General features: G+C 40.1%; 5 protein-coding genes and 1 long non-coding RNA gene across 33 annotated transcripts in view; 1 reads left to right on the top strand and 5 right to left on the bottom strand.

The window, feature by feature from the left end:
• Positions 1-27,303, bottom strand: part of RHOT1 (ras homolog family member T1) — a 54,564-nt gene extending 27,261 nt beyond the window's left edge. For 2 of the 11 annotated variants that reach the window (XM_032457692.1, XM_032457696.1), the window contains exons 1-8: positions 27,026-27,300; positions 13,628-13,686; positions 11,905-11,986; positions 9,621-9,664; positions 9,255-9,308; positions 9,046-9,098; positions 4,840-4,948; positions 4,416-4,517 (exon numbers count right to left, since the gene is read on the bottom strand). In XM_032457692.1, coding sequence (XP_032313583.1) covers positions 4,416-4,517; positions 4,840-4,948; positions 9,046-9,098; positions 9,255-9,308; positions 9,621-9,664; positions 11,905-11,986; positions 13,628-13,686; positions 27,026-27,101 — 579 coding nt within the window. In that variant the 5' untranslated portion in view covers positions 27,102-27,300. Of the gene's footprint in view, positions 1-4,415; positions 4,518-4,839; positions 4,949-9,045; positions 9,099-9,254; positions 9,309-9,620; positions 9,665-11,904; positions 11,987-13,627; positions 13,687-19,279; positions 19,452-26,669; positions 26,762-27,025 lie in introns of those variants that run through there. The other 9 variants (XM_032457700.1, XM_032457699.1, XM_032457691.1 and 6 more) reach the window with 9 other exon arrangements.
• Positions 27,304-30,155: 2,852 nt separating this feature from the next.
• Positions 30,156-50,593, bottom strand: RNF135 (ring finger protein 135). Of its 3 annotated transcripts, none has more exons than XM_032457683.1 (5): positions 50,146-50,593; positions 45,658-45,783; positions 44,476-44,638; positions 37,221-37,319; positions 30,156-36,075 (listed from the first exon to the last, which is right to left on the bottom strand). In XM_032457683.1, the coding sequence occupies exons 1-5, from the start codon at positions 50,476-50,478 to the stop codon at positions 35,546-35,548; spliced, it is 1,251 nt and encodes a 416-aa protein (XP_032313574.1). In that variant the 5' UTR covers positions 50,479-50,593; the 3' UTR covers positions 30,156-35,545. The 3 variants fall into 3 exon arrangements, with proteins under 3 accessions (XP_032313574.1, XP_032313573.1, XP_032313575.1); XM_032457682.1 differs by having other exon boundaries at positions 45,640-45,783; positions 50,146-50,589; XM_032457684.1 differs by lacking the exon at positions 45,658-45,783 and having other exon boundaries at positions 50,146-50,592.
• Positions 50,594-57,697: 7,104 nt separating this feature from the next.
• On the bottom strand, positions 57,698-80,688 carry ADAP2 (ArfGAP with dual PH domains 2). Of its 5 annotated transcripts, XM_032457685.1 has the most exons (11): positions 80,495-80,688; positions 79,486-79,616; positions 77,756-77,847; positions 75,812-75,891; positions 74,777-74,889; positions 68,185-68,331; positions 65,129-65,212; positions 62,233-62,295; positions 60,825-60,902; positions 59,873-60,101; positions 57,698-58,829 (listed from the first exon to the last, which is right to left on the bottom strand). In XM_032457685.1, exons 1-11 carry the CDS (start codon positions 80,586-80,588, stop codon positions 58,795-58,797), a joined length of 1,146 nt encoding a protein of 381 aa, XP_032313576.1. In that variant the 5' UTR covers positions 80,589-80,688; the 3' UTR covers positions 57,698-58,794. The 5 variants fall into 5 exon arrangements, with proteins under 5 accessions (XP_032313576.1, XP_032313578.1, XP_032313577.1 ...); XM_032457687.1 differs by lacking the exon at positions 60,825-60,902 and having other exon boundaries at positions 80,495-80,676; XM_032457686.1 differs by lacking the exon at positions 62,233-62,295 and having other exon boundaries at positions 80,495-80,676.
• Positions 80,689-84,586: 3,898 nt separating this feature from the next.
• Positions 84,587-92,365, bottom strand: LOC106729646. Its single transcript, XR_001366055.2, has 3 exons — positions 92,293-92,365; positions 88,537-88,605; positions 84,587-87,220 (listed from the first exon to the last, which is right to left on the bottom strand). It is a non-coding gene; the product is annotated as an uncharacterized LOC106729646 (long non-coding RNA).
• Positions 92,312-105,829, top strand: TEFM (transcription elongation factor, mitochondrial). 10 transcript variants are annotated; one of them, XR_004311801.1, is made up of 6 exons: positions 92,361-92,463; positions 93,226-93,689; positions 95,896-96,045; positions 98,208-98,653; positions 102,739-102,840; positions 105,249-105,829. XR_004311801.1 is itself a non-coding variant. In XM_014559584.2 (5 exons), the coding sequence occupies exons 1-4, from the start codon at positions 92,412-92,414 to the stop codon at positions 98,643-98,645; spliced, it is 1,104 nt and encodes a 367-aa protein (XP_014415070.1). In that variant the 5' UTR covers positions 92,361-92,411; the 3' UTR covers positions 98,646-98,653; positions 105,249-105,829. The 10 variants fall into 10 exon arrangements, 4 of the variants coding, with proteins under 4 accessions (XP_014415071.1, XP_014415070.1, XP_014415069.1 ...); XR_004311800.1 differs by lacking the exon at positions 102,739-102,840 and adding an exon at positions 98,980-99,065 and having other exon boundaries at positions 105,254-105,829; XR_004311797.1 differs by lacking the exon at positions 102,739-102,840 and adding an exon at positions 98,980-99,065.
• ATAD5 (ATPase family AAA domain containing 5) lies at positions 100,292-135,480 on the bottom strand. Of its 3 annotated transcripts, none has more exons than XM_032457678.1 (23): positions 135,037-135,480; positions 130,435-132,356; positions 129,706-129,814; positions 126,958-127,113; positions 125,195-125,318; positions 124,594-124,675; positions 121,464-121,648; positions 119,662-119,819; positions 119,012-119,171; positions 118,240-118,569; positions 117,219-117,315; positions 115,946-116,025; positions 115,582-115,724; positions 115,327-115,477; positions 113,662-113,838; positions 113,299-113,432; positions 112,778-112,871; positions 111,762-111,826; positions 105,822-106,002; positions 103,581-103,762; positions 102,087-102,952; positions 101,499-101,657; positions 100,292-101,386 (listed from the first exon to the last, which is right to left on the bottom strand). In XM_032457678.1, exons 1-23 carry the CDS (start codon positions 135,100-135,102, stop codon positions 101,308-101,310), a joined length of 5,700 nt encoding a protein of 1,899 aa, XP_032313569.1. In that variant the 5' UTR covers positions 135,103-135,480; the 3' UTR covers positions 100,292-101,307. The 3 variants fall into 3 exon arrangements, with proteins under 3 accessions (XP_032313569.1, XP_032313570.1, XP_032313571.1); XM_032457679.1 differs by having other exon boundaries at positions 101,499-101,654; XM_032457680.1 differs by lacking the exon at positions 126,958-127,113.
• Between the last annotated feature and the right edge of the window lie 8,402 nt (positions 135,481-143,882).

The raw sequence follows: 143,882 nt of genomic DNA, 5'->3' as shown, positions 1-143,882 counted from the left end.
TAATCAGGTTTATTTATTTATTTTTAATGGAGGTGCTGGGGATTGAACCCAGGACCTCACGCATGCTAGGCACACTCTACAACTGAGATATGCCCTCCTCACCGTGATGATGAGTTTTGATCATGCTATCATATCAAACTCAAAGGCATAAAAGCAATGCTGTTAAAAATAGCAAAGGAACAAAACATATACAATCCTTTCTTTTTTTGTTTTCACTGGGGGCTCTAAGAGAGCAATTTGATATAGCAAAAAAAGGAAAACCCAAGATATAAACAGTTTAGAAAGAAAACAGAAAAAGAAGTCAAACATTTAGGGGGCACTGGATAGGGCTTTCTTTATAAAAGAGTACTAAATGGACTATAACCTATCACATCTACAACCTTGGATAATTTTTTAAAAACAAATTAGAATAAGACATTGCATCTATAAATATGATCTTAATATTAAATACTCAAGATTAATAAAGACCACATTGTAGTTACTCTTCTTTTAAAAATGTTACATAATAATCTAAATGTTTTGAAAAGTAGCAATAGCTAGAATGATGCAAAAAACAGACTCTGAAAATAACTTATTTACAAGTGGTTTTTCCTCACATCATAAAATGCTACATTAAAAAAAGCAATCTGAAGAAAAATAAAGTGATGCATTTTTCATTAAAGCCTGAAATGCATCAGAACCAAAAGTGCTCTGAGGTACTGGCTCAATATGATATTTAAATATTAACCACCTTAAAATACACTACCAAAATATGACTACTTTTTAAAAGTATTAAAAACTATACTTCAATAAAGCTATAAACCATGTTTAGAGTAATAAAATAAATTCATTTTGCATATGAGTAATCTAAACTCTCACACAAATCTCATGGTTACCAGGGGGTTATGGGGCTGGAAAGGGATAAAAATGGGAGTTCAAGATCTGCAAATACTAACTACTATATATAAAATAGGTAAATAACAAGTTTATATTGTACAGCACAGGCAACTATATTCAGTATCCTGTAGTAACCTATAATGAAAAAGAATATGAAAAGGAAGATATATGTATATGTATGACTGATTATGCTGTACACCAGAAACTGACACAATGTTGTAAACTGACTACACTTCAGCATTAAAAAAAAAAACAAACAAAAAAAAACCCTCACACAGATCTTCTCATTATTAGGTAATCAGAGGACTCCATGGGTCATACAGAGTCCATCATCACTGGAAACAAATGTCCAGTTTAGGCTTTAATTCTGAATATGATCTTTTTGATGATTCCACTTCAAACCTGTGTTAAAAGTTTATTAATGTTGTCTAAAAAAAAAAAGATTCTGATGTAAGCTCAGACTCAAGGCTTGTACTTGTATAAAACAAGGCACATACAGTCTCTAAAAGCTGCAGATTTCACCTCAGGCAGGTCCACCTAAGAAACGAACAACAGATGGTAGTAGCTGTTTTACTCTTGTGGGGAAAGGAGGAGGGTGATTAGTGGATTAGCAGAACTAATAATAGGCCTGAGAAAAAAGTAGCAATTAAAGAACTGAGAACAAAGTACTGGAGGGGATTTAATGCACTGCTGGGCTAAGCTCAAGGTGAATCTCTACAGTAAGACTATTTCCCAAATTTTCTCGATCATAAGATATAGCACCCGGCTGAATCAGAATGGAATCTGTATTTTTAACAAGAACACCTATTCTTGACTATTATGACATTATGAGGTGAATTTGGGAAATACTGAATTAAGAGCAAGTTAGAAAGAAACACTCCAATTAAGGGACAATAAATCAGGATTAAGGCAAAGTAAATCAGGGTCAGATTAAAGGATAAGTCAGATTAATATTTATACCAGGGGTCAGCACTTTTTCAGTAAAGGGCCACATGACAAATATTTTAGGCTTTGGGGGCCAACAGGCAAAATCAAGGATATCATGTAGGCACTTACACAGCAAGAGATAATCAAATTTCCACAAAGCTTTTATTGACAAGATTAAAAATATAATAATAACTGATTATAAATTTGCTATACAGGTCTAATAAAGAGAAGAAAGGAATAAGAGGGATAACATTTGGCTTAAATGGGATTCAAAGTTAGTGTTTCCTATCTTGCAATAACCTATAATGGAATATAATATGCAAAAAAAAAAAACAAAACCCAAATCACTATGCTCTACACCTGAAACTAACACAATACTGTAAATCAACTATTCTTCAATTTAAAAAAAAGTTAGTGTTCTCTATCATGAAAATCAGTTACAAGTGTTCAGCTGTTAATGCTGATCTGTAATGAGATTTTACATATTTGATCTTTGAAAATGTCTTTCTGCACAGATACACACTGCCAACAGTGCTGCACATCTATAAACGTACAACTTTCACTGAGCACATTCATCACTTGGAAGGCATTTATAGAATTATATTAGATTCTTTTCTTGATATTTGCCTCTTAGCCTGTCATTACACTGCAGATTAGGTGCAAGTTCCTCAACTGCTCAGTCAAATAGATTAGGAAACACAGAAACCTCCTCTGCACATTGCATCAAGGTCTATCTAAAAAAAAACTGATGCTGGAACTGTGGCTCAGAAAATATATCTGCTTTGCCATCTGAAAATCCACTTCTTTTTCTTGTTTTGGCATGATAGGCATGTACTGATAAAAAATGTCGCAGTACAGTGGTACCTGAAATGCTGCCAAGCTCAAACTGTGTCAGTGCAATTAGCAGGGCACTGAGCAGCAGTGGTAAGTGGTGAGAGTTATCACACACGAGCTGTCGCAACATTCAAGTCTGCCTCTGGAGCACAAAAGCAGCACAAACGTGAAGGAATGAGCGTGGCTGTGTTGCATACATAAAGCTTATTTAGGAATGATGAAATCTGAATGTCACAAATTTTATTCCTTTTGATTTTTTTCCCAATCATAAAAAAATGTAAAGTGTATCTTAGTTCACACGCTATATAAAAGCTGGTGGCAGGTCAAATCTGGTCTGTGGGTCAGCCCTCCAACCACTCACATATACTATAAACTTCTGAAAAAAATCTTTTCAGGAAACTTTTTTCCCCCCAAACTTTTACTTCTTAAAAACTCAACAACAACAAAAGAAACATAACTCCATCAAGAAATGGGAAAAAGACTTAAAATAGACATTTCTCCAAAGAAGACATACAAATGACCAATAAGCACATGAAAAGATGTTCAATATCATTAGCCAACACAGAAATGCAGTTCAAACAAGATACCACTCACAACTACCCGAATGGCTATAAACAAACCAACAAACAAAAACGTCGGGGTATGGATAACAAGTGTGGGCAAAGATGTGGAGAAATAGTTTAGTGGTTCTTCAATAAGTTAAACAAAGAACCACCATGTGACCTAGCAATTCCACTGATAAATAAACACACAAAAGAACTGAAAACAGGTGTTTATACTTAAGTGCAAATGTTCTTAGCAGCTCCATTAACAACAGCCAAAAACAGGAAGTAACCCAAATATCCATCAACAGATGAATGGGTAAACAAAATGTGGTATAGCTATTCAATGAAGCATTATTTCACCATAAAAAGGAATGAAATACTAATATATGCTGTACCATGGATTTACCTTGAACACATTACACTAAGTGACAGAAGCCAGAGGCAAAAGACCACATCTTATATGATCCATTTATATGAAAAGTTCAGAATAGACAAATCCACAGAGAGAGAAAGTAGATTAGTGGTTGCCAAAAGCTGAGGGAAAAGGGGAAAGGGAGTGACTGCTAATGGGTACAGGGTTTCTTTTGGGGTGTTGAAATGCTCACAAATCAGATAGTGGTGATGGATGAACAACACTCTGAATATACTAAAAACCACTGAATTGCACATGTCAAAAGGATGAATTTTATGGGGAATTATAGCTCGATGAAAAAAAATGTTTAAGTCAATGGCGAAATATTCTTAAATTTAGGTATTTCATTAAGGAATTACTGTGTTTCTAAGCTATGAAATAAAAGGGAGTATCAAGTTGTATTACATGTTGTACTCACGTCAAATAACTACACAAGCTTTTCACTTCTTTGTGTTTTCAAGTTCATGAATTTTATAATAGTAAAGCAAGTAGACCATTAGTTAAGTCCCTGGACTTCCAATAAATTAAAATTTCAGCATTTTAGATGAATACTTAAGAGTTACTAAAAATCAAGAGGGAGAATATAGCTCAAGTGGTAGAGCACATGCTTAGCAAGCATGAGGTCCCGGGTTCAATCCCCAGTACCTCCTCTAAAAATAATAAAGAAATAAATAAACCTAATTACCTCCCCCCACCAAAAAAAAAATCTTAAAATAATAATAATTTAAAAAAAAAGAATTACTAATATCACTATCAGAATAGAGTTACTACCTACACATTCCAGCCCCTACTGACACAGCCTGGCAGGATGGAGGGTTTACCTCTTTCTCCTCTGGGCAGTACAGGGGCCCTGTTGGATGAAGAACAGCTTTCTGTGCGTAATAAAAGAGCTCTGATATGTTCTTCAGGTTCTTTGCTGAACACTGAAAAGAAAGTTTAAAATTTTTCATTCCGAAAGCAATTATGAGAGCTAAATACATTTTTAAAACTATCAATATAAGGTAATAATAAGATTCCTTGAAGAAACTGAAAAATGCATTTTTCTTAGTGGATTATCACAATATGATTGTCTACAAAGAGCTCAGAGGCCAACATCAAGGTCTGTTTTATTTGGTTTACATTACTTCACAAACAACAGGAAATTTATTCCATCCCACATCTTCATCTTCCCCCACTCCTATCCTGAACTTCAATTAAGTGAGAATTCACCAACGGTAAATCTCAAAATCAAATGACAAGACATACCTCCACACAGGTTTCTATTTCTGTATACTGGTTCATAATAGGAAGGATGGTCTCCATACTACTATATTCCACCAGATCAGATTTGTTTCCAACTAATATCAAAGGCAGCCTGAAATAAACAGGGCACATTGTAATAAGGAAGGCAAAAGACATTGGATTTATGTTTTAATGTACATCATAACCTGTTCTAACTAATAAGCTTTATTTAATCTCCTCAATATGAAACTCTACTATAGGCAGCTCAAGCCACCTAGAGAGCATGTTCATCCTCTACAAACATTTACTGAGTACCTATTATAAGCCAGGTACTGTTCTAAGCATTAATGACACAAGATGGACAAGGTCCCTGCTCATTCTAATAGTGAAAATCAGGTAACAGACAATAAGGAAATAAACAACATATGTTCCAATTCTGTAAGTGCAGTGAAGGAAATAAATAGGGGGATATGGGATAAAGTAATGGGAGGGGCTACCTATACACGGCAATTGGGAAAAATCTCTCTGAGAAGGTCGCACCTGAGCTAGTAAGTGAAGGATGAAACGGAAACTGCCATGTAAAGAGCCAAGAAAGAGCTGACCGGGAAAAAGGGACAGATAGCATGTGCAAATGCCCCAGACTGAAAAAAACACCCCCATGAGTCCAAAGAACAGAAAAATGCCAGAGTGGCTGGAGAGTACTGCTCAGAGGGGAACGGGTACGAAATGGGGCCAGAGAGGGATGCAAAGGCCAGATAGAACACAACGTACAGCTGCATCAGAGAGTGTGTTAAGTGCAAAATGGGATGCCACAGAAGGGTTATAAGCAGGGGAATGACATGATCTGACCGGCATTTTAAAATGCAGTCATTTGTTATCTTTCAGAGATATATACTGAAATATTCACAGTATGAGATAATGTCTGATTTGTTCAAAATGATCCCAAGGGGAGAGGTAATAAATGAAACAAGGCTGGCTCTGTGTTGTTCATTATTGAAGCTGGATGACAGATACAGAGGGATTCCTTACACTACTCTCCCTACTTCTGCATATGGAGGAGCCCTCAGAGCTGCAAGATACAGAATGTACATGCCACCTCAGTCACAAAGTAAATACGGGAGGTGGTCAGTCACCACATTCATCTGTCTTGAAACAGATCTTTAGAGTTTCAAGGCATAAAGATGCCCAACTAAAAACAAAAATCTAAAATATGAAGTAAAGGGCCAGATGTGTACAATACATAGATATTAGTCTGGTTTTCCTAATATTTTAAAATAAGACTCAAGGAACAAGACAAGGATGCCCACTCTCCCCACTTTTATTCAGCAAAGTACTGGAAGTCCCTGCCAGAGCAATTAGGCAAGAAAAAGAAATAAAAGCTATCTAAATCTGTCACTATTTGCAGAGGGCATGATTTTATGTATCAAAAACCCTAAAGACTTTACCAAAAAACTGTCAGAACAGACCAATTCAGTAAAGTGGTACGGTAAAAACCAACACACAAAAATTGGTTGCATTTCTATATACTAAAAAAAAAAAAAAAATACTATCAGAAAGAGAAATTAAGAAGCAATCCTATTTACAATTGCATCTAAAAAAATGAAATTCTTAACAAATTTAACCAAGGAGGGAAAAGACTTGTACATTGAAAACTGCAAGTTACTGACAAAACAAGACACAAAGAAATAGAAAGATAGCCTGTGCTCAAGGATTGGAAGAATTAATAATGTTAAAATGTCCATATTACTCAAAGCAACATACAGATTCAATGCAATCCTTATCAAAATCCCAATGACATTTTCCCACAAAAATAGAACAAACAGTCCTAAAATTTGTATGGAACCACAAAAGAGCCTGAAAAGCCAAAGCAATTTTGGGAAAGAAGAACCAATCTGAAGGCACCATGCTCCTTGATTTCAAACTATATTACAAAGCTACAGTAGTCAAGTGGTATGGTATTGGCATAAAAACAAACACATAGAGCAATAGAACAGAATAGAAAACCCAGAAATAAAGCCACACAATATGGTCAGTTAATTTATGACAAAGGAGGCAGGACTATATAATAGGGAAAGGACAGTCTCTTCAACAGTGGTCCTGGGAAAAGTAGACAGCCACACACAAAAGAATGAAAGTAGACCACTATCTCACACCATGCACAAAAACTAACTCAAAGTGGATTAAAGACTTGAATGTAAGACCTGAAACCATGAAACTCTTAGAAGAAAATAAAAGCATAAGCTACTTGACATCAGTCTTGGTGATGAATTTTTGGATCTGGCAACAAAAGCAAAAACAAACAGGGGAACTACATCAAACTAAAAACCTTCTGCACAGCAAGGGAAGTCATCAATGAAATGAAAAATCCAATTGAATAGGAGAAAATTATTTGTAAACAATATGTCAGTAAGAGGTTAATATCCAAAATATACAAAGAACTCATGAAATTCAATAGCAAGAAATAAGAATCCAATTTAAAAGTAGGCAGAGGATCTGATTTTTCCCAAAAAAACTCATACAGATGGCCAACAGGCACTTGAGAAGATGCTCAACATCACTAATCATCAGAGAAGTGCAAATCAAAACAGCAATGAGGTATTATCTCACATCTGTTAGAATGGCTATTATCAAATAGATAAGAAATAACAAGTGTTGGTGAAGATGTGGAGAAGAGGGAACCTTCAGGCACTCTCATGCACTGTTGGTGGGAATGTAAATTGGTACAGCCACTATGGAAAACACCATGGAGGTTCCTCAAAAAATTCAAAACAGAACTACCATGTTTCAGCAATTCCACTTCTGGGCATATATCTGAAGAAAATGAAAACATTAACATGAAAAGATATATGCACCCCATCCATGTTCATTATAGCATTATTTACAATTATCAAGATATGGAAACAACCTAAGTGTTCTTCAATGGATAAATGGATAAAGATGTACTACACACGCACACACACACATACACACACACACACAATGGAATATTATTCAGAAACAGAAAAGAATAAAATCTTGCCATTTGCAACAAACTGGATGGACCTTGAGGGAATTATGCTAAGTGAAGTTAGGTCATACAGAGTAAAACTAATATTGTATGATTTCCCTTGTATGTGGAATCTGAAAAAAAAGATCAAAGATACAGAAGACAGAATGGTGGTTGCTAGAGGAGAGTGGGTGGTGGGGAGTGGGTCAAACAGGTGAAGGGGGTCAAGAGGTACAAACTTTAAATTAGAAAATAAATAAGCCACGGGGATATAAAGCACATCATGGTGACTACAGTCAACAATAATACAGAACATATTTGAAAGTTGCCAAAGGAGTAAATCTGAAAGTTAACTTTGTGTGGTGACATGGTAACTAGACTTACGATGATCATTTCATTACATATACAAATACTGAATCATGATGTTGTACACCTGAAACTGATATAATGTCATATGCCAATTATACCTCAATAAAAAATTTTTAAAAGGCTCAAATGCTTCACAAATAACATGTTCAATTAAATGATACTACAAGAAAACATTGTTTCCATTTGGATTTAAAACTCAAACATAAAGAACCACCATTCTAATCAGAAGAATACAGAATGTGTGTTCTCTTGCTTTTTTCCTGCCACAAATATATCTTCCAAAGACTTTCAAAGAAATCTTCCTGTGTGAATTCAGAAATGAAGACAACTAATGATTTCAGAGAACTTATAAAGCACCTATACATGCATTATTTCATTGGATTCCCAAAATAACTACACGTAGCCAAGAGAAGTACTATCCTCATCTCCACTTACAGATGAGGAGATAAGGCTCTATGAACTCTTAAAGCTCATAAGCGGCCAAGCCAGATTTCAAAGGCCACTCACTTTCCTCCAAGTCCTGCACTTTGCACACATCACACGGTGAGCAATCAATGACCTGGGGGAATGCCAAACCTCCTCAAAAGGGCATCTCAAGAGAAAGGGCACATTATAGTATCAGAGCTCAATTTTCTACTTTGCTCTCAAATATATGTGCTGCCTCAAGTAATTCCTCCCCAAAAAGGTATATGTGTGCATGTGCTTGTGTGTGTGTGTGTGTGTATAAACAGATCTATAGATAAAGCAAATATGGCAAACTGTTAATAACTGGTGGGCCAAAGTGAATAGTTTACAGATGTTAATTGTATTATTTCTTGCAACTTTTCTTTAAGTTTGAAATATTTCAATGTACAGAGTTTGATAGAAAAAAATACCTGCTGTCTTTGTCCGTTCTTTCATTTATGAGAGGAATCCATCGACTTGTTACCTAAAATGAAAATTAACAAGAGCTAACCCATGATGAAGACCTTCTTTGAAAAATAGTCTGCCCTTGGACCCCCAAAATTCTAAAATGGAGGATCAATTCTGAAAGTGCCCCCACTGAAATACAACAAAATATAGTGGAAAAAAGTCACATTCATACCTTATCAATAGAGTGCTTGTTGTTAACAGCATAAACTATGCAGATGACATTAGCCTGCAAGAAAAAAATTAACAAATTGATGGTATCTTAAAATAATTCAAATGTACCCAGTGGCATTTAATTACCAACTCGTTAACATACTTGGGTCAAAGGAAGAAGAAAATTTGAAAATTGAAAAACTTACTAGCCATGACTCTAACAGGAAAAGGTTTCTAAGGATTTACAGCAAAAATACATACTCAAAGTTAGCAGTAACAGCAAAGAACTGAAAAAAGCCCTCTTGGTAAGTGAAAGAATGAAACGGTAGACTCACAGAATCATCACTATTTTCCCAGAGAAAAAGCTACAACTATTTTTTTAACTCACCTGTGAGATTTCTTGATGAAGTTGTTCATCACTCTGTTCTGCTTCTACAAATGACACAGTCAAAACAATTTTTTTATATTTTAAATACTTTCATAAAAACTAATGGCCAAGCTAAAATCCATGCAACACCCATCTAACATCCCTCAAAACATCCCTTATCCCTCGTGTCATTTACATGGTGTAGTGCCAGACGAGGTGGCAAACACAGGGCAAGCAAGGGAAAGGAAAGAGCTGAATGATGATAAGGAAGCTGGCTGGCACTGAAAGACAAGTCTACACGAAGATAAGTCAGGCACAGAGAGCAGAAGGCATTGTGTGATAAATCTAGGTCAGCATCTGATCCAAAGCGGAGAAGGGTCTGGTAAAAGAGATCAGAAACCCAAGCTAGAATACTGGGTGCGGAAGAGTCAAGCCCAGACAAAGAGTTTATACACACAGGGTCACAAAGCCAAGTGAGGATCTGGGCAACACAAGCTTAAGATCTAGATAGCAGACATGAGGAATCTTAACCAGGTCCCAGAAGCAAAAGCAGAGCATGATCATGAAGAGTCAAGAATTCCCTCACTAGCACATATCTCTGGCTAGAACTGGTCCCACTGGGTGGAGGTGCCTATAATCCTACAGGCGCAGGGGAGGAGCATGATACACAGCTAGGATGGAGAGGCGAACGGATGAAGAGCAAAGCAATTACTGACACACTAATTCAGGTCAACTTACGTAAATGCTTCCCCCCAAAATGCATGTTACTTCTTTTTTTTTAAAACACCTTTATTGTGGTATGGTTCCTGTATAGTAAACTACACATATTTCAAATGTAAATGCATGTTACTTCTGACATACAAACTAGTATCATAAATGAGTACAATGGTATTTCAATTTATGCTAAATAACTGTCTGTATTTTAAATATCTTCTCGTATGTTGAGAAATCAATGGGTTAAGATTTCAATTCCGATACTTTAGTGGAATCTAAGTATGTGGCTACACATACTGAAAAAGAATAATTCTATAAATACAGCTAGTTATGAGGGTATTGTTGCAGAAAGCACCCAACCCCCTTCAGCTCTAGTACAGTGTTGTTCAAGGGAATTACAATACAAGCCACATGCAATTCTTAATTTTCCAGCAGTCACTTTAAACAGTCAAAAAGTAAGAGGTAAAATGAATTAATTTAACCCAAAATGCCAAAAATAGTAAAATTTCAAAATGTAATCAATAAAAGATTACTGAGAGACTTTACACCCTTTTTTTCATACTAAGTCTTCTAAATCCACTTACATTTTATACTGGGAGCACATTTCAATTTAGACCAGTCATATTTTAAGAGTTCAACAGTCACAAGTATCAGACTGCACAGTTCTAGTATTTTGTTTTAGAATACATGGAAAACCAGCTAGGCAAAACAAAGTATTACCAACATAGTTACACCTATTTTTAAAAGTAGATTTTATTTTTTAGAGCAGTTTTAGGTTCAGGGCAAAACTGAGTGGAAGGTACAGAGACTTCCCATATACCCCCTGCCTTCACAGTGTCCCCCATATCAACATCGCTCATCAGAGTTGTACAGCTGTTACAACTGACCCTTTTTTTTTTTCAAAAGACGTCTCAGAACAAAGCAAAATAATTTGATGATTAAAAAGTTAAGTAGTAGTGTATAGAAAAATTTTACATTATCAAGAGCAATATAGGGGGAGGGTATAGCTCAGTGGTAGAGCACATGCTTAGCAGGTACAAGGTGCTGGGTTCAAGCCCCAGTACCTCCATTAATTAATTAATTTAATTAATTAATGCAATATAGATGTGCTTATATTATCACATAATGTAAGTAAGTTGATAACTGTTTTAAATTTTTTTTTCTGACAAAGTCTGACAAATTAAACAACAAATTTAGACCTCAACAAATTTTCAGATGAAAACTCTTTTTACATCATCAGAGCATGCTTGAATGCTTGATAACAAAATTGCCTTAGGACTTCTCTCTGCACACATGCTAATTCAAGGAGGGTATGATTTATCTGGTCATTTACCATCCCTCCTTCCTTTCTTTTCATTATCACAGAACCCAACGCAGTGAATTAGGGACAGAGAACTGCAAGATGGAGGCTTTATGTGGGGTGTGGGGTGGGGGCTGGCAGGGAGACATAAATGAGACAGGAATACTAAATTTTACTGCCAGAGAAAAAGGACTACCCCTCCTAAAATATTTTTTAAAGCTCAGAAAGCACCTTTTTTTGAGGGCTATCAAATTAACTCCACAGCTTCACCTACAAGAAGATGTTCATCACCTGAGTAATCTACGATGTGCGTGGGGACTCTCTCAGGGGTGACATCAGCTGGAATGGTGATTTCTTCTGCCCGGGGAGGAACCTTCATGTGCAAACAAATAAAGAAAAGGAAACGCCTCTGAATGTTATCAATCAAACTTGTTAATAGATTACATAAATTTATCCATGTATCAGCCCCTTTCATCCATACTCACCTTTATAGCTATTTACTTTTTAACTGCATATTTTTATGCTTTACCACAGATACAAATATATATACTAAAGCTATATGACAAAACACTTCTTTTTAAAAAAAAAATGCACATTTATGCCTGTATGGGCACAGGACTTATTAAGGATACTTCTGCTCCTAAAACAATACTTTTATTAATTTGGTGTTTTAAAATTAGATTTTCAAAATGTAGTTTTCATTCTATTTGCTGAAGGTTTAAGATACTCTACAAATGAAGACCTATGCTAATCTAAAACAATCCTCAAATAAAATAATAAGTTATCAAAATTCATTTCTTCTAGACAATAACTGATTGGCTACATAAACCTTATGCTTAATGACGCCATTATTTAGAAAGACTGCATGATTTTTTAGTTTCAGTTAAAAACTCCTTATCCACACCCATGAGGACTATGCTAAAATGACAATTCTAAACTAAGTTAAACTATTCTAGAAAACTTTTAGGTATTATACCCTGAGTGATCATAATTCATGTTACTGATGCCACAAACCACACAAGAAAATACACTCCATTTTACAAATTGTTATTACTTATTTAACTATCTTATTTAAGAAAGAAAAAAAGCAAAAGAAACAATGAATGATCATGTGGCCGTTGTTCTTGAAATAACCACAAAATTCATTAAATTCCTATCTGAACAATGAAATTGCACATATTCCTAATTAAATTAGAGTAAAGAAATGATAAATGCAAATTGTGGCATTAATAGTACCTACCATGTGAAGAAAGGATAAAAAGAAATAATTTCCATCCCTTTTGCATCGATCCCATTCTTTGTAACAATATCTTAACTTTATATAAGGCCTTAGCCAGCAGTCCCTCATACTGGAACTTCCAAAATGTAAATAAATGTATTATCAGCAATAGTAAAACCACCTTACTTTTGGTGGCACTCTAGTATCACTAAGTGTATCTCACTTGAGACCCACAACAATCCTTTGAGGTAGGCAAAGGTGGATTGAACTAGGTTTTTTATTTGTAAAATGATGCTGATGGGTATTATCAGAGGTTTTCAAATATATGTGTCAGAATCCTAGTGTTTCTAATGCCTCAAAGACTGGGGAGGGTCAGATGGAAGGCAGGCAGGCAGGCATCCAGATCTTTCACCCTTACTTCACCTAAAGGGATACTAATCTGGTCTCTATTTTGGCAACTTATTTTGGGAATGTTATTTACGAGTAACATTTCATTTTTATTTCTAATATCCCCTTCAGCTCCTATTTTACAGGTGAGACAACTAAGGCACAGAGATGACAAATGTCCTGGCCAAGGTCAAAAGTAGGAAGCACAAAGGACTTAGGTGAACTCAGAACTAGTTTGATTCTTTCTCCTATACTGTATTTCAGAGGTGCCTTGTATGAGCCTTTTTAAAAGTCATAACTGTCAGAAAGGAAACACATGCAAAAAAAGGGTAGAAAGTATTTTATTCTAACTCAATTTTGATCAAATTTAAAATGTTTAAAATACAGGAAAGAAATAAAAACGCTCACCTCTTCTGGGAATTCTTCACTGACCAGAGACATAATCAGTGACGTCTTCCCAACTCTAGCTGTGAAAAGAAAAAGGATTACTTTAATACAGTATAAGCTCAAGTTTAGCAACCATACAGGAAAGTGTGTTATTTGTTAGTTAAAATCAGAGGCATCCAAATTACCAGGTTGTAGTACAATACTTAAATTATATCTCTATTTCTGCTTAAAAAAGTTGTACATTTAAAACATTGTTTTAAATTTAAAAATTACCAAAATATTTAATATTAAAAAACTCCCACAATGTCTCCCATTAACCATTTAATATATGTAGTATCCCAGATTTTCCTACATTTATATTATATTAACATATTATAATAATTCACCACAGTAGAAACAGTATTTATTACTATTTGCAATCCTCCTTTATCACTTAATTATGTACTTGGGCAGTACTCCATGGCAATATATAAAAATCTCCTGGGAGAGGGGAAGGGAAGTTATTATTTTGTAGATACAGAGTTTTTGCTGGGGATGAAGTAATAGTTTAAGATGTAGAAAGCGGTAATGGTTATACAACACTGTGAACATATTCAATGCCCCTGAACTGTACACTTACACAAGGTTAAAATGTTAAATAATGTTATATATATTTATCACAATTTTTAAAAATAGCAATAATAAATGCACTTTATATTAACATTTTAAAAGCTTCCTACATTATTTTTTGATGCCTGTGTAAGAATCTATTGTATGATGTGTCATAATTTATTAATGTAATCTCCTAACAATTAATAGTGTTCAAGTTTTCACTTTCATAAACAATGTTGCAATGAGGATTTCTACAGGATAAATTCCTAAAAGTGGAACTCAAGTTAACACGCATGATCTTTTCTGTTTTTAATAAGTATTGTTAGATTACCTTCAAAAAAGAATAAACTAATTTACATCCTCACCAATAAAAGATGAGTGTCTAATTCTGTACATTTTTACATTCTTTTTTTTTAAGGATATCATATTTAAAGGGTAGTGAGAATAAATAAACTTTCTTGTTACATTTTTTTAACCTAGCAACATTTTTAATGCACAAACTTAATTTTCTTTCTGAAAACTGACTTCCACTCCCATCACTTTCTGATCGTGTAATTACTACTGTTAGACAGTCAACACTTATCAACTAAATCCTTCTGGGATTCTAGGGGAAAGCAGTCCACCTGCCTATTAATCTCTGCCATAATAGCAAATTACAGTTTCCAGAAGTCAAGTCTAAATATAAAAGAATCGGAAGATGCTAAAGTTAAGAAAAGTCACATTCCTTTTCTAAACGCCTAAAAGAAAGGGTGACTAAAAACACCAGCCAAGTCTCTGGAAAAATAATGAATGGCTGGAAAGGAAAGCACAACACAGCATCGAGGGTGTGCTGGAAACAAGCAAGTGTTGCTGCTGCAGGGCAGATCAGATGGTTCCCAGGTTCCAGCTCTGCCCACCACCTCTTCAATCTACATATGTGGGAAGAGTGGCTGACAGTAACATACCAACTCTCTGGGCCAGTGAACCCAGGGCCCATCATCACAGAACTGCTAGAACCTGGTTATCAGTGTCAGTTTACCCAGCTCCCCACAAAAATTTCAGGTGAGGAGCCCGGCACCCAGACAGCAATTTTCTCGAGGCCTCGCTCAAGGAGTAGCTGTAGACCTAAGAGAATAGCCCATCTCCTGATGGCTAAGCAGTGTTCTTTCTCTTTCTTATGCCATACTTTAAAAAATATTGGTACCACAAGTTAGTCCTACAGAAAAGGAATGGTGACCCCCAAAAGTCAGCAAGCATTGCAAACACAACTACGTCAGTTAATTAAAATAGCCCCTGATTCATTGGTGACTAATCCAGAAGCTCTGGCTCAATTTTTAAAAAATTTATTTTCAGAAAATTTCAGACTTTGAGAAAAATTCCAAAAATGATACAAGGGAGTTATGTCTATCTTTTTGCAAAATTCCCCACATGTTACTACTTCACCACATTTCCATTATTATTCTCTCTATATATACATACATATATAATTTTAAAAAATCACTTGAAAGTAAGTTGCAGACAGATGTCCCTTTACCCTTAAGCACGCTAGTATGCATTTCCTAGACACAAGATCATTCTCTTACATAACCACAGTGCATTGTCAAGATCAGGAAATTAACACCAAAACAACACAGTTATGTAATCTACAGACCTTATTTCACATCTCACCAATTGTCCCACTATTACTTTTCATGGAAAAGAAAAATCTTCTTTTTTTCTGTCCAGGGTCAAATGTTGCATTTAGCTGTCATGTTCTTTAGTCTCCTTTAATCTGAAGCATTCTTCAATATTTATCTTTCACGTTAACATTTTTGAAGAATACAAGCCTTTTATTTTGTAAAATCTCTCTCAACTGGGCTTCTATGATGTTATCCCACGACTAACTTTAAGTTTTGCATTTTTGGTGGGAATACCCCTGAAGTGTTGTGTCCTCGGTGCATCACAGCAGAAGGGCGACAATGTCTCTCCTTCCCACTCACCTTCAGCAACACAAACGCTAGTCCATCTTTTTACACATTCTTTTCATTTCCTAACTTAACTGATCAAAAGCCATCCTTGACTCTCAACTACTTACACCATATCAAAGTGAAACTATTCCACTGGCCTTTGAAAATCATACAAATTTAACCCCAGTTCATCTTTCCCACTACTCCCCACATACGCAATTTGCTCAAGTAAGACCATTCTGCTCTGTATAAGCACAAGCAAGCCATGATGAATCCTGACCCCCTCACACAGTTTTCTTCATCTAAAATATCCCCTCGCTCCCGTCTACTTTACCAAATATTTACCATCTCTCAAGCACAGCTGAAACCCTACCTCATTCCTAAAGACATCCCGGGGCTACTACAGCCTTCGCCCTCCTCTGAACCACTCCTGCGCCATGTAACTTACACCAAACTGTTAAGAATATAAGGTACATACTTAATACGTATGAGTCTGCATTAACACAATACCAGATATTTGAAGACACTTGAACCATGAATAGAATTTTCCAATTTTATATGAAAGGGAGAAGAACCTCTAGCACATCAACCAGGCGGAACTACATGACTTGAGTTCACCTTGCCCAAGCACAGCAGCACTGCCATGTGGGAAATTAGCCCACCTCTTGCAGCTTCTGGAACTCTCCCATTCAAAGCTTTTCTTGACAGCAACTGAAGAGCTTTGGATAGTAGGTAGCTGCTGAGGCAATCAACAAAATTCTAAAATTACTTTGCTCAATTTCTTTTTAGTAAAAAATAGTTAATGTTGAAATTTCAAACATTAAAAGAAGGTGTGATGTAATAAAGAATATATCTGGTCTTCATGCCCAGTTTCTGGCACAGAGTTTCAAAAATCCCTTGGAATTTCCTGAGTGAAGGGAGTGTCCTTTGTTATGTCCTATTTCAACCAAACTTCAGTTTATCCTAATAACACCTTCATTAGGAGTGGAGAGCCTAGACAGCTTCAGATTAGGGGTTGGTTGCCAGAAAAAACCACCATGTGATTAGGGGGTTGGAACTTTCAGACCCACTCAAAAACCTCTGGGGAGGTGGGGGTTGGGTTGCTAGAGATTAAGTGTAATCATATGGCCAATGACTTAATCAACTGTGTCCACCTAATGAAACCTCTATGAAATCTTGGGACATCAAAGCTCAGGGGAACCTCCTGGTTGGTGAACGTATCGATGTACCAGGAAGGTGGTGCACCTTGACTCCACAGGAACAGAAGCTCCTGAGCTCAGAACCCTTAGAGACCTTGCCCTGTGTGTCTCTTCATCCGGCTGTTCATTTGTGTAATCGTAAGTACAGCACTTTCCTGAGTTCTGTGAATCATTTTAGTGAATTACTGAACCTAAGGTGTTGTGGGAAGCCCTTAATTTGTAGTTAGCCAGGAAGAAGTGTGGGTAGCCTGGGGACCCCACTTTGCAGCTGGTGTCTAGAAAGTAAAAGTAGTAATCTTGTTGAGGACCTTGCCCTTTAACTTGCGGGATCTGATGCTAACCCAGGGTCAAAACTGAATTGTAAGACACCTAATCAGTGTTAGAAAATTGTCAGAATGCAGAGGGCATGTCAGTTTTGTATTTATAAAAAGAAGTTATGGCTCAAAAAAATGGAGAAACACTGTAACAGACACTCTATCCAAGAGTACAATTCCACTCAGACACAGACATCCCCTGCCTGGACCAAACCAGGAAAAATATTAGAAAAACACACAGAGTGTTAACTTCTGCTTCTAATGACCCATCTTTCCTATGCAGACTCCTATTGAGTTCATTTGATAAGCATTTACCCGACTGTCTTCTACGTATGAAGTTTGGTCTTAGATACTATGTGGGGATGTTACGGAAAATGTATAAAACAAGGTAGATAAAATAGCAATAGAAGAGGTACGGATCATGTGCTATGTTCAATCACTCTGTGTAAAAAAGGGAAGGGGACACAGGGAAGGGCAGGAAGAGAAGGGAATATTTCCTTCTCCCAGAAGTCTCTAAACATAGCAGGAAATCAAAAAGCTCGTAAAAGAAACCTATACTTAAACCTACGCTCCCTAGGAGGAAAAAAATGAATCATCAGCAAAGACATCTAGGCAACCTCCCAGCATGTTATCAGCGATCTCCTGACATTTTAAAAACCTGACATTTTCTACCAGCTACTGAGTATCTCCAGAAAGACTAAGGGCTTAGTATTTCACTTTTACCCACAGGAAACTCCACAAGGGCAGGGAACATGTCTTTCTTGTTCACTGTTGAATCCCCAGTTCCTAGCAAATGCTCTGAGTGCTTAATGCACTGAGTGGAGCTTAGTGGCTCAGAGAACAGATTTGAAATTCAGGAAAGTGGGTGGTTACTTTTGAGGGAAAGAGAGGGAAACGCAATGGGGTGGGGGGGGGGTTCAACTGATTGGTAATGTTTTATTTATTAAGCTGGGTGATGCATACTTGTTAACTAATTCTTTACACGCTTTATATAAATATATCACCCCCACAAAGAAAAAAAAAAAGAATACAGGCTTTGGAATCAGACAGAACTGGACTGAAATCTTCATTGTAGCACTTACTAGCTGTGTTTTCTCAGACAAGTCACGAAGCGCTTTGTTCATCTACAAAACACGGTGCTAAACAGCTTTACAGAACTGGTAAGAGGATTAAGATGACAGATGTATAATGCCTGGGACAATACCTAGCACACATTCAATACACAAATGGTACTAGTTGTTATGAGGAGGAGGAGGAAGAGTTTGAATTAAAGGAGTTAAGTGAGCACCGGAATGGGCCAGAAATTTTGAATTTGGGAACCAGGTTTGTGATTAACAGCAAGATCATGAGTAGTCATTGACTCTCTCTGGGCCTCAATTTTCCCATCAGTTTAAAAAAAACAAATTGGACTAAATGCTATCAATGCTTATGTTCTATCATTAATCTAAACTATCTAAACTATCATGCAGCACGCCTAGAAAGCAGACAAAACAGACAAAAAAGTGCACATTACATTAGGTAACTTTTCCTATAGTACCCTAGAAATGGCAGGCAGCCCCCCAAATTGTATCCGTTATGTTTTAACTATGTGTGGGAAAGTGATCTGGCAGGAACATTCATATATAAGAACAAAGTGGGACTCACCAAGCCAATATGGGGTCCAGGAGTTTCCAGAACTTGCTGATTTACATTCCGCATTTCATAACATTTTTCCTTAAATGACTTCTTTCCTCGTGGCCTTATTTAGGGCTCCAGCAATTCTAAACCTTCGGCCAGCTCAAGTTAGTATTCATCTCAACATCGACAGTAGTCCATCCTAATTCCACACATGATTACACACAATGGAGGAAAAATACAGCTGAGCCTTGAGCAACACAGGTTTGAACTGCAAGGGTCCACTCTAACCTTTTTTTCCAACAGCACATACTACAGTACTGCACCATCTACAGATCTGCGACGTGGAACCACAGATATGCAGGAACCCGGTATACAGAGGGTTGACTAGAAGTTATACGCAGATATTCAACCGCATGGCGATGGGTGCCCCTAACCCCTGTGTTGTTCAAAGGTCAACTGTAGCCATTTTAAAATAAGCCAAGCCACCGTCCTTATTCCACACCAGGGAACCTAGAACTTGGACCTCCTGTCTACTTTTTATTCTTAGCAACAGATGCTGCAGAGCAAGAACACATTTGGGAGACAGCCCTAATAAGGTTCCTTGCAAAGAGTGGTGATGCCTGATTTAAGACGAGTAACACACAACAGACATCTCCGTGGATCACCAGACAGGAGAAGGCCTCTGCATGAAGTCCGCTCAAGTTCCATGGGCCTTGTACTTTGTGCAACTTATTTTAATAGTAGTATACCTCCCAGGTACTTAAAACAACAAAACTTTTAGAAAATCCAACATCTGTACAATTCCCGTCATCTTTGAACTTCTGGGTCTTTCTGGCCCCAAGAGAGACGTCTTCTTTTCCCCTCAAGGGTCTCCAAAAATCCCACAACTACCACCGGCACAGACGTCCCCAGAAACTTTTCCATTTCTGAAGAACTATCCTGAATACCTTATGCAGTTGACCTTGAACGACGTGGAGTTTAGGGGTGCTGACCCTCCACACAGTTGAAAATCCTAGTATACCTTAGAGTCGGCCTCTGTATCAGTGGGGCCTCTGTATCCATGGTTCCACAGCCCTGGTAGTACTGTAGTATTTACTATTGAAAAAAATCTGTGGATAAGTGGACCTGCACAGTTCAAACCCGTGTTGTTCAAAGGTCAACTGTACGTGTCTACATGGTTATACTTGATCTACTATGTTAGGAATGGGAAAAATGAATCAGATACTCAATAACTCAGATGCTCTGTGGTAACTAAAAGAAAAATAAGTCCCACTCGGTCCTTGAGAAATTTGCCTACCTTAATACCCTTAAGACCTTGATTGCCAGAATCCCCTTGTCAGAATTACTTCTTAAAAATTTTGTTTGGATCCCATCACACCAAGGCCCTCACTGGTTTCAGAAGAAACCTACTTTTAAAAATTTTGTTTGTTTTGGGGGGAGGTAATTATGTTTACTTATTTACTGGTTTTAATGGAGGTACTGGGGATTGAACCCAGGACCTCCTGCATGCTAGGCCTGTACTCTACCACTCAGCTATGCCCTCCGCTGCAAAACCTACCTTTTAATCCATAGCTCAAAATGTTAAAGAAAATTATCAAAATTAAGTCCATCAACAACATTAAAAGGTCTACTAGTTTCAAGAAAGCAAAAGACTTGTTTTTCCTTAATCACCATCACTCCAGATCCCTTAGCAAAATTCAGGTCTTCAACAGGTGCTCTATATCATCCTTAGAGCTCCCCCCCCCTCCATAACCCTTAAAATGCACCCATTCTTCCTCATCTCGCTCCTTAAAACTTATTAGAACAATGCTTTTCCTGGTCATACTCCCTTTCTGCTTTTCCCATGGATCCTCTGTATCCCCAATGATATTTTCAGAACAGAAAGACCAAATTTCGGAGGAAATTCAGATTTCTTCACAGCTCAGCTCCTCAGGGCAGTTCTGGCTACCTGGGCAGCAGTGGCTCCTGCCAGAGCGCAGACCTGCCTCCAGCTCCATTCCAGCAGGGCAGGCCTGAGAGGCAAGGAGACAGCCTGGAAGAGAGCAGGCACTGTCAAGACTGCGACCATTAGAGAGCGGTACTTACGCCTGATCATACAGACATAAAGACAGTGGTACCAAAGACTGGGAATGATCCATTTATTCGCATGGATACTACCTTTCCGAGTGTGCCATTTTCATTTATTCATTCCCATCCTGCCACATCTGTTAAAGAGTCTGAGGCAGTTTAGCACTCACTACAATATAGCAATTCCATGTAGTTTCTGAATTGTGAAAGAAAAAGCCTTTCAAAAAAAAAAATCAAAGAACATAAACTTCTTCCACATAAAAATCTGACAGTGACTTCCTTTTTAAAAACAAGTTCAAAATTAGAGCCAGAGAGAGAAATTACAGTGAATGTGAGAGAAAATGAGCACGTTTTCAGTAGGATCACTTTGGGCTTCCTTCTGGAAGAGCAGTGGGACAATGGCTGCTTTAACTAATGAAGGATTATACAGATGTGATGTAGTTTCAAAATGCTTTGGTGAATCCAAACTGGGGCTTTTTTGCTTCCCTTAAGGCCTACCACCTAACATTCAGTGAGATTATCAAAGAAATAATTTTAAGCAGTAGGCTTAAAATTAAAGTTAAAATAGGCCACTTTTAAGCTAATTTTAACCGAGAAATAAATGAGTGCCTTGAAGATAAGAAAACATTTTTAGATTATTAAAAATTTAAAACAATTTAATTACGCCTACAATCAAAAATGTCCCTTATAACAACGGCAGATAAGAATATAAATACTACATATTTATAACTGCTCCAGAAAATAAAAATTATCTTCATAAAAGAACAACATCCCAAGCTCTTCTCTAATTATTGTACCAATTAAATTTTATATTTAATATAAATATAATACATAGTATACTTTATATAGTATGACTTTATAACAATAAACATAAGTATTAACATAAATATACATATTATTTTTTCTAATTGAAGTACAGTCAATTACAGCCTGTCTATCTCTGGTGTACAGCACAATGTCCCAGTCATGCATATACATACGTATATTCGCTTTCATATTTTAATATAAACATAAATTAAATGTCCTAACAAAGGACAAAAAAATTATCCTTCGTTAGCCAGCCATCTGATGGTCTCCACTTCCTCTATTCTGCCTAAGAAATACTGAATTGATTTACAAAAACAAAAAGCATGGCCACAATTATCCCCAAGGACACAAGGCCACCTGATTCAGTTCAACACAACATGCTTCAGTTCTGTCTGAAACTCCATGCTTCTAAGTAGGTCATCCATGGGGAACAGAATTCATCACTATAGAACAAATTATCAAGATGTATCCAGCCTAAAAATTTCTTTGTCTTTTCATCACATCTTTTGAACATCTACTTCTAAACGACAGCAAATTCCTCATATTCATGAAGTGGAAGTAACATTCTCTGGTTCCAATTACCACCCTACCAGCCATATTGGCTATTTTTCTTGATAACAAATAGCCCGTGCTTCAAGCGGCAAAGGGACCTACTCCTCATTTTTATCTGCTTATTTATTAAGAAGCCCTGTTGGCTCTTCCTAAGTTATTCTAAGTAGAATACTCAGGGAGGAGGAGAGTGACCATGAAGTTATATTTTTAACTGGAAAACTTCAGCATTGGGGGAAATGGCTGAGCATGGTTCCAAAGGAAAATTTCATCGACCATATGCAGACAATGTGGACTGCAGAAGGACAAATGCATGGACTACCCCTCTCCTTCAGACTATACCAACACTAGTGCCCAACTGTGCCAGAGGAGCAAACAAGACAGGAGAGGCCAAGTCTCAGCACATATGCAGGATGACGTAGAAGAGACTCTGTATGAACAGAACAGACTGTGCAGAATGGGCCTTTGCGGCCAATCACCCAGGTGATAACAGGTACCACACCGTGTTGAGCACCTATCCCCCAGGTACTCAACACAGTGTAACTGAAACTGGAGCAGCTCAATCTTCATATGCCATTCTAACAAAGACCAGAATGGAGAACAGTATGGGTCTAAAAGGACCACAGAAAGTTTTTCTCTAAAGTAAACGCTACCTTATTCCTGAGGTCTCTGTGACTCTTAGACCTAGCTTATACCCAAAGAATCTTTCCCTCACTCCTTCAAACTTCTCAAATGGCCTCTGGTGTTTCAAGGAGAAGCTGACCTCTTTTGGCAAGGACTGTAATTCCTGGCTGCCAGACACAAAACAGACATGACATTGCCATTGTAAGTCACTGGCTTACTTTACTGCCAGAACACAGGAAAGTCTAAATAAACTAAACTAGCTTGAACTTATTTTTTCAACAACTATCTGAGCTCCTACTTTGTGCCAGGCCTATTCTAGGCCCTGGCGATTTGGCAATAAACAAGATAAATCCCCTGTCCTCATGAAGCTTACTTTCTAGCCCAAGCAACAGACAAAAAACAAAACAAATAACCCCACAAACAAGTGAACAAATACGCAGGAGAGCAGGGATAATGCCTGGGTCAGGGCCTTCTCATAGAGAAAACAGTGAAGGAGAGAGCAGTAAAGAGTGAAGCGAGGGCCAGGTTGTGAAGGACTTTGGAGGCCTGCATTAAACAGTTTGGCCTTTATTCTAAGTGCATGCAGAAATCATCAGAGAATTTTAAAAATGGGTAACAGGATCTGAGATATTTTTTAAAGATGACTTTGTCTGCTACATGGAGAATGGACGAAATTAGAAGCAGGGACACCAGCTAAGGAAATATTACAAAAGTCTAGGCCAGGGCCAACCAAAGCTTGAACTAGCTTGGCAGAGGTGTCAATGATTAAGCAGTTAGACAAATCGGCTAAGAGCTACAGGATTCATTGTAAAGGAAGATAACAGTTCTACTTTCTTAATGAATTTGACCAGAAGACAAATATACCTCAATTTAATTTAAAAACAAGACTTCACTAAAATTATCCTGTGTACTTTCAATGTAGCTACATGATTTAGATAAAAGGGTAATAAAGCTCATGCTAATCTTTTTATAACAAGGACATTTTAAAGCAAACTAATGCAAATCTAGTTAAAATACAAACTCTGGCCAACAAAATTGACCATGAAAAGTTTATAACCTAAAGAACTAAGTTTCATGTAGTTGCATTTTTTTAAGATTCTTAAATTTTTGTTTTGTTCAAAGACTGGTAATTGACTTTTAATTTGGCCTGAATGGTATTCAGTATGTACAATAATTAAGATAAGGCTTTCTCTGTAAATAAATACCTTAAAAATTTCTGATCTAAGCAGTCAACAGATGTTTAAGCAACTAGTCAGCATTAAAGCCTGGATGGCTCAGAATCAAATTCTGGATGGGCCAAGGAAAGGTCCACTTCACCTCCAGAGTACAGGTGTAGCCAGAGAATGTGGAAACCACTCACAACTATTTGGGAGCTTCAGTGAATGAAGCCACTGCCGTGTTATTCAGAGCAGACACTAACAGCAATAAAATGTACTGAATGAAGGGCAGAGAAGGAACAGGGTTGACAACAATACCAGAGGTGATGCTCTTTTTTCTTTGCTTTTCCCATTTCCCTTAGTCAGTCATCTTCAACTGGTCTTCATCTGATAGACCAGTATTAAAATAATCTTGGTCCCACTATGTTTACCTACCATTTCAAACACTACGGCTAGGCTAAGCAGCTGTCAGATATTTACATTAAATCTCAAAAAATAATGCTTCAAACATTCTCCCCCAGAAGACCAGCCTTTAGTGTAAGTAATTAAAATTATATATTTCGGGGGGGGAGATATAGCTCAAGTGGTACAGCACATGTTTAGCATCCATGAGGTCCTGGGTTCAATCCCCAGTACCTCCTTTAAAAATAAACGAACCTAATTACCTCACCCCCACCAAACTAAAATAATTAAATAACATGATAATAAATAAGTGAAATAATTTTAAAAATAATATATTTCAAATAAGTATAACTCTTTTTAATACTTTTAAACGTGAAAAAAAGTGTGTATGGTAGTTGGCCTAAAGTTTTTGGTATCACCCTCTTCAAGAAAAATGGCTTCCTCAAAAACTAACGTTTTCTCTTGTGCTGTTTCTACCTATCAAAAAACTCACATACACTTATCAATTCTATTAGCCGCTTTCATTTATGCAAAATATGGCTTATAATTTTTCCAACAAATTTTTAAGTCTTTTGTGTATTTCTCAACAAGTAATACTGTTAACATTTCAGCTTAAATGTCCTAAGGCTGACAAATATATCATACATATGTATGGCATTTCAATTTAGATGTTTTACAGACTAATGATTATGTATAACTGCTCCCTATGTTCAAATCTAAAACTAAAACATAGAATTTTTGCTCTTAAAAATTTACTATAAAAGTAACTATACTACAAAACTATTTTATGATACCGTTAAGGATTTTTTTTTAAGCGGGTCATCTACTCACATCCCCTACCTTGCTCCCACTGCATCAACATGAATTATCTTCCTAAACTTCGTCAAGAAAGCCCATGCAAAACACAGACTGAGACATACATGTAATTATAGATTGAAACTAAAATTCGCAACTAGCAAACCAAAAAGTAAACTGACTGGCTAAGCTTACGTCTAAATTCTGATTCTAAAGGAAATATTTCTACAACAGCAAGCGCACAGAAATATCAAAGAACACTACAGAAGAGGGTAATAATGTGTTAGGTTTCTTCCTTGGGAGTGTACTATAGGGACCTGGAGGGGCTAATCTGGAATGCAATGGGCTTTAGAATAGGAAGCTTCAAAACAGCAATGGCAGAGAATTAAAACAAACAATCCAATCCTCTCCAGCCCTCTTCTTATTTTAATCCTACCAACTGAGTCATGTAACTTGCACAATGATACCAAGATATCCCTGCTGTACCGTCCCCAAGTCAGTGAAGAGAAGACGCTTCTCCTTTATTACATCTTCAAAAAGTGAAATCTAAGAATCTGGAGAGGAGAGGGGGGAATCTCACATGTATATGTTGTGTCTGTTTGGGTCGCACGTGTGCCTGCTGTTATTTTTAAATTAATTACCAAATAGTTATGGAATAATGCTTTAAAAGATGGGGGAAATTACGCTTTAGGGTAGCAATAATTCTCTCAAGCAAAGGCCCCTCCCCAGATAATTATTCATTCACTGAGCACTTGTATAACTTGAAGTTGAGAGTAAATTTTTGAGGAAATGTCAAGTGTACCAGGAGTTAACTGCGATGCAAAGAGCAAGCATCACTAAAAACCACATCGCTCCACACCTTACAGTCAATGCCTAGAGGGAGGGAAGACCGCCAGCGCAAAAACAAGCAGACACCTGACCTTGCCCACAAGTCGAACGGTTCTGCACCCCTCCCCCTAGCTTCCCCGGGAGCCACTTCACGCCATCCCAATTGGTCAGTCAGCCTGTTTCAGCACCTGCCTGGCAGTGACAAGGGAATCTCCACGCAAGACGTCAGGGTCTGAAAGGAGGCGGCCTCGGAAACGCGGAGGCCCGGGAGGAAAGGATTCTAAGAAGAAAAGGAGCAGAGGATCTTCAGAGGGATGAGGCCGGGCGGTCAGAGGTTAATGGAGACACGGCTGGGGAAGAGGATGGGGGAGAGGGGAGGGAGGTCTCAGGAGGGCCCAGGGGAGGTTGAGAGGTCGAGGGCAGCCGAAAGAGAAGAGCAAAGGGGCTGGGAGGCCTGGGAGGCCTGGGGATGCGGAGGGAGGACAGCGGGGCGGTAGGGGCAGGGGCTGCAGTGGCCAGGGGCAGCCCCGGCGCGCGGACTCACGTTCTCCCACCAGGAGGATCCGCACGTCTTTTTTCATGTCGGCGGCTCGCAGGGGCCGGTCTCGGCCCGCACGCATGGAGCGGACTCCTGTCTCCCGGAGCGCCCGGCCCGCGGCGCCGCTCTCCCCGCGCGGCCAGCGCCGCCTGCCAGCCTCCCCCGCCGCCCCGCCCGAGCCTCGACCGCCCGGGCGCGCCGCGCCGCCCCCTCGGCTGCTTCCCCGCTCAAGAGCCGGGACAGCGCCAGCTCCGCCTCCTCCGGCTCCGCGGGCGGCGGCGGCGGCGGGGCCGACGGGGCGCCGCGAGGGACAAGCGCCTTCGGAACGCGAACGCTCTCCGGGCCTGAGCTGCGCCCCCGCCGTCAGGCTCGCGGCAGCGCAATTCCGGGGAGTCTGGCCCACTCTTCTCCGAAAAGGGCAGTCAAGCATAGGATTTGGACCAGGAATTGGAGTGGCAGATTCGCTGGTCTGACCCTATTTCTTTTACAAAATAGGAGCAGGAGAAGTTCCTCGTCCAAGGTCACATAGCTAGAACTTGGCTGTGTGATCCAGGGCGGGAATATTCTCACTGGACGAAAAACTCCAGGAAGGCAGCCTGGTTTCCAACAGTTGCCCCCACCTGATTGGACATAGCCTTCAGAAAGTGCTTGATTGAGAAAAACATGACTACTTCCCAGGATCCAGTCCTTTCCACTACCCAAAGCCCGCCACCTTAGCTGCTTTTTATCTGTGATGCTTATAAAACACGATTCTAAATAATGCGATTAGTTTCTACACTATGTATATAATCAGACTCATTTCTTTCTAACCAGTGATTTTTCCTCTCTATGTGGTTTACTTTAGGTAGGGTCTTCTGATACGTCTCTTTATATAGGCTTGCCCAGCGCAGTGCTGGATATACAGGTGGCACTAGATAATCAACTGTTACTGAGTTTTCTGACGTTATAACCTTCATTTCCTGCGACTCTCTCTATTTGAAGGAACTTGTTGCTGTATCTCTAATGCTTAAACGGTGCTTGGCACACAGTGGGACATGATAAATAGAATAAACAAGGAAAAGCTGTCTGTGCACATTATGTCTTTTTTTCTATCTTAAATATTACAAAATGGATTTTTGTACATGAGTGCTGGGTAAAGGCTTTGACATGGGGAATAGGGTTAGGAAGGGGTTAGGAAGAAGAGTTTATTTGTGGGGGGTGGGGACATTGCAGAGATAATGCTTCAAACCTCTTTCATGAATAAAACTGACTTAAAAATCCAGACTCAAGGGCTGAAGGAAGACTACATCCAGAAAGCACTTACAACCAGCACTGTAATGGTTTGGTACAAAAGAAGACCACTAATGTGGGAGGGGGAGCCCGACAGGCCAGAGTGCACCTCCTGCAAGGTGGGTTTCTCTTTACAGCACCTCTCCATCTCTCTATCAGCTTTACTTCTGAAGCTCTGGCCTCCCGCCTTGCCTTGAGCTCTGTGCCCTTCTCACATTAACAGTCCTTCATCAGGAGTTGCTCTGAAATTCTCCTGGAGACCGCACAGTTCAGTGATTAAAAGCAGGGACTCTGGAGTTGGCCTGCCTAAGTCTGAGCCTCAGCTTTGCCAATGACTAGCTGTGTGTCATCAGACACATAGCTTAATATCACTAAGCCCCATCTGCCAAATGGGAATAACGCCTCATGGGATTGTTATAAAGATTAAATGAGTTGCTATAACAGGAAAAGTCTTGGAATAGTGCCTGCTATGTAGTCAGTTATATACAAACATTGGATAAATAAGTTGTGAGAGAAGTGACTGCCAGACACCTCTCTGAGCCTGAGGACAGAGCCACACGATGACACATCCTGCAGCAAAACAAGCCAGAGAATGGAGTTGTTGGCAGTGGAATTTACTGCTGGAATTTATTACAGATTGATTACTGTATATGAAGTAGATCGGATAAAGCCAAGAGGACAGTTTGGTATCTAGAAGACACTAGTGGAATTTTCCTCTAGGATGCTGGGAAGGTGGTCTACCTTCGCAAGACAGACTTCATGCCTCTTCAGTGTGCAGGAGACACTGGGAGGTATCAGAAAAGTACTTTTGCCAGGAGATAAGAGGATCCATCTTTTATGCCTATCAAAGAAGGAACCTGTAACACAGTTCTCTCTGAGTCTTAGGACAGTGGAACACCCAGGGACAGTGGGCTGGCCTGCTGCGTAGAAGATAGAGTGTGTGCTAAATGACTGACATTGGGTGGAACAAGAGGCTGGTCTCCGATTGGTGCGTTAGACATAGTCCTGGGCAGGAAGCCAAGTAAGACGGGTTGGCATGGGTCCCACTCTTTAGACCCGTCTATCTCTGGTCTCTCACATTAAACCCAAAGTGGCATCCATCTTCACTTTTGTTTCCCATTCCTTCCAGGAAGACTTCCTCCTTTCCATGCCAAGACTACTCTGGTGAAGCAGGAAAGTCCAATGCTTTGACATGGAGTATATCTTTAATCGTGCCTTTAAATGCACTTGTTCTTGGCTCATTGGTCAATCATCCATGTCCTCTGCATAGTCACATGTATTGGTCTCTAGAGGACATGGTTTCTGTTTACTTGATTTGGCCAGAAGATACACCACTCAGCACAATTACTGTTAAAAGGCATTTGATGATGATTAACCATACTGAAAGGACATTTTGCCAGACAAGAGACTCATCTGTTAATGAAGTTGCATCCAGTTTCCTTTTTAATTTTCTCAAGCTCCTTTAGATACATATTGTAAAACAAATACCCTCAGTTAAGAGATAATTGATATTCAGAAGCTGCTCAGACCTTCTTGCCCCCAGGTGGCCTGAATTCCCTAATGTCATGGTCTCTGGGGTCCACCTCTAATACTTTGCCAGCTGTGCAACATTGCACAAGTAACACAACCTCTCTGAAAAACGTTAATCCATTCTGCCAAATGGCATTAGCTCACAGGGCTATTTGAGAATTAAATAAAATAATGCAGTAAGGCAATTATCACCCTACTTAACATATAGTATCTGCTCATATATTATCCCTAACAGCTGCATTTTTAAATTTGGAATTCATTTGCTGATTTGCATTATCTTTCCAAGGGCAAATTGATTAGCCTGCCCACCCAAATTGTAAACTCTGAAAGACAAAAATGCATTTAATATATTTTTAATCACTGTAAATTAAAATGTTTGCTGATTTTTTTTAATATTATGTATTTTATGGCTGACTTATTATCGATACCAACCAGTGATTCTCAAAAGGTTTTAGACCATTTCCACAAAACAAAAAATTCCAAAAATAAGTAAATTTATAATTTATCTCTGCAAAGAAATCACCACAATTAAATATGTTCCAAGAAATAATTCAAAAGAATAAATATATATACATATTCTATTTATAGCCTCATTACACAATAGCAAAAAATGGAAAATATACAATTATCGAGGAATAGCTAAATTAAGAAGGACATAAAATTATTGGAACTTTTGCAGTCATTAAAACTAATGACTATTAAAGATATGGAAAAGTATTTACAAAATAAGTGAAAAAAACAGAAATATAAAACCATACATACAATTACAACTATATAAAAACTAAATGCAATATATACATTTATGTCACTTTGCAATTTTCAACTTTTACAAGCATGCACAAATATTAATTGGGTAATGGATGTACACAAATATTAGATGAGAGTACAAAGAAAGAGAAAGTGTGTTACCGATTATGAATTAATTTTTAGTACAATCATCTTTTGTAAAATGTCAAAGTTAATAATATCTTTTAAATAAAAGTAATAGAAATATTTAGAAGAATTGCAATGCTTTAAGTGAGACATTAATGTAGGAGAGCATGTTTATAAAATCATTTAACAAATATTTATTGTTTCCACCATGTGCAGTGTTCTGTATTAGGGGCTAGGGACACAGTTATGAATAACACAGACTTACATGGGAGGCAAGTTGTGGATGAGGAAGTTTGGGCATTCCTGTTTCTCACCAGAATCCTCCAAATCATTCCCTATCTGTCCAAAACCTTTCATAAGAGGCGGCATCTCCTAATCTAAATTTCTCTCTACCTCCTCCCTCCCCACCCCACTGCTAGCCAAAACCAGCCAGACTTGTGTGACTGTGTCCTCCTCCTAGTAATCTGCTTTCCCTGCCTGGCTGTGTTAACAGACAAGCACACAATGCCTTCACCCACCAAAATGCAAATATGCTCAGAAATCTCCCAGGAAAATGACCACGGTTTTAGCTTGAGTGGTCTTATCTTAGCTGCTGCTGCTGCTGGCGAGTCAGCTCTGATCAGACCTAAATTCATTGTGCACATACTGCCATGTTAGACACAGGGACAGTGAAAGACTCCAGTCCCCTTGGTAGAGTCCAGAGCCACTCCAGGGTAGCAGCTTGCAGCTGTGGCTTCCCTCGGGATAAGGCGGGCAGGGGGAGACACTCCCAGCAAACCACACGACGTGCAAAAAGTTCGTGATGTGACACAAAGCAAGGAGGCTGGGGCGGAGGGGGCATGTGTGGGAGGATGACAGGAGATGGAGGCTAGAAGTAGGTGAACATACAGACAGGAAGCAGAACTTTCTTCTGTAGGCATCGGTGAGCACTAAGGAGTTCTAAGCAGGGGAGGGACATGATCTGATTTCCGTTTGGGGAAATTCACATTATTAGAATGAGACTGGATGGGGAGGGGGTTCTGACCAGAGATAGAGGAGCTTGAATTAAAATAATCTGGGAGACGAGTGATCAGAATCTGAACCAGATGGGGGGTGTGGGTATAGCTCAGTGGTACAGTGTGTGCTTGGCATGTGCGAGGGCCTGGGTTCAATCCCTGCTACCTCCATATAAAAAATAAAATTAAAAAATATATACTGAACACTATAGAGTGCAGAGGGAAGGAGGAGGGGCCAGAGTTGAGGTGATTTGAGGAGGAAAAATCCAGTGTCAGAACTTGGTGACTAATTGTACAGAAGGTGGTAAAAGGAAAGCTCCTATAGTAACTCCCATACATTGTGTTTTGAAGACTGTCACTGACCAAAGCCGTAAGGTTTTCTCCCCCAGAGAGTGTTTTTTTTTTTTTTGAAAAATAAAGGTGAAACAATTTCACTGAGCAGGGAAGGAAGACAGTCTTCCACATTGCACCAGACCAGTCTCTTACAATCATGTTTCCCAAAGTGGTGGAATAAGACGGAAGTGTAAATGGTGCAGGGACGTCAGAAAGCGACTCTTGTGGACAGAAAGGTTTCTTTTTTCCATGATCCTTCCATCCTGATTAAGTAAAGGTGAAAGCCTCGTAAATCTTTAATACCTGATAATCTCCTTTTGAGCAAGAGAGAGAGAGACAGAGAGACAGACAGAGAGCCCCAAGTTCAGAAACTTGGACAGACAACGGTACCAAGCTAGACAAATTGTTTGGTTTTCCTTGAAACATACATGTAGGCTCATCCCTCTATTTAAGCCACATGATTCTGGTTTCCATTTATCTGAAGCTTTTAATGTTTCTTTTTAAAATACATGGACCTGAAGGGAGGAAAGTGAGTGAGTTTAGGAAAAATATTAAGTGAAAAATGGTACAGGAGATATGCAAATGTAACAAGAATCATGGCACATGAAAGACTGAAGCTTAGGAAAACTTTTCCTTAAAAAAAACAATAGCTGGAAGATATATCCCTAAACAAAACAAATCTCCAGTATAACCTAAGCATGTGTAATTAAAGAAGAAGATGGCAGTCGTCTGGAAGGACCCAGTGATTAGGGTTTCAAACAATTATGAATGCAGACAAATTTGGGGTTTGAGGCTAAGGGCTTGGCAGGAGTAGGGATAATGACACTGAACATTCTCCCTCTCCTGTCAAAAGCCCCAGCTGCCCTGGAAGAAGGGACTTCTCCCTTGTCAAGAGCAAGAGAGCCTGAGAGGTCTCCCCAGAGCACAGCATTGTCTCATTTTGTGGCAGGGGGAGGGTACAGCTCAGTGGTAGAGCGCATGCTTAGCATGCATGAGGTCCAGGGTTCAATCCCCAGTACCTCCATCAAGAAATAAGTAAGTAGGCAAACCTAATTACCTGCCCCCACAACATACCAAAAAAAAAAAAGTGCAAAAAAAGTCAACTACACTTCAATTTAAAAAAAATTTTTAAAAAGTCTTCCAACTAAACTTGTCCTGGCAGGAGGGTGAGTATAGCTTGGGGGCAGAGCACCTGCTTAGCATGCATGAGCATGCATGAGGTCCTGAGTTCAATCCCCAGTACCTCCATTAAAAAAATTAAATAAAAATAAACTTTTCCAGAAAAAAACGCATTTGAGCAAGGAGAAGCAAGGGACGGATTGATATAACTGTATTAGCGGTTTTCTTGAGCCTAAGAAGGTGATGGCTTCCTACTTAGCAGGTGGTTCTTCTGGGAACCCAAAGCCTGAGACCCCAGTAATGGGCACAACCACTTAGATGTTTGACAGAAGCATCTCCAGATGGGGTGAGCAGCTGCCCCAGGATTCCCTGATGGGAGATCTTTCTGGCCTGTCCATGGGTGGATGATTTCCTCCCCGATACAGTGCAGACCCAACTGAGAAGTCCTTCATCCCCTGGCATTTCAACTTCTGTTCTTCTCCTTGGCAGGATTTTATGTTTCAGGGGGAGGAAGGGTGCTATATCTCACATGGAACGGATAGGCCGACAGAAAACTTGAGACCAAAGCAAAGAAGCCAAGAATGATAACCTTCCTTCCCCACCTTCAAAGGTTCTTGTACTCTGGCTCCAGTGTGGGGAAATCATGTGCCCAGCCAATAAACCCCATGCTGACAGAGGCCCCATTATCCAAACCACCTAGAGGATGGCCTTTAACCAAAGGACCTCAAGAGGCTGAAACCTTGGCCTCTAAATTCTTGGCACTTTTAAAAAGGAAAACATTAAGGTGACTCTGTGTAGAAGATTCAGGTTCCATCACACAGAAAGGGGAAACAGAGAGCCTTTTAACAGTCATCTGGCACAAAGAGAGAGGGCCTGTCCCTGCTTAGATAATCCAAGGCTACCACACTGAGAGCTGCCACCAACAACCAGAAAAAAAGAGCACCTCATGGCTTTAGGCTGTGTCCTATCCAAGTGGAAGGCCGGGCCCTGGTCTCAGCTGGGATGCTGCCAGAGGATGCTTCGGTTAGAGACTTGAGAGTGGGAACACTGAGCTGGCTCCCAACTCTGCCGTGATCAGCTGACCGATCCTGCACAAACCCCTGAACCAGTCCAGGCCCCCCTCCCCTTCCTTGTGTGTTAGCAGAAAGATGATAATACCCCTCATGTGGGGTGGTCATGAGGCTCAGAGAGCAATTGAGCAGATCATGTGGGAGGAATTCTGCTTGCATCTGTTTTCAAGGATACGGATGGAAATTCAGCGTGAAGCTCAAGATGTCAGAGGCCCAGGTGTGCAATTTGAAAATACAGTTCTGTAACCATTGCCCTGGTTATAACCTTGGATGTCACTGTGGCCCGGGCTCACACCCTGACTGCAGCTGGTGAGACTCCAAAGCAGAGGTCTCAGATCCTGACTCCTGGCCCACAGAAGCTGCAAAGTAATAAATGTGTATTGTCTGAAACCACAAAATGTGTGATAATATTGTGTGACACAACAGTGGCATGGTAAAAGAATTTACCAGAGATCAAGTATGGGAATGGTAAAGGAGAATGGTAAAGGAGTAAGAGGGTTAGGGTCCGTGAAGGGTGGTGGGATTTATGGCTCTGATAAGGTGGCTGCAATGAACCAGCCTGAGCTATTGTGACATTAGTAGGCACTACCTAGGGCTGTTAGTTTGTTAGGGGAAACACATCCAGTAAAGAATGTACTTTGTCTGTTGAGGGATCATAGGCAGACATTTGAAAGCCTAGAAATAGGGGGTCGTTGGACTTGGAAGGACATCAGTTGGCCCAACAAATATTTTTATGCAGCCAGTGACAGCGTGCCCTTTCAGTCAACAGGGGGATCCCTAAAATCAATCTCAGTTTCAGTGATTCACTAAGACTCACAGAATTTAGCAAAGCTCTTATACACATGTTTATTACAGTGAAAGGATACAGATTAGAACCAGCATTAGAAGAAGGCACATAGGACAGGGGCTAGGAGACCTCTATTATCCTCTCCCAGGGGAGTCATGGGGACGATGCTTAATTTTCTCTACATGATGTGTGACAACACACACAGAACATTGCCAGCTGGGGAAGCACATCCAAGACTCGGTATCCAAGGCTTCAACTGGCACCGCCCACGTGGCTCACCTTAGATTCCAGCCCCTCCAGAGGTCAAGCTGGCTGGCCCAATGCCCGCAGGTAAATAAATACACTCTTATCAGGCAGGATATTCCAAAGGCTTAGACGTTATCTCCCGTCAAGAGCCTGTCCTTTCTTTGGAGAGTGCAGGGTCTAAACAACCCAAACCTGCCAGAGTTAAACATTTACTTCGAATCCCTGAACTTGGGAAGCGGGATTCTCAAGTCAAATCACCACACTGCTCAAAGGCAATCCATGTGTTTTAACATCCAAGGAACATTTATATGTTTATTTCCCTTATACTCAGAGAGTTTCCGGGATTTAAGCCATACAGCCAAAAGGCAGGGTGCAGAGGAAAGGAGGCAGAGATCGGACACTCATATAGAAGCTTCTCCTGATTGGCCATGGAATAGAAGGCAAGCTTTCCCTCCTCCAGGTCCAGCCAGATGCCCACCACATTAGGTCTGTCTGAGCAGAGAACAGTCTCCTTGGCCATGTGCCACACAGAGAGCTGGCTAGTCCCTTTCCACTCTACACACCAGGAGTCCCTAGTCCTTCCCAGGATCTGGTCACGCCTCATTCCCTGGGAAGCCACCCCAACTGCCCAGTGGCTACAATGCTGAGTGTCCACTTCCCAGTATTGCCGTCCAGATGAGAGGGCCTGGGAGCATAAGGCCTGGCAAGAGGCAAACCTCTCATGACTCCAGGGATAGGGCTGGGGGTAGTGAGATACAGTCACCGTCCGGTGATCCTCGGACACCTCCAGGCTACAGGAGAGGCTCCCTAGGTCAAAGGTTGGACTGATGGCCCCTGGGGAAAAAAATAAGAACATGACCAGCCAGCTCTGACCGTTCATGCTAAGAGGTCCTCAAATCGCAAAAAGCAGCTTTGTATCTTTGAGTGTGATAAAGTTTTACTCATACTGGCTTTAAAACTGGTATATCAGTGGGGAGGGTACAGCTCGGTGGTAGAGTGTGTGCCTAGCATGGACGAGGTCCTGAGTTCAATCCCAAGTACCTCCATTAAAAATAATAATAATAAATAAACCTAATTAACCCCACAAAAAAACAAAAAAACTGGTCCATCAACTTGCAGTTTTCTGTACATACCCCAGATGTCATTCTAGTAACAATTTCCCCCTTTCCCACCTTCATTTCCACTTACCCATGAGCCCTCTTTCAGGAAGCCCTCTGTGAAACCCACCCAGCGTAAGTCACCTCTGGCTCTTCTCAACACCCCTAGTGCTTTACCTGTTCTCTGGTGACACTTAACGTCTTCTACCTGTAGTACAGTGATTGATAACCATGGCTGTTTATATCTCTCCAGTTACACATAAGCTTCCCGATTAAGGGTCATGTCTTACTCATTTGGTATATTTCATACTCTTTCCTTCCTATTAAGGGAGTAACTAATTGCTAACACTCACATAGCGTTTCTACTCTAGGCTCAAACTTACACATATTCCCTCATTTAACCCTCATGACAACCAACCCCACAAGGGAAGTAAGTACTATTATTGTCGTACAGATGAGGGAACTGAGGCTCTAAGAAGTCAACCGACTGGCCCAAGATCACACCACTAGTGAGCATAGCAGCTGGGAGTCAAACCCAAGCAGTCTGGCTCCAGGATCTGTGCTCTCAAGGCCTACTCCAGATTGCGGCAGTGATGGTATTTAAACAGGTTTGGGGGATTGGCAGTTGGTTGTTAAGTGGTGGCCCTGGCATGGATGTCCAAAGGTTGCCTGGGTTCTGAATGCTCATGGGTCTGGCTTAACCTGGAATTTGGGAATGTTTAACCCCTTTCGTCTTTGTAATCGGCTCCCCATGGGGAGGGACCAAGTCTAGGGGCACTAGCCAAGGAGTGAGCCCAGCAGCAGAGAGATAGATACAGCAAGCTTCTGCAGCTCCTCTCTGCAGCTGGCCAAACCCAACTTTTAAGCAGACCACATACTTACACTGAGCAAACGAGGAGGTCCTCTTGGGTGCAAGGTGGCTCTGGACAGGCAGTGGGCATGAGGAGGAAGACGGAGCTTCCGGAAGTTCAACTAAGGAATCTAAAAAATTGGGATGGGAAGAAAGTCACATCAAAAAAAAAAAAAAAAAAGTCAAATAATTTGCAGCAACATGGATGGACCTAGAGATTATTATACTAAGTGAAGTCAGACACAGAAAGACAAACATCATATAATATTACTTATGTGTGGAATCTAAAAAAAATGGTATGAATCAACTTACTTACAAAACAAAGAGACTCACAGACATAGAAACAAACTTATGGTGCCAAAGGGGAAGGCAGGGGAGGGATAAATTAGGAATTTGGGGTTAGCAGATACAAATTACTACATATAAAATAGATAAACAACAAGGTCCTACTACATAGCACAGGGAACCATATTCAATAGCTTGTAATAACCTATAATGAAGAATATGAAAAAATATATACATATGTGTATAATTGAATCATTATGCTGTACACCACAAACTAACACAACACTGTAAATCAACTATACTTCAATTAAAAAAAAAACAACACTGCAGAGAAGTAAATGCAATAGAAAGTGAATACTGTTCACACCCCGCCCCGAAAGTTCTGCTTCTCTCTATGGAATTCATGATTGTTAATAGCTTGGTGTTTATCCTCTAAAAACTTTTCTATGACTAAGATGCAACTTTTTATTCATTAGGGTTTATAAAGTTTATTTGGTGGTTTCAGTGTCTATGTTTGCTCTTGCAGAAAATTTTCTCAGAATTAAAATGTTTGGTATTTATTTAAAAAAAAAGGAAAATAGAAGTTATCCACACATTGCCATCAACACACAAAGCTTGTCTTCCTCATCATGAGCAGAGTTTTGAGTGCCAGGGATTGATCAGGCACTATATCCAGCTTAGGGATGTCCAGCCCCATGTCCTTACCTTTTACTGTCTGTTTCCCAACTATGTTCTAAGTTCCTTGCTGGCAGAGACCTTGTTCGTGTGCATTCTAAGCACAAGCCCAGCATCAGGTGCATATGAATGTTTCATGTATATTTATCAAATAAGTTAACCAACATGGTTCCAGGGGTTCACATCACCCTGACACCCAGAATATCCATGGCCCCCAGGTCAATTCTTTAAACTGTTGTACAATTGGGGGCCATGAGTTGGCATGAGATTCATTACAAATGCTGATACCTAATTCCCTCTCAATGTGCTGAAGTTTAATTGTTACCTTAAAGCTACTGTGTGCTTGCAATGACCATAGTAGGTAGGAGAAGAGAAAGGAAGGGAAATGCTAGAGCATGGACCGTGAAGGTGAACTCTTCCCCCATCTTGAAGAGACAGCAGCACAAAGTGAACCTAAGAGTCAGACTGAAAAGAGACAAAGACCCTCTAAGGTTGTGGGCTGTGGACAGTTTAGATCATGAGAGTAGGAGAGCTGCCCTCCAAGGAGCCGTGCTCAAAATCCAGGTGGGGACCACTGTTCTTCTACCAAGCTGATACGGTTTTTATTTATCATCAATCATAACTTTTTTAAAAGTTTGCAAGAACTGCTGGTTACTTACTTCTTAGCTAACGTATTTTTTCCCCTATGGATCGGGAAAGTAATCTACACTTGACTGGTTGGTTCTTAAAGATACCTAGAAAAAAATATACATGATGTCCATTGATAAACACTGAGTAGCTATTAAATAAAACACTGGCAACTCTTAAATACATGAAGTATCTTGATATGTTCATCTCTCTGGATATAAACTCAGTAACTTACCCATTGACTATGATAGGCTTTGTGAAAGAAGAAAAAATAATGCTTTATTAAACAGTCGATTTTATAGAAATATGTGTTACATAAACTTAATTACTGAGAAATTGCTTTATAATAGAATCTAAAGAATCTCATTTCTCTACTAACAGAATAAACCACAGGCTTTTTTTTTTTTAAAGTAGCCAAGATCCCTTGGGAATTTAAAATAATTTAATAATTTCAGGAACAAGTCTTTTACAGCATCTTTCTGTTTAAGTAAAATTGTTCTGCAAAAAAATTACTGTTGACCAGTGAAGGTCCATTTATAAGCGGATCTTTTCAATTAATATACAAAAATATACATGTAGAACACTATGTGCAAGATTTGGATTGAAGTGGATAGCCTGTCCTTACATAAGCATAAGGTGAGTGATATTTAATATAAAATTAATAATGGGTTAGTTTCCTGTCTCTTCCTCTCTCAGCCTATCATCACAGGTAAGTATTTTTTTAATGTAACGTTTCTAATACTGTATTATGATTATGACTGTAATACTGAATGCCATAAAAATTTTAGAACGATTCACACATTAGTGTATAGACTAGGCTACTGGGAAGTTACCGTATTGATTACACTAGGCTACCATAAAGCAAGCATATTGCTGCTGCTTTGTTATCAATGCATGAATAGTTACACCTGTAAATAAATATGAATTTCTTTTTCATATTATCTTGTCATATATATATATATATATATATATATATATATATATATATATATATGTCATACATATATATACTTTTACAAAATTTGTTATTACACACTGGATCATTTTGGCAGGCAGAAGAAACCTGACAGTGAACTCTAACTAATCTGCATGAAAGATAAATCACAATGGTTGGGGAAAAAAAATTACAGAAGAAACAGAAAGAAAAAGGGAAGAGGGAAAAAAGGGAAAGATAGCATTCGTTAAATGTAGTAAGTCTGCACAAGTCACTACCACTTGAACAGTTTCATTTACCTGAAGGAAGAGGCAGGGGAGAAGAAGGGGGCGGGGACTGGCAGACAGCCTGCCCCATGTGACCTACATACTGGTAGCTCCCGGAGGCTGTGCTTGTGCAAACCGTTGTGACATCAGTGGCTGTGGCTGCTGCCCAGACCAGCCTATCCCGCTGACCCTCTGGCCAGGGCTCTGTGAACATCTCCCAGCCCTCTAAGTGCCAGCACCGTGTTATCTTTTGACTTCTGATGTCTAGTGTTACTAATATGTATAACATCTGCAGTGTTTTTTTAAACTTTATTTATTTATGTATTTGTTCTATGCTACCATATTTTGGTTATTATAAAACAAATTGACTGTACTTTAAAATAAAATAAAATAAAATAAAATAAAATAAAATAAAATAAAATAAAATAAAATAAAATAAAATATTGGCTATATTCCCCACATTGTACAGTACATCCTTGTAGTTTATTTTATACCTGATAGTTTATGCCTCTTAATCCTCCACCTCCATCTTGCCCCTCCCCCTTCCCTCTCCCCACTGGTAACCACTAGTTCTTTCTCACATGCATCTACAGTGTTTTTTTTTTAAATCATATAAGACAATATTGATGTAGGTACTGACAGATGATTCACCTCATAAACAGAGGATATAAACTTACGGTATAGATAAATGCAGTACAGTACTAGAAATGTATTGTCAATTCCTTAAGCTTTTCTTAATAACATTTTTTTCTACCTTACTTTATTGTAATGATACAGTATAATAAAACATAAGAAATATGTTAAGAAATATAAATAAATATGAATAAAAATAAAACATAAAAATTAATTAACTGTTTATGTTATCAGTAAGGCTTCTGGTCAACAGTAGGCTGTTAGTAGTTAAGTTTTGGGGCAGTCAAAAGTTATACTCAGATTTTTGGCTGCACAAGGATTTGGTGCCCTTAACCCCCATATTGTTCAAAGGTCAATCGCACTCCCCAACAATTAAATTCTTATTACAAATAATCACCCCTGCTGGGTAAGCTGCACCAAAATGCTTATCAAAACTTTATTAGTTTTGATCTCCTGGAAAGTTGTCCAAAATGCAAATCCTTGGGGCTTGCTGCCAGAGATGCTAACTCAATAGTCTCGCAATGAGCCCTGGATTCTGCATTCTTATCAGTGTTACAGAGAGTTCTGGGCCACACCTTGAGAAACCCTGTTCTGTCTAGGTTGTGTGATTGCCATGGCGGGTCATGGTGTACTTACACATGGTCAAAGGAAATCATTGTGAGGCAGTCAAATTACTTAGCAGCTGTTAAAGTGCTGACCTGAAGGGAAATTAATCTATTGTCTTAAAAACAACTTGTGAGAACTTCTGGGAATGATGTTTCAGGAAATGGATATATTCAGATCTTCTGTTTTCAAAATGTCCTGGACTGGCTCAAATAAGCAAAATCAAAATAACCACAGAGAAAGAACGATATTGTATTTGCTAAGGCATACTTGAATTTTCTAAGTTAAATTTTAAAAATACCTAATATGTATACTTAAGTCCTCAAAAAGTTAAAAACAGAATTACCATACGATCCATCATTTTCCACTTCTGGGCATAAATACAAAAGAGGAAGCAAGATCTCAAAGAGATATTTATACACCCGTGTTCATGGCAGCATTATTCACAATAGCCAAAGGGTGGAAGCAACCCAAATATCCACCAATGGATGAATGGATAAACAAAATGTGGTAGATATATGTATACAATGGAATATTATTCAGCCTTAGAAAGGATGGAAATCCTGACACAGTCTACAACATGGATGAAACTTGAGGACATTATGCTAAGTGAAATAAGCCAGTCACAAAAAGATAAATACTGTATAATTCCACTTACATAAGCTATTTGGAGTAATCAAACTCATAGAAACAGAAAGTGGAATGGTGGTTGCTAGGGCCTGGAGAAGGAGGGTACAGGAATTTACTACTGAATGGCTATACAGCTTCAGTTTTGCAAGATGAAAAAGTTCTGAAACTTGGTTGCACAGTACTTAACACTACTGAACTGTACACTTAAAAAGGGTTAGGATGGTGGATTTTGTTATATGTGTTTTATCACAATCGGAAGTTAAAATTAAAAATGCATACTTAAATAATCATGAACAGTCATAACTTTTCCCAAGAAATCACGTTTCTCCAGTTGAATAAGGAGTAACATTTCAATCAGAGCAACACCATTAAATATAAAAATGTTACAAAAGATATGTCTCTAAAGTGGTGTTATGTAAATATTATTACTTAATACACCAGAAATTGACACACCATTGTAAACTGAGTGTAACTCGATAAAAAATAAATAAATAAAATAAATTAAAAATACAGGGACCAGCCATGTGGATAAAAAATTCACTAGGGCACATGCTAGGATAAATTTCAAATGGATCAGAGATTTTAAATACAAAATGTGAAACCAAAGATTTAAATATAAAAGTGCATAAACACACATACCACCTGGGGTAGTGAAGTTTTCTAACTAAAACTTAAACTCTAGAAGCCATAGAAGAAAACACTGATAAAACTTACTGCTTGGAAATATAAAAATGTCTATATGGCATTCTAAAACCCACGCTAAAAAGAATCAAAAGATAAATGGCAAATTGGAGAACAAAATTTGCAATTCATATTACAGACAAAAGGCTAATCTCACTGGTTTACAATGAGTTCCTAAAAATCAAAATTTTAAAGGACCAACAACATAAGATAGAAGTAGACAATTCATGCAGAAATGCAAATTAAAAGTTCCATACACTCATATATCACTTTTTTTTAACCCTTTAGGTTGGAGGAAAAACATTATAAAAGTTTGACAGCACATTCTGTTGGCAGGCTGTGGGGAGAAACATTTCTTCTGTAAGAGTGTAAATCAGTATAAACAATCAGAGAGCAGTTTGGCAATGTATATCAAAATTACAAATGAATTTGCCCTGTGACCCAGAAATCCTTTCTGGCAATTTAGCCTACAATTATACCTGCACCTATATAAAATGATGTCTGTACAGTTATTGATTTCAGCATTGTTTGTAATTATAAACAATTGGAAGCAACCATGCATCCATCAGGAGAAGGCTGGATAAATAAATCCCTAAATTGGAATATTATGTAGCTTTAAAGAGAAAATGCTTGAGGTACTGATTTGTAAAGGTATCAAGATACACTAAGTAAAAAAGAAAAGCATAATGCAGAACAGTGTATATACTATGCTACCTTTTGTGTAAAAAGTATATATTGGGGATGATAAGAATATAAAATTTATGTTTGCTTGTACCTGCACAAATAAATTCTGAATATGTACTTAAGAAAACTAGTTAAAGGTGGTTAACTGAGATGGGGGAAAAGAGGAATTGGACAAAGTGGGAAAGAGACTTTTATTGTATGTCTTTTTATATTGTTTGGATATTGATTTTTGAATTAAAAATTTTAAATTTACTCGCCAAATTTAAAACTTGATTTTGTTTTATTTTTTTTATTTCATTTTTTAAATGAAGTACGGTCAGTTACATTGTGTCAGTTTCTGGTGTACAGCACAATGTCCCAGTCATGAATATACATACATTCATTTTCATATTCTTTTTCATTAAAGGTTATTAAAAGCTTGATTTTAGATTTTAAATTAGGAATCCAATGTAAATTTAGGAGCACACAGGAACCAAGAGGGCACTTATTTCTGTGAGTCTGTTTTTGTTTTGTAAATATGTTCATTTGTGTCATTTTTTTAGATTCTACGTATAAGTGATATTTCTTAGATAATTTCTGAAACAACTGATAAACTGTGCTTTAACTGGTTTCCTTAAGAAACTTTTCCCAAGGGATTATATCTCTCCATTTAAATAAGAAACTTTATAAGCAGAGCAAGATGGTTTAATTATTTAAAAGCTCTAAGAGATATGTCTCTAAAGTACAGAAAGCTGGCAGGAAGACCAGAATGCTTGTCTACGGGGCAGGTGTGAACTGTTTTCAGTCATAACCAGGGGACAATAGAGAACCTACAGAGTTAGGACAAAAAGGTTCTTTTCTACATTGTTACTATTTAATATTAACACACTCGCTAGAGATTACAGTTGAATAGAATTTATCAAGAACTGTTTACAAAGTTGCATGCTTTGTTCATAAAGACATTTACTAGTGGAAAAAAGTTGCCAATTTCTGAATTTCCTCAGGTAGATAACACAGATGGGCGGTGAGCTAGCAAAATCAGGCCGAAGTTCTGGATTTATAGGTCTTAAAAAACACATTTCTATCTATTAAGGGCCTGTGTTACATCATAGGTCCAGGCAGGTCCAAAAACACATCCAGCCACAAAAATACCTCGGCCCACTCCTTCCTCATTTGCATCACAAGGATAAGGCTGCTGGGCTCTGGGATCCTGTTCCCAAAAAACAAAGTCATGGAATGCTTCCCCAGCATCCATATTTAAACCTCCTCTACCAAATAAAATGCACTTACCCTGCATTTGTTCTTCAAGGGCCTCTTTCCACGTGAAGTTTTCTCGTAATTTTTCCTGGATCTCTTCAAGGTCACGCAGAATGTCTCCCATTTTCCCATCAGGTGTGTCGGAAGTCACTAGTTTTGGAGAAGCCAAGGAAAGGTCCACCCCACCTGACAAAGCCTATTGATAAATAATTAACAACAACAACAAAAAAACATGGATGGACTTAGATATTATCATACTAAGTGAAGTAAGCCAGAAAGAGAAAGACCAATACCATATGACATCACTTGTATGTGGAATCTTAAAAAAAATGACACAAACAATGAAACTTATGGTTGCCAAAGGGGAAAGAAGAGGGGAGGAATAAAATTAGGAGATCAGCATATACACATTACCAGACATAAAATAGATAGTAAGGACCTACTGTATAGCACAGGGAACTATATTCACTATCTTGCAATAACCTATAATGGAAAAGAACCTGAAAAAGAATAGATAAATATATGTATAACCGAATCACTCTGCTGTACACCTGAAACTAACACAACACTGTAAATCAACTATACTTAAAATTTTTTTAAGTCCAAAAAATAAAAATAAAAAAGAATGAAGTTATGAAAAAAAGCAAACTTACAGATGTAGAGAACAAACTAGTGGTTACCAGTCAGAAGAGGAAAGGGGGCATTGGGGGCGGAATGGCAGGTCCAAGCTATTGGGTGTATTGGCAGGTTATGAGGACGTATTGTACAACACAGGGAATACAGACAATGTTTTGTAATAACTGTAAATGGAGTGTAACCATTAAAAATTGCACCAAATTTTTTTAATTAAAAAAAATAATAATAATGTAGTAGTCGACTGTGTCAAAGGCTGCTGAAAGGTCAATGAAGATAAAGAGCTAGAATGTCCGCAGGATTTGCACAGAGGTCACTGGTGATCCCAGAGCTGGGTAGGTAGAGTGATAAGGATGGAACCTAGCCTGCTTGAAGCTTCCCTACCTCACCTCAAGCCTTCCAAACTCCCCATCATCCATGTTTGGTAGTGAAGAGCAAGGGAAATGACTGAGATTTACTGCTTCCTTTAACTGCAAACATATTCACGTTGCTCCCTCGGGGTCCTGGGGAGCTGCCCATAGCCCCGCCCCCTGGCCCTTCCCTCCCTCTCCCAGATGAGCCTACCTCAGCCAGGATGCTCACTTGATTGTCTGCTCCAGATTCTGGGATGTGTCTCTGCCTCTGAAGGCTCCTGACAATATCTACAAGCTGTTCCACCAGCTCTGCCAGCTCCCTGCCAACTTCTGCGATGCTCTTGTGTGCCTCCACCTTTAAAAGAGCAAAGCAGAACGCAAAGCTGGATGCAGGAGCCAGCTCTACACAGAGGGAGCTGTAAACGCTGGATAAAGGAAGCAGGCAAGGAAGTGACAAAAATGTACTAGAAGGTAGGGAGGTAAACTCCCTGGAACTTTTGCATGCCCATTTCCCCCCGCTGGTTGTCTAGTGGCCATATCAGGGAACCAGAGTTCATCTATGGGATAGGGGGACTGGAGTGAAGCATGAAGAGAAGCCTAGGGGTCATTTTGAACAGGGGAAGTCAGAGAGGAAATGGGGTGAGAGCCTGGAGATTTGGCAGCGGAGGTGGTGGCTGATAATGTGAGTGGAAGGGATTTGGCTCAGGAGTGAGCTCCACTCTCACCTCTGAATCATCCTGTGTCTTCATCACTCCTTTCAGAAATGAAAGTGACCATCCCTCCTTCTCTTCAACAGTGAAAAAGATTTACTGTGAAAGGATCTTGGAGACTCTAAAGTGATGTAGAGATGAAAGCTCTTTTTGTTTGTTTATGGACATCCTTCACATTTAAAGAAACATTCTGACGAGAATGCTAAACAACTCCACTTAAAGAGCTTAATCTGCTCAGCTGCCAGGTTGGGAGTGGGAGGAAGTTTTGCAGCCAACATATTCTGGCAACAACCTCAAGACCTGGTGACAGTCATCAGAAGCAGACGGGGCCCAGACCTCCATGGAGAACTTTGCATTACCTCCAAAGGGGGTCCTACACAGAGCCACAGCAATACAAGATGTTCATCAACTCTAAATAAAGCAGTTTTTAATAACTTTTTTGGGACATTTTTCATTTTTAAAATTATGGAACCTCAAAAACTGGAGCCAGAACCTTTTTCATCTTTGAGAATCACTAATGTGTCTCAAAATAGCATATGTTTTGGAAGTTTATAATCAGGCTATTTTATAGAGGGAGGTGACTGCCTACCAGTAACACTGTCTGCTCTTAAATTTTCAGGTCTCCAAAATACACAGGCAGCTAGAATTCTGTAGTGGACCCTTATCCAGGCACCTGAGGAAATTAAGAACTTTAAAAAATAAGTGTGTTGATTTTTCTGTCCATAAAAGAAATGCACACTCACTGTGGTGAATTTAGAAAATGCAGAGAATGTGATAGAAGAAATGTTTTAAATCATCCAATATCCTACCATCCACAGACAATTGTTTTAATTTAAAAGCCAATGGAAGAACATGAAAACGAATATAGGTATGTTCTTATATGACTTAAGTATTGTGCTGTACACCAGAAATTGACACAACATTGTAAACGGACTATACTTCAATTAAAAAAAAATATTATATATATATAAAGCCAATGGAAAATATATTCAGTCACTATAAACTATGTTAATAAAGAGTTTTAAGGAACTAAGAGATAATGCTGTATTTATAATCAAAAAGAAGACAACAGCCTTATTTATAGTGGGGAAAAAATGGAAGCAACCAATATACCCATCAAAAGGTGAATAGATAAACTGTGGTATGGCTATGTAATGGAATATTATTCAGCAATAAAAAGAAATGAGTTATCAAGCCACAAATCGTAATTTTGCTTAGTGAAAGAAGCCAGGCTAAAAAAAGCTAGATGCTGTATATTTCCAAGTATCTGACACTCTGGAAAAGGCAACACAAAAAAGATAGCAAAGAAATCAGTGGTTGCCAGGAGTTGGGGTGGGGGTATACAAAGAGATAGAGCACAGCGGGTTTTCAAGGCAGTAAAATTGTTATACTGTAACTGCAGATACATGACTTCATGCATTTGTCAACACCCATAGGACTGTACAACATGAAGAGTGAACCCTGATGTAAACTATGGATTTTAGTTAATAATAATTCATGAATTTTAAAAAATGTACCAAACCAATGCAAGATATTAATAATAAAGGAATCTGGGAGGGGTATATGGGGACTTTCTGTTCTATCTGCTCAATTTTCTGTAAATCTAGAACTGCTCTAAAAAACAGTCTATTAATTAAATTTTTAAAAAGAGGAGTGGGCTCTTTTATAAGTTCTTTTACCCTCCACTGTCCGCCAACACACACACACACGCACACACACAAAACAAGGAACAAGCAGAAACTGTCAGAACCAACTTTGTCAGAACTCGGGAAAACACTGAATCAAAAAAGAGCAACCTGGGGGGTGGGGGGTTTGGCTCAGTGGTAGAGTGCGTGCTTGGCATGCATAAGGTCCTGGGTTCAATCTCCAATGCCTCTATTAAGGGTAAAAAAAATTTTTAATTAAAAAAAAAGAGCAATGTGGCAGTAGGAAAGTTATGTGGTGTTTTGACTTGCCCCTGCCCCAGTCCCCCCCTGGCTCAGTGACAGGATTGAAAATTCCCAGTGTGAAACCCTAGTCCCAGTTCCTGAAGGAGCAGAGCAGACCTTTTTCACAAATCTGTATGTCTGTTCCAACCCGGCTGGGGGCTGCCTGAAGGAATGACACAGGGTACTCATACTTGTTTCACCTAACTTGGAGCTTGGACCAGAAAGGTGGTGAGCATTTCCCAAAAGTGCTGCAAGCAAGATAAACTTGCAGGTGTCTGGGGCAAAGACTGCAGCCGAAACAGACAATAGACTTAAGTTCCAGGAGCAAAAGTTGGGGAAAATTGGAATCCTCCTACTTTGTTAGTGGGAATGCAAAATATCATTGTTGCTGTGGCTGTTCCTCAATAAGTTAAACACAGAATTACCATATGACCAACCAATCCCACACCTACCCAAAAGAACTGAAAATAGCAACTCAGATTCTTGTATACCAATGTTCAACGCAACGTTACTCCCAATAACCCAAAGATGGGAACAGTCCAAATGTCCATCGATGTATGAATTGATAAAAAAAAAAGTGGTATAATCATACAAGGGAATTAGTATTCAGCCACAAAAAGTAATGAAGTTCAGATATATGCTACAACATGAATGAATCTTGAAAACATTATGGCAAGAGAAAGAAGCCAAAGCCAGAAACAAAGGGACAAATATTGTATGATTCCACTTGTCTGAAATATTCAGAGTAGGCAAATTCATAGAGACAGAAAGTAGATTAGACTTAAAAAAAAAAAAAAAGCTAAAAATAGATTTACCATATGATCCAGCAATCCCACAATCCCACTGCTGGGCATATATCTGGAGAAAACTCAAAAAGATACACACACCCCAGTGCTCATAGCAGCACTATTTACAATAGCCAAGACATGGCCACAACCTAAATGTCCATTGACAGATGAATGGATAAAGAAGATGTGGTATATATATACATATATATGTGTATATATATATATTAGAATATTATTCAGCCATAAAAAAGAATGAAATAATGCCACTTGCAGCAACATGGATGAACTAGAGATTATTATGCTAAGTGAAGTAAGCTAGAGACAGAAAAATAACATGTATCACTTATATGTGGAATCTAAAAAAAATGACGAACTTATTTGTAAAACAGAAATAGACTCACAGACATAGAAAACAAACGAAAACAAACTTACTGACTACTAGGGAGGAAAGGGGCTGAGGAGGGATAAATTGGGAGTTTGGGATTTGCAGATACTAACTGCTATATATAAAATAGATAGACAGCAAGATGGGGAAGATAGAGCTTAGTGGTAGAGTGTGCGCTTGGTATGCACAAGGTCCTGGGTTCAATCCCCAATACCTCCATCAAAAAAACTTAAATAAATATAGTTACCTCCCCCCGTGAAAGCAAAAACAATAAAATAGATAAACAACAAGGTCATATTCTATACTCACTATCTTGTAATAACCTTGAAAAAGAAAAAAAAGTAAATATATGTAATATGTAAGAGAATCACTATGCTGTACACCAGAAACTATTACAACACTATAAATCGACTATATTTCAATTTTTTAAAAAAATATAGATCAGAGGTAAAAGGGGCTGGAGGGAGGAGGAGTGATAAATTATTGCTTCATGGTTACAGATTTTTCTGTTTGTGGTGATTAGTTTTGAAACTAGATGGTGGTGATGGTTGCACAACATTGTAAATATCACACCACTGAATTGTAAATTTTAAAATGGTTAAAATGGCAATTTTTATGTTACATATATTGACACAATAAAAAAAAAAACTTTCAGAGAGACAGACTACAGAAAGGCTGGAAAGATGTGGAAATAGGTCAGGGTGTAAAGCACCGAAGTTGATAGGATTTCTTCTACTTATTTTTCTGAACTTTCCAAAGAACAGGTTCCACCTTTAGCCTGAGAAAACTAATGTGAAAGTAGACAAGATCGGAAAGGGAAGAGCGAAGAGCGCCATGGGGGGAACGGAGCGCCGGAGGCGCGGATGGACAGGTGGCAGAGGGGAGCGGCGGGTCGCGCCTCCCTACCCGCAGCTGCGCGGTGCGGCGCGGGGGCCTGGGCGCTGGGTCACGGGCCGGGCTTCCGGCCTCCAGCTCGCGCACCGCCCGGCTGTATTTGTCCGCCAGGTCCTGCAGCATCGTGTTCTTCCGCAGCTCCAGCGGCTGCGCGGCGCCCTCACGGCAGGTGGGGCAGGACCAGCGGCGCCCGGAGCTCCACAGGCCCATCAGGCATTTGCGGCAGAAGCTGTGGCCACAGGGCAGCGTGGCGGGCCAGGCCAGCAGCTCCTGACAGATGATGCAGCCCAGGTCGTCCTCGGCCAGCCACACGGGGATGGCCGGGCCGCTGTCAGGGCCCGCCATGGTCACCAGACCGCCCCGCCCTACCCCGGGGCGCACGGAAGTCAGGGCCACGCCGGGACAGCCGGCCCGCGCGACGTCTTCTCTGGCTCCTCCTTCGCTCTCCCTCTCCCATCCTCCTTCGCTGCATCCTGGACCCACCCTTGTTTCCTTTGTCCAGTCCTGCTGAAAGCTGACTTAGAGCCCCCACCACGCAGCCCGCGGCGCTTTTGGGGCAGTGCTGCCCTCCGTCACAGCTCGCCCTAAGCCGCTAGGAACGCGCTGGTGTCCCAGAGATTTCCTTTAGCTTGATGTCTCCCACCCCCGCCCCATTAAAATGCAACTCTGACAACTCTTTTGAGAGAAGAAAAAGGATCGGATTCGATTCAAGAACTCTTATAAGGGGGGGAGGGTATAGCTCAGTGGTAGAGTGCATGCCTAGCGTGCGTGAGGTCCTGGGTTTAATTCCCAGTAACTCTACTAAATAAATAAACCTAATTACCTCCCTCCATTAAAAAAAAAAGAAGAAGAAGAAGAAGAACTCTTAATGAGAATGCGCCCACTAGGTGTCATCCAGCCACTCCGACAAGTAGTGAGGGATTAAGGAATACCCGGTGCACATAGCTGGGAAACAAAAAATACCGATGTTCGGGCTCCACTCACAGAGGAGACTGGTTTCATCGTCTCGGGTGGATCCCCTGCGCAGATATTTTTATAAACCTCCTCCAGATAATTCTAAAGTGCAGCCAAAGTTGAGTGACCCCCCTAGACTTTTTAAATCGCTATTACAATACGGAATTGTGTTGCTGTCTCCTTACTGCTCTCTGCTGGCTGAAAGCTTATCATCCAATAGACTACAGGATAAAATTCTGGTGTTTTTTCCTTGAAGTAGCACGCGTGGCCCCGGCTGGGCTTGCTTTCTTCCTCCTCTCTTACTCTGGTCCTACGTGCGTTACAACAGACAACGTTAAGAGCTGGAAGAGCAGTCCCAAAGAGGCAAAGGAACTTAACAGGCTTACACAGCAATAACTGAATGGGAGAGAGCAGGACCCAAGTCCCTCTGATCTGTTGAAAAGAACTGAAGTGTCTTATATTTTATTTTACCCCATATTGCCTGGTCTCAAAGTAGGTACTAGATAATACAAATTTGTGGCCATTTTCAATACTGGAAATGACAGGAAGTAGTCCTTAGCGCTGCTCATCAAAGTTTCCAGCTCTTTCCCTTTCTAGGAGTTTCGTAGGATTGGCTCTTCTCTGACACTCCTGAAACACACGGAAGTAATACTTTAACTTCCCATCAGTTTAAAAAGTTACTAAATCATTGCGTCTCCTTCCGCCAGATGTCCTAACTATGGGGATGAAGATGTACTCTGGTGTCCCCTGCTGGTCCTCACTGGGACACGCAGTGAAGGCAAATACCAAACGTGAGATAAGTTAAGGCTACTGAAATTAAGTGAGTGCTTATTGCTGCAACATGTTAGCCTATTCTGACTGATAGATTACCTGGATTTTGTTCCAGAGACGCCTCATTTGAGGTGAACGCCTAGCTTCTCTGAACCAGTCTTTTCTGAAAAATAAGCATGATTCCAGGCACAGAGGCTCAAATCTTCCATCTTAATAAGGAATAAAATTTCCTTTGATATAAGACTCCTTCTAGCCACCTTTACTTCTTTTCTCCATCACACACCCAAGTTTCTTGACAGAGTGGATTAACCAGTGATCTTCAAAACTTCAACTTTTTTTTCTTGGACACCTCCTAAAGGTTTTATGCAAAAACATGCAGTGGTTACAAGAAAGGAGGGAGGTGTGGCTGGAAAAATACATGGACAATTTCTTCATTTACATCGGAAACTGTATCATTCTTTTATCTCTTTAAACTTGTATTTCCATTCCACTTTCTCCACAGAACTAACTGTATTCTGAAGAACATACATATTTGACAAAAGTCTTTTATAACTTTGTCATCACTTTGATCACTTTGTAGTAATCCTCAGCAACAACGTGTATATATTTGACATTTTTAATCTTGTTCTTACTTCCTATGACAAAAAGGCTCTTGTTAAAATTTTCTTCTGCATTGAGTTATCATTGCAGTGATTATTAACAATCAAAACTAAAATATTGTAAATTTATGCAAATAATTCTTAAACACAAAGTAAAATTTTATTGGAATTAAAGCTCTGAATGATATGGATGGGCATCCTCTTTTAAAAACACATTAATCTGTTGATAAACATTACTTCACCCCCCAGCTTTGTTGAGATATGACATAGAGCATTGTGCAAGTTTACAGTGTACAACACGATGGTTTCACAAATGTATATATTGCAAAATGATTACCACAGTAAGGTTAGTTAATACCTCCATCATGGCACATAATTCCTATTTGTTTGTTTGTTTTCGTTTTGTGGTGAGAACACTTTAGATTTACTTTCTTAGCAACTTTCAAGTATAGGATACAGTATTGTTAACTATAGTTACCATACTTTACATTAGATCCCCAAATTTATTCATTTTATAACTGGAAGTTTTTACCCTTTGACTAACATTTCATTTCCCCTACCCGCCAGCCACCACAATTCTACCCTCTATTTCTGAGTTCAACTTTTTTTAAGATTCTGCATGTGAGTGACATCAGTGTTTGTCTTTCTCTGCCTGACTTACTTCACTTAGCACAATGCCCTCAAGGTCCCTCCGTGTTGTCACAAAAGGTAGAATTTCCTCCTTTTAGTGGCAGAATAATATTCCATGTTTTCTTTATCCATTCATCCTCCTATGGATACTTAGGTTGTTTTTGTGTCTTGACTATTGTGAATAATATTGAAATGCAGTCTTACAAAAACAGTTAAGCTGTGTTTGAAGAAAAAATTTTCAATGCTCCAATTTTTCATTTTTAAATTATTTAAAATTAGATAAAATGAAGTTAAATTAAAAACTCTTTTCCATGGTTGCATTAATCACATTTCAATGTGCAATGGCAACGTGTGGCTATTGTTACCATATTGGCCAGTACAGCCATAGGTCATAGACTCTTATACACTTCCCTTTGATTAATGCTTTAGCTGCATCATTTTGATTTTGATACATTGTATTTTTATTATCATTCAGTTATAAATATAATTTCCCATGTGATTTCTTTTTTTAATCCATGGTTATCTGTCTATTTCTCCCTTAAATTTTGTCCATTTTTGCTTCATGTACTTTGGGGCTGTATTATTGGGCACATACACATTTATGATAATTATGTCTTTTGATGAATTACACCTTTTATTGTAATAAAACATCACTCTTTATCTCTGGTAATACTCCTTGTCTTGCAAAAATACTTTATCTGATCTCAGTATAGACTCTCTAGCCTTCTTATGTTACTGTCTGCCTGGTGTATGTTTTCCCATGCTTATAACTTCAGCTTACCTATGTCTTCTGATTTGAAATGTCTCTTTAATAGCATGTAGTCGGGTCATGCTTTCTTATCCACTCTGACAATCTTGCATTTTATTTTGTTTATTTCATTTTGTGGAGGTACCGGGGATTGAACCCAGGACCTCATGCATGCTAAGCATGCACTCTAGCTCTGAGCTATAACCACCCCCCCATCTTGCATTTTAATTTAAATGCTTAAAGGGGAGGGTATAGCTCAACGATAGAGTGCATGCTTAGCATGCACGAGGTCCTGGGTTCAATCAGCAGTACTTCCACTAAAAAATAAAATAAAATAAAAAATTAATTTAAAAATCCATAAAGAAATCTAGTTACCTCACCCCACACACATAAAAAACAAATAAACGTTTAATCCACTAACATTTAATCGAATTATTGATATGGTGAAGTCTCCTTTTTGCTCTTTATTTTCAGTTTGTCCCGTCTATTTCTTACTCATTTTGTCCTTCCTTCCCAGCCTTCTTCTGGGTTAATCAAATGCTTTTAAAAATTCTGTGTTAATTTCCTTGTTAGCTTTTTAGCTATACCTCTTTGCATTATATGCTTAGTGGTTGCTTTAAGATTACAGTATACATCCTTGACTTTTCATAATCTACTTAGACTTAATTTTGTACCACTTAACGTAAACTATAAGAAGCTTGAAGGTGTATAGTTCCATTTGCTCCATCCTCCAGGCCTTCCTGCTGTAGGTGTCATATACAGTATCTCTGCGGATGCCGTAAGCCGTAACACATGCAATTCTTGCTTTAAATAGGCAGTCTTATATTTACTTATATTTTTACATTTCTATTACACTTTATTGCTTCCTAAAGATCAGATTTTCTGTTTGGTATCATTTCCTTTTACCCCAAAGAACTTTCTTTAGCATTTCTTATACTGTAGCTCTGCTGGAAACATATAATTATCTTTGTTTGTTTGGAAATGTCTTTTTTGTTTGCCTTAAAAAAAAAATCTGCCTTTTTGGATTTTTTTATTGTGGCAAAATATAAACAACAAAGTCTACCATTTTAATCATTTTTAAGTGTATAATTTAATGATGTTTCGTCTTTATTCTTTCTCTGCAGTTTTTTGTTTGCTTGAGTGCTCTCTCTCTAGAGTTCTGATCTGATTTTTTTTTTTCTTTTAGTGCTTTAAAGATGTCTTTCCACTGCCTTCTGGCCTCCTTTGTTTCTGTTAAAAAAAACAATATTTCCTTGTATGTAATGCATCATTTTTCTCTGGTGGCTTTCAAAATCTTATTTTTATCTTTGGTTTTCAGCAGATTGGCAACAATGGACCTAGGTGTGATTTTCTTTGTATTTATCCTACTTGAAGTTTGCCAAGCTTCTTGAGTTTCTACATGTCTTTCACCAAACTCAGTAACATTTCAATCAATATATCTTCGAATATTTTTTTCTGCCTCAATATCTCTCTCTTCTTTCTTGGACTCCAATACATGTAAGTTAGAGCTTTTGATATTGCCCCACAGGTCACTGAGGTTTTCTTTCTACTTCTTCAGTCCTTCCCCCTCACCACCCTGTTTTTCAGATTGGATAATTGCCATTGACCTATTTTCAAGTTCACTGTCAGTCATTTCCAATTTACTGTTGAGCTGAATTTTTTCCACATATTGTATTTTTTAGTTCTAGAACTTCCTTTTTTTTATAGTTTCTGTTCTCCATTGAAATTTCTTATCTGTATATTCATTATGATCATATTTTTCTTTATTTTTTGAGTATAGTTACGACGGCTGCTTTAAAATTCTTGCCTGGGTCATCTTGGAATTAGTCTCCATTGATTGATTTTTCTCTTGAGTATAGTACCTATTTTCTTGTTTCTTCATAGGTCTACTAATTTATGGTCATATCCTGATATTACGAATGATATATTGTCAAAGCTCTGGATTCTGTTATGGCCCTTTAGAGAGAAGGCAGATCATATATAGAATTCAGGGATCCTTTTCTGTAGCCGTCTCTTCCCAGACTTCCCTCTCAGCTGCTATGGTCCCCCTAAACTCTGTCCTTTATTTTTCAATCATTAAGACTGCAGGTTTCCATCAGAATTTTAGTGCCCCCTGAGGCACTGACTGGCACCTGCCATCAAGGGAAAAGTTAAAAAATGAGAAACTCACTCCTCCCATTCCTTGCTCCCTAGTGCCAACTCCTCGCTAGTTTCTGCTTGCTTTAGGTCATTTTCCAAGGCCTTCAGATAATTTCTGTTACTATCTGTACAGAGTTTCTAATTGTTATGTGTGGAATAGTTGTCCTGATGTGAGCTACTCCACCGTTATTGGAAGCAGATCCCCCCCACCTTCAGTCTAATCTGTTCTTATTCCTCCTCCCCCTCAACAATCTGTGCTCTAGCTATATTCAATTATTTGAAATTTCCACAACAGGACGTGTTCTCTCTTGTCTCTGGGCCTTTGTACACACTCTTTCTCTGCCTTCCCCCACCCTAACCCAAGTATCTCCTACTCATTCTTCAGGACTCAATATAGCTATCACCTGTTTTGGAGAACATCATTAGTCAGCACTGATTCAAGTAACAAAAATCTCCTTGTAGCAACTAGTCAAATGAGAGAAGAGGACTGAATGTAAGAGTACAGAGGCATCCTTGAGGAACTTAAAGACAGAGATCCAGTCAGACCTCAGAAACCAACCAAAACCAGGAATTCCATTTTACTGGGACTTCATCTCTGTGTCTCTTCTTTGCTCCTTGGAGGGGCTCCTTAGAATCCCAACGTCCCTCCTCCGGTAGTTTTGTTACTGCCTGTTTACTTCTCTCTTCCTCTCTGGGCAGTAAGTTCTTTGAAGGTGGACCTGCCCCTTTACTGTCCTTCTCATCCTCAGAATGTGGCAGAGTACAGCCAACAGAGCTCATGGGTGTAAAAAAAAGGCAGACAAGTAAATTGACCCTAATGTACAACCCAGCAGGTGTTGAAACAGACATTTTCGAGGTGCTTTAGGAGCCAGAAGAGGAAGCGCCCATGTCTTCATCTGGGTAGTCAGGAAGCCTCAGGAAAGATACCCAGTGATGCTGCTTGTCCTCTGATTGGGGGATCCAAGGGAAACATCCCAGAAAAAGCACAGGATCTCTTAAAGACCCTCTCAACCCTCTGGGGCTCTACTGAAATGAAGAGAGAACACTCAGTGTCTTTCTCCACATCGCCTGAAGGGACAAAAAAATTATAGAGCAGAAACCTTGGTGATTTATTCCTCTCACGTTTCAACCGCTCGAGATTTCTTTCCGTTCCTCTTTCCCATCTGGGAGCCTTCGAATGTTTTCTTCCCTCTGCCTCAAGTGTTTTCCTGGCCCCCTGCCCTTTGACTAACCTCTAAAGAGTTTAAGGTTTTGACTTCAAGGTCACTTTCTTGAGAGGAAGGAGGCCGCTCTCTCCCCCCTCAATTAGGGGGAAACTTACTGCCACACGTCCCACAGCAGCCTGAACTTCCCCTTTCTGAACACTCACCTCATTGTCCTGCCCCGTGTGTGGGCTGCCTTCCAGCATCTGTAATCTGTGACAGCAGGGACCACGTCATCTGCTCCCTGCCTGTTCTCAGGGCTCGGCACAGAGTCTGGCACCTGGGAGTTGCTCAAAAATACTCATTGCTTCCATCGAATTTCAGTAGTTAATACAGCTTCCTCACTTGAAAGAGAAAAACTGAGGCACAGAGGTGGGGGAGTGAATTTTCCAGCAGTCTCACTGGTGGCAGGGCCAGACCTGGCACTCAGGCGGGAGAGCTCTCTGCCCTGGGGTCCAGCCAAAATTGTCTCCTCAGATTGATTCCTTCCTTCCAGAGTGGGCGGGTGATCAATGCAGACATTGTTTTTTGTATTATCTAGGCTTTTATTTTTTCTAAAACGTGTACAAAGGTGGAACTCTCCCAGGAATACTTTTTCCCCTCCCAGAAACATTTTTCATTCCTATAGAAAACCCATTGCTTTTGAAGAGTGAAAAGTGGATTTTTTTTTAAATTTTCCCCTCAACATTTAATTTGTAAACTTTCCAACCTACAGAAAATTTGCACAAATTGGACAATAAACATCCATCTGTAGCTCATTTCGAGTCACTAGTTGCTACATTTTGCACAGTGGCCTCCTTTCTCTTTCTCTCCCTGTGTGTGTCCACGATACTTCCTGTCTTCCATGTATATATAAACACACACACACACACACACACAGAGTATGTATGTATATACCCTACACATATGCAGGTATACGTACACTTAATTTTTGCTGAATCATTTGAGTCAGTTGTAGACACGACGACATTTCATCCCTGAACACTTCAACACATATCTTGTAAGAACAAGAGTGTTCCCCTACCCAGATGCAGCGTGATCACTGCAATCTCACAATACCATTAGCATATATGTACATCCATATTCAAATGTCCCAGTTATCTCAATTATGTCCTTTGTAAAAGTTTTTAAAATTTAAATCCAGGATCCCATCAAGAATCATGAATCGCATTTGGCATGTCTGTTTCGCTTCCTCTAATCTAGGGTCATTTCCAGACTACTTGATCTTTCATGATATTGATGTTTTTGAAGCATCCAGCCAGTTGTTTTGCAGACTGTCTCTAATGTGGGTTTATCCGACTGTTTCCTTATAGTTAGATTCAGATTAAACTTTTGCTTGTTGTTTTTCAGCAAGTGTGACACTTGCATGATGCTGTGGGTGCTTTTCCATTGCAGCATGTTCATTTCAGATGTCCTGGGCCTTGAGGACATTTACCAGATCCCCAGACCCCAAGGTCTGGGCAGTGGGGAGGCCCAGGGAGCCGGCAGGTAAAGGCCAAAGCTTCGGTCTTGGCAGAGTTCACTGCCAGTGATGGCTACGGATGGTGGGGCACGCCCGCTGGTCCCCAAGGCCTACGTGAGAACTCCTTCCCACCAGCTGCGCTGGGTGGCCGACGGGTCACCTGCTGCTGCAGCCACTCTCTGTTGAAGCAGCTGCAAGGAGAGTAAGAAGGGGGCTGGGGGCATGGCTGTGCCAACACAGTCCCACTGGAGGGATGGGACAGCAGGGGGACAGTGACAGAAGGAACCAGAATAAAAATCAGACCGAAAAGGTGATAGATGGCTTGAACAGACACACCAGAGAAGGACAGAAAAGCAGAGAGTCAGACACAGGAACAGAGGGAAACAGAGACTCAGACCCACAGGCCCACAGGAAAAGGAAACCACAAGCTGATGGGCTTCACTGACAACATCCAAGCCCTTTACTGAGGCTCTTGGGCTCTGGGATTTAGGAAAAGGGAGCAAGCTCATGTTTATACGGGTCAGACTCAAAGGACACAAGGGCTTCCCCCAAGAGGCCGTGTGGGTCACCTGCTCAGTCTGTACTTTTCCAAACACAGAACTGCTCTTTGGTGTCCCAGAAGCCAGGCCCCAGGCCAGAAGTTTCCTGCCCTAGCTCAGAATGTCCCCCCTCCTTTCATGGGGCTGTCGGCAGACAGAGAAGCCTGCTTGTGACATATCTGGGATGAAGGGGAGGAGCAGGAGAGAGGCAGACAGAGGCGAGGACCCAGAGAAAAGAAGGGCCCTAAAAATAGCCTTCCCTCTATGAGAGGGGAGGAATCGAAAATCCCAGGAGCCACCCAGCGGGTGTGACCTTAATAACCGGCCAGGGTTTTCTCACGAGAAAAGGGACTCCGGGGCAGAGAGTGGAGACTCAGGGAGAGGCAGAGAGGCTGCTCGGCTCCCAGACTGAGCAGGGAACCTAACCAGCAGTTCTTCCAGGGCGAAGCTCCTGCAGACGCTAATAGGGAGAGGCTCCCAGTAGAGGAACTCAGCGTGTTCAGAGAGGGCTTTGTGGCAATAACGTGCACTGTCTGGACTTTGGCAGGAAGAGATGAAAACGGGAAGAGGGCAGTCAGGAGCCAGGACCCAGGTTTCAGGGCTCACAGCTGAGCCCAAATGAAGCTGAACCCAAATGAACCCTTTCTGCCCGCTGCCCTCACCCCAAAGAACAAACCCCAGGCCCTGCGTCTTACTGAGGAGGTGGAGGGGCGTCAAGGGGCGGGAGAGGACATCCCGGAAACTCTCCAGCCATTCGCGCTGCTCCTTCTCGCTGGGGCAGGTGAAGACGAACCTCCGCTGGGGCGTGACGATGGTGAGGCCGGCTTTCCAGCGATTCCCCCGGATGCCCTTGGGCAGGTCCTCATACACCTGGTAGCCCTGCTCATTGCGCCCAAGAAACACCTGGCCCTGCTCAAAGGCATCCTGGAAATAGAGGACACAGGTCGTCAGAGGCCACACCTGGGGTGGAGGGCCACCTGCAGGCCTGGCAGCCCTCAGCTGTTTTAGTAAGAGAGGTGTGTGTGTTGCGGGGGGTGGGGTGGGCTGGGGGGCTCTTCTGGGGATTTCAGCTAAGTGGGACCCAGAATTTAAAAGCTCACACCATCAAAGAAATCACACACTGCATCCATTAAAACGGTACCTCATATTAATGGAGCGCTAACTCTGCACCAGGAATTCAAGTGTAGTAATTCATACACTGACCCTCATGGCAACCTCTGAGGAAGGCAGTGTTAGGAAGCCTGTTTTCCAGAGGAGACTGAGGCACAGAGCTAACTGCTCTGCCCAGAGCACAGCATGAAATGCAGCAGGGCTGAAACCGGAGCACAGGCAGCGCATTCCAGAGCCCTCGCCCCTAACTGCCACACTTCACCGCCTCCTGGTTAGACGCCAGCCCTGGAGACCGGAGGATGGGAAACACCTATTTAGGCACTAGGCACGCGGGCAGCATTTGGGACCCACATAAAGGACTTGCTGAAGGGGAGGGGAGAGAAGAGCTTCGTGCACAGGAGTGACTTAGAGACAAGTGAAGAGAGGTGTGGCCCCCGCTGTGTCTCTCCAGCCCTGTCACTTCCCCGTTGTCCCCAGCTGGCACTGCCTCCACCTCGGCTTGGAGTGCGGAGCAGAGGGGCGGGCCGTGGCTCTTACCAGCGGGTTCTTGTAATAGAGCAGCCTCCGCTCCTGGGGATCCAGAGCAAACCATCTTTTCTTGAAAGGTTCTCTCTGCTGCAAAAGAGGGAAGCTTGGACCAGGGCCAGCCAGGCTGGGGAGCCCAGAGGTCAGAGGGCCAGCCTGGGCCAGACCAAGGCTGTGGTCTGACACCCCAACCCTCCTTCCCAGGCCTTGAGGTCTGAAGGCTCTGCCCACCTCCTCACCCCCACCCGCTAGCTGGGCCATGCTGCCTTGGGGTGCTGTCTGCATGGGTGGGAAAAAGCCTTTTCCTCTTTCTCCAGCTGGGGACAAGAAGTCTCAGAATAAGGAAGCCGGGAAGTTACAAGAGGTTACTGCTCAGGGCGGCTGAGCGCTGGCCTTGGCCGAATGCAAACCTGGGCCAGGAGAAGGAAAGCCCCAGCAAGAACCACGGGGAGGGCGGTGCCAACAGGTGGTGAAGGAGGAAAAGGTGCAACCCTTTTACTAGCTTTCAAGCTGCCTGAGGCTTTCTTTACACTGATTGCCTAACACCTTTCATTGTCTTAACAACCATCCTGTCAGCATATTACACTTTTTAAAAAAAGCATCAGAATGCTGCCGTTTGGGGCGGTTTTTTTTTTTTTAGAGAGCCCCTTTGCTTTTCCCTTTCTGTCCTTTTCTCCTCTCCCCTCTCCTCCCTGCTTCCTTCCCTCACCACACTCCCCCATGTCCCCCCCCACCCGTCTCCAGCCAGACTTCTGACTTTGAGCCTTGCCCCACCCAGCATCCAGGCTGGGTCTGAGATGTCCTGGGGCAGCAGGAGCCCCAGTCTTCTGGACCCGCCACGGGAGGCACAGGGAGGCCAGGCTTCCCTTCCTTCACAGATTAGGAGGCATGCGCAGCCAGCCGCTGGGCAGGGAAGGAGGCCCATTAGCGAAGGAGGGCAGAGGCTGGGTCTGAGGGATGGGCGTGCCCACGTGAGCCTCCTAAGCACAGGTGTCTTTTCTCAGGCCAATCACGAGCCCCTGTCTCACTTGGACCAACCCCAGCACAGAGCACACAAAGGTTCTAGAATGTCAAAAGCATTCCCCTGAGGAGTCCCTTTCCAGCTGTGCTTTCCCAGGAGTAGTGCCAGTTAGATGGTTAAGAGGATAGAAGCTGGTGGCGATGCTGAGAAAGAGGAAAGATGCCCAGTTACAGGGAGAAGCACCTGCAGTGATGCTGGACCACACTCCAGCCAGCTGGGCCCCACTTGGTCCTTCACCCCAGGAACTCACAAACATCCACTTACTTCCTCTTCCTCCCTCCTCCCTCCCCCTGGTTCCCCATTTTCCCACTTCCCAAATTCCACTTGACTGCCTGCTGGGATAGGGGCCATGAAATCCACCTCCCCACCCCTGATCTTCGCGGAAGCAGGAGGATGTACCTTTGGACCAGTCTTTTCCATGAAGCCTTGTTTGAGGTAGTTCGTGGTGATGAGGGGCACGAGCTGGGGGGAGAGAGACACACACACTGACCCCCTGCCTCACACCCCAGGAGCCCGAGGTTCTGCACCAAACTTGGCTCCCCAAAAAGGGGAAGTTTGGGATGGAGGATGTGTGCACACGGTTCATAGGGTTATATTTGGAATGTGGTATGAATGCAATTTTATTATTTCAACAGAACCAGACGGCAGCACCCCAGATGTCTGCCGAGCTTACCAGCACAGGTCAGGCTTGGTTTACAGACTTAGTTTAGGGATGCCTCCGGCAACCCCAGGAGGAGGGCACAGGCAAGGCTCAGAGGAGACCCTCCTGGTGTCAGGGGGCATATTCTGAGGGTCTCTTGTGTGTCACATTCTGGGTGCAAAATTCCCAACCACCCTGAGAGGTGGATATTATCACTCTCATTGCATCTATGAGGAAACTAGGTCTCAGAGAAATGGTGGGTATGATGAAGAGCTGGGATTCACACCTAGGACTGACAGACAGCAGACAGACACTAGTGGTACCCCTGCCACTACTCTATGATGCTAAAGTATAAACATGCCAGGGCCCTCTGATTGGGCCCCTGGCCAAGACATGGTCACTGGTGGGGACTCTGACCCAGGGCCACCAGCAGAGAAAGCTTTGGACTAGGAGTCAGGAGAACTGAGTTCTAGCTCCAGGTCTGACCTCAACCAGCTGTGTTACCTCAGTAAGACCTTATGCCTCTCTGGGACTGTTCCCCTCTATGGAATAAGAATACTGGATCACGGGATCTGCAGGATTCCTTCCAACTTGCCAGCCTACTCTCAGAGAAGCTTCCAGGGATTGATGCTGGTCTCCTGTGCTCCAGTGGGGGGTCACACTGGCCAGTCTAGAGCTTCGGATGACAATCCAGGCTTTGGAGAGCAGATTGGATCTCCGGAGCTCCTGGGCCCAGGGCAGGGGCAAAGGGGAAGTGGGGTCTAGGAAGAGGAATGGGAAGTCTGAAAGTGAGAAAGTTGTCAGCCAGAGACAAAAATACAAAGGACACCACTCCTCTGTCCCTAAAATGCATTCTGTAGGCTTTAATTTCTTCATTTGAAGACAGGGTCCCTAACCGCTCAGAGCCAGGGCAGGGCACGTCCAGGCCTCGGGAAACAATTGGAAGAAGCAGCAAAAGCAGGTGGATGGGCTGCTACGTACTGTACCTTGGATGCATCAGGGCTGGAGGACACGTGTTGTCCCCACTGTGACAGATGAGTAAACTAGGGCTCAGAGAGGTGATGTGCCTCTCTGACTTTGGGGCATGCCCTTTTTTTTTTTTAAATGGAGGTACTGGGAATTGAATCTAGAACCTCATGCACGCTAAGCATGTGCTCTACCACTGAGCTAAACCCTCTGCCCCCATGCACTTCTTATTAGAGGACCACAACCCCACTGGGCTCCCTGCGTTTCTGGCATCTGGATCCCTGAGCTCGAGCCAGGCCTGGGTGGTTGCCCTGAACCTCACACCATACACAGACATGGAGGAGGAGATATGGGGAGAGCGGCAGGTGGGGAGAGAACTGGGGGTGGATAAGGGGTAACAATGGTGGATGAGGGAGGCAAGAGGATGTTGAGGATGTTGGCCAAAGACCAAGTTCCTCTGCCGGGGACAGCAAAGTTGCAGAGTTAGTCCAGACAAATAAGGCCAAGCGTCTGCACTTCGTCCTCCGTCCTCTCCAGTCAGCAGCCAGCAGCCCCGCGCCGTGCCTGCGGGGGCATGCCTGCACCAGTTCCGCGTGCTGACTCTGCAGACTGGGAGGGCCCTGACCCAGGCCTGCCTGGAATTGCTCCCAGAGAACTGCCATCTCTGGGGCATCACTGGGCCTGGCGTGGACCCCTGCTCCAGACGCTTCACTCCCTGCAATCCTGGGAATTAAGGAGTTTTCAAGGAGGGCCTAAGGGTTTGGGATAAGAAAGTCCCAGGATTAACATGGTTTCTGCAGCCCTATCCCTTACCAAATCCTCTTAGAGCAGTCCGAAAACAGGGACCAGAGCCCGGCAGCTCAGGGCTGGAAGGGACCCTGAAGATGACCCAGACCAACTGCTATCTTACAGATGTGGACACAGATTCTCAGATGACGGGAGCTGCAGGGGTCACACAGCAAGTGAGCAACTGAGCATCCATGAGCACCCAGGCCTCCTGGCTCGGGGCAGCATCCACTGGCCCACACTCCACAGCTTCCTCAGCCAAGCCCGAGAGATGGAGATGGATGCCTCAGATGTCTGAGAACAATCAAAAGTGAAGTTCTCAGGTTCACCATTACTCTGTCCATGAAAGGAAGACTGCTCCTGTTAGAATTGTTCTGGGGAAGATGCCACTGCCTTCCCGAGACCAGAATATGGAAGGGCAAAGTGGGTTATTCAGTTGACCTTCCTGGGACCCAGTTTCTCATCAGTGAAATGGGAATAATCACCCTAACCTAACTGCTGGCCGTAAAGAGTTACTTGATAAAAGGGATGAGAATATAAAATGGGCTCAAAAGCACTTTGTAAGCAGTACGTTAGGGACCATTCATACATTTTAGTGGGAAAAGGGGTCAGAAAGAGATGCCCAAATCCTGAACACCTTGACACCGTGGGTGGTGGTCACGCATCTGCAAGAAGAGAGCCTGGCCTGCTTTTTGGAGGCTGCCTTGCCGTGTTGAGGCCTAACCCCCAGCCTCCCAAGGAGAAAGCTTTTGGTTTCCCTCTGAGGTCCCGAAACCCCCAGTCTCAAGGTCTTTGCTGCAAATAAACCTAGTCTGGCTTCAGAGTGTCTTCGGGGTCAGAAGACAAGGAGAGGAGGAGGTGGCTGAGAGGAGACGCGGAAGCTGGGGTCCACATTTAGCTCACCTCAGACTCTGGCGAATCAGGAAAGGCCATTTTTAGGTATTGCAGACGGGCTGCACGGAGAGCATTGAACCAGTCCACTATCTCCTGCAGAGAAAAATGCAAGGGACAAACGGACAGCCAGTGAGACAGAGCTGGGGGTGGTGGCTGAGGCTGGTGGCAGGAAGCCAGCTGATCTCCAGGTTTGGGCACACGCACAAACTCCCAGTTCCACTCGGGGGCCTGTGGGATGACCACAGGCACCTGGGACAACAGTGCCAGAGTCCAGGGGGCTCACCTGAGCACGTGGGAAGCCACTGGCAGGGAGATCCCCAGAGCCACTGAAAGGACCAAGGTGAACCACACAGGAGTTATACAATGGCCAGGGACAGTGCTTGGCATTTTCTGATGTGTGTATGAATCACCTGAGGTTCTCATTAAAAGGCAGATTTGGATTCAGTGGGTTTGGGGTTGGGCCTGAGATTCTGCAATCCTAACAAGCTTTTGGTGATGGGATGCCAGTCCGTGGGACACACTGTGGGGGACAAGGGTCCTCAGATGTCAAAGACCAGCTTTCAGGTGGGGACAGGTGGCCCTGGGGAGATTCCTCCAATGGGGAGGTTCATCACCTGGAGTGCAACTTAGGCTAAGGCTGACTTGGACCTCCTGTATCACTCCACAAGAAAGCATCCCCCGCTCAGCGCATGTCCACCACCGTCTCTCACCGGGTGGACTGTGTATCTCGCCGGCTTGGCTTCTGCTCTGCTGCCCTCCTTTTGGTCCTCCCCACAGCAGCCAGAGTGATTTCCAAATTGCAAATCTAACTGAGTCTAGCTTAGAGTTCTCTCTGCTGCCCTCAGGAAAAGTCTTAAGTTCTTTAGTGTGACTTCCTTTGCCCTCTGAGCTCCTTCCATCCAAAACTATTTGCAATTCCTCCTCCCCACCCCCATACATGCTGCTCCTTCCTCCTGGAACATTGTGTCTCACCCACCTCTCTGCCCTCTACCTCTGACACACCTTTTACCTAGAACATTCTGCTACTCCTGAGGGTGAGTTTAGATGTTGTAATAGAGTTTTGCTCCGCCCAAGCCCTGATTCTATGAGAACTGCCCCACCCATTCTCACCCACCCACCACCCACCACAGTTATAGCCACATTTGCTGCTATGATCCCACTCGCTCTTGGCCACAGTAACTGGACCATGGCTGGACCAATGCAGAGGCTGGATGGGGCTCATCAGATTCTTTCTCCTGGGAATTTGAAATTGAGAAGCTGATAGGCTTGCTGCACTTAGATGTAATCTAGTGATTGAGAAATTAATTTGAAATTGGTTTCAAAGAAATGCAACATCACTTCTCTCTTTCTCTCTCTCACATACACACACACACACCGTAGTTCCTGATTCTAATCTCTCAGGAGGCCCAGCCATACTTCTGGCCCTTGAAATAAATACTCCTGTGTCCTTCTCATTTGTGTCCCCTTTAAGCTGATTCACCCAGTTCTCAAATAGAAGCTCCTTTCTCTGGAAAGCCTTTTGGACCACCCCTCCCCCCACCCCAGACTAGGCCACTTACATGTCTCCTGTGTGTCCCCAGCAGGACCTCCACCCCGTCACACAGCATTATCGGTGCCTATTTCCCCATCTGTCTCCCTCCAGAGACTCTGAGATCCTGGAGGCCTGCTCAGGGCACCGCCCCACTCACGACACGCTCCCCGGAATCTAGCACAGCACTGTGCACGTTGTAGGGAGGGGCCTTATAAGGGTTTCACAAAAGAGTGAATTCATGAATGCATCCCTGATACAGATGTGAAATCGCTCACCAGAGTCTGTCTTCTGCAGCCGCCGCAATCGTGAGCAAATAACATTTACAATGCACTTCACTGTAATGACATACTCTCCTGTTCGTGGTTCATGGTCACTCAACCCTCACAACCCTGCTAGGAGGTGGGTGTTATCATCCATAAACAAGCAGACTTAGGAAGGGAAGGGACCTGCCCTTGTAACACGTCTGGGAGTGGCATAACCAGGGCCCCAACTTCTGACTGCAAACCCCTGGCTCTTCAGACCACACCACCAGGAGCTCAGCCCAGACTGGGGAAAGAGTATGAATCCTGCTGGGGCCGGGGGAGGGCGACCCATGGTTCCAGCCCAGTGCTAGGGCCCCTTGGGAAGATCCAGTCCTGGTATCTGGTTCCTGGCTCCTGCTGCTAAGGGCTCTCTCTCCAGCAGAGGCACATGGGGTGGGAAAATGGGTGCAGGGCTAAGGAACCATCGACTACATGACTCTGAGCAAATTACTTAACATGTCCATCCGTGCCTCAGTAGCATAGGGATAAACCACTTCTGGAGTTGTTCTGAGGATGAAGAAATAAGGTCTAGTGATTACCAAGAAGAGTGCCCGGCACAGAATTGATTGAAACTCACAAAATATCAGCTTCCACCTTGACCCCTCCCCACCTCCACCTGGCCTCTCTGGCCCTCGCCCAGTCCCCTGACCCTGCTCATCCTGGCCTGGCTTATTCCCTTGGACCTGCTCTTCTCTGATGGCGCTGATTTCCTGGACCTTTAAGGAGTTCTTCTCAAACTTCAGTGTGCATAAGAATCACCTGGGGATCCTGTTAAAAAGCACTTTCTAATCCAGTAGGTCCGGAGTGAGCCTGAGACTAGTTCTAACAAGCTTCCGGCTGGGGTGGTGTTAACGCTATTGGTGCCAGGCCACACGCTGAGAAGCAAGAATGCACCGCTGCCGCTGCTGGAGCTTCTATGCATTCCTCCTCTCATGCTAGGAATCTCTGGCCCTACCTGGATTTGCCGCCCGGGGGCACAGTCCCTCCTGGTAACTAGATGCCCCTTGGTGGCTGTGCACCGTCCAGACACACGCATGGTGCCCACCAGGTTCCCTTGCCTGATCTTGCTCTGCTTTCCTCATACCTCTGTTTCTGCCCAGAAAGTGACAATAGATTAAAGCCAACAGTAGTAGCAAATCTCGGGAAGATGCGCGCAAAGGGAGTCAGGGAGCTGAGCCTGCCAGTCTGGGGATGCTCAGCTGTGGGCCGGCATGACAACGCCGTCATCTCACCTTCCCACTTTCGTGATACACAAACAGGTTCCTGATGTGGCCCTCTCTCCAGTAGGTGATCTGCAGCCCGTGGGGGTTCCCTATCTTCTCTGTCTGGAAGGTGGCATTCAAGTCCTTGATGCTGATGACAGCTTTGGGGTCTTTCCCCTAAAGAAGAAGAAGCGGATACTCAGGATGCTAACGGTCAGCAGGGTGACTCTCAGCCCCTTTGCCAGTGAGCCTTTAATGCCTTAATGCAAACAGATTCCCAATTCAGAACTGCATGGGTTTGTTTTAAAATTTTTTTCTCCTTCCAGTTTCATTGAGATATAATTGACATACAGTACTGTATACATTTTGGGTTTTGTTTGTTTGTTTGTTTGTTTGTGTGGGGGAGGTAATTAGCTTTTTAAAACTTTATTTTTAAATTTTTTTAATGGAGGTACTGCGGATTGAACTGAGGACCTTGTGCGTGCTAGACATGCACTCTGCCACTGAGCTATACACACCCCCTAGAATAATATTTTTTAGGTTGAGCCACATTATTGCATTTATTATTAGCTTGTCCCTTTTATTGCTGAGTAATATTCCATTCTACGGATACACTACAATTTATTTATTCATTCACTTGTCAATGAACATTTGGGTACTTTCCAGGTTTTGGCTATTACAAATAAAGCTTCTATGAACAAGATTTATATAAGTTTTTTTGTGTAGACTTTTTTTTGTTCCTCTTCAGTAAATATCTAAGAGTGGAATGGCTGGGGTATGTGGCTAAGTATACATTTAACTTTATTAGAAATTGCCAAATTGTTCTTCAAGGAGGTTGTATCATTTCATGTCCCACCAGCAATATATGAGAGTTCCAGTTTCTCCACATCCTTGTCAACACTTGATGTTGTCAGCCTTTTTAATTTTAGCCATTCTGGTGGGTACTTAGTGTATCTCACTATGATTTTAATTTGCATTTCCTTGACTGCCAGAGAGATCAGGTATCTTTTCTTTTATTTATCAGGCATTTTGATTTCCTTTTAGGCAAACTCCCAATCTATTTCCTTTCCTATTTTGCCAGTAGGTTGTCTTTTTCTTCTTGATTTGTAATTTTTTTTAATGTGTTCTGGGTATTAATATTTTGTTATGTTGAGATATCTTCTGAGTTTCACTTTCTTTATATTTCACTTTTTTGTATTATCCAAATTTTTTACATAAAAATAAGTTACCTTTATAATTTAAAAGTTTTCCACTTGGGGAAAGAATTTAAAAAAGAACAAAAGCAACTCATTGCATTTTTAGACTGCTTTAGACTGACCAGGCTTAGCTGCTGTAACAAACAGATCAACTTTCTCCAACGAAGGATGAGGAGACTGACATTCTAACTCACAACAGCTACTGGGCTTTCATGCCTGCTCCTAACTCTGCAGTAGCACTATTTCTTCCAACATTTTGTACTTGAAATACTTTCCAGTGTTTTAAGTTGAAGGCTGAGAAGAAATCCGTACTCTCCTTTGAAGGGTTAGTACTCTTCATCCCTCATCATTTTTCACCTGGCCCCAGATTGCAGCCACACTGGAGAGACCCTCTGGCATTGCTCTGATCCATCCAGGAAAGCAACAGGAGAAATAAACAGTAATTTCTGCATCTAGGAAATGGAATAAAGTGAAAGCTAAAGTGCTCAGAGCTTGTCCTTCTCTTAATTTCTTGGCCGTTCCTTCACATTCTCTTTGCTGGAAACTTCTCATCTTTCTGTCCTCTAAATATTGGACTATCCCAGGGCTCATAATGGTTGATAATCTCCAGACATGGCCCTCACCAATTCCTTTCCTCCTGGTATGCACATGACACTCTACGCATAAAGAGGTGGAATCTATGTCCCCTCCCCTTGAATTGGTGATGGCTGCATGACTTGTTTTGACCAACAGACAGCAGTTCCTGGCCGAACCTTTAAGAGTCATGGCAGCATCCCCATTTGCTTGGGGGAAGCTGGCTGCCATGCTAGTACGAAGCTTGAGCTAGGCTCCTGAATGAGGAACAGTCCCATGGAGAGAGGGAAGCCACAAGGAGGAAGCCAAAGCACCAGACACGTGAGTGAGGGCTTCCTGGGTCTTCTAGTCCAGCCCAACCACCAGGAAAATGTAGCAGACAGAGTGACTCAGTTGATTCCACATGGAGTTCAGTGATACAGCCACAGCCTGCTCAAATTCCTGACCCACAGGATCGTGAGAAATAATAAACTGATGCTTTAGGACACTGAATTTTAGGGTGGTGTGTCACCCAGCAACGAATAACAAAAATACTCAGTCCTCACACATCTTTTCTCATCCACACTCACTCCCCACCCAGGTGATTCCAGCCAGGCCTGTTGCTAAACCAGTTTACAGACTGATGACTCCAGCTCCAAATTCTCCCCAAACCTCCAGACTCATATATCCAACGTCTTCCTCAGTTCCTACTTGGATGACTAATAAGCATCTCAAATGAAAAAGGACTCTTGATCATCCCCTTAGGGAGCTAAGTCTTTGCCATCTCAGCAAATGACAAATCTATCTTTCTAGCTGCGGAAGGCAAAAATCTGGGAATCATTCTTTAAAACAAAAAAGTATTGGAGTTTCATTTTATTATTCTTATTATTTTAGTGGAGGTACTGGGGATTGAACCCAGGACCTTGTGCATGCTAAGTATGCATTCTATCACTGATCTGTACCCTCCCCTCAGGGATCATTCTTGATTCCTCTGACTTTCACACTCCGTGTCCAATCCTACAGTAGATCCTATTGGCTCTACTTCCAAAATGTACACAGAAGCCGACCGCTTCGAACCATCTCCTTCACCATTATCCTGATTTAATCTGTTATTCCTCACTTGGATGACTACAGTAGCTTCCTAACTATTTTCTCTGTTTCCACTCTTGCCTTCTCCTTGCCCACTCTCACCCCACTAGCAACCAGAGTGCCCTCTTTAAAAAGTTTTAGTCAACGTATATCACTTCTCTGCTCAAAACCCTCTTGTGGCTTCCCAACAGCAGAATAAAATGCAAACACCTAAATTTTTGGTAAATTATATATCCAATAAGGGACTTGTATATAGAATATATAAAGAACCATTACAACTCAATAATAAAAAGACAAATAACCTAATTAAAATATGGGGAAAGGATGTGAATAGACATTTCTACAAAGAAGAAATACAAGAAATGGCCAGTAAGCACATGAGAATACCCTCAACATCATTGCCACCAAAGAAATGCAATTCAAAATCACAGTGAGTTATTATCTCATGTCCACCAAGATGGCTGTAAACAAAAAGACAGATAATAACAAGTGTTGGTGAGGATGTGGAGAAATTAAAACCCTCATACATTGCTGGTAGGAATGTAAAATGGTAGCAATAAATGGAAATAGAAATAAAAACAAAAATAAACAAATAGGATCTCATTAAATTTAAAGGCTTTTACACTGTAAAGGAAACCATAGACAAAATGAAAAGGTGACCTACAAAATGGGAGAAATACTTGCAAACAATGCTACTGACAAGGGATAAATTTCTAAATCATACAAACAGCTCATACAGCTTAATATAAAAAAAAAATCAAACAGCCCAATTAAAAAATGGGCAGAAGACCTAAAGAGATATTTCCTCAAAGAAGACATACAGATGGCCAACAGGCACATGAAAACATGCTCAATACTGCTAATTATTAGAGAAATGCAAATCCAAACTATAATGAGATATCACCTCACACCAGTCAGAATGGCCATCACTAAAAAGTCTACAAATGATAAACGCTGGAGAGGGTGTAGAGAAAAAGGAACCCTCCTACACCATTGGTGGGAATGTAAATTGGTGCAGCCATTATGGAGAACAATATGGAGGTTCCTTAAAAAACCAAAAATGGAGTAACCATATGATCCTGCAATCCCACTCCTGGGCATATATCTGGAGAAAACTCTAATTCAAAAAGACACATGCACCCCAATGTTCATAGCAGCACTAGTTACAATAGCCAAGACATGGAAGCAAACTAAATGTCCATCAACAGATGACTGGATAAAGAAGGTGCGGTCTACATATACATACAATGGACTATTCTTTACTCAGCCATAAAAAAGATTGAAATAATACCATTTACAGCAACATGGATGGACTTAGAGATTATCATATTAAGTAAAGTTAGTCAGACAGAGAAAGAAAAATATCAGATGATATCACTTATATATGGGATCTAAAAAAGGTATACAGATGAACTTATTTACAAAACAGAAATAGATTCACAGACCTATAGTTACCAAAGGGGAAAGTGGGGGAGGGGAGGCATAAATTAGGAGTTTGGGGTTAACATACACACACTACTATATATGAAATAGATAAACAACAAAGATCTATTGTCTAGCACAGGGAACTGTATTCAATATCTTATAAAAACCTATAATGGAAAAGAATCTGAAAAATAGCATATGTATATATATACATATGTGTGTGTATAACTCAATCACTTTGCTGTACACCTGAAACTAGTACAACATTATACATTAACTGTACTTCCATTAAAAAATGGCTTAAAACAAAAGAAGAAAAAGTGTTGGAGAGAATGCAGAGAAATTCGAACCCTCACACTTTGCTGGTGGGAATGGAAAATGGCGCAGCTACTTCGGAAAAAATCCTCAAACTATTAGACATAGAGTTACCGTATGACTCAGCAATTCCACTCCCAGGGGGAATTACCCAAGAAAGATAGAAACATATATCCATATGAAAACTTGTACATGAATGTTCATAGCAGCATTATTCATACCAGCCAAAAGTGGAAATAACCCAACTGTCCATCAACTGCTGAATGAATAAATGAAATGTATTGTATCCATACAGTGGAATATTACTCGGCAATAAAAAGAAATGAAGTACTGATACATGCTACAACATAAATGAACCTTAAAAACATAGTGCTAAATGTTACAAACTATCACTTACAGTATGGGTCTATTTATTTGAAAGGTTCAGAAGAGGTAAATTCTACAGACAGAAAGTAGATTAGTGGTTGCCTAGGACTGGGGCGGGGAGGGGAGGAGCTAACACATGGATTTCTTTTTGGGGTTATGGAAATATTCTAAAATTGATTGTGGTGATAGTTGCACAAGTCCATGAAAATACGAAAACTATTAATTATACACTTTAAATGGGTGAATTCCATGGTATGTGAATTTACATCTCACTTTAAAAAGGTGAATCCAATGGTATGCGAATTTATATCTCAATAAAGCTGTTTCAAGGGAAAAAAAAAACCAAATCTTACTATGGCCTACAAGGTCCTCCACTCATTGAGCCCATCTCCCTCAATCCTTTCTTTGTTCAATCTGCACCAGGCATTCTGGCCTCCTTTGGTGCCCTATAGACCCAGCAAACATTCCCAGCTCAATCCAGGGCTGTGGTCACGGTTGGGCAGTTTGTGCACTGAACGAAAAGTCCCTGGCTGGAGGTGCAAGTGAGAACTGTCGTCCAGGCGTCTGCTTGTCTACGTGAGACCAGGGCTGCACCCTCTCAGAGGAGTCATCGTTTCTAATCAGCACTCAGGTCTGCGTGCTGACCACGGCCATGACCAGGGCTTCTGCATGTGCTGCTCCCTCTCCTCCCACCCCTCCCCCACAGGTCCACATAACTCACTCCGTTTACTCAGTTCTCTGATCCAGGGACCTCGGAGAGGCCTCCCTTGACCCACTTGTGGTAGCACCTCTCCCGCATCCACACTCCCATGCTCTAACCCTTCACCTCCTTTTTCCTTCCTTTCTTTTTTTTTTTTGTAATTTTCTTTTATTGTTTTCTTTTTCTTCCAGTTTTATTGAGCTATAGTTAACATATATCACTATAAATTTAAGGTGTACAGCATGGTGATTTGACTTATATACATCATGAAATGATTATCACGCTAAGTTTAATACATCCATCATCTCCTATAGATCCAAGATTAAAGAAATAGAAAAAAATTTTTTCCTTGCGATGAGAACTCAGGATTTACTCTTTAACAACTTTCGTATATAACATAGAGCAGTGTTAATCCTATATATCACGTTGTACATGATGTCTCTAGTATGTATTTATCTTATGACTGAGAGCTTGTACCTTTTGGCTGCCTTCATCCAATTCCTCTCCCCACACCCTCCGCCCTCTTTTATTTTACTTTGTAGAACCTCTTGCCACTGGATAGATTATGTGTTGAGGTCTGTTTTGGTCACCACCTGTCTCCATCTACTAGAATGAAAACTCCATGGGAACAGGAGCTTCATTTAGATCCACTGCCGCTTCCCCAGGGCCTGGAAGAAAGGCTAGTCTACAGTAGGGGCTTAACAAGCATTTCTCGAGTGCATGAATTAATGAAGCAACATCAAGTGGTCATCAAAGGACTAAACATGGACCAGCCTAAGCCATTCTAGGTGAACAGAGAGGCATGCTTTCTAGTGGGCTGGGTTGATTGTCCAGACAAGAAAAGTCGCAGAATGCAGCACCTAACTCTCAGTGGCTGATGCCATCCACGTGACAAGGCACCACTGACCAAAATGCAGACGTCAGCGGGGTGAGAGCCAGTGCCTGGGGAGGGAGGGCCCCCACTGCTCGGGCCTCTTACCTCCTCCTTAGTGTAGTACTTCAGCAGGCCTTCCCTCGCCAGGAGGACAAACCTCCTTCTCAGGAACTGTGCGTTATCCCTTCCCCGTTTCCACAGGAACCCTTCTCGGTTACCTTCCACCAAGGATGAGAAAGAGTGAACACAGCTTTCAGACGAGCCAGCAACTCACGCACCCCGTACTGTAGGTCTCAGGGGTGGAATGAACCTTCCACCTGTTGCTGAAATGTCACAAATCTAATTTAGCTATTTCAGCTGCAGGACATGAGGGGTCCCGTCTGGGGGCCAAATCTGCAATGCTGTATGATTTCCGTCGGGATCCCCCCAGCCTTCTTCCATGGCTGTCTCCTATGAAGACATAGGAAACCCTTGAGGAGGCTAAGTACTGAGAAACTGGAGTGATTCTGAAAGAGGCCTAACTTCACGCTGACATCAGCCTAATGAAACTCTCCAGAGTGTGGGGTTAGTGAGTGACGTCTAGGCCCCTGCTGGTGGGTGACTCGCCTGTGCTCCTGGTAGCCGGGAGAGTTGAGCACTGGCTGCCTCTGGTCCTCAAAGAGTGGTTTTGTACACTTTGCTCTCTGGGTCAATGTCACCTCGGACTCAGAGCAATTGGGCAGACACTACCACAGGTCCAGGGCCACCGATGAGGTGGCACCCTGCACAAAGGCAGGAAAGGAGGCGAAATCCAGTCCATGTACTCTCCCAAGCCTTGTGCCACACCGGGGACTACATTAGCCAGAAGCAGGGGTGTCGGTTTCTACTTGGTCTGCCTGGTGGGTAAATCCTCTTGCAATTTATACTAAGACTCTGTACACCTCTGGCCCTGCAAGGTCCCGAGACCAATGTCTTCTCAGCCACCCAGACCATAAAACCCCACTGGCCGATGTATTGCTATTTCAGAGGCAGAGGAACTCATACCTTGTCCTCTGTGGCCAGAGCAAGGGCAGCAGGTCTCTGTCGGCTGACCTAGTTCAGGCACTTTGTGTTCTAGCACGCATCAGAACAGACCTCAAAAGATGATGAAAATAACTTTACCTGGGGGTGAGATGGTTTTCCCATCAGCCATAAACTCCTGTCTCTCATACTTAGCTCGAATCCATTGCTCCTTTAAGACCCTAAAAGGAGAGACCCTTTAGTCAGTTGTGTTTCATGCATCCTCTTCCCACAGTAACTTTCTGAGCGCCTGTGGCTGAAGGGAGCATCCCAGCAGGTCCCTGACTGCCTATGCAGGCTACCCAGGGTTTCCCACCTGGCGACCATTAACATTCAGGGCTGGGTAATTCTTTGTGGTTGGTGGGGGGGAGGGGGGAGCATCTTGTGCTTTGTAGGATGTTTAGCAGTATCTCTGGCCTCTCCCCTCTAGATGCCAGGACCATCCCCTCCCCAGATGTGATACCCCAAAATGTCTTCAGACATTGCCAGTGTCTCCCCAGGGAGATATATTTCTCCCAGGGGGCTGTATGCAAACCATTGTGCTATTCCAACCTCAACCTCAGCCCTCTAGGTCAGTGAGACAGGCAACACCTCCCCTGGACCATCTCCTCTGCCACATCCCACTGAAGGTTCATGAGCTTAAGCCAGGAGGGTCCATGAGCCTCTTCCTGTGGCCTGCTTGTGAGATCTGGCCATGCTGCACTGGACAGAGCAGTCTGACCACCTGGGGACCTGGTCCTACTCTACCATTTATCCACTGTGTGACCCAGAGCAAGGTCCTTAACTCCTCTGAACTTGTTGGGGTTTCAACACAAAGGGCCAGAATCATGCTGAGCACATAGTAGGTGTTTGATGTCAGCCCAACCAGGTATTGTCATCCGTGACCCCTGCAGAAAATCCATGCAGCTGAGAGTGGACTTATTTCAATTGTTTAGTTCCTTCTTGCCTTTTCCAGGTAAATGTCCAGGGTTTATATGACCTCATCCCTCAGTCATAGGGTTGACCTAGAGCTGAGTGCCTGGCCCAACTGGCCAATCAGAGCTCTGCCCTGGGATGTGGGGACCAAAAGGAGCAAAACTGAGAGCGATGGGCTGGAAGCCCTCGCCAGGGTCAAGCTGGAGCCTGGATCATGGACGTGGCCTTGCATCCGGCTACACGAAGGAAGCCTGGCTGAGAAAAAGAGGCAGAAAGGGGAGGCAGGAAGGGGAACCAGAGAGATTTCAAGAGACCTGATAGTGCTTGAGCCCTGGTGTTCTTCCTGAGGGTGGCTCCAAATCTGCTCTTCCTGTGGTCTGATCCCCAGAACCCAAAAAAATCCCCTTGTGCCAAAGCTGGTTGAAACTGAGTTTCTGTCACATACAATCAAGAGCCCCACTGCATGCACAATCCTTGCCCCCAGCACACAGAGGAACCCTAAGCCACAGGATCAGAGATGGGAGAGGGAATGGGGACCGAGATCCTGAAGGGGAGGAATTCAGGGGCTTTTAGAATAGAGAGTTGGAAGCCATTAGCATTCAGCCAAAAGGGGTTAAAGTGCAGGGCTGTTGTTGGAATCATGACAACATGGTGTCTGTGGTGCTGGCAGCAAGCCTAGAGCTTAGCAGGTGCTCACCAAGTGCCTAACCCTTTCCCCTTGGAGCAAAGGGCTGAGCGGCAGCAGTGAGGCCAGATGAGCCAAGCTCTCTCCAGGCACATCCCTCAGCTGGGCCAGGGACCAGCCAGTAGTCCGAAGCAGACACTGAGAGAGGGATTAAAACCAGTGTGAGGCTGTCTTGTGAGATGTTTTACATAAGTTATCTTATTTAAGCCCTAGCACCATGCTATGATGTAGGCATCACCCTCTACATTTCAGGGATGAGGATGCCACGAATCAGAGAGGTCAGCTAACTTGTCCACCTCTCACAGCTACATAGCGGTAGAGTCAGGAAACGACACAAGTTCTTCTGATTTGAAAGCTTTGTCTGCCCTGCCACTACATGCCGCATCAGTAGCCCCTGGGTTGTTTAAGTACTGGGAAACTGCAGGACCAGGAAATCACCCACTCACAGGCAGTCGTTGGCCTGGGGGATATAGTAGAAAGCAGGGACTCTGGCTTCGTACTTGGCCTTCACACGGAGGTTCCCGTTGTGGGTCATAAACTGCAAGACAACAGCAACTTGGGGTAATGTTAGAACTTGAAAAAATGTGAAATGAAACCACAGTCTACCCAGAAGGCCGTTGTTCTCACTGGCTCCTAGGCTGAGTCAGGAGACACTCCTACTGGAGTTTGACGTGTCCTGCTGAGCTGGGTATCCATGCAACAAGGTGCTGGAATAACCATGCCGCATACAGACTGAGCACTTAACAGCTCTCACACATTTGTTCATTTGATACCCTCAACCACTGTAATCTGACCATCCCCATTTTAGAGGTGGGAACACTGAAGCTCAGAGAGGTTAGGTCACTTGGCCAAGGTGACACAGCTAGTAAGTGGAAAAGCTGGGATGTGAACACAGACCAGTCTAACTTGAACCCAGACCAGTCTAATGGCAAAGCTCATGTTCTTTCTCCAACCTGCTCCACAGATGGCCAGGACCACCAGCCACAATCCCTGCAAGTCTGCAGGAGTCAGATAGAGCTGGGGGATGGGAGAAATTTGCCCCATAGAGTATGTAAGTCAGAGGATCACTGGGGACCTTTGGCACCTGAGAGGCCCAGAGGCAGATGTGCCAGGAGTAGCCTTGGCCAACAGTCACCACTCAGGAACAGTAGTAGCCCATCTGGGATGAGGGCACATATGGAAAAAAAATTAGGTTTTAATCCATATCCCATGGGCACGGTGAACACTATTCTCCCCTCCCCCAGTGGCCACCGGGCTGTTGGGCCACAGGATTCAAGTGGGTTTCGGATCTCAGCAGAGCAGGGTTCACATCCCAGCTGTGCCATTTGGTCACTGACAGACACTTGGGCAATAATTGAGCTACAGGGGATTCCCCTGTAAAGATGAAGAAAATGTGTAACAGGAGCCATGAGTCACAAAGGAACAAGCTTCAGGTTTATGTCCTACTTTCCTGGTTTCCTGTCTTTGTCCTGCACTAGAAGGCAAGCTCCATGTGGACGGTATCTTGCTCACTGCTCTCCCCTAATACCCAGCACATGCAGGCCTTCAGTAACTTGTATGGCATGAGTAAGTAAAGCATCCAGTCCAGTGGTCTAACACGGTGCCTGGCACAGATAGGCACTCAGTAACATGAGGACGAACTCATCTAGCCAGCACAGTTTAAGACTGCCTGCTCTTTGAAGGTCTGGCCAAAATGTCCAGGCCAAAGGTGTCCTTCATCTCTGAAGGGCAGGAGAGCAAAGTGGCTTGTTCCCTGGCCAGGAGGACTGGAGGGGGGACAAAAAACCAAGAATCAGGATACTTCTGTTCCAGTCCAGGACTTCAGCTAATGAGAAAAGTAGCTGTTAATCTACTGCTTACTTTGTACCTGCATTGATCCTGTGTTTAATCCTTACAGCAGCCCTGTGAAGGGGTAGTGTTATCCCTCTAATACAGATGTGGAAACTGAGGGTCCACAACTAGCCTTAAATAGCAAGCTCAGGGCCTCACAGCTTGTAAGTAAGCAAGTGATGGAGCTAGGATTTGAACTCAGGGCCTCTGTCTAAGTTATCTCTAACTGGCTCCTTATTGCCCCTCTCTGGACCTCAGTTTCCTTCCCAGTAGAATGGGAGTGCCCTGACCGTGCCGCCACTTCAGTCCTGCTGTTCCAAGGCTCCCCAGGTAGGCCCCTTGCTACCTCCACAATACTGTCGTCCCAGAAGTCAAGTCTCACAGATTTCACTCTGCTGATTTCAGGGAAGTTGCGGTGGACTCCGGAGCAATTCAGACAGATGAAGATGCCTAGCTTGTAAGAGGCCCAGTCGGGATCTGCGGGGAGAGAGGGCAGGAGCAGAGCTGGGCGGAGGGCTGGATGAGGAAACCAAGGTTGGGCTGGGGGCGCTGGGAGAGACAGGGCTTGGCAGATAGCCTGGGGCGGTGTCCAGCTCAGCCCAAGTCTTCTCTCTTGCTCTCCCAGCCTTGGGTGAACTAAGATACCAGCACGAAACTCTCCGGTAAGCCCACTGGCCCTGGAGTGGCGGCGACCAGGATGAAGATCTTGGAAGGAGTCCCGGGGATGGGGGTGAGAGGCCGAGGCGCGCGCGATGTGGAAGTGACAGGACCTGGGGTAACCCGAGAGGAGAGGGCGAAGGGGGAGAGACCCGCACCTAGGCGCTTGTCGCCTGTCTGGGGAGCTGCAGGGGGGAGGGGGGCCGAGTCAGGGCCCGCTGTGTCCGTAGGATCGGAGCGCTGTGGAGCAGGAACGCGGGAGAGCCCCTGGGCGTCCGGGTTGGGGGAGGGGACACTGGCCGTCAGGGAACCCTGACCTGGAGTCTGGGACCTCTGGTGTGCGGGATGTTTGTGTCCGAGGGTGTGGGAAGTGGCTAGGTCCTGAGTGAAGACGTCAAGGGCTGAGGTCCGGGTGGGTAGGGTGTCTGGAGGGGGAGGTGAGCAGAATGGTCAGGGCACTCGGGTCCGGGATGTCGTGTTGGGATCCTGAGTGGGGAGGTCAGAGGATTTGGGTTCGGGTAAGCGCGGTACTGGACGGGGAGAGGGCGGTCCGGGGCCCGGTTCGAAGTGGTGTCATATGTGTCACGCGAGGTTCCAGCGGGGGTCCGGGATCGGCTCGGGTCTGGAGGGAGGAGAGGGGGCCGGCGGGCCAGAATCCCGCCCTGGGTCCCTGGCTGCACGCGCCGCCGCGCCCTTACCCGCCGCCCCGCAGTCGGCGCAGTACGCGTTGCCGGTGCCCGCCGCCCGCAGCAGCTCCAGCAGCCGCTTCTTGTTGCGTTCACGGTCGCCCATGGCCGGCCCGGCGGGCTCAGCAGGGCTCAGCCCCACAGCCCCCCGGCCTGCGGCCGCCCATGACCAGCGCGCTCGCGGGACAGGTAGAGTGGGACGCAGCCCCAGTGTCTCCCGCCCGCCCGCGCCGGCAGCCCCGCCCCCAGGACTGTAAGCCCCGCCCCCTGGACTTTCCGTAGGGCCCTCGGCAAGGCCAGTTCACCTCCAACTCCGCGGACTGAACTCCTCTCTCAGGCGGACATCCGGCCGGGAGGGACCCGCGTGCCGGGCTTGGAGTCACTCACCCTGGCCGAAGATCAAATCCTGGTCCGCCAGTGGCTAATTTCGTGACAGTGGACAGCCTAGTCAACCTTTCTGGGCCACAGTTTCCACCTCTGTCGGAAGGGAATAGGGTGTATGTCCCTTGGAAAATTAAACAGTATCTAACTTCTGTTACAGCCCTCCTGATCCTACATCTATTTAGAGACTTAGAAACATTCAAATGTCACCTCCTCGGGAAGCCCTCCTTGATATCTAGCCTTGAGTAATCCAGCTTCTGGTCTTGCTAGAATGCCGACCATTGTAGGATCAAGTGATCCCTTTGGCCCTGAGCACTTTCTATCTACCTTGAATCACAGTTATTTATGTATGTATGTCACACCTTCCCTGTCCTCAACACACACATGTTCACACTAGATAGTTTGATGTCAGAAGTTTCACTTCTGTAACCCACACAGCTCCTAGAAAAAGCACCTGCACATTTTTACAAGTCCAATAAATAGTTGCATGGCTCTGTTGAGCAGGAAATGTGGTTTCACCAGCCAGGACACCGCTGGGCACTTTTATCTGTGAAGTTCCATCACTGTGAGGTGTGGGGCTGGCTTAGGTGGCCCCATCCCTGTCCTTCCTTAACACCATCCTCCGTGACCCACAGGCTTCTGGTAATGCACACATTGGGCACACTTGCCATCCCCTCTGTAGGCAAACACCCATCTGTCATATGCATAAGGCTTAATGAACATGGATCCTAAATTTCCATCCTGATGCATTACAGCTAATCTTCTAGCTGAACTGTCAGCATCCCCAACACACAGGCATGCACACATGCAAACACATGGGGCAGCATGGTATAATGGGATGAATCCAGGAATTCAGGCTTTGAGTCTTGGTTCCATCCTTTACTAGCTATGTGGTCTTGGGTCCTTCACTTCTCTGAGTTTTGGACTCCTCATCTGTAAAATGAGGGTGGAGAGATCACCTAATAGGGTCATTGAGATGAGCCAGTTCGTGGAACACAAGCCATCAAAACGCAATGGCTCCCTTGCTTCTCCTGCCCCTGTGGTCTACTCATGGGATCATCCCTTGGAATGCTGTGTCATTTCCCATCTTCCCCAGAGTGGAGGAGGTCAAGCCCACAGGCCCAGGGTGGGGTGGGGTGGGGGGGGCATTACCAAGAATATCCAGCCAGGAGGGTCTTGTCTGTGGGGGGTGAGGCCAAGCCCAGGAACAGCTCCAGAGGAACCAGTGAGAGAGTCCAGAAGGGGTCAGAGGGCATGCGGCTGTTTATCAAACAGGCCGAAAGATGATTCATTTCCGCTGCTATAGATGAAAAAAGGGACAGAAATAAATCTCCCAGGAGAAATATGGGAAAGGCAACCTAAGGCAGAAGTGGGGGAAGAAGAGGGGACAGGCCAAGGACATCATCTCTTCGCTGCCAATGCCAGGACAGAACTGGGATGGTGGGATAGGAGCACCTCTGTCCCCCTGAATGGCTCTCCTCAGCACCTTGAGCCTCAGCAACCCCTCCCTGGAGGCCCCCCCCCCCCAAAAAAAAGCCACCTCAAGGGAAAATATAGCAACTCCTTCATGGTGAGAACCTAGTGATCAAGATGTTTGTTTAGTTTCCTCCTTTCCCGTTCTATGTAAAGGAATTTCAAGGCTTAAGATGGAATTTCAGCCATCCTCAGAGGAAAAAAGAAAAAGTACTATTATATTTTGTTGGTGATGGGTTTCTTTCTTTCCTTTGTTCTTTCTTTGGGGAGAGGGTTTGGGAGGGAGGGATGACGCCAATCGGTACTGAGTATTTTACAGAGTTTCACACTACTTGATCACGTTTGAGTTCCATGACAGCCCTCTGAGGGCAGCGTGCTATCCTCATGGAAGATAAGGGGTTGCGGTACCCAAGGTCACAGAGCCAAGCAAGGGTGAGAACAGGAGCCTACACCCAGGTCTCCTATTGCAGCGGCCGCCGCCCTTATGTCCGAAAACCTCACAGGGCAAGCCTGCTGTCCCTTGAGTCCTCCTCGCATTGCTGGATTTTTCTCCCTACTTTTTAAAAGCATGTGACAAATCTCTATAGCATAAAATTGGCCACTTTGACCATTTTAAAGTGCACAACTCAGTGGCATTCTTTACATTCACAGTATTGTGCGACCATCACCACTATCATTTCCAAGCCTTTTTCATCGCCTCAAATAAAGACTGTAGCCCGGCTGGTGGGGATTGGACACGATCAAAGTCAAGCTCAGCTGTGTTCAGGAAACCAGAAGCTGCGCCTAAAGCAAGAACTCTGGGCCAAGGCTGTCTTGACCGTGGGACACAGAGCACTGGGATCCGGCCGGGCGGGCGGGAACTGAGGGGCAGAGTGGGCGGAGCCGGCCCCCCTTGTGCGCTAAGTCCATACAGCAGCTGCTGGGGTGAGGGGGCAGTCGGGCCCTGGGACGGAGTGTTCTCGGTAAACAAACCTCCCGGGGTCCTCAGAGCACAAACATCCGCCCTGCTCCCGGGATCCCGGGATCCCTGCCGCTGTTGAGCTGAGCCCAGTCGCAGCAGGGCTGGAAGAGAGCCTTCGGCCGCCTTCCCAGCTCTGAACTGGGCTCAGAGTCCTCCCGGAACAGACCAGAGCCCCTTGGAAACTAGTAATAATGTTTATCAGTTATAGAATTAAAAAAAAAAAAAAACCCTGTAATATAGGAAATTTGGAAAATACAATAAGGAAGGAAGAAAGAAAGAAAGCACCACCCCCAATTATGGCCACCATGTATTCAGGGATTGCTGTATGTCAGGCCCCTTATAGGCATCATTCCATTTAGTCTTCAGTACAACCCTGAGGTAGAGACTTTATTTTATGCCCATTTTACAGATGAGGCAACTGAGGCCCTGAGAGAGAATTTAAGTGAATTTGTCCAAGGTTACACAACTGAGATGTTGCATACCGGAGCTGGGATTTGAACCCAAGTTTGCCTTGGGCCCTTTTTAACAAAATATTAGGTTGGAATGTATAAAGTTGACTTTAAAAAAATAGTAGTGTAATTAGGGGGAGTGGTATAGCTCAGTGGTAGAGCACATGCTTAGCATGCAGGGAAGTCCTGGGTTCAATCCCCAGTACCTTCATTAAAAAAAAAATTAGTAATATCATGCAGTTCAATCTAATGCTTTTTAGTAGTCAGTCCTACCACTGATCTTCATTTTCAAGAATTTCCTTTTGGTCTTTTATACATCTTTTTATAATTGGGACCATAAAATTTTATATCCTTTTTAAACTTTCTTTACATTATATCTCTTCTATTACTAGATGCTTCAACATCATTTTAATAGCTATGTCCATAGGATATATATATATTTCCTTGTTGGACACATAGCTTGTGACCAATTTTTTGCTGTTATGCATAATACTGTAAAGAGCATCTCTATGTCCAAAGCCTTTTCCCTCTGTAACAATGTATTTTCAAGCACCAAACTCTCCTGTAGTTGCTCAATGGTCTCCCTCACTCATCTAAGCTGAAGACAGGGTCAGGTTAGTGTGTCTTCTGTTGTATCCCCAGCCTGCGTGCCACAGAACAGAGATTCGATAAATATTTGTGAAATAAATGAAGAAAAGAGTGTGGTTTAAAAAATTTTTATAATAAACAATAAAGTGAGAGGACCTGAGATCACAAAAGTGTTTTCTTTTTGGAAGGAAAGAAAGAAGAGGCAGGCATGTGTCACAGTGGAAAGTCAAGCAGTCATGCAGAAGACTCTGATGGAGTTTATCTCTTTAATCGCATATTCAATATCACTTTGTCTTCACCAAGAACCAGTCCAGAGCCCAGAGGGACTCCCATTGCCACATGGTCAACGTGAGTGCTCATTTACTCTTTAAACATTTTTGGGGCACAGACGTATGTGCCAGGCAGAGTTATGGGTACGGAGGTTATAGCTATAAACAAAGCAAACCATTCTGCTTTCATGTAGCTCACCTTCAAGTCGGGGAGACAGAAAATGCTATAACAGGAAAACAAATTGAGTAAGGGGAGAGAGAGGGATGGAGTTTGCATTCTAAATAAAATGCAAGCACCCAACAGAGATCCGGAGGGTTGAAAAATTCAGTTGTGAAATCCGAAGAGCCTGAATAAACACAAGACAGTCGAGTGCTTACTTTTTATATCATTACCTGGAGCACTGAGTAACAAGCCAGAGGGTTAGTCACAATGACAATTGAAGGGATTAGGGTGACATCTGTTGGAAATTTGATTTGAACATTGGGGTGCCACTCTATTGAACTAGAGTTTTAAAATTAGGTTCAAAAGTCTAAAACTTCTATTTCCATTAGTTATACCTAAATCAATCACATAAAGGATTCTTTTATAAAGTGTCTGGGTATTTTTCCTCTTGAGTTCATTTCTTAATTACATTTCATCTCAATCTATGTAATCAATTGTCCAATTAATACCATCTCTCCCTGTATAACATTTTCTATCTCACCAATCATTTACATAATTTCCTTTTTACAAGTACCTTGTAAGACTGGTACTGTGAGCTTTATTTTGCAGAAGAGAAGACTGTTCTTGCAGAAGTAAACTGAGATACACATTTATAATATGTTGCAGGGTTGGAGTATGAGCCCAATTCTGATTCCGGTTCTCAATTTGTGTATGCTGTTTTTATTTTGATCATTTGCCTAATTTAATTGTATGCAATACTGAAAAAAAAAACAACTAAAAGGTAAGATAAAAGTAGGGGGGGAAAAAGTCCAAAACTTATCCCAGACTAAGGACCAATTATATTTCCTCCACAAAGTAACACTGGGGAAGGGGGAGCAATCAGATATGTCGTGTGCTCCCAGCCTGAATAATCTATCCAAGAACTGGCAGCCCTTTCGTGGGAGTCCTGGCTACGTTTGAGGAGGTGAGCATCTTTGAGGACTAAATAAAGTAGATCATATCACTAAGTAAACATTCAAATCTAATGCAATGCCTATCTAATTCAAATGACTTGGAGAATTAAACTTTTAAGGAAATTTTCATTGAAGTGTATCAAACATACAGAAAAGTGCCCAAATAATAAGCCCACAGTTTGATGAATTTTTATCACCTTGAATCATTTTATCTGCTTTTGTACTTTACATCAGTATGTGGCTTCTTTCGCTCAACATTATGTTTGTGAGATTCATCCACGTATTTGATTCATCCATTCCAATACATCCATTGCTGGGTGTAGCTGAAGTTCGTTCAACAGATGCATAGACTTTTGACATTTGAGATATTTCCGATTTTGGCTAGTATGAATAATGCTGCTATGAACATTCTAGTATTAGGTTTAACCGTGTGAAATTGCAGTTTTTGTAAATCAACAGCTGTCAGATGTCAGCAATTTTATACATACAGTTCAACCTATTACATGTCTTTCAGCGCACGTATGTTTGCATTCTGTTGAATAGATACCAACAGGTGGGACTGCTGTGGTCATCTTGTAGGTGTAGGTTCAGCTTCTGGAGACACTGCCAAATGGTCTCCCCAGGAGATTCTACCATCCTACCAGTCCATGCTTCCATCAGCACACATGAGAGTCCCACGTCCCTGCCGATCCACAGATCACTCAGTATCATCTTTTTGTCCTTCACTATTCCCACAGGTGTGTAATGGTATCACAGTGTGGGTTTTAATTTGCGTTTCCCTGGTGACTCATAAAGGTGAGCACGTTTTCATCTGGTCCATTGGTCATTAGAATAGCTTCTTGAAGTAAAATATCTATCCAAGTCTTAGGTCCATTTTTTCAGTCAGTTTGCTTGCCTTTTTCTTATTAATTTGTAGGTACTTTAAGTCCAGTCTAGATACAAGTTCTTTGTTACATGTATAGCAAATATCTTCTTTCTCTCTCGGGCTTGGGCTTGCCTTTTCACTGGTGTCTTTTAACAAAGAGACGTTCTTAAAAGAGGTCTAATTTGTCTATTTTTTTCCTTTATGGTTAATGCTTTTCATCTCCTGTTTTAGCAATGTGCCCATCTCAAGGCCATGAAGCTGTGCAGCACGAATTTTTAATGCTCTTCCTAAACAAAATTAACCTTTGGGATGTTATATATGTAATCATTCATTAATTTTTTTTTAACAAACACGGAATCCCTATACGTGCCAGGCAATGTGCTAGACATTATAAGGGATATAATTATGGCCTGAGTCCCTCATGCACTCTGGAGGCGTCTGAAGAGGCTTGGAGAGGTGACTTCACTTGCCCCAGTTGATGTTGTTAGTTTGCCAAGACTGGACACAGTGTTAAAACACAAGACTGACTGGTTCCAGAGTTTGAATGTAGCCATTGAACTCCTTTGCCTCTAGGAGGGATGTTGGGAAACCAGGGATAGATTTTTGATATATTCTACTTGGTAGCGTCCAGATCACCTTGGGAAAACAGAGTCAAATAAGGAGACAAAGACACATGGTCAAAAACAAAATCAAACAAAAAAATCTTATAGTTCAAGACCGTATGTACTATGAGTGAAATTTGAGTCAAGTGCTTAAGAAAAGGGAGAGGATGCTTCTGGCTCAGGAGACAGGGGTCTTCTCAGGGCACCCTTGTTGGCCCTTAAAAGGTGAGCAGAATTCAGACCCTTTTAGGGAGAAGGCATCCTGGGGAAAGGGACCGGCAGGCACAAAGGCACAGAGGTGAGACAGCACTCTGAGTGGGTATCAGTCCGGAAGTGATCAGCTCCATGTAACAGAACACTGATCTAAACGTGGCTTACACAACAAGGTCAGTTACTCCCCACCGAACCAAAAGTCTGCAGGTAGGTGGTTTCAGGGTTGGTCCGGCAGTTAAACAATGTCCTCAAGTCCTGTCCTTCTTGCCCTTGTCAGCATTGCCTGTCCACGGAGACGTGGCTGCTCCTTTGAGCTCATCGTCCCAGGATCAGAGCCATAAGAAGGAAGCAGAGGGGCTGCTTCCTGCTCCCCCCCCCCAACACATTGCTCCCACTCTTCCTCAGGGTGTAAAATCTTTCCCTCCGAGGCCCCAAACAGAACCACACCCGTTCTTATCTTAATGGTTAGCCAAGGGAAACGGGATGACCATGACTGAAGACATGGCCACCTGCCTACAGCCAGGCTCGCCAGCACTGTGGGTGTCCAGTGCCACTGTGGGTACCTGGTGGCGAGAGGAGAGAAAGAGCTGGAAGAGAAGGGTGAGGCCCCTCCACTGGGCAGGAGTTGGACGTTCAGTCAGCACTGGGGCCAGGACAGGGAGGGTGTGTGTGAAGGACAGGGAGGGGGCTAGGCTGACAAGCTAACAAAATTGGGGGTGGGAGGGTGGGGGATGGGGGGAGGTATTGCAAGAGCCCACGTGGGAGACAATGAGGCTCAGATTAAAGTGGCAAAGAAGAGGTAAAAAAGACATTTTGCAAGTAAGGCTGATAGAATTTCATGTGTTTTAAACGGCAAGATGCCACACGAGAGTGAATCATGAAATGAATATCAATTTAGTGGTTCCAACTGATGAAATTAAAGTTATATTTTAAGAAAGGGCAAGAAAAAATTTCACATAAAATTCTTTCTCTGTGTTTGTTTGGGCCGCCTCCCTCACTCACATGCACGGTGAACCTGCATTACACATTAACCAGAGCTCCTTAGAGATGGGCGTGCCTGCTCAGCTGTAAAAATCAAATTTGTTTTCTTTCCTCTGACACTAGCAATGTAACTTCTTAAAAGAATAGTGTTCTTACCCAGCTCTGTAGGGGGTCACAGTGACTTGCTGCTCGCTTTGCGCTTTCCTGGACTCTGTCCTTGGCGAACTGTATGTAAAATATCAGTATGTCATTTTAATGTACGATCCTTTGTCTCAAAAATGTATACGACTATGCCTTCGACTTCTAACAGGTGGAACAGTTCTCAGAGCTTTCTGAGAATCTGAGAAAAACCCTCAGTTTGGCTCCAATAAAATTCCATTTTTTTTCTTCTCAATTTGATAGTTAATTAAATCTTCGACAACACAATTAACCCAGATATTTTTTTAAAAAATCTTTTTCCTCCTCAACATCCTATATGTCCTGTCTCTCTAACTTGACTTTGTCCTGTTTCCTTTTAAACCTCTCTGAACATTGCTTCTCCATCTTTTGGGGCATCTGAATCCTCTACCCACCCCCAGTGCTGGTCCTCCCAGGTTCTCTCCTTGGCTTCCCGTGCTTTTCTCACACTACCCATCTCCCTGGCCCCACCCATGGTTTCTCACGGGATAAAGTGGCATCTATTTACGGTGATGACCTCTGAATCTATACCCCAGCACAGTCTTCTCCCTTAGATATCTATCCATCTACTAGACATCGCCACCTGATGTCCCATGGGTTTAAAAACCAATCAGTGTTGTTAAAAAACAAAGAGAATAGAAAATGTCAAGGTGCATCCTATATAAAAACACAAGTATTTTTTAAATGATTATTTGTTTGGTTTTGATTTACTGGGGATTGAACCTCGGACCTCGTGCATGCTAAGCAGGTGCTCTACCACTGAGCTGTATCCTCCCCTCAAAACACAAGTGTTTTTTAATGAAACTTTTGTTTCACAGTACATCAGTGTGTCCTGGGTCATGGTCAAAAAGTCTGGAAAACACAGGAACTAGATAACAGGCTAGACATAATGCGAGCAGTGGGGGGGAGCCAGGGACATCTGCCTCTGGACAACAAAAACAGGGAAGTGACAAGCTGGTTTCTGGGGAAGAGGACGACTTTCATTTTGAACCCACTGATTTCTGACTTACAGTAAATCACACCTAGTGGTTGCTTCTTTCCTCACCACTTCTAGAATCCGGTCAAAGTAATTATGAATGAATGTGCTGAGGAATGAGGGAGTTTCCCCGTTTCCCCTAGAGGTCATTAATAATTAGCTCTGAAGAAGAGGTAATGCCTCAATAGAGGAAGTAACATTTATTGAACCCTTATTAAATGCCAGGCTCTCTGCATCCCGTTTCTAAGGAGAAATCCTCTTAGCAGGATTTCTTAGTGGTGTGACGCAGGTACCACTATCTCCATTTCACAAATGAGGAAGCTGAGGTTCAGGGAGGATGAGAAACTGTCTAAGCTCGGGCAATTAGCAAGTCACTGTTGCCTCTTGCCAGTGAACCACATCACCTCCGAGAGCATCCATCACCAGGGTTTCTTACAGCCTCCTGTGTTGCTTGTCTAGGGCTGCTGTAACAAGTTACCACAAATTGAGTGGCGTAAGACAACAGAAATTTATTCTCTCTCAGTTCTGGAGGCTGGAAGCCTGAAATCAAGGTGCAAGCTGGGTTGGTTTCTTCTGCAGGTGAATCTGTTCCATGACTGTCTCCTAGCTTGTGGTGTGTGTGAGACCTGGAGTGACCTCAGGCCTTGGCTTGTAGGTGCATCATTCCAATCTCTGCCTCCAAGTTCACACACATTCAGATAGTCCTCTTCTTATAAGGACACCAGTCATATTGGATTAGCAGCCCCCAACCCAGTACAGCATGACCTCATTTTAGTTTCAACTAATTATGTTTGCAATGACCTTATTTCCAAACAAGGTTACGTTCTTTTTTTTTTCCTGGAGGGATTGAACCCAGGACCTTTTGTATGCTAAGCACGCGCTCTGCCGCTGAGCTATACCCTCCCCTCCAAATAAGGTCACATTCTGAGGTATTGAGGGAAGGACTTCAACAATCTTTTTTGATGGATGCAGTTCAACTCCTAAAACCTCATTAAGGGAAATTGTTTCCCACTGATTTGGAGGATTTTGCACAAAAAGTTGACTTTATTTCTTGTTAGATTCCCAAGTTCCCCAGAAATTGGCAAGAATCTTAAAGTGTGTGCCCTATGACTAGTAATTCCTTTCCCTGTATATAAACTCTAGTGAAATTCACACATATGAGCACAAGGACATTCCAAGAATAATCATTGTAGCCTTGTTTGCAATAGAGTAAAACTGAAAACAACATACATAATAAGAGTAAACAAATTTTGTTTCAGTAGTGCAAAGAAATTCTATATAGCAATAAAATCAATAAACCAGGAAAAAAAAATCCTAGAATTCCCACGAGTAGTTCTTATAAATACTTATGATTGGCTATGTTTCCACCTGGACAACACCTACACAGACACTGCTGCCTCATAAAAACACAAACCCCACCCCCTTTCCCTCCAAAAGCTACCTCTCTCCTGACTTCCCTGTTTTTCACACAGTTAGCTAAAGATTCTTTCCCATAAAGAATCCTCTTCTTTCCATTCTCCTTAAACCTCTGCTGGGCTGCACTCCCCCTAGGCCTGCAAGCCCTGTACTTGTCCTGCCTCAAGTTCAAAGAAAGAGCCCGGAGTCAGCAACAGAGACATGAATGGTTTAATGGATAGGGGACCTTACATGCCTGAAGCAGAAGGGTTCTGGAGCAACACCTCACCATGGTGGCAGAAGTCTTCCTTGGTGGGGGGAAGAGGGGAGGGAGGTTACCAGTTATACAGTGAATTGAATCAGGTTGGCTCATCAGTTACCAGGGAAACCAGTAGAGGAACCCACCTCTCACCACCCCTTTGATAAACTATCATAGTGGAGATGTTCTCATCCATAGATTAGAACAAACACTAGCTGGGGCTGGGGGCAGGTATGTAGGCATTTACTCATTAGGCTCTATGATTAAGAGGGAAGGTCAGCCTTGTGAGTAGGGTGCAGGGTTGAAGCAGAGACTGGTCTAGCAGGGGATGGACAGAGAGCAAGAGAACAGCCATCTTGGGTGACATGATCATGCAACCTCCCGGTTCAATTTCCTTCTAGTTGCCTGTCCCTTGAGAAGACACACTACTGTTCCGACTCCTCTCCTTGTTCCTACGCTCTTCACCTCCAACCCAGCCTCACACTTCGACATATGGCTAATTTTCTAGAAACACACCTCAAATCTGAGTCCACAAAATTCCCAGTGGCTTCTGGCTACCTAGTGGAGCTCTTCAACTGCTCCATTCCACATTCAAGGCCCAATCAAACTTGGCGCCAGCCTCATCTCCCTCCATCCCTTCCACATGGGATACTGCTCGGACTTTCGACTTTCCAGGCCCAGTGCCAAAGCCACCTCCTCCTACCTCGCCCTTCCCTTCACACTCTTTCTGTCTTGAGCTCCTGAAACACCTCGCATCTCGCCCAGTTACTCCATTACACCCGATATTATGTGTGTCCCTGACTGCGCTTCCCAACCAGGCTCTCCTCCTTGTGCCCCAGGCAGGGCCCCAATGGGAACTCATCAACCTATATGCCGAGATAATAAACCAGAGAGGCTCCTCAAAGAAGGGATCTTGTCAACTACAGCCTAAAACCGGCCCAGGTGTTTTCTTCCCAGAGATTAGACTCAGCTGCCGTTAGGGGCAAGTTGGGACGAGACTGTTTCCCAAACGCAGCGAAATAAGCCTGCGGCGCCCCACCGCCTGGGGGCGTAGGAGCACCGGGCCAGGCGTCCCACCCACCGCCCAGAGCGAAGCATCTAGTACCTGGCCGGAACGCCGCTTCCACCCGAACCTTTCCGCTGAAAGGCCGGGCCCTTTTGGGTGAAGCACACAGGAACCGGAAGTCAGTGGCGGAAGACTGATCCGTGGGAGCCTCGTCGAAGATGAACGTCCTTGGTCTCCTCTCAGCGGGAGGTAAGGTGTCTGCGACACCAGGTGAATTTCCCGTCTTCCCTTAGTCCCTGGCTCTGGAGTATTTCCTCCCTCAGGTCCTATGTCCACATCTCCCTCTTGGAGTCCGCTCTGAGTTGGTTCTGGTCGTCGAGCCTCGCAGCGATTGTGCTTCCTTCCCTGGGTTAGGGGTCCGCGGGCGGCTCCTGGGACTGGGCCGAGGGCGGCGGGTTCACATTCTAACGGCTGCTTGCTTCTGGCTGCGTTGTTTCCCTGTGGCCGCGATGTCGGAGTGACTTTCATTGGTTTTACAGAGTTGCTCCTTACATGGTTTTTCTTTTGCTTGTAGAAATATAGTCATGGAAGAATCTTGTAAAGTGTACGGAAGAAGATAAAAACCTTCGTTAAATCTGCCACTCACTCAGATAAAACGTTTCTTATAAACGTATAAAATTTAGTTTTCATTGGTTCCACTGGGTGAGAAAGAAACTAGTGAAGATAAATATTGTTAAAGAGAACTATTAATTACAAAAAGATTTCCCTAAGGTTAAAATTTTTAAAAACGTAACGCAGTTGAAATCATTGTTTTAAATACATGCTTCTTGATGGACATAAAATAAGATTTCTGGGTAGTAAAATGTAGGACTTATACACAAAAATCAGAAGATATCTCCTGTGAATAGGGTCCACTAGTTCTTAAATTATGGGAAAGTCAATGTCACTTTGCAAAGGTTCTGTTTAGGCCGCTACTAAAACTAAAAGGAAGTACGACGTCTCAACTTACATTTTGCTAAATTTTCCTTTTAGGGAGGTGGAGATGTTTTCCATTTCTATTGGAGTCATCCTTATTCCAGACCTTACGTAATTCCTGCTGTCGGAAAAAAACCACTGCACCAAAGAAAATTATTCCCCATGTTGATTTTTCTGAGGAAAATACAAAGGAGTCTGGAAAGGCACTTGACAAGCTCTTCTCTTCAGAACAGCAGGCTTCCATCTTGCATGTGTTGAATACAGCATCTAATAAAGAACTTGAAGCTTTCAGATTGCTTCGGGGAAGAAAGTCCATCAATATTGTAGAGCACAGAGAAAAGTTTGGGCCATTTCAGAATTTGGAGAGTTTAATGAACGTGCCCTTGTTCCGGTATAAAACTACCCTTAAAGTTTGTAAGTCCATTCTTTCACCAGAGACTGGAGGGAAAAAAAAAAAGTTACCGGAAAACCAGCTCTTGAGAAAGCTCATCAAACCGGAAGTAGGAAGAGAGAGACTTAAGGTATACCCCTTTTCTTAATGCCTCTTACACTGTTTGAGAACTTGCTTTGCAAAGCACTATTCTGGCCACCAAGACAGGGTTCTTCAGGCAGCTTATAGCTTAGTTGGTGGGCTCAGAGATACACATATAAATAGATAACCCATTATATGGTTAATCTCAAAGAATGAGATGTACAGGTAGTAAGTTAGCAATTTAGAGGCGAGAACTCTGCGTTTTGCCTGTTGGGGCAAGTTTATTGGAAGAACTCAGCCTGGATCGTGGAGAGAGAACTAGGCTAGCAAGAAGAGGAAGGCATTCTAAGAAGAAAGAACAGTTGATGTAGAGAAGTAGGTCTGTGCAAGATTTATTTAAGAGGAATGTTGAGATACCTGACTGTGTCTGGGGGTTTGTTGGGAGTAATGAGAAATGAAGATGCAAAGATGGGTTATAGCCAAGGAGTGACTTTAGAACATTATACTAGTCTTTCCAGCAGAATTTAAAGTTATTTTCTGTCTCCTCCATCTCCCTTTTAAAAAGCATTCTAAAAGCAAATCTTTTTTCAGTGTTGTCTTAAGAAGTAAATATTAGAATTACTTGGCGCAGCAAACATTTAAACTTGGAGGAATGAAACTTAGGTACTGTGTAACATTTGATAAAACATTCTCTTATCCTGTAATAATAATCAATTCTTTCTGGGCCAGTAGTTCTCAGTTTTGGGGGTATAATGGATACTCTCTGAAAATCTGATGAAAGCTATGGACCCTCTTTTCAGGAAAAAAATAATAACAGCACATATACATAGAACATTGCATATATTTTCAGAGGACTTGCAGATTTCATTAAGTTCACCCAAGGACTCCTGCTGCTGTTGGTCTGGAACATATCAACCAAATTTTACGGCAAAAACTATTTATACTCTGATTATAGTGGAGTTGTATTTTATTTAGAAGGCTAGGTTCTAAAGTCAGTTTGTGTGGAAAAACTACACAGTAGAGCCCTTGAAAAAAATCTGTTGCCCATTAACTACTGTGTGCAAACTGGTTCAGTAATTCTTATGCACACTAAAACTTGAGAATCATTGAGCTAAAGAAAAGAACCGAAAGAAGGCCTGCCTGTATTTTGTAGATGTGTGGGCATCCTAACTATTCTGCCTTTAATGGATATTTATCCATACCTTAGCAGTGAATGAAGATGGGTATAGAATTATAAATGTTCCTGTTTATCTGCTTCCCTACCTATAGAGCATATTATTTGCCCATATAAACTGAGTCATGTGGGAGTGATGTTATGTACCATATCAGCCCAGACTTGACACAGAGCTAAAGCCACATATCCAATTATCTATTACCTATCTCCCCTTAGAAGCTGTGTAGGCAACCTGAAGTCAGTACCTTAAAAAATAATTTGTCTCCCTCGACTTCCCAAGATGATCTGCTTGCTGTCATTATCTTGATTAATGACGCCAGTCACTGAAGTAAAACGGGAATTTTCCTGGGCTCCTCCTTTATCCCTGTTTCTTGCCTTTCTCACTGTCAGTGACTTAGATTCTTCATACTTTGTCATATGACAGATATCTAACACAAATCTCTACCCTAAGCCTAGCTTCCTCGGGCCCCTCTGCCACAGAGCTGTCTGTGATCTTTCTGAAATGTAAATCTCAGGTATGCCAGAACGTTACATGCTTTGGTGGCTTCCAGCAGCTCTCATGATAAAGCAAGATATGTTTTGCAGAAAACTGCACACCCTTCTGCCCTTTTCCCACTTGCACGTTCTTTATTCCACTGCCTGGAAGGTGTCAGCCTGTATCTGCAGACATCTGGGTGAAATACCTCCCCTTGTACCATTTTACTGATTGTCTTAGTCCTCCAGCAAGTCTTCCTGACCATTTCTCCTCTCTACAGTGTAACTGTTGTATGGTGGCATTTCTTATAAAGTATGGTTATGTCCCTTGTTTCCCAGTGTCTCGCACCTTCCCCAGCAACATTTGAATATTTGAATGCCTAGTTTGAGCTACCTGTTGAGAGCAAGTAAAAATTCTTTGCCTTTAAACTGACTGCTACTGTTTACCTTTTAATAATAATTACTCCTGTATTTAACAATTCTCAGTTCATACACTGTAAATGTATTTCTGTTACATACACTAATTGGGATTTCTGAGTTTGTAGCTTAAATTTTGTGTCTGTTAAAATGTTTACGCTTGTAATAAAACCAGCCTTTTTTGTTTTAGGCAGTTAATAGTATCGTATCCATTGTTTCTGGTACTCGGAGAATTGCCTGGGCTCACCTTGATCGGAAATTGGCAGTGCTGGACTGGCAGCAAAATGAATGTTGCCAGTTGATGAAAGGAACATACCCATCATCTGTCTATTTAGAAGAGGTAAGGCAGTTGCACCTCCAAATTCCTACCTGCTAGAACTCCTTGTGTAATCTTCTAGTCCTAAAAGGAATGTAAAAAAATGGTAAGGGTCGATTTTCTTCTGGTAATCATGACTCACCCATTCCAATTATGTTTTCCATCACTTCTATGATTTTTTAAAAAAATTGAATCTTCATCTATTTCAAGAAATGCCTTATGAATCAAAGGCAGATACTGAGAGACTCAGTGGTGTATTACTCTGAATGTTAAGAAACTTCATCAATAAATTCAGTAAAGTTGCAGGATACAAAATTAACATACAGAAATCTGTTGCATTTCTATACACTAACAACAGAATATTAGAGAAATTAAGGAAACCATCCCATTTACCATCACATCAAAAAGAATAAAGTACCTAGGAATAAATCTACCTAAGGAGGTCAAAGACCTGTACTCCAAACACTATAAGATGCTGATGAAATAAACTGAAGATGACACAGATAGATGGAAAGATGTACTGTGTTCTTGGATTGGAAGAATCAGTGTTGTTAAAATGACCATACCACCCCAGGCAATCTCTATCAAATGACAAATGGCATTTTCCCACAGAACTGAAACAAAAAAATGTTAAAATTTGTATGGAAACACAAAAGACCCCAAATAGCCAAAACAATCTTGAGAAAGAAGAACAGAGCTGGAAGAATCACGCTCCCTGACTTCAGACTATACTGCAAAGCTACAGTAATCAAAACACCACAGTACTGGTACAAAAACAGACACATAGATCAATGGAACAGGATACAGAGCCCAGAAACTAACACACACACACACTTATGGTCAATAATCTATGACAAAGGAGGCAAGAATATACAAGAGAGGAGTCTCTTCAATAAGTGGTGCTGGGAAAACTGGACAGCTACATGTAAAAAAATGAAATTAGAGTATTCTCTAAAACCATATACAAAAATAAACTCAAAGTGGATTAAAGACCTAAATGTTAAGACCAGATACTATAAAACTCTTAGAGGAAAACATAGGCAGGACACTCTGACATAAATCAGAGCAATATTTTTTGGGATCTGTCTCCTAGAGTAATGGAAACAAAAGCAAAAGTAGACAAATGGGACCTAATTAAACTTAAAGCTTTTGTACAGCAAAGGAAACAAAATGAAAAGACAACCTATGGACTGGGAGAAAATATTTTCAAATGATGCAACCGACAAGAGATTGATTTCCAAAATATACAAAGAGCTCATACAGCTCAATATCAAAAAACAAACCACCCAGTAAAAATAATGGGCAGAAGACCTAAATAGATATTTCTCCACAGAAGATATACAGAAAGTCTACAAATAGTAAATGCTAGAGAGAGTGGAGAAAAGGAAACCCTCCTACATTGTTGGTATGAATGTAATCTGGTGCAGTCACTGTGGAGAACATTATGAAATTTCCTTAAAAAGCTGAAAAACAACAAGGTCCTACAGTGTAGCACAGGGAACTATATTCAATATCTTGTAGTAACCTATAATGGAAAAGAATCTGAAAACATTTATGTATATATGTATAACTGAATCACTTTGCTATACACCTGAACACTGAAAATCAACTATACTTCAATTAAAAAATAAAAATTAAAAAAGGAAGTTTTCATTACTTTATTTATGAAGCTCGTTCTTCAGAACACTATCACAGATTGTCTCATTTGAGGTTCAGAACCTCGGGAGATGCACAGTAATTATCACCCTGATGAAATCTATGAAACCTGGTTCAGTCAGGCATCTGATGTGGTCAGTTGCAAAGGTGATTGATTCTAGCCTCGTTATTCACACCCTATGCTCTACCCTAGAAATTTTCAAAAGGTTAAGGAAACAGTTTTAAGTTGTCTAATCTTAAGGCCAATATAGATCTTAGAAATTAGGTACAGATGAAGAAACTAGTAATTAGGAGGATTAACTGACTTGTCTTAGCTCAGCTTGCTCCTGTTAGAACCACGACCAGAACTTGGCTGTCCTGACACCTCCATAAAGTGCTCTTTCAGTTACTTCAAAATTGTCAAAAGCAGTATAATGTAAGTTACATGGTTCTATTTTAAAAACAGAAGTGGGGCAGAGGTGGGGGCCAAACATTAAAACTTAATGAATATTTCTGCTCACTTATTTTATCTTGTTTTTGTTTTTGTCAAGATTTCTTCAGTCATTTCAAAGATGCCCAAAGCTGACTTCTATGTTCTGGAAAAAACAGGGCCTTCAGTTCAGAACTCATCTCTGTTTCCTGTACTGTTACATTTTCATATCGTGGAAGCCATGCTGTATGCCTTATTAAATAAGACGTTTGCCCAGGATGGCCAACATCAGGTGCTGAGCATGAATCGAAATGCCGTGGGGAAGCACTTTGAACTGATGATTGGTGACACGCGGACTAGTGGAAAAGAAATAGTGAAGCAGCTCCTCTCAGAGTCTGTCCTGAAAGAAGAGCCGCGGGTGTTCTTCCCGCCAGATAAGATAGTCCGCTACAGACAGCTGTTCTCATCTACTGAACAGTACAGAGCAGAAGAGTTATACGACTCATTATTACAAGCTGTTGCCTTCTATGAATTAGCAGTTTTTAACACTGAATCTTGAAATCTGAGGTTAGTATGTTACATGCTCTAATGTTGTATTAATTTATATGGTATTTCTAAAGTTGTGAAACCAACTGTTTGGAACATCCATGTTAATGGAGTTAACACGTTTGAGTGTTTTTAGATGTTTAATGTCAGACTTTTGGCTACTGAATGATTTACACAATAATAAACCAAAGCTAAATCAGTAAATAAGAGATTTTGTATCTTTTAGGTTTAAGTGTTAAAAAAATAAGATGCCCTCTAAACAGCCAAAACAAGAAACAAAGTTATCTTCTTTTAAAAGCAAATACCATCTGTACTAAAGGATTTGCATTATTATATTGTTAAAATAGGGAATAACGAGTTTTCTGGATGGTGCTCATCGTGGGAGTAAAGCTAAATATAATAGATAACACAACTTGCGGAATCCTCTTACTGTGTGAGTACAATGTGGGTTGATGCACTGCCTCCAAAAGGCAGTTTTCATTGGCTCAGTCTATTAAACCTAGAACAAACAGGCTTTGTCTAACAGGCTCATTTTTAAACTTTGAAATATTTTACTTAACAGACCATCTTTTGAGGAAAGTAGTACTTAGTATTTTTCCTCCACATCTCTCCATTTTCCATTACAGTTGCCTTAGGTCAAGCCCTCATTATGTTTAACCTATAATGAACCCAAGGCTCTGATGTCAAAGCATTGTCTTTTCTTTCCTTTAATCTAAAAGTGAAATACACTTGTTGGGAAAAAACCCACATAATCAGAAATATTTAAAATACATGGAAGCCCTCCCCTCCAGCACCTCAGCTCTTTTAGTGAGTCTGATATGCACTGTAGACTTGTGGCCATGCACGTGTAAACCTCTGCATATGTGACTGTATACATATGCATCTCTGCCTTGGAAATGCAGACACCCCAAACTTCACTTCTGGAATCATCCTCTTTCCTCCAGACCACCTCTTTTGCCACTGTTTTACACTTCGGTAAACAGTTTCACCAGCCACCCAGTTGTTCATGTCAGATGTGTGGCATTCTACCTCGCACATATTTCTGGAAATAACTGTAGTGAAAATGTATCTAAGTTAGACATTCACAGGATAAGATGCTAAGTACTGAAAAGTCATCAAAATTAGTTACTTTTATCACAAAAGTAAATCTTAAATCTTACAGGAACTTACCACCTTTAAGAACTGAGAAAAAATGTTTTTCCCCAAATTAGCTAAACCTTAAAAAAAGATATTAAACGTGTCCCTATTAGGGAGGAAAATATCCTTATTATTTTCTTGACTTTTGATCAAATTAACAGGTAACTGATCTACAGGTAGTGAACGCTTGTATTCAGTAGAAAAAAATAAAACCATACACTTAAAAAAAAATGCCTTCCAAAAAAAAAAAAATGACTTCCATCTTATTCTCTCTTTTCTGCAGGGACGAAACCTGTAAGATATGGCCTATATCCAAGCCTATACAATATCCATGTTTACCCAGATGATTACACCTGGAACTCCCATTTAAATATCGCAGTCTTTTAGCTTTAGCCTTTAATTGAATCAATACACTATCAATACAAGAAAGGTTGAACAAATAAGTGGTAAAAAATTTTGTGAATAGGTATACATTTGTATTATTCAACTACAAAATTAGGATCCTTAGCTTTTAAGGTGAGAATGTAATTTACTAGATAATATAATTGAATATTAAGCTAATATATAATTTAAACCCTTGAATTAGGAACCTATTTTTAAAGATACCTGATTATCTGATTGTAAAAATTTTAAGTACAATGTGGTTTTTTAAAATCTTGTAATTAAAAGTATATACTTTCTCCAAAAATATAACCTTAACTGGAAATGGCTATCATGTAGAAATCCTACAGTAGAATCATTCTTTGTTATAGTTTTAATGAATAGCAGTTTGTCCAAAATATTTATATTAACATCATTAATCTTTATGAAATAAAACATCAATGGTATAAAAATACAAGAAAAATATACAAGACAAATAAGGAGTTGTCAAAATATACAAGATATCACATTTGTATGGTTGCTAAAAAACATTTATGAAAACTACAATTCATAATCTTGATTTCACCTTGTCAGCATTCAGTGATTCACATGGTAAAATACACTGGATGAGTAAACTCAAATTTATCAGAAGATCTTACTTTTTGAAAATGATGCATAATTTCTTCCCTAGGAAGTTTACTTACGTATTATATATGCTATTTTGTATTTCTGATTGTGTAAACTTATATTTTTAAAGATTATCACCTAGGTGATTCACATTCACAACTTGACAGAGGGCTGACACTTGGTTGGAGAGAGATGGATTAAGAATAACAGGAAAGGGGAAAATTATGGATTAGTTTAACATTGAAACACCTTTAGAAATATCTTAGTGAACTCTACCTACTAGAAACAGCTCACACAAGTTAAAAAAAAAAATACTCCAACAAAGCTAAATCAGATAATACAGAAAATTCAGGAAAAAAATACTACCACAATCATAAATACAATTTGTATTTCAATTTTTTTCATTTAAAATATTTACACACTAATAAAATATACAAATAGTCTGTTTTAAATGTACAGTAAGAGAAATAAACTCTGCTATGAAAATCAATATAAAAAGGTGTCTTAAGGATCACATAACAATCTGTACAAGGCATTGTTAAGGTAGAATATTAAGGGAAGCCAGCTGCCAAAGTGTTCATAGTCTCTTTTGAAATGTTAAGGTGAATTCCTTCAAGATAGTGCAGAAACCTGTCAAAAATTACAAGGAAAAATACAATTTAATATTAATAGTTCCATGAGATGAGAATATTTATCAATCTTGAAATAGCTAACTAAAATGTTCTTTTTATAGAAACTTTACCTTCTTTTACTTTTTCCTTGTTCTTTTAGCTTCTCAGTACTACAAATGTTTCGGAGAGTTGGCAAGTATTCAATGATACTAGCTTGTCTATTACCCAGGTTCAGAAGAGATCGGCTAGAAAATACACTTTTAATGACTGCTGTCCTCTTCCAAGCACTGCTGTAAATGAAAAGTAATGCATTATCTTTTGATTTTAATGCCCAATAAAAATGTAACAATCCCATAAACAACCAGCTTCTGGTCTAGACTAGATTAACTATTCCAGAGTAACTTTCTGTATCATTTTCAACACATCAGTCACTACCCTACTGAAAAGACCTTAATAGCTACCTGCTATATGCACAGCAAATCCAAACCCTGTTATTCAAGAGTCTCCCAAATCTAGTCCCGCCCCCCACAGTGTCTCATTATTTTCTCTTCCAGCAATCAGGCTGGCCTCCTTAACTGTCTCATTAGAAACTACATTAATATTAAGGGATTAGCATGATCAATAATGCCCAGCATTTCAAAATTAGTAAGAAGAAATTAATAATTTCCCCTTTACCATTTATTATTAAAAAATAAAAAGCAAAAAGAAGTAAGACTTACTCTAAATTAGCAGCTGACTGACTAAAGTGTACATTGTTGCGCTTCTGTGAAACATAAAAAGTAAGCTCTTTTGTTGGATCTCTTCCTAATTTCTTGCAAGAATTCAGAGAGGTTTCCAATGCTTTTGAAATAGTAGAAGAACATTTAGTAAAGCTGAGAGCTTCTAGAGCTGCCTTTAATTCTCCAGAGCTTTGAGAAGTCCATCCATCACTGTTCTCGAGACTAAACTCATCACAAAGTCCACTTTTAACTTTTCCATCTGTCCAACCAAAATCATTTTTACCAAATTCCTTCTGTTCCCTTACATCAGTTAAAAGGGCATCTAAGAAGGACATGTTGTCCATGAACTCAGTGAGAGAATTTAAACACTGTGAAACAAGGCCAGAACTTATTTTTTCTGCTGGTGTTTTAGGAGGATGAGGAATAGATTCAGTATTTGACTGTAGACATCTGTTCAGTTTCTTTGTCTCTGGATTGCTTTTTTTGTCTCTGGCTTTGCTTTCTTCTGAATTTGAAGGCGATACAGAGGAAAGGCTAATAAGTTCATCAGAAAAGTCCAATTTGGTGTCAAATAAGTCACTGTCATCTAGAGTTACTATCTTTTTCTTACGTTTCTTTTTTTGTGACTTTTTCAATGGCTTCTCTCCTTCAGAATGTTTCCTAGCAAGACATTTCATATTTTTTGTTGCTGCACTGGTGTCCACACTTACTGATGAACCACAAAAGTTTTCAGTTTCTGGAATGATATCAACAGGTAATGGCAGAATGAACTCAAGATTACTATATAAGAAATCTACATTCTGCACGTGGAATTCTTTAAGAAGCTGGATGAGCTTATTCCATTCTTCCTTTGTTCTGATTTTGTGCTGAAAAACAATTTTGAGTAAAAAAATGTTGTAACAGCATACAGTCTGAACATTTTTCTACCCGTATAAATATAACGTCATTTCTATCTATCTTCAAAGTAATAAGCCCTTACCCCTCATAATTTTATTGATGTACACTTCCTTAATACATCAAAAAATAGATTTAGATTGTTAATTTGAAGAATTAAATTCTCTAATACTCGGTTATACCCTAATTCAATAATTAGAAGCTCATATGTTTAAAAACTACTGTTCTGGTGGGGAGGGTATAGCTCAGTGGTAGAGTGCATGCTTAGCATGCAGGAGGTCCTGGGTTCAATCACCAGTACCTCCATTAAAAATAAAAAATAATAAAATAAAAAAATTACAACAATAACTACTTGTTAGAAATAGTCTTTTTTTAATCTGAAATATTTCTTAAGTTCTATTCTAAATCTGCTAATACACATATAGAGCAATGCCTATGCACCATTTGTCAAAGTGGTATAATGTGCTGAAATCAGAAATCTTAAGTCTAAAAATTACTGGTAAATTTAAGTTAATCTTATGATTCAAAAGACAGAAGTTAGTGTTGAGAAAATGAAAAAGAAACATAAATTTAACACTTCAAACTAGACATTGAAAATACCTTCAAAAATGAAAATAAGTCTTCAGATGGCGAAAAAATGTTCTTAAGGCCAAACATGGTCTCAACACAGCCAGTGTCACATTTGGGAAGGTCTGTTGGATTCCTTTTAGTATTTTTAGGGTTATTTTTGGAATCAGAGTCCTCTTCAGAGCAAACAAGCTGTACATTTCTGCTATTTCCTCCTACAAAATTAGGAAAAGGAAATCTTAGCTACCCATATTTTTAAACAAATTGTAGCAAACAGTTATTTAAAATCCAAGATCCTTTGGCATCTTTTGGATCTAACTCCCATTTTGTTACTCTCTATATATGTATCTAATTCATAAAGTATAATACAAACATTATTTCCACATAGGTTAAATGAGGGTGGGACATGAGGTAGGCTTACAACACAATCCAATAGAAAAAAGTGCAAGGATGACCAGGCAAGTCCCAGAAGAAACACAAGTATCTAACAAACTTATAAAAAGATACGTAATTTCACCAGTAATCATGGAAATCAAAATAAGATACTATTCATTTTTCACCTTTTAAACTGGCAAAATTAAAATAATTGATAACCTGCTTTTGCCAGAGGTACAAGTAAAGGAACCTCAGACTCTTCATGGGCCCGCCAGACAGCCTCTGCTCTCCACGGCTCACAGGCTGTGCCCACCGTGTGAGGGCTCAGACCCCATGACAAAGCAAGGGCGAAGTGCAGGAGGGGACTGGCAGGGACAGTTGGGCAGGGCAGGGCGGGCAGTCCCTCTGCCTCAGTGGGAGCTTGCAGCGGGTGGGGGAATGAGAGCAACAAAGCTAGCAAAATGTCAAAAAACAAAAACAAAAAAACAAACAAAATCTCTTCGTGGGAGCAATTATCTTTGGAAGGCAACCTGGCAACACTTACCAAAATAAAAAATGTACATAGCCTTTGGCCCAGCATCATACTTCTAGAATTCTCTTTGACAAGTACTCACAGATATGCTTAAGGATAATGTATAAAGATACTCACTGCATACTTTAATGACAAACTGAAGAAGGCTTAAATGTCCCCTAATAGGTAATAGTTAATTATGTTACATTCACTTTCTATTATGGAATAGCATGCAGCTATGAAAAAGAGGACTAGAACTGTATGTACTGAGAATAAATTGTCAAGTTTAAAAAAAGCAAATTGCTTACTAAATATAGTATTGGTTAATTTTGCTAAATAAGTAGGTAGCAATATTTGTATATGCATAGATAAAGGTCTAACATTAGCTACCTTTAAGAACTGGGAAAGAGCTTTTACTTTTTACTTTATATACTTTTGTACTGTTTGAATTTCCAGTGTGTGTGTCTGATTTTTAAGGAATTAAATGCATTTTAAGATCTTCAAAAAAAAAGAAATAATGCCATACTTAGTTTCTGTCTTCTAAAAGTCCTTGATATAGCATTTTATATCCAATAATATGGTGATAGTTACTAACAATTTGTTTATAACAGGATATTTTCCATGTCTTATTTATCATGTTTACTTCTAAGAAACAGTTAAAACTACCAACTTAAACTGAATTAAATACTTTGAAAACTTGGAAAGAGAATAAAATGTTAAAATTTTATTTTATTTAATCAAATCAGAAAACCATTAAGGGATTAATATTACAGAACTTCACCTTTTTAAAATTTAAATATTTGTGTATTTCCCAGAGCAGGAACTGTAACTATAGAACTGGCTATGGAGCAAGGAAACCACAAACTATGAACTTCTTCAGGGAAGGAACCGTGTCTTACTCATATAAACACAGGACCTGGCATGAAGAAAGTCCTCAGCAAATGTCTGTGATTCAATTAGGTCACAATGACTGAAGACTGATAAGAAATAAAGCATTTCTGAAATAAAGTTCTTAGGAACGACAGAATTATAGACTATTAAAGAAGCTAAAAGGGAACTTACAGTCATGGATAAATGACATATGGAAAAATCACTAACATGTTTTAATAAGTGGAAAAGGAAGTTGCTAAATAATATAATTCTATTTGTTTATAAGAAACTGTTTATAAATGTATAACCATTTGTTCCAGGTTCAATTTAAATGTATTTATCCACATTTAATGCTTACAAAACTTTTCATCAACAAAATTGATGTATGTATGTTTATTTTAAGATTAACATGGTATCCTGATGCTCAAGATTTGTATAATCTTTCAAATATTTTGGTACAACATATATTGTATATAGGGTCCCATTACAGAAATTTCTTTTGTAAGAAATCAACTTACGACAAAAGGATAATGGCCGTTCTTCTAAAAATCCACCTCCACTTCTAATCCAGAATTGTAAGTAAAGGATACTTTTCCTGATATCACAAGTATTTGCAGTTAACAATGTTACAAAATCTTTTACATCAGTTCTAAAATTTTCAGTCAAGCAGATCATCTGTAGGTAGCTGGCAACATTTAGCTGAGACAGAGGGAGAGGGAGAGAGGGAGAAAGAAAAGAAACATGGTCAATTGCAGAGTTAACAGAAGTACATCAATAACACATATCAAAAAGTAAGCCAGATTTTGCTAAAATTCACAATATCATAAGCTTTTATTGAGAATGACTTGATCTAGAAAATATAAAGGAATATGCTACCAAATTAAAAGCTTTTACATATACTTATTTTATTAATTGTACATAATCTAAGACAGCAAGGGAAACTTTATGGGAGATTGTCCAACCTGAACCCTGGAGGCAACTTTACTAAACCTTAAGAAAATCCCTTAGGATTAAGTAATAGTATAACTTGATGGGATATTTTTACAGCCCTTAAGATTAGAAATATGAATATTATAGAAGTACTGAAAAATAGTTATTATTTAATTTTTAAAAACCAGAGCTAGAAAATTATATCAGTGCATGCATAAAAGAATAAATGTAAACAAGAAACAGAAGAAAAAAATTTAAAAACACGTGATTTGTTAGGGAATGAACCAAGTACATTTTTTCACTTTATTTAGTGTTCAATTAATAGTGATTTTTTTGTAAAACAAACAGAATATGTATTATTCCCACTGTTGTTTATAAAAAGCTTTTTATCTTGAAAAGGTAAAAGAAGTAAAACTGTACTTACATTTCACAGATTTTACGAGACCACTAGCATTTTTACATTACAGTAAACAAGACAATTAAAAAAATTCTCCCAGGATGGGGGAGGGTATAACTCAGTGATAGAGTGTGTGTTTAGCATGTACGAGGTCTTGGGTTCAATCCCCACTATACCTCCATTTTAATAAATAAGTAAATCAGTAAATAAATAAACCTAACTCCCCAATAAATAAATAAGTTAAAAAAATTTTCCCTTATGATATATCTCTGACTTTACAATATATACACATTATTCTTGCATACACCTGGGACTTCTGCTTTCAGTAAAAAGGAGTAATTACTATCAGACAAACCCTGCCATCAGTAATAACTATAAATTCTATAATCAACTACAAAAAAGTCTAAAAAGCCAACTACAATGGTTTGAATGGACAAGAGAGTAACCAAAGGAAGAATAAAACTGAAGGGAAATAAAAGGTTGGAAAGTGAGGGGAGGTGCATGAAAGTAGAGAATCAGGAATCCTGGCTATAAAAGAGAATGCAAATCACTGGTTGATGCTTGATCCTAACAGGCATGGGCTTGTCTCAGAGCAGCCCAGCTAAAACTAAAAACTGAATAAAAATTTTAGCTGCTATATACTACAGGAGAATACTTGTTCAGAAGAATATAACAGAATCCAAAATATGTACAGTATTTCATTCACAAAGTACAGGATAAAAATCTAAAATTACTAGACATACAAAGAAATAGGAAAAGTAACCAATCCCTTTAGAGGCAATCAATAGAGACCCATCACAAGATGACAAAGATGTTGGAACTAGCAACAAAGAGTTTTAAAACTGCTTATAATAAAACTATGTTTATGGAAAACATGCTCATAATGAATAAACAAATAGGAAAAAACCTGCAGAAAAAAAGAAACTATAAAAAAAAGAAGCAAATAGATATTGAAAAACTACAAACCATAATATTAGAATAAAAATTTCACTGGATGGGCTCATAGAAGATAGGAGGTGAGAGGAAAAAAGTGTCAGTAAACCTGAAGATAAATCAATATAAATGACCAAATCAGAAGTAGAAACAGAAAAGGGGGGGTGGGCAGTGGTGGTGAGGGGGGGCAACAGCACACCTCAGTGACATGTGGGACAATGTAAAATGTCTAACCAACTTGTATTTAAATCCCCAGAAGGGAAAAAGAGAAAATGAACATAAGATAAATTTGAAAAAACCCTACAAATTTCCCTAACTAGAGGAATGAGATATAATTAAGGATTGTAGATATGTAAGATCACAAGCAGGATAAATATGAAGAAAAATAATCCCTAGGCTCATCACAGGCAAGCTGCTGAAAACTAAAGAGAGTACCTTGAAGGTATCCAGAAGAAAATGATATATTGCATATGAGACAAAAAAAAAAAAAAAAAAAAGGCTGCTGACATAACAAAAACAATGGTGACCAAAAAAACAACACTTCTAGGTTGAAGAAAAATATCCTTTGAGAATGAACTGAAAATAAAGACATTTTCAGATAAAAGAAATCTAATAAAATCCATTGCCAGCAGACCTGCTCTATAAGAATTGTTGATGAAGTTCTTCAGGCTGAAGAGAAACAAAACCAAAGAAAAACCTGGATCTTCATAAAGAAATGAAGAACATAAAAATTGTAAGTATACAGGTGAACATAAAAGTTGACTTTTTATCCTCTTAATTTCTTTAAAACATATGACTGGCTAAAGCAAAAATAAATAAAGCACTGTATCAGGGAGTTTATAATGTGTATAAACATAAAACATTTGAAAACTAAAGCATAAAAGAGGGATGGTAAATGGACTTATATTTTTTATAAAGTTCTTAGATTATCTGTAAATTATTATAGTATTAATGCCAAATACACTATGAAAATCTAAGAATGCATATTTTCTCCTTTATTTTCTTTCTTTTTCCCTTTTTTTTTTTTCCTTAACACAGGAACCAGGGATTGAAACCAGGACCTCATGTACACCAAGCATGCACTCTACCACTGAGCTATACCCCCACCCCTAAGAATGCATATTTTAATGTCTAAAGAAACTACTAAAAAGTAAGTCCTAACCCATTTCATATGACTTGGAAACTACACATCATATATTCTTCATGAACATAGACACAAAAATCCATAACAAAATATGAGCAAATCCAGAAATATATAAAGGACATAACACATCATGACTATATTATCCTAAGAACACAAGACTGGTCTGACATTAAAAAAATCAATCAACATCATTCACCATATGAATAGAATCAAAAAGATAAACCATATGATTGTCTCAAAAGATAGAGGAAAAAGTATTTGACAAAATTCAACACCATTTACAATAAAAACTCTCAGCTAACTGATAAAGAGCATCTATGAAAATATACAGTAAATATCACACTTAATTGATAAAAAGAAAGAGTGCTTTTCTCCCAACATCAGGAACAAGGTAGAGATGTCTACTCTAAATTCTATTCAATACTGAAGGCACACTGGCTCTAACCACTAGAATAGAGCAAAAAGAAATTAAGGTACAGACTGGAAAAAAAGAAATTAAAATGGTTTTACTTGACCTGAAAATATAGTATAGAAAGTTCTAAGGAATCTACTACTAGAACTAACAAATATGTTTAGCAAGGATACAAAATCAATTGTATTTCTATATACCACCAAAAAACTGGAAATTGAAATCTTAGAATACCATTTATTATAACATCAAAAAACATTAAATACTTAGGACTAAATTTATCAAAATATGTGCAAGGTCTGTTCAATGAAAACTATAAAACATTGCTGAAAGAAATTAAACTCCTCTCCCCAAAAGTAAACTGTTTATGAGTAAAAAAACTCAATTATTATTAAAATGTCAGTTCTCCCAAAATTGATGCATAGATGAAATGAAATTCCCATCAAAACATCAAAAAAAACCCTGTAAAAATTGATAAGCTGTTTCTAAAATTAAAAGAAATTGATGATTTATGATAACCAAAACAATTCTGCAAAAGAACAAAGTTGGAGGACTTACTCTACTTGACTTCAAGACTTGGGAAAGAGCTATAGTAACTAAGACAATGTCATATTTTTGCCTGGACAAATAGAACAGAGTAAGATTATATATAAAGTCTATTGATTTTTGACAAAATGGAAAGTACTTCAATAGAAAAAGACTCAAAAAACAAGGCTGGAACAACTGGAGATCTGGGAAAACAAATGAATCTTATGTCTTACCCCATATTGCATACAAAACTACTCAAAAGATCAAAGACCTGTATGTAAGAGGTATAATTACAAAACTTCCAAGACAAAATCTTTCTAAGCTTAGGCTTGGTAAAGATATCTTAAACAGGATACAAAAATCATCAACAAATAAAGGAAAAGCTTTGTAAACTGGACTTCATTAAAATTAAAAACTTCTACTCTTTACAAAAAAAGAAAAAAGGGAAAGATAAGCCACAAACTGGGGGAAAATATCTACAAAACACGTATCTAATACAAACATGCACCAGAATATAAAAAGAACTGCTAAAACTCAATAAGACAAACGACTGATTTAAAAAATGGGCAAAAGCTTTGAATAGGTACTTCTCCAAAGAAGAAATACTGATGGCAAATAGACGCATGAAAAAGATGCTCAGCATCATAAGTCATTTAGGAAACACAAATTAAAACCACAATGAGATGCCAATATACAATTATTAACATGAATAAAATCAAATAAATGGACAATTTCAAGTGCTGGTGAGTATGTGAAAAACAACTGAACTCTCATACACTGCTACTAGGAATGCAAATCATTAGAAAACAGTATACATCAGGCTCTTCTGTAAGTATTTAAGTAAAAGAAATAGAAATATATGTTCAGACAAAGGCTTCACTGAATATTCATAGCAGCTTTATTTTTATTAGTTTAACTGTAAACAACCCAAATGTCTATCACCTGGTGAATATGACAGACACAAATTCATATATGTAAAGTAAGTCCATATGATGGAACACTGCTTGTTAATGAAAAGGAAAGGAAACTACTGGCAAAGATAATATGAATCTGAAAAAGCATCATGGTGTGTAAAAGAAACTAAATAAAAAACACTATATATTAGACTCCATTTACATGAAATTCTACAACAGGCAAAATTATAGTGACAGAAAACCAACCGGTAGTTGCTAAAGCCGAGGGATTAGGACAAAGGACAGAACACAACGGCACAGGAGGGAACTTTCAGATGAAAGTAATGAAAATGTTGTGTGTCTCGATGGACATGTTCTGTATCTACATTTGTCAAAATTCACTGAACCATACACTTGAAGTGGGTGTCTTTTACTATATGTATGTTACTATATGTAAATCATACTTCAAAGCTAATTAATAAAAAGCAAGCAAGAGAGCAAGCACACACACACACACACACACACACACACACAGATGGATACCACTACTATGGCCAAAGTTTAAAAGACTGACAACAGCTGCCAGAACTCTCATGCACTGTAAACCTCTCTGGCAGATTCTTTAAAAGCTAAATAAATACCAAATAACAAACATAATGCATATGAGCCAACAATTCCACTGATAGAACAAACAGCAAGAATAAATCTAAAAAACATGTTAAGTGAAAGAAACCAGCTACAAAAGGACACAAAATGTTTCCTATTACTTGAAATTTCAGAATAGACAAAACTAATCCAATACACTAGAACAGTGGTTATCTGTGGTGGGGAAGGGAGTGGTGACTAAAACCACCCAGGAGAACTTTTAGAGGGGAGGGACATGCTCTGTATTTTGATCTGAGTGATGGTTACATGGATGTTTACCTCTGTTCATATTTTTCAAGTTGTATACATAAGTGCATCTTAACTGTATGTAAACTTCACCTCAATAAAGCACCGGCTACTATGAAAAAGACCTAATGAACACAGGCATCTAGTAAAAATTTGAATATTTGAATTCTGAAAAAAAAAATTTTTAACCAAAAAATAATAATCAGAAGTTTTCTAAAACAAAAAACTTAACACCCTTTAGTAACTACATTTTAAAATTATAACTAAATATTATAATAAACCACCTTTTATGTAATGTAATGTATAGTTTATGATCATGAAAATTCAACTTACCAGGGAAGGAGTATTAAAATTAATTTCTTCAAAGAAGCCATCAAATATTAAACTAAAGGTTGGATCTATAGGGGAAAAAATTTTTTTAAACATTTAGACTACTACTTTTTCTAGTCATACTTTTTCTATGACACTATTCTATACTTCATCAGTAATGAAAATAAAACATGCAAATTATAAGTAAATCATTAAGAAATTGAATTTCTATCTTGACCTGTTAATTAAACTACTGTGATTAGTATGATTTTTATCATTATTTTTAGAGTACAATCATTAACTATCAAATGGGCTATCAGTTTGTAAATAGAGTCTAACAAACACATTTTCCTACAGAAATCGATAGCATAGATATTCTACTGAGAATTTGCAATGAAAAATATGAGAAAACAATATTATAATATTTAGAATGAAAAAACTATATGAGTTTTAAAATTAAACACTGAATTCTAATTATTAGGAAAGGAGACCAATTCTCTTAGGTTGATGATGGTTTACTTCAGCTAAAATAAGCAATTAATCCATATGGAAGTGTTACCAGGAGCTAAGGAATGGCCAAGTTCAATATTAAGGAACTGCAGAAAGGCTGGGTTCCATAAAAAATTCTGACCAGTAAATGAGGTTTGGTTATTTAATATTATAGGTATGAGGAAGAGGTAAAGAGAAGAATATGTCATTTTCCTTGCCAAAACCCCTCCATTGCATCCATAAATTTGTCTGTCTGCATTCTAGGCTGTTGTTGGCTTCCTAAATATTGAACACCCAACATAATGATTCAGTGATTTTCAAGTCATTGCTATTTGCAAGGCAATATATTAACTTTGTCATTACTCAAGGCTGCAAATCAACTGCACATTTCAGTAATTCTTAGTTTAAAAATGATCTAGAAGCCTCCTCACTTTAGAAAAAAAGACTTAATTACCAGCAGACTTCTAAAGAAACATATCTAACTAGAATTAGAAGCTTTCCCCAAATATTTTAACCAAAAGTAACTAAGTGTAAAATCACCGGTTACCTACCGCTTGTAGTAAGGATTACAGGTCTTTTCGTTGTTGCCATGAATGTTTTGATTGCACTCAAAAACCCAGCATCTTCTTCGAAAATGACATCAACCTAAGAACCAATTATTAGAATATTAATGTACTGAGTAACAATACACTTAATGGATATCGGTTGTAAATACACAGTAGACATCCATTAGAGACAAAATTTACGAATTTCTAAACAGTGTGAATTCACCCCATGCCAAAAGCTTACAATGTCTTATACTACCAAAAGAGTAAAAAAAACTATCAAACATTAAAACCATTTCTTTAATGCAGTCACCTGTAATTGGATAAGTATGGGTCAGAATAATTTCTACAAACACTGAACAGTAATTGGATTGCATTAATCATGTTCCTGAAAAATTCTATGATTGATAGTTTCATTCAGTTTAATTTCAATAGAGACAGTTACTCCTGACTTTCTTGGCTATTTTACAGCCAAGATGGTAAGCTTTCATCATGAGAGACCACAGATGTATACTCTGTAAGCCTACCTCCTCAAAAAGAATAAGAGATGTTGCATTTTTCCTGCTGGGTTCCTCAGCCCCAAACTCTTTGACATTTGAATTAGTTGTGTTTGTTGACTTAGTCAGAATGGTTTGTTTCTGTTCGAAAGAACTTTTGATTCCTGCATGAATAAAACATTAACATTCTACATCAAATCAAATTTTAATAGAACATTGGATATTTCCACAGAATAAGCTCAAACTGAAATCTGCCATCAAAACTGAAACACAGTATCAAGACTCATATGTAGGACCTTCAGCGCAGCTGAAGTCTGATAAACAGCAATAGGAACTCATGAAATATGATCATATTTTTATGTTATCAGGGTCTTTGTCAATGTAATGTCTTACCTTTATTATTTTCCAGAAGTGCTCCTATTTCTTCATTATTTTTTGGCTTGGAAGACACTTTAAAATAATTTGCCAAAGTCTTAGGTGGAGGTGCCCGCTTTGGTCCACTGCTTTGTGGTGATGATGGAGGAAGTTTTCTTGGCGATGTAACAACTTTTCTGGGGGAACTTAATTTTTCTGCCAAAAATAAATTGCACTTAAAGACAAGCATTCTAAAAATTAAACAGATGGCAAGATTGAGTTATCCACAGATTACATTTCTACTCGTACCAGTTAAAAATCAAAGATATAAAAATTCTTTTCCATTCTTACAGTCTGTACACTCAAATATTACCATATTATTAGTTAAACTACCGGCAGAGAAGGTAAAACCAGTCATTTGGAAAAGATACTCTTTCCAGAAAAACATACATTCTTGAAGCAAATAACATTCATAATCCCTCTGCTCACTTTGTCTACGTCTGCTTGAGGTCAGAAGAGTCTGGAGGTGAAGTGATAATGGTACAAACCGAGCACATTACAGACTTTCTTGTCCAACTTCAACTTTAGCCCACAGTAACTGATACTGCAAGCAAACAAATGTTTTTCTAGATATGCTATGAAAGAGGGATACAAACTTAAAAAACAAATGGCTGGTGTCTACCCTTCAGAAGCTCAACCACAGCCTGGCATTTATTCCAGGGTATGTCCTTTTCTCCTAAATACCTGATTTAGTCTTTAAAGGTCCTAATTACCATCATATGGCCTCAGAGCAGAGCAGGATCTTCCTGACAGTACCAGCATACATGCACAGTTCCATGACTGTATCCTCTTCTTTTTTTTGTACCCTTATCTCCATGTGTCTTATCATATATCCTTGCATATGCATCATAGGTGTTTGAAAAACCCAGTGAAAATTTTGAGCTTGAAAAAACTATCTTAGACATCACTAGCATGTCATAAAAACAGGGCATTCTAACACAAGGAAGGAGGCGTAATCTCAAAAAAATATTTTAAAACATCACTAAGAGTGGGATAACCAGTTGTTATGTATCTCTTGCTATGATACCACAGGAAGTACACACCCCGTCAACACGCGTATGCTAGCACCGAAATGGAGAGAAATCTAATCAAGTCCACAGATCTAACTGCCAATTTACAAGAAATACAGGGAAGAGGAATGTGTTAACTAATACCATGAAGACATAATCAGTCAAATCCAAAATGTGGGAAATTTTATGACACATGACTAATGTTCCTGAACAAATAAATGACATGAAAAGAGAGGCTGAGGGAACTGTTAAAGAGATTAAAAGAAACTTAAGAAATATGAATTAAATATAAGATGTGGACCTTGTTTGCATCCTGATTTGAACAAACCATTTGAAACAACAGAAAACTGAAATTAGACTATGTATTAGGTCAAATTAGGGTATATAGTTAATTTTGCTAGGTTTGATAATGCTTTTTAAAACGCTTTTATCCGTTAGAGATACATATTGTACATATATGGGTAAAATTATATGATGGTCTTGAGATTTGTTTTAAAACATAAAGTCTAAGAAAAATAAAAAAGGCATGCGTATGTGTAGGAAAAGGTAAAAAATGAATGGCAAAATGCTGATAATTATATTTCTTAATTTTAATTTTTTAAAAGGTTATGACTTAAGGAAAAAAATTACTTACTTGGTGACTTGCCTATGTTGTAGCTATTAAAAATGCAAGGTTTCTGTGCGTTTACACCTTGCTTGTCTACTTGATGGGACTGAGTAGCTTCCTTCAGCTGAGACAGAATTTGTCTACCACTGCGTTGAGAAGAGGCATTCACTTCAAATATCTAAAAGAAGAATGTATGAAAAAAAGGCAGAATGCTTTATGTTTCATTTCTTTCCCCAAGGGTAATTATCACATTAACGTTTGTCCACCGTAGTCGTCACTGACCTTGAACCCAAGCTCCTGAGCACAGGCATATACTGCAGCAGTTTTCCCCACTCCTGTTGGACCTGTTATAAGAACAGTATTGCAAAGGCAATTCTCTTCTTCATCATCTGAACTGCCCTTAAAATCTGTGCTATCCAAGGCATCTGAAAAATTATTCAAAAACACATATAAAGTAATTGCTTAGGTAGCAATCCTATCTCACCAAACTCAATGACCAAATCCCACAAACTTCTTGCCAATAAATGCTGGAAACAAAAACTAGAAGACCAAATGTAAAATGCCAAATAAGCAGCTTTATAAAAATTTTTAGCTAATCTAACTCTAAAAATGTTCAGTGAAATGGAAAAAAAATGACTCAAAATACCTTCCTGTTTCTCATCTCTTTTTCCTTTCAAATTTTGTCTTTCTTCCAACTCAGCTCTTCTTTTCCAGTCTTTCAACCAACTACCATAAGAAAATGTATGTTAATAAAAATAATTCACAGAATATAAATATCTCTTAGACTATATGTTGAAATGATTGTTGGGGACAGTGATGGTATACAGTCAGTTTTTAAGAACTCCATGGTGCTTCCGAATCAACTACATAGTTAAATAATTTTACATAGGCATGAATATTTTAAAATGAAGTACCTTTGCCTAAATACACAAGAGTCTATGTGCAAGGATATTCACTGCAACATTATAATAGCCCCCAGAAGGAAAAACCTTCAGTAGAGGAAAAGATACCTTATGGCACGCTTACATAAGAAGCCAGTACAGAGGAACTATGAAGAACTGAGGTGGTCTGTATGATGACATGAAAGATGTCTAATACACAATGCTAAGTGTGAGTAGAAAGATGAAGTTCTAGGCTGGAGCTAGACTGCCTGAGTTTAAGCTCCACCACTTTCCAGCTGTGTGACCTTGGACAAATAACTCAACCTTTCTCGACCTCATTCCTCATCTATGATATGAAGACAACAATATTTACCCTCATAGGATAGTTCTAAGGATTAAATGAGCTAAGAATGATCAAGTACTTAGAAGAGTGCCAATCTCAGAGTGTTTATTACTATGGGTCCCAACTCCTTATATGAAATCCTTTGGGCCAAGTGAGTTTTAGAATTCAGTATTTTTCAGGTATTAGAAAGGCAATTTGGTACACATACCATGTGTAACATAATACCCCTAGTGGGTCTGTGGCAGTGCGTCCATAATGACTTAATAATTCTCGTTAAAAAAATATGAACTCTTACTAAGTGGGATTGATAAAGACTATAATAAACTTTACGTATATAATAAAGTTAATAAACTTACACTTTTCAGAACTTTTTAGAGGTGGGACTTGTAGACAAAGGATTATGACCTGAATTAGTAGTAATATGATCCTATTTGTTAGGAAGAAAGGAACTAATTTAGGCATAAAAATTTTTCTGGAAGGTTTTACAAGAAACCTTTAATAGTCATTTACCTCTAGGGAGTAGAAACAGGAGAAGAGAGGCACATTTACTTTCCACTTAAAATTCTTATTTTTTTTCCTTAAGATTTTACCATGTGATGTATTACTTTATAATTATAATTTCTACATTTTAGTACAAATAAAATAAATGAAATAGTAAAACTAGATTTATAAGCTACTTTATAAGTTTTACCAACCTATGTAACTTTTTTATAGCTAGCTCATTGCCTATGAGTTCACTGGAGTTCTGAGGTTGATACTTTTCTGTCCAAAGCATGTCTTCAGTTCCAGAATCTAAAGCAAAAAACATGTATTAAAGTATTTTGTCCCTAGACATAAACGTATATTCTTAGACATTCACATTATTATTTCACATAAAAATGATTATTTGTACAAATATTTATATTTACAAATTGCTAGAAAGGCATTTCAAAACCCTTCCCCCTTAAAAGCTAACCACCATTAAGGTCTCATGACAATAAGATTTCAAAGTACACATTAAAAATTTTAGTAGCCACTCAAGAAATACAAAATATGAAAAATAAGTTCCACCATAAAAAAAATTTAAAGAACAAATGCAGCATAATTTTTGTGGAGCCTCTTTTAACCCCTAAAAGGATACATTAAAACATCCTACTAAGTCAGCCTGAGTAAATGAAGAGATATGACACACTCCTGATAGAGAAGACTGAATGTTGGGAAGATGCCAGATCAATCTATCTACTAATGCAAAATCAAAACCCCAATGGAATTTGTAGGGTAAGGGAATCTATAGTTCATTTAGTGTGGTCAATGCAGGAAAACAGTTTAAAAAATGATAGATTTGCTGTACAAATACCAAAACATATTCTAAAGCTTTATAAATGGGTGAAACAGTCAACTCAATAGAATACTTTGGAAAAGATAGATAACCAAATGGGAATATGTCAGAAATATGTGAAACAGGTATAAAATAATAGGTATGGTGTGATTCTAGGGTTTTAAAAAAACACACGTATTTAGGGAAGCACAGAAAAGCCAAAGACCAAACACCACTCTGTTCCATGTGGTCACAGAAGACTCTCATCAGCGAGGCTATCACTTCTTATTCTACATTGCTTGAATGTTGCAATGAGCAAATCTTGAAAGAGAGAGGGGGAAAACGAGGGGCAAAAAAACAGGAAAAAAAAAAAAAAGAAAGAAAAGGCTCTAAGACCAGAAGGAGAAAAGCCAATTTACCCAGAACAGAAGATCCTTCCGACGCAGACTCTCTGTCGTCATTTATTATCAGAATATCAGAATCTTCTACTGCTTCTGTTTCCACTTCACACCTTGTACTCAAAGCAGTCTGTTTCTTTCTGGATGTTTTAGAAGATAAACCTTTGGAAGAATCTAGCTTTAACCCACTGGAGTTATTTCTTTTGTCAAGGTCTTCTGGTTTCCCACTCATCTTTGTTGGACTTTCGGAATGCTCATTTGGCTTCTTTCTTTTGGATTTATGATTTTCCGTTCCCACTCGTTTCCTTTTAGTTTCTTTTTGACTGACACTGGGCTCTAGTTGTGGACATTCTATTTGGAAAATTATAGAAATGCATGTGCTTACTAATGAACAAAAAAACAAACTTTAATGCACAATAATCTTAATATCACTTCAAAATATCTAATAGTTTTATTATTTTGTAAATGAAAAGGCAAGGATCAAACATGGCATACTGAAAGCAAGCTGGATATCTTGTTATTTGGACTTCCTTTTGGTACAGGCTATGTAAACTACTTCATCTAAGGCTTCCCTTAGTACATTATTAATATTTGAACATAATTAAAGCTGCCTTTGGGCTGGCAACTCTGGTAGCTAACACTGCATGGCACTAGATGCTTTTCTTCAGTTGAACAATTCTCCCTGTCAACCACAAGAAATTCTCTCCATGGTGACCACTTCCAAGAATCAATGGCTAAGCTTAGTGGTTTCAAAACTGAAATGTTAATGGAAATGATAATAATGATCATTAACCTTGTTTACGATGACACTCAGAAAGTACGTGGTGCTCAGTTCGTTTTTTTAGAAGCAAAGGGAAGTATTTCCTCAAAGAACATTCAGGATTTGACCACACAATTTCCTCCAGCAAAAGATTCCTTACTTCTTCAGTCAAATCTTTCCTTCTCCCCATAAACTGCAATAAAGAATAAAATGCTCAATTAGACACATATTGTTTATTAATAATAGTCACAATACTGCCAACTACTTTTTATCTATAGTAAGTCTATGCCAATGCAGGATTAGCTTCAGTCACTAAACACCACCTTGATGGCAAAGCTGCATTTGCATAGCTTTAGAAAGACTTAGTTCATATTTTTATTGTTCTTTCTTTTCAAATACTTGTATTCTACACATTTATTTGGCTATAATGCTGACTTACAAAGTATCTAAATGTACTATATAAACTAACATTCTTTTGAAACTGGCTATCATTAATCCTTGAAATGTTTTTAAAGCACTAGGAGTATTTAAAAGAGGTATGTACTTCAATTAGGATTTACTTTTTGAAATTGTATTATTCAAGGAAAAAATGAAGTTTAGGCTACAACAGATATCCAACTTTTTTTTTCCTCTGAAAGATGTGAAGGAAACATCCTACAATGGATGACCTCTCTAATACTTACCACAACAGCAGAATTATTATTTTTCAAATTTGAGTCTAATGTAGAAAATTCACCAAGCGCCATAACACATTTTGAGAGATCTACCACTTTAGTATTAAGTTCTTTAAGTTTAGTTAAGAGAGGACAAGTGGGTGGTTTCAAATGCCACAGGTGGCACCCTAAAGAAAAAGAGAAAAATTATGTTAATCACCTTCATTCTCATACTTATCTATTTATCAAACGCCAAGTATATAAATGTAAACAGACTTGACAACAATTAGTTAACACAAAAGCACCAAAATTCAAATGAGTACACAGGGAACAAATCCTCGCCTCCAACAAATGCAACTAATAAAAAACTACGTGGTCCTGCCTTCCAATTGTTAAAAATAAGCAAATATTAACAAATTTTCTTTTCTTTTAAATCAACCTTACTACTCAGGGTAAAAATTTCAGGGCCAGTTAACCTGGTTTAAAGTTGAAACTCTGATGTCAGACCTGGATTCAAATCCAGACTTTGCCACTCACTAGCTAGGTAAGTGGGCATGATCCTAAACCTCAGTTTCCTCATCTGTAATGTGGGGGTGACAATTATAACACTCAACCTTCTAGCGCTGTTATGGGGATAAAACTAAAAATGCATGTTAAGTGCTCAGAAGAATGCCAGACTATAGTGGATGTTCAATAATTCTTAAGGCTCTAAAAAGAAGTTCTCTGTGCTTGCCTCATCTGCTCATCTACAAATCGATATGCTAAGTTCTACAGTAGCAGTCCTGTGAAAATGTGTTTATCAAAATTATAACTAATTTCTATAGTTGAACACACTACTAGAAAATGCTATTAAAAATGCACTAGTAAAAGTAACAAGAAAGGCTTCATCAATGGAATGGCCAGTAAGAGAACTGGGAAAAAAGGAAAAGTAGAATATTATAAGAAAGACTGACTGGGAAGTTCCCCACACAAAACAGAGGCTAAACAAAACTCCAAAAGTATCAAGGTCAGAAACATAAAAGGGAAAAAAGAAGAACAGAACACAGTGAACATTTCAGGAGTAGAGGGAGGGCCCTAAACCAAACCACAAAGGCCGTTGAGAAGAATATGTTTATATGCTGGCAAAAGAATAATTCTACCTAGGAACAACAACAAAGCAAAGATGTAAGGCTTTGTACATTACTAATTAAAAACTATTTAAGTGAAGTAAGACTGTGGCTGCCATGGCATTGAATCCAAAGAGAATTAGATTACGATCAAGCTAACACCACCCTACAAGAGGTCTGTGCACAGCCATGTGGGAAGAGAGCAGACCAGAGCAATGAAGCCCTGCTCTTTGTTACCTATTCCAGAAGACACTTCTATGGAACTAAACAGCAAAAGCTGCGCTGGAAAGGAGGCACACAGATTTCCCTTGAACATTCAGCAGTAGGGTGGGCAAAGGCCGGGCTGGTGCTCCGCCGAGAGATTCTTACAGATGGTCTGTTTACACACTGCTATGACTTCAGAAGGGAATTCCCTTCCTTTAGAACACACTGCCTCTCTGGACACAACATTCCCTGAAGGTCAGCGCTCACATTCGCACGCGTGCCTGCCCTCCCCTCATATCAGGGAAGGGCCCTCCCCTGGTATCAGGGGTAAGATGCCTGTGGCTTTCTTGCCCCACCCTTTTCCTCAGTCCAAGGCTGAAGAAGAGAGGATGAAACACAACTTTAAATTCTCACTAAAATCACCGTAAGAATTATATTTAAACCTGTGTCTCACCTTAAGCCAACTTACACAGTTTCATATTACTACTAACATTTTAAAATATTTAATAGTAGAAAGCTCACCATCATCTCTTTGCTGAACATGAACGACTCTCTGGAAACCGGCACTCACTGCATTGTACACGTCTAATGCAGCAGCTTTCTTGGCGATCTGTCGTTTCAACAAATCTGGCAAACCACTCATGAGAAAGTCACGCTTTGCTTTAAACTGTACATCACAATCCTGAGACTTCTCAGATGCATCTTGACTTTTAAGAAAATGACATGAATATACAAGAGCTAAGGTTATAAACATTAAGAAAATAAACTATCTATAAAATAAATACTTCTTAATTTTACTTGAAAAAATTTAATCAGCTACCTGACATGTTAGCTGGTCAAATTCTTTTCCTGCGTATCATAAAAATGAAAATCTATCAATGTTAAAAAATTAAATAAAAAATAAGTATACGAAGAGAAAAATGACTTGAAGGACATCTACCAAAATGTTAAGAGGCTATGTTTGATTGGTAGGTGAGTTTTTTCTTGTCTTTTTTCTTTTTTTTTTTTTTCAAGAAAAAAACATACATTTATATTATAAGAAGAAAACAGAATTGGTGCCATATTTCTCAAAGTTAATACAAGAACTTCTAAGGTAATATTGTTTCCTATATAATAGCAGGAACATTAGGGCCCTTAGTGCTGTGTCTCGGTTTTACCTGGCTTACCTTGCTAACTATAAGAATGTTAACTTCAGTGGGAGAGTGGTGCAAGGGCAGAGGAGGGTGGGACTATGGCGTGGTGGAGGGGACAGAGGGTGTGGTGCTGGTGTACACCCGCTTCCTAGCCTGCCATACATGGAGTGAGAACTGTAGTAACAGTTTGACAGATCCTTATGCTAAATACGCACCCACCTAACAACAGAGCAATTCCACTCCTAAGAATTTATGTGAGAGAAATGAGAACACTTGTCCACACGTGTGTATAGGAATGTTCATAGCAGCCTTATGAATAACACCAAATAATGGAAACAACCCACATGGCCATCAGTGAAAGAACAGACAAACAACTTGTGATGTATTCATATAAGGAATAGCACTCAGCAATGAAAAGAGCCTATGGATACTGTAGCATTTGACAGAAAGAAGCCAGAGGCAAAAGTGTACCTCCTGGACCAGTGGTAAAGGATTCTGGGAAGCTGAGATGCTAGCAACCAAACAAAAAATGAGGCAATAATGCACTCCAGAGAAAACAAACTGGTACAGGGAAGGAAAAGTAATCACAGTTTTCCACTGTTCAGTTCAGCTGTGATTAGCATGTCCACAGTCATAAGATGTAAACACTGAATGCTGATCCAGGCAAAATCAGAATATAATCGTCCTCAGAGGATGGGCAGAGGGTCCTGTGTGGTTGGGGGGGCTGGGGCCAAGAGAAGGAGAGAAGATTCGATCCTTATTTTGCACAGTGTAAAGTCAGTAAATAATCCCAAAACTGAAAAATCAAAAAGAAAAAAGTGACCTCCCGTATGATTTCAGTTCTATGAAACTCTAGAAAAGGCAAACTAATCCGTGTCAACAGCAGATCAGAGGTTGCACGGCACTGGGAGTGGAAGTCAGGGGTTAACTGCAAAGAGGCACTAGGGAATTTCTGAGTGATGAAATGTTCTCTATCTTTATTGTGGTGGTGATCACACAGGTGTATTTGTTAAACCTCAAAGTGTTTACTTAATATGGATGCAAATGATTGTGTGTATACTATCTGAATAAAGCTGATTTTTTAAAAATTGTGTTTTGTGTACTGAGCAAAAGCAGTTAGACACAAAAGAATATATAAAGGTTATGTGAATTTCTGAAACAGACAAGACTAACCCTCGGCAACAGAAATGAGACTATTCGATGGTAATAGAATTAGGGGTAATCTTTTATTGTGGTGTTGGTGGGGGGGGTAACAGAAAAAAAGTACTTAACTGTTCAGGAGTAAAAGAAAGATGTTATATCTATCTTGATACAGTGTACTGATCAAAACTGTATGCTTAAGATTTGTGTATTTAACACTAAGTAATTATTCCTCAATAAAACTGAAACAGGAAAAAAATAAAATAAAAATAAAAACCTCAACTTATGTCCCTAAACCTGGTCTTCTCCCATGTGCCATCCACTTGCACAGACCAGAACTTAAATGTCATCCTTTTACCTTCCTCTCTCCCATCCCCATCCCCCCGTGTCTAATTAATTAATCATCAAGGGTTCTTAAACTTATCTCCTAAAATCTTTTCATGCGTCATCTCCAACACCCGAGTCCACACCTCCATCATCTCACACCAAGGCTCTTGTATCCACTCTAACTCCTCCTACATTCCATTCTTTACACAAGAGCCAAGTTAATCCAGCAGTCAGATTAAACTTTCAAAATCCAAATTTTATGTCCATACTCATGTTTAAAACTCTCTAATTGCTTCTTATGGCTCTTAGCATAATGACAAGATTCTTCCATATGGCCTAAAGTCCCACCTACATGGGCAGGCAGCCACCTCTCCAGCTTAATCTCACATTCTTCTCACTCCTGCTCTCCGTGCTCAGGCCACACCGGAATTCTCCCAACCTTCTGTATTCACCATGCTCCTTCCAGCCACAGGGACTCTGCAGACTGTTCCCTCTGCTGGAACACTGCTAGCCAACTAATGAACTCCTGCTCACCCTTCAATTCAGGTGTCATTTCCTCAGCAAATCTTTCTTGGCCAGACCAAATCTGCCTAATCTAATAAACCTTTGTACCTCTCCTTTTTAGCACAACTGCAATTTTTCATTGGTTGGCCCAATTAATGTTTAATCATAAATTATCTTCCTCTAGAGTGTAAGCCTCATGAAGACAGGGAATATGTCTTATTTTCCATAATATTACTAGTACCAAAAACCGTGTCTGGTACGTAGCAGGTATTTAAATATTTACTGAGTAAGTTCGTAAGTCAGTGTCCTGGTATTTGTTTGCCTGTTTATTTTTTCACTATTTTGTCTAGAGATGGCCACAAAATGTCTACAGAAGATCAAGATCTTCAAATTGCAGTTGTAGCATTGTCAATATTGTCATCTTTTAAAATGGGACTTATTAAAGCTTCAAATGGTAATTTACATGCCTTTTCATCAAAGTAAATGAATAAAAACAAAATACATTCCATAAAATATTTTGGCAACTTAAAAATTTGTATCAGACTGACCTGCTTTCATCAAAACCAAGGCCTGGATCAGCTGTTTTCTGAGCCCTTCTAGTAAGAAATAAAGGAGCAACTTTCATTTGTCCTTAGAAAAATAAATACTTAGGTTAGCATCAAGGTTTATCATCTCCACTTACCTCCAGCTACTTTCAAAACTCTTAAAAATTTTTTTTCACCAAAAAATTTTCTATATAATAAGCTCATCTCTCCACCTGGCAGTATCAGTATCAGAATCTCCCAGGAAGCTTTTTTTTTTTTAAACTACAGATTCCCACAACCCACCTCTGGAGATTCTTAGTAAGTCTAGGAAAGGACCTAAAGATTTAAAGATTTATCCAGATGATTTTGATCTTCAGTCAGTTTGGGAACTACGAAGCGAACAGGCTAAACAGAAAGAAATGCAGTAACTACAAAGGGTAGCTGAGTGCTACCCTCTGTAAAACCCTTCACTACATTATAACTTTACTCATTAAAATAGAAATGTTTAATTAAAAGGTTATATTTTATAAGATAAGAGATTAAATTAAAATGAGACCTTTCAGAACAATGTAATCCCCACCAAAACGTTCTAATGTTCATCATCAATGTTACCAAATCTGATTACCAGGGACGTTTTTAGGAGTCTTAAGTTTTTTTCCTAGCACATCATTCAGACACTGAAGTTTCTTCTGATTTTTCTCAGGATGCTTTAAAGAGGTAGAACTTGAATCTATTATCATTACAGAGTCCTAAGACAGAATAAGAAAAAAAATTCTTAGTGATATACAATTAATGCCATTCAAATTTCAAAAGGATTACAGTGCTAGAAGACATAGACAAGGTAATTACATTAGCAACTCCATATAACTCCGTCCGAAACTATCTGATACAAAAAAAACCACGATATGAATGGCAGTAGTCTTGTGTATCATACAAGGTCACCTGATCAAAGAGTAGACTCATTATGACCACAGATTTTTTTTTTTAAATAAGCAACTAACAGACGACACTCCAGATAAAAGAATCAATACAAGTTATAAAAATTCTATACATCCTAGAAATGTTAGATAAAGTCTGACAAGTTTTCCTGTGGCCAGCATACCTCTATGGAGCGCCTACTATGTGTTAGGCAATACAGCAGCTACTGAGAACACACAGCCAAATGAAACTCAAGAGCTGGTGTCAAGGTTACACCAGGGTTTGGGGACAGAGAAGGGGCTAGTCCATGAATAGTTAGTTTAACTAGGTATAATACAGTATGGTAAGAGTAATATTGACAAAAAAAAAAAAAAAAGGAAGTAAATTAAAGTACACATAGGGAAGGAAACTATCTGTCTTGAAGGCTTTCAAAAGGAGATATTGAATTGTTCACAGCATTATTCATAGCCAAAAAGTGGCAACAACCCAAATATCCATCAACTGATGAATGGCTAAATGAAAAGTGGTATATCCACATAATAGGATACTATTTGGCAATAAAAAGAAATGAAATACTTATGCTACAATATGGATGAATCTTTAAAACATTATGCTAATTGAGAGAAGCCAGACACAAAGGACCACATATTGTATGATACCATTTATATTAAATGTCCAGAATAGGCAAATCTATAGAGAAAGAAAATAGATTAGTGGTTGGCTAGGGTTGGGGGTGGGGAGATTGGGAAGTGACAGCTAAGGGGAAGAGGGTTTTCTGAGATTAATAAAATATTCTAAAGTTAATTGTAGTGATGAATGCACTACTCTGTGAATATACTAAAAGTGACTGATCTGCACACTTCAAATGGCAAATTATATTTCTACAATAAAGCTGTTTTAAAAAAAAGAGGAGGGAGGGTAAAGCTCAGTTGTACAATGTGTGCTTGCCATGCACGAGGTCCTTGGTTCAATCCCCAGTACCTTCATTAAAAATAAGTAAACCTAATTACCACTCCCCCCAAAAATAAAGTAAAATAAAATAAAAGAGGAGATGGTGGCATTTAGCAGGATTTAAAAAATCTGAGTAGGAATTCCTCAGGTAGAAGAGAGTACCTAAGATACATTTCAAGCTGAGAGACTACAAACTGAAAAAAGGAAAAATTGCACCCTTTAGGGAGAAATGAATAATTTAGTATGAAAGAGCAAAGTGTATCTAAGGAAGGGGATTGTTTGAGGAAAGGGAAAAGCTAGTTTAGCCTATGAAGAATCTTGAAGGACTTGATAAGGATTCAGACTATATTCTGTATGCAAAAGAGAGCTAAACACTTTTAAAAGAGAACTGAGAATGATATTCCACCACGTCAAGGCCATCGTACAATTCTACCTTATAACTTAAGAGTGGTTTCCTTCTTCTGTTCCAAACAGCAGAACAGGACAGAATTTAAACCAATAAATATTTGGAATACTTACTTGTGTTGCTGACCTTTCAGGAAGTGTCTGATGTCTGGACGAACGCCTCAAAGGTGTCACTATCTCTTCAGCAGCTTTTGACCTACTAATGTGTAATGCTTTTGCTTTTTCAATGAGTTGTTTTGCTTTTGATACATTTTTGGAAGCACTGCTTACCTAAACACAAATGTGAAATAATAATTGAGGTCACTGGCAAACATTTTATATTTAATAGAAAAAAACAGAAAAGGCAAAACTTTGGAAAAAAGTAAAAAAAAAAATCAGTGGTTGACAGAAGTTAAGGAGAAAAGAAGGGATGAATAGGCGGAGCACAGAGAATTTTTAGGGCAGTGAAACTACTCTGTCTGGTACTATAATGGGGATGCATGTCATTATACACGTGTCTAAACCCACAGACTGTACAACACCAAGAGTGAACCTTAATTTAAATATGGACTCGGGGTGATAATGAAGTCAATGTCAAGTTCATCAACTGTAACAAGGGTAGTATTCTGGTATTGATAACAGGGGAGGCTATGCATGTGTGTGGGCAGAGGGTATATGGGAAATCTGTATCTTCTGCTCAAGTTTTTCTGTGAACCTAAAACTGCTCTAAAAAATGAAGCCCATCAAATACACAAATAGAAATATATAATCACAAATCACATTAAATGAAAGACAAAAAAAAGGTCATTCAAATCTTACCAAGGAAATTAAATTAAAATGTGTCTAGTGATACTTGATTTGCCTTTATTTCTTACTTGAAATCTATCCAGATAAATATAATTTATCTGAAAAACACCCAGAAAGATATGTGTATTAGATGTCTGTATAGATTAAGATTGTTGGTTATTTCCCCACCATCTTCATGGTATCTCTTCTTTGATTTTAGTCACTTTCAGGCTGAATCCTTTGGAGAGAGGTTGAAAAGGCATTAGGTATGGAGAACAGCACTAGAAAAGAGTAAGGTCCAGCCTTCAGATCTTGCTCTGCCATTGATGTACTAAGTGATCTTGTGCATTTAAATACTATCTTCTAGATAATGTGTTTTCCACATTCTGAGTTCTACCAGTTTTTACTTTTGGATTTGAAACATACAGCAAGCACGCTGTAAAACAGTTTATATTTTAAAAATAACATTTATCTATTTCAGCATAGGAAAAAGTCTCGACAGATGAACATATAACTATTAAAAGTGGGCTGCCCCTAGAGGGTAGGAGAGAGAAGAGGAAAAAAAGTTTTCTCTTTTAATTTTATACACTACTGTTTTTTAAACAAATGTTTGCTGGTTTTTTTTTTTAACTTTAACTTTTTTTTTTTAAAAAGCATTAAAAAGAAGAGGCATGGATAGTTAAAACACATGTAAGGTTAGGAATGTTAAGATTTGCTTCTATAGTAGTGGAGTGACAGATTTGTTGTTGCTCTGCTAGCAAAATTTTTGACAGGCTGATGGGCCTTATGATAAGTTAGTATTCAAAATAAGCCACCTACATTTAAATGAACAATAGAATCACTGAAACAGTTATACACAGAAATACGTTTTAGTGAATGTGTAAAAAAAAATACACATTTTGGTAAGTAGAAATCTGTTTTTTTATAATAGTTATTTTTCTAATAAAGTTTTTAAAAGTTCATATTTACAAAAAAACAGAAAACAGAAAAATGAAGAGAATGAAGATCAACCATAATCCTAACACCTCAGAAAACAGTCATTCCCAGCAGCCTCCTTTCCGACCAGGCTGTCTGTCCTCCCAGCTCTTATGTGGTTTCTCCTGACTACATCAGGCACTTTGGTCCCAACAGCTCTACTTTCTTCCTGTTTATCAGCCCTGCCCTGCTCTCCTTTGCCACCCAGCTGAAATTCCACTGTATATCACTCTTCAAAATGTTTTGACCTCCTGTGACACCACTGTCCTTCAAAACAGGGTTAAATATTTACTTTATGAGATTAATGCTATGAGTACTACTCATAGTACCTGGAATGTAACATGCAATCAAAAAAAAAAAAAACCAAAAAACAAACAGCTGTTAAATAAAAACAAAAGAGAAACCAACTTTCTGTGGCAGTGACTTTCACCCAAGGGTTACACCAGAATCACCTTGGTGACTTCTGCAAAACATACATACTTGTACCTACTCACCCTGGAGAGAGTCCAGTTCTCTCATGGAGGGGATAAGAAGCTTATTTTGCAAAAGCAGCTAACATATTCTTAAATACCTTACCTCTCCCTTTAGGATAGTGGTTTTCAACTGGAGGTGATTTTTTCCCTCTAGAGGATATTTGGCAACATCTGGAGATGTTTTTGGTTGTCATAACAAGGGGAGTTGGAGTGCTACTGGCATCTCATGAGGGCAGGGTTACTGCCAAACATCCTATAATTCACAAGACAGTCCCACACCAAAGAATTATCCAGCCCACAATGTCAACAGTACCAGGACAGAGACCCCACTTTTTAGCCTCTAATCTATAGAAATAAACCAAAAAGTCAATCATGCTTATTTCCATAAGCAGTCTTAAGAAAAATGATTGGAATGTAACTCTCACTAAGAAAATTTCTTCTAAGTAAACTATACTATCTTTATTAATTTTTCATCTCACAATAAGATATGTTGATCTCTTAATAATATGAAAAATAATATAGGGTTGTAGTTAACATAACCAGTCTATGAAATACGTGTATCTTGTTTTGGTGTATGACTTCCAATAGTAGAAGCTGCTGTTCCCGGAAATATATTATCACTTATAGGACTCTCTAATATTTCAATTACCTTTCTAGTTTGAGACATAAAATCTTCTTCAGCTGCTTCAGATTTCTTAGATCTTTTCTTAGATTTTTTCTTAGATTTCTTGGGAGTACTAATTCTGGTGAATTTCATTCTGAAAAAAAAAAGATATTCAGACACATTTTCACGATTATAATGTGTAAGAATTTCAATTAAACATAGAAAAGAACCGAGTAGGGCTCCAGTTTCTGGACAGTTCTGAAACAGTAAACAAAAACTAAAACACACCCCCATTAGTTTCAAGCCACTAATTCAAAAGTAAGCCAAATGTTAAACTCTTAGAAAATATAGTTTCCTTTTATAAATCATAAGCTTTACAGAAAATTAGCCCGTAGGATCACTCTTACATTAGCAAGAACCACCCTGCAAGTATATACCTCATAGTATATGGCTCAGAAATAAAGTTCTACAATTTATTTTTTCTCTTTGTTAAATGCACAGAAATCATATTTGGAGAATGTTTCTCCAGGAATTAGCAACTGCGATAAAGAGTTTAAAACTCATCTAAAATACATATAGAGTACTTCTGAAACCATGCCTGACTTTAAATCAAATATGGAAATTAAGCAGCATGTTTGAAACTCTGTTTTCTTTTTCTTATAAATCAGTTGTGTTCTAGGGAAAAATAATACTCTCCAACGCTTGAAGTATTTTCCTTCCCGTCTAGTAATATACACAGAATACTCAGAATTTCAGAACAAAACAGAAGTTTACCTAATAGGGCTCTCTGAATCAGAGGATACTGTTATCAGTTCCGCTGTATATAAGCTACGCTTTTCAGATAAGTTGGCTGCTTTTGGAGTGGAAGCTTTTACTGGACTATCGTCTTGTGCATCTTCATAATCAGTACCTCTAATGATTATTGTAGTTGGTGTGCTGCTACTTCTTACAGATCTTCTGTTTGATCTGGGTGTGGAAACATTTACCAAGCTGTCTTCAGTTCCACCTTTAGAGTGTATAACTTTATCCTTGACTGGTATGCTGGTTTTCCTTGGAGCCTTAGTGTTACACAGAGAGGAAATCTTTATAGGGCCATCATTTGCTGCATCTTCACAAATGAGGCTTTCATGGGTACGTAATGTGCTATTTTTGAAAACTGCTGTTTTCTTTTGTCTTAAACTCATTCTAAGCCTGTTTTGATTTTGTTTCTCTTTAAGGGAAAAAATTGTTTCTTTCTTTTGATTATTTCCCTTTTTATTTTCACCTGGAGTAGCACCAGATTCTAAACTTTTTTTATTCTTTTTCTTCAGCTTTTTACTTTTCTCCTTAGGAAAACTTCCCTTATCAGTGTGTGACTGTGGATTGTCATTATTTGAAACCATATGAATATTAGGACTTTGCATGACTTTTTTAGAATTATTGTCTCTTCCTTCCTCACTTGAAGGTTTTTCATTGAGCTCTTTCTGCTTATCAGAAGACTTTTTGACTCCATTTTTAAGTGCATCTGATACTGGCTGCCTAAATGCTTTCATAAACTGTTGTCTTTCTTCTGGAGTGCATTTTGGTTTCACAGCTTCAGAACTTCCAGCCTCCAACACTGCCAATTCAAGTTCTTCCTCATGTATAACGACGTTAGATTTTCTTTTCTGAATCGTCTGTTCATTCTCAGGATCAGACAGACTACTTTCCATTTCCACCTGCTTTTGTTTCAGGAAAATTGAGGGTATTTTCCCTGTCTTTTTGGGAGGAACAGGGTGAACTTGTGCAAGAACGGTGACTGTCTTAAAGCGAGCCTGCTGGGAAATTTCATAGGTTTCTGGGTCACTCACACAACCACTTTTGCCTGTATCTTCAGCAGTTTCAGAAGAAATACAAATTGACATTGTAGAGTCTGGTATCTGTTCCACTTTATTTTCCTTGTGACTTTTTAAAAATTCCTCATACGAGACAGTTACTGTACTATCGTTTAACTGGGCTGTTTCAGTTATATTATCCCTTGATTCTGCAACATTCGCAGGACTTCCGACCTCATTACTTAGGCCAGGTATTACCCGTTCACTACCTTGAACATCTCTTTTAAGGAGATTTAGTTCCTCTGCCAAGGGTAAACTTTCAGATAGATCTATTATATCTCTGTACTTCCTTTTCCTCAATTTTCTGCAATCATTTTTTGTGGACTCCTGTTTAGGATTTACTTTCTTAGAACTTTTTTTGGAGGTCATAGTGCTTGATTGTTTTTTGATACCTTGAATACTTTCTGCAAGTATCTCTACATGTTTCTTGTAGAGTAAAGCAGAACTACTTTCCACAAAATTGTCATTTAAACTAAAGTCTTCTTTGCTATCATCACTATTAATTTCAATTGGAGATTCATTTTCAGTTTTAATAGTACTTAGTTGATGAGATAAATTAACTCTCTTCCCTCTCTTCTTACACTCTGTCTTTGAGAACATTTCCAAAGGTGTTTTACAGTCTTTGCCACTGTCAGCAGGCAACGGTGTGGATGACTTTATCTTGCTCTTTTTTGCTGTCTGAGTCTTCTCATTTGTGGATGAAGTCTTTTTAAAATAATCCAGGATATTACTGGATTTTGGTGGAGAGAAAACCCTGTCTCCAGTCTTCCCCACTGGTGATAAATATTTTGTAATTGTTTTGCAAGAATTTCTGTCATCATCTTTCCTTCGCTTCTTGCATGCCTATCAGTTTAAAAGAAAAAAAAAAGCACTTATTTCAAGCAAAATACTACAAAACATACATTTTAAACATGGACCTATTATTTTATAGAATGAGAAAAGACTCCCTTAGTTGATAAACATATTACGAAGAAAAAAATGCTTTAAAGTTGAACCTACATCCAAATCTCAATGTCATATCAAGCTATACAATTATAATTTGTGCAATTTGCCATATATATATTATACTTCAATGAAAAGTTTCAAGACCAGTACACTTGTGTACAAATGTGTTAATTACTGCTGGCTTCTGTTTACTCTGTGATCTTTGATTAGTAACACCACTGCACAGAATTTATAATGAACATGTTACATACAAACATGTAAAGTCTGATGCGTGGTAGGAACTCTGTAAATGTTATTTCTATTTCCTTTATACTTTTTGAGTTAAAAATAAACAAATTACTCTATTTCCAAGAAACAGGTACATAGTGAACAAGTCTAGGATCCCAAAATTTACTAATAAGTAAAAATTATGATGGACACTTACTACAAATAAAACAAATAAGACTTTTCAGTGTTTTAATTTGCTATTAAAACTGTTGCTGCCTGCCTCCTACACTATTTTTTTTCCCAACGAAAGGTCTTACATATTTATTACTGAGCCAAAGCACTCGTGCAGAAACACTAACAAAAAGAGAAAAATCATTTTCCCAATTAAACACATCCAGCCATTCAGATAGCAGTGATGCTTTCAGAGTGACATGGTAAGACGTAAGTGACCCTAACACAATGTAAATACGTGTGCCATCTCACGTGGGGGGCTCCTTAGAGACCCAGCTTGGTTCTTCTCCAACGTCTTCTCTTGGAGCTGTACCTGATTTTATTACCAATTTTCATTCGAATCCATTGGGGAATGGGATGATTCTGCATTTGTTTCTTGGCCAACAATCGCTTGATCCTGAAAGTCTTGTGAGAAGACGTGGCGAGGGGCAAACCCAACCTCACACGGGATGGCGGAGAAGAGATGAGAGCTACACTGTTTATTACCCTTAAAAAAAAGCTCCATCAGTCTTTTCTTTAATTCTAACTGCCCTCAGTTCATTTGTTAGAATAAACTTGCCAGAATAACAGGGAAACTTCTAAAAAGGTAAGTAATAAAGGAATTATACTTCTGGAAAATTAAAATATATTGTAAAGCTACCATGATTAAAAGCATAGCACTGATGCATGAACAAGCAGGCCACTTAATAGAATGGATGAGAAGATCAGAAAAAGACAAGCATATATTTAAGAATTTGGTATATAATTGTAGCATTCAAGTTATAAGGCAAAGAATTAGTTAATAAATAGTACTGGGACAAATTTTTAACCATCTAGATAAACAGGAGGCAAAATAAATTACAGACAGATTAAATTTTACATCTTAAAATGAAATGGTAAATGTATTAAAGAAAATGCTAATGAGTTGTTATTATTATCCTGAGCTGTATCAGAGACGCTAGACCATAGGCCCTGGAGTCAGATCTAAGTTCAAGTGCTAGTTCTGACACGTACCAGTGTGGGACCTTAAGCAAATTACTTTCAATTTTCTAATTAACTTTTTCTAACTTAATTTAACTTACTTTAAATGACTTCTTAACCTTCTGTCGTCTGTAGAATATAGATAATAACATCTCATCACAAGGCTGATATTAAGTTAATAATGTGTATAAGTACCCTACTCTTACAATACTAAACAGTAAGCATCATTACTATGAAATAGGCTCTCGAAGCAGGGCACCAAAAGCAGAAACTAAAAAAAAGGTTGAAAAACTGACCAGGATTTGGAGAGGAAGGAACAGGAATGGAAAAAGAAAGAAAGAAAAACTGACCAAACAAAAACCCAAAACTGTATAATTCTAGTATCAAAAGTCCTTCCTCACACCTGATCCAAGCTGAAAAACTGCCTTGACTCAACAAACAAGTATCAGTATAACAACTATTAGTAAGCAGAAAAAAACACTCAATTCTAAATAAGTGAACATACATCTTGGCTCACTTCAAGGATACCAGTATGCATACTTCAGTTAGAATGCTGGATTGAGATGAAAAGGTGTAAAAATATAGCAGCTGTCTACTGTAAGATGCTACTCCACTAATTCATGGCATTAGAATCTCTTTATAACGACTGCTTAGTGCATTTCACTGAAACTTGATGAACACACGAGAATAACAGCATGCCAGGTTGCAACTTCTAACTGCAGTATCTTAAGCTCTAGAACAATGAGAAACTGATTTTTAAATCAAGCACTTTGTTTGATTCCTGTAGTGACAATCTAACTGGTATTCCTAGAACAGGTGGATAGGTGACTAGAAAAACTTAAAAGATTTTTTTCAACGCTAAAGTTCTAATAATTCCTTATCATGAACCCAGACTTGACCCTGGGATCCTCCAGGACATTTCAAAAGCCCAAAACATCAAGTTTCACCAACATTTCAGGATCTGGGAGCTGGTCCTTAACGAGGCATCTTAACGTCCCCGCAAACATCTCACAATCCCAATGTTTGTAGGGACCTATCATGACTGTAAGATACGACGCGCTCTAGCAACTGTTCCACATAATGGCACAACTGTGGAGCCTCGCCCCTCCTTTTCCCTCATAGATCCTAAATCAGAATCACCTTCCACCCATCCCCTACATACGGAGATACTCAAACTCACCTCAATTTCGTAGTCCTTCACCGGAGGCGGAGCCGTTGCCGCCGCCATGGCCAGGACCCCCACCATGCTCCCTGCTTCCCGGAATCCCGGACCCTAGGATCTTGCGCGGCCCGGCCCGGCCTGTCTGGAGGCCATGGAGGCGGCCGGCTCCAGCAGGAGCGAGGAGCTGGGCCGTGGGGTCCGCCTCGGACTCCCTCGCGCCCACTGCCCCGAGTGGTCGCAGAGGCTGGGCCCAGCTCAGCCGAGTCGAACGCGGGAAGAGGCGGTGAAAAAGCGCGGGCAGCGAGGACTCGGGGGTGCGGCCGGTGATCGCGGGGCGCCCTGGAGGCGGGCGCTCCAGTTCTGAGCAGTCGGAACTGGGGCGAAGGCCGGGAAAGCAGGCCGAACGCAGACCCGACCCGGCGCTTTCAGAGGGAGTTCTTGTCAATTGGGTTTTCGCGCCGTCCTGAGCGCAGGGGGCGGGGCTTAGGTCGCTTCCGGAAGCTGTCGGACGGTGAGCCGGTAAGGCCAAAATACTTCTTTGGCGAACCTACAGAAGGCAGGACTCTTTTACCGTGAAATTAAAAATTGGCGGGGATTTGGGAAATTCAGATTTCTCACATCCAGTTTCACGGATGAGGTTGTGATTTGACTAAAGTCTGTTGGTGGCAGAATTAAAACCCTAGACTTTTGACGCCGCAGACTAGCCATATTTGAAAGTGGCAATTTCAAAAATACAGAAAAGGGAGTAACAGTTGATTACATTCCTCCCACACAGAATGAAAAGTTATTTTGGCAAGCGTCCTACTTCGAGATACGCCCATTTCGGGTACGAAATTTCAACTTGTTACCCTTAATTGAGCTAAGGAGGCATTTCTTCCCGTGGATTTCGTCCTCGCCAGCAGCTAAGAGCCTCAGCTGGTTGGCGTGTGTTGCAGTCGTCGCTGGGTACCAGTTACCAGTTGTTTGCCGGTTTGTAGTGATGATAATCTCGTATATCATTTGCATTGTTTCCATATTTATTTAGCTTTACTTTTTCTTTTTTACATTAAACTTGCGATACGTAGAGTGTGCTTATTTTGAGTGCATAGTTTTAGCTGCACGGTATGTGAGAGCTGAAACAAGACAGGTAAAAGGACCTGTCAAATAGCAACCGGAAGCCACCTCGTTAGGTCGGGTAATGCAACCTGATTTTAACTGTTGACCTAATTGTGTCTACCTTTATGGTATTTGCTATTGTCTGGATAACATACAGGGTAAAAATTTCTCCAGTGAAATTAGTGGTAATTATTTTTTCCTTGAAAATTTCAGCCCTGGATAAGATTTTTCAGGAAGGGAGACTACACTACCTTCAGTCTTCTAAGTATACACTATTTTGCAGTTTTGGTTTTGTTTTCTTATAACTCACGTAGTGTAATAACGCGCTCAAGGAGAAGGACATGGAAGAGGAGGAGGAGCAAGAGCGAGGAGAGGGAAGAGAGGAGGAGAAATAAATTAGAAAATCACAGGGAAAAAAAAGAGTCTCCTTGACTTCCACCTCCAAACTCGGTTTCTTCCTCTTCTCCTCAACGGTAGCCAATATTGCACCCTTTTTTTTATACTTTTACATACATACATGGATCCACAGAAAAATCTTTAGTTTTGTTTTTCTATTCTTTACATAAAAGGTAACAATGCAAATATCACTCAGCAATTTCCTTTTTTCATTGATCAGTGTTTTCAAGAGCTATCCATGATACGTGTAGATCTGATTCATTCTCTTTCATTAATGAGCATTCCACCAAATTATACACATTTTATTTATCCATTTCCTTAGTGATGGACATTTAAGTTGTCTCCGATTTTCTGTTATTTAAACATGAACATTCTTGTCTCCTTGAACACATGTAATGCTTCTCTAGAATACACACTTACAGAATTGCTGGGAGGAATTGCTGGGTTATAGGGTTTGTCTCTCACGCTTTTTATTCTTCTAAAGAACTAAGCGTTTAAAATACATTGGGTTTTAAGCATTTGCGCTGAGTTTAATTTTAGATACGTAGTTAGTATTTTACACAACTTTTATTTAGGAGCTTAAGGCACTTGTCAGTTCTAAATTAAATGAGCTTTCACATTTGTAAGCATGTACGGTGTGCCTGGGTTGTTTTGGATTATCTTCCCCATCTGGATAACCCCTACACTTAAAAATTATTATTAACTTTTATAGTTATCCAAGTAATACCTGTATTTGGATAAAAATGTCAAAGAGCATTACAAAACTTATTATCAAAAATCAGCTGATTTCTATTTCATACCCCAGTTCTGTTCCCAGAGGCAACCACTTGCAAAATTCTTCTAGCACTATCTCCTTATCTTTAAATACTTTAATATCTTTATACATCTATTTCTTGATCTAATAATTTTCAACAGTATTCATTAATGTCCTGTTATGGTGGTTAAGGATTTAACTCTCTCGTAACATCACCCTCCACACTTCCTATCCTCCCACCTTCCCAATATAGTTATATTATAAAGACTTATGCACTTGTATACAAATGTTCATAGTGTGACTGAGCAGTACACTATGGGGCCTTCCCAGAACAGACCTCCCACCCCTATGTCCTCTGCCTGCCTCTTGTCTATAGAAAAACTTTAGTCTCCTAGGCTTCCCCAAATTCCAAAGAGTACCTTTAATCAGGGAAGTGGGAAAGTGCAGAAAAAAAGGAAAACCATCAAACAAGACAAAATAATAATAGTTTAGCCATTAAACAAAGTCAAGGACTTCCTCCTCAAAAGCTAGAGATAATACTCTGAGCCATATCTGTTGAGCTGTTTTGCAGATGTTAAAACCGCCACCAGGTAGAAGAAGTTAACTGTATGCTGCCCACTAGCATGGAGACCCCAGACGGGTTATAACCAGAAAGTTGATGGTTTTGACTTGTGATTACCTCACCACCAGCCAATCAAAAGCTGGCCACACACCCCTTCAACCCTGTCCCTCACCCTGCCTTTAAAAATCTCCCTGAAAGCCTTCCGGGAGATCAGGTCTTTAAAGCACTAGCTACCTGGATTCCTTGCTTGGTGCCCTGCAAGAAAACACTGCACTTTCCTTCACCACAATCTGGTGTCAGTAGGTTGGCTTTGCTGCACATGGGCAAGGGGACCCAAGTTTTAAAAAGGATACACCTAGGGCTTCCTAGCCTGAGTTTCTCAGGAGTCTTCAGGGAGAGTTAGCTCAATTCTGAATGTTTCGCCCCCTACAGTTAAGGATGTAAATTCCTTCAACTGACTTGAGCAATTACTACTCCTCCAACCACATTCATTCCCCTCTCCTTGGGTGGTGGAGCAGGTAAATTAGGTTTACTTATTTAACTGGAGTTACTGGGGATTGAACCCAGGACCTTGTGCATGCTAAGCACATACTCTACCATTGAGCTACCATAGCCTCCCTCCCCACCCACTTTTCATCTTCCAAAAATTTGTGGAACTCTCTAGTGCTCTTTTATGTTCTCTACTGTTCCACTTGTCCCTAGTCCAGTTTTAAATCCCTTATTTGTTGTTTTGATGCAGTTTGGGATGGGAAAAGAGAGAAGCACCTGTGGCCAAGCCAAGAAAAGCCTTAAGACTCAGCTCTGGATTCACCTTGTCCATGAAACTTTCCCTGACACTTTTTTCCTTCCACTTAGCCTTCAACTGGATGAGGTGCCAGTGAGTGCCTTGCACTCAGTGTATTACATGTAAATTCCTGCTTATCTGTGTGTGATCTCCCCACTGGACTATGAAAGCAAGTCCTAAGTCTCATTCCTGGTTTGATTCCCAGTGCCTAGCAGAGAGCCAGACATATACTTTGTACTCTTTAAACATTTTGTAAATAAATGTGTGTTTTTACCTGGCCATATTATTCAGCCTTTATGTAAGCCCTGGGAGGAAGACATTTTACATTATCGTCACTTTATAGAAATGTAGTTCAGACATATTTCCGAAGTCACAATGTTTAGCCAAGTCTCCTAACTTTCAAGTGTAGTGCTTTTTTGGCACTAACACCCTGTAGTCAGCACATGGAGAAAAAGTAGAAAGTTGTCATTTTCTCCCCAATATTATATCTCTTTCTCTTGATAACCATTACTGTTGTCATTCTGGTATACACACTTCTCCCACTTGGCCAATGTATTTGGGGAAAGCTCATTTCACCCCTGGCTCTGCATCCCTGGAGAGTAATCTGCATAATCCCACCTCCTGGCCACAGTTATTGGTACAGGGATGAGCACGTGACCTGTTCTAGGCCAACTGGGACTTGGAATATTGGAGGTCTTCTGGTTGCCTCTAGGAGATAAGCATGTTGGTACTACTGAGATGGGTCCAGGAAGGAGTCCTTCCATGTCTTGCAGAAGGTGTACAAGATGAAACAGCCTTAAAATAAGGTAATGGTACAAATGGCAAAAGGATTAGGAAGTCTCATCTTTGAAACAAACTAACCCTAAAGCCTTTTCAATTATGTTAGCCAATGAATCACCTTTGCTGGTAAAGGCAGTTTGAGTTTTCTGTAACTGGTAACTGAAGCTATCCGAAAGGACACAAAATGAAAGGAGGCATAGAGAGGAAAACTAGGGAGACTCAAGGTGTAATGGGCTTATGCAAAAGATCTAAATAAACACGAAAGATACATTTAGGAACATTCTGAGTAAGTCAGTCAGGGTGACATTAACTTTCAGTCATATGGTAAATAAATACTAGGGACAAACTGTAGTACCTGATAAATATAATTAACACTGTTGTATGTTAGGGTTGAAAGTTAAGAGAGTAAATCCTGCAGGTTCTCATCACAAGGAAAAAAATTTTTTCTATTTCTTTAATCTTGTATCTGTATGAGATGATGGATGTTCACTAAGCTTATTGTAGTAATCATTTCATGATGTATGTAAGTCAATCTATTATGCTGGATGTCTTAAACTTACCCAGTGCTGTATGTCAATTATATCTCAATAAAAGTGGAAAAAAATTAAGGGACCATTGAGGTAAACTCAGGAAAGACTGACAAAAACAAAATATTTTGTATATGTTGTATATATTCTCAGCCTTGGCCTTTGTACCCCCAACCTACTAACAAAACGGAATTTTGCCTTTACCTCCTCACCTGCGGATTTCTTCAATGTGGCTCTGGAGCTTCTGTGATAAAGAATTGGGAGAAATTTAAGAGGCATGTGGGAAAGAGGATGGGTATCGGGAGGTCTGGGTTAAATAGGGAGCAAGAGATTGAGGGAGGAACTCCAGAGCGCTAATGGGAAATAAGACAATGAAAGTGGAGAAGAGAATGTTAAGGAGAGTTTCTATGCCATGAGTTGGAGACTGTCCAGAGACATAGCAGTTCAATACAATACTTGATTCTGGACTGGATCCATTTTAATAAAGGACTTCACTGTAACAATTGATTAAACTTGAATGAGGGGGTCTGAGAATTAGATGGTAATAAAGTATCAATATTAAATTCCTGGTTTTTGATGGTTGCATTTTGTGTTCATAGGAGAATGTACTTATAGGATGTTGGCAAGTTACTTTCCCATGGTTTACTTGGGAGAAAAAATGTTTTGCACTGTATGTGTAACTTTTCCGTTGATTTCTGCAATTTCTATAAATATGAATTTTCAAAATTAAAAAAGATATTGTACAAGTAAAAAGCTTTTAAGGGACACAAGTCGTGCAGCCATTATGGAAAACAGTATGGAGTTTCCTTAAAAAACTAAAAATAGACTTACCATATGATCTAGCAATCCCACTCCTGGGCATATATCCAGAGGAATCTGTAACTTGTAAAGATACATGCACCCCAATGTTCACAGCAGCACTGTTGATAATAGCCAAGACATAGAAACAACCTAAATTGACAGATGATTAGATAGAAAATTTGTGGTATGTTTATAGAATGAAATACTACTCAGCCATAAAAAAGAAAAAAGTAATGCCATTTATAGCAACATGGATGGACCTGGAGATTGTCACACTAAGGGAAGTAAGCCAGAAAGGGAAAGAAAAATACCATGTGATATCACTAATATGTGGAATCTAAAAAAAAACACAAATTAACTTATTTACAAAACAGAAACAAACAGACATAGAAAACAAACTTATGGTTACTAGAGGGAAAAGGGGGTGGAAAAGGATAAATTAGGAGTTCGAGATTTGTAGATACTAACTACTGTATATAAAATAGATAAACACAAGTTTCTACTGTTTAGCACAGGGAACTTTATTCAATATCTTGTAGTAACCTATAATGAAAAGAATATGAAAAAGAATATACATATACATATATATATACATATGACTGAAATATTATGCTGTACACCAGAAATTGACACAACATTGTAAACTGACTATACTTCAATTTAAAAAAAAGAGATACAAGTCAAAATTAGAATGATTTCTTGATTACTTTGGATAACTGGAAAGTATTTCCTTGTATGAGTTGTTATTCAGAAACTAGGTTCTAAGATTTTTTTGGCTGTAGCCAGTTGATTCTAAAGAATGTGTTAACAGTATTAAGTCTGAAAAAAGGGGAGTCAAGAGAGTGAAAAATTGTCAGTATATGCACCATAGAGTCAGGAGCTTTCTGAGAATAAGTTGGAGAGAAGAGAGAGAAAGCTTTTGTTCATCAGATGACCAAACTATTCTGGACTGAATCCATGTTTACCAAACAACTCTCTGGCTACAAGTTGGTTTTCCAGTTGTTGCAATTTTCTTGGCAATTAAATTCTTACATAAATAAATCAATTACCAAGTTGCTTTGTTTGTTTCTCATAAGTCTAATTAGCCATGAGGAATCTGTGCCTCTGAATCTGCTCACCTCTGGGTACACTTGAAAAGTCAATTCTAATGTGATGCCACAGAGATAACTCTGTAAAGCCCTGTCTGATGGCCTGCTGGCTTCTGTCATTGCCACCTCTAGATCAATCCTCCTCTTTGTTATTTTTTGTGTTTGGGGGGGGGGTGGAGGGAGGTAATTAGGTTTATTTATTTATTTATTTTTAGAGGAGGTACTGTGGCTCAAACCCAGGACCTCCTGCATGCTAAGCATGTGCTCTACCATTTGAGCTATACCTTCCCCCTCTCCTCTTTGTTATTGACCAGAGTATTTATTCTTTAGAAACTTGTGCTCTACAGTTTAAAAAGAAATCCAAAAATTTCAAGCCTGGGGAGTGATTTTGCAGAGCTTCTTCAGCTTTCCTTGTGGTACTTTTTTTTGTACAGTGTGGATATATTAGATACACATTTTCTACCTCCCATAAGTTAGTAGATTAAGGAAATAAAGTTGAATGAGCCTAAGTTTGGTATCTTGACTTTCTGAAAAATTAAAAAAAATTTTTTTTGTTTTTGTTTAATTTCATGTAGGAAAGCTTTCTGGAGTGGGAGCCAGTTCTGTTCAATTAGCTTTAGAGAGCACACAGAACATACCATGTTCAAGAGTATTTAATAAATCCTATTTTTTACTGAGTCATTCTGCATCCGAAACCTCTTGTTCTCTTGAACCACTTGACTATCTTTCCCTCTGCTTTCACTGTCAAACCTCCTTAAGGCCAACATCCTCATTTAAGCCACTATCCTATCATAACTAGACTAATGCCGTATAGTTTTTCCTGCTTACTCCCCTCCATCTGTCCTATGCATATTCATTTCACTAAAACACATATTTATTGAGAATTTACCATATGCCAACCCTTGACTTATCCTAACACAGACCCAAGTCCGGCCTTTCTTTATCATTTAACCTCCTAAAGCATTGTTTTGCAAATGTCACTGTGTGTGCAAAAAATCTGTAATGTCTATTCATTAAAGTCAAAGCTTCTTAACCTGAATTCTATGGCCCTTAATTTTATTTTAACTTCATCTCCCAATATTTTATTCAGTCCTACCTCTCCAAAGTGGTCTGCTCCTCCTTCCTTAAACAATCCACTTATATGCGGATCTCCAAGTCCTTGTACCCTCCACCACTTAGTTTTGTCGTACCTGGCGTGCTTTTCCTTACTCCTTTTTATTTAATTAATAACTTGATTCATTCTACAGATACTTGTTGAGAATCTACTAAGTGCCCAGCTACTTCAGGAAAAAGATATTCTTCCATTTCCTCTAGAAAGTCTTTCATTTTCTACAATTTTCTAATTTCAAGTGTCATTTACTTAGCACAGAACAATGTGGTAGAAAGAGCTTGAGTCTGGCCCAGGAAAACTGGGATTTAACCTCGAGCACAGATTCGTTGTGTAACCTTGGGTGAATCACTGTTCTGTCTGTTTCCTGGCAGGGGCAATTTTCAGCTCTAATAAACCTGGCCAGGAGGCAGCAAACCATGCTCAGGACCAAATCCGACCCACCACTTGTTTTTGTATGAACCCTGAACTAAGAATGGTTTTCACTTTTTAAAATAGTTGGTAAAGGATGCAAAGAATATTTTGTGACAGGTGACAATTATGTGCCATTCAAATTTGTGCCCCAAAGTTTTATTTGCACATGGTCACGCCCATTTACTTACTAAATTACAACACAAATTTCATGGCCCGCCAAACTCCAAATTTCACTACTAGCCCGCACAGAAAAAGCTTGCTAATACCCGTCCTGGACTTCTGCCAGGACTGAGGTATCTACCTGGGTCAATGCTTAGGCCTCTGTGTGGGCTCACTCATTAGACTACGAGCCCTTATCTGCTTCCTCTGAGTGTGCTGCCTGGTTCACAGTAAGCTAAAACACCGGCTGCTGCAGGGATGCTCATTTACTAGGGAGGCAGGAAAATGATGATTTAAGAGTCATATGGGTTGAAATCCCGACAGCTGGAGAAAGTTTATTCCCCTCTCTGTCCCTCAGTTTCCTCCTCTGTGGAATGAAGGTGCAAGGAGGCCTGG

This window comes from Camelus ferus, chromosome 16 (assembly GCF_009834535.1).
Source record: "Camelus ferus isolate YT-003-E chromosome 16, BCGSAC_Cfer_1.0, whole genome shotgun sequence".
Taxonomy (NCBI): Eukaryota; Metazoa; Chordata; class Mammalia; order Artiodactyla; family Camelidae; genus Camelus; species Camelus ferus.
Note: the sequence above shows the minus strand (reverse complement) of the source record. Positions and strands in the feature narration are given on the sequence as shown.

What these genes read in the sequence shown, in the direction of transcription:
- TEFM (XM_014559584.2), top strand. Translation starts at nt 92,412, where the DNA reads ATGAACGTCCTTGGTCTCCTCTCAGCGGGAGGTAAGGTGTCTGCGACA. An exon ending in TAAGGTGTCTGCGACACCAG is followed by an intron (nt 92,464 to 93,225) that starts GTGAATTTCCCG and finishes TTTTCCTTTTAG; the next exon opens with GGAGGTGGAGATGTTTTCCA. An exon ending in TAGGAAGAGAGAGACTTAAG is followed by an intron (nt 93,690 to 95,895) that starts GTATACCCCTTT and finishes TTTTTGTTTTAG; the next exon opens with GCAGTTAATAGTATCGTATC.
- RNF135 (XM_032457682.1), bottom strand. Translation starts at nt 50,478, where the DNA reads ATGGCGGGCCCTGACAGCGGCCCGGCCATCCCCGTGTGGCTGGCCGAG. An exon ending in AAGTGAGCATCCTGGCTGAG is followed by an intron (nt 44,639 to 45,639) that starts GTAGGCTCATCT and finishes ATTTATCAATAG; the next exon opens with GCTTTGTCAGGTGGGGTGGA. An exon ending in CCTTGAAGAACAAATGCAGG is followed by an intron (nt 37,320 to 44,475) that starts GTAAGTGCATTT and finishes CCAATTTTTTAG; the next exon opens with ATTCCTTAGTTGAACTTCCG.
- ATAD5 (XM_032457678.1), bottom strand. Translation starts at nt 135,102, where the DNA reads ATGGTGGGGGTCCTGGCCATGGCGGCGGCAACGGCTCCGCCTCCGGTG. An exon ending in AAGAGATGAGAAACAGGAAG is followed by an intron (nt 115,725 to 115,945) that starts GTATTTTGAGTC and finishes ATAATTTTTCAG; the next exon opens with ATGCCTTGGATAGCACAGAT. An exon ending in ACTTATTTTCATTTTTGAAG is followed by an intron (nt 102,953 to 103,580) that starts GTATTTTCAATG and finishes ATTGTTTTTCAG; the next exon opens with CACAAAATCAGAACAAAGGA.
- ADAP2 (XM_032457685.1), bottom strand. Translation starts at nt 80,588, where the DNA reads ATGGGCGACCGTGAACGCAACAAGAAGCGGCTGCTGGAGCTGCTGCGG. An exon ending in GGGACGACAGTATTGTGGAG is followed by an intron (nt 77,848 to 79,485) that starts GTAGCAAGGGGC and finishes GTTGTCTTGCAG; the next exon opens with TTTATGACCCACAACGGGAA. An exon ending in TCTATTACAAGAACCCGCTG is followed by an intron (nt 60,102 to 60,824) that starts GTAAGAGCCACG and finishes CTCTATTTCCAG; the next exon opens with GATGCCTTTGAGCAGGGCCA.